Genomic DNA, 144,179 nt, shown 5'->3' on the forward strand with positions numbered 1-144,179 from the left:
CTGTACCGCCATTCTTTATTAAGTATATTACGAATACGTGTGCCAAATATCTCGAAAAAATATTCAAAACTACAGCCGCAATCTTGGAACGCGTTTTCGCTACCTGTTGATCGCTACTGTTTCCTCTTAATACCGGGTGTCCACTTATATTTTGTATTGAATTTTTTATATCACTTTCAAATACGAAAAAAAAATGGCGGATTTTTGGAAAAAATATTGTTGACTTTTTTTAATGGAACACCCAGTATATTTTCTTGTAAATTGAAAGAACCATATTCACCTGCCATATAAAGTTTTTCAAAATCGGTTGATAAATCACTGAGTAATTAATTTTTTAAATGAGCGGTGCAACGTGGATATCACATACCTAAATAACATAAATAAGCAAAATGATATTATGTTATGTGATTTCCACATTGCATCTCTCATTTTAAAAATTAGTTGCTCAGTCATTTGACAACCGATTTTAAAAAAATTTATATCGCTGGATAGGTAAATGACTGTTTTTTCAAGCTACAAGAAAATATACTGGGCGTTTCAATAAAAAAGTCAACAACGTTTTTTTTTTCAAAAATCCGCCATTTTTTATTTAAAAGCGATATAAAAAATAATAATTTACCTAAAAACTTGAAAAAACGGTCATTTACCTATCCAACGATATAAAATTTTTTTAATGAGCAATTAATTTTTAAAATGAGAGATGCAATGTGGAAATCACATAACATAATATCAATTTGCTTAGTTGTGTTATGTAGGTATGTGAAATCCACGTTGCACCTCTCATTTTAAAAATTAATTACTCAGTCAGTGAGTTGACAACCGATTTTGAAAAACTTTATATAGCTGGATAGGTGAATGTCCTTTCTTTCAATTTACAAAAAAATATACTGGGTGTTCCATTAAAAAAAAGTCAATAACGTTTTTATCAAAAATTCGCCGTTTTTCTTTTCATATTTGAAAGCGATATAAAAAATTCAATCCATTCAGACAAAACTTTTTTTAAAATAAAACCATTGTTTATATAGGGATAGTTGGTCAAACCAATAGGAAAATTTGTTTGATTCAAATTGAGACAGTTACCAGATGTCCCCACAATTTGTGTCAGGGTCGCAACGTCAAAATGCATAGACACTAAGTTGGATACGATCCTATTCATAACACCCCAACTGGCATACATATTCAGAAAAATAAATGTGTATGGAAGAATATATTTAGAAATTGAATTAATGATGTGATGCTATTATATATAATCTATAGTAGCATGATACCATTAATTCAATTTCTTAATATATTCTTCCATATATATTTACTTTTCTTAAGATGTATGCGAGTTGGGTTGTTATGAATAGGATCGTATCCAACTTGGTGTCTATGCATTTTGACGTTGCGAATCTGACAGAAATTGTGGGGACATCTAGTGACTGTCTCAATTTGAATTAAACAAATTTTCCTATTGGGCTGACCAACTATCTCCTTATATAAACAATGATAAAACGTTTCAGCGAAAACCGCATATTTGTATCTTGAGCCGTTTAGAAGTTATAGGCAGTTAAATTGGGGGGAAATATAAGTGGACACCCGGTATAATATTTTCATTAAACGCTATAAAACACTCTCGTAATAGAGTTTTGTAGTTTTATAGGTTAAAAATACGATGTAACATCTAAAAATAGCTCATTTTTTCATATCTTTCTTTTGAAACATATTTGAAGTAATTAGGTTTCCACAAATCTACCCACGCAATAACGGCCACCCCCGCGTCACAATAACCTCCCCTACTAGATTTTTCCCAGCGCGCTATCTCGTCAAAATACACAGAAATTGAAAGGATGGTAAAGAAAGATATACGCGTAAGATATATGGAAGAGCAAAAGACAACGATTGAGCATGGAAAAGAAGATAAAATAAGAAGAGAACTCTGCAATTAACCAAGCATAATACAAAAAGTAAACGCAAAAAGAGCATGTTGGATGGGACACGTTTATAGGATGCACACAGAAACAGACGCGCAAAAAAGTTTTTGTCAGGTTCAAGAAGGAACTAATATATCTCTGTTAATTGCTTAATATTTGTTTTTTTATTAATTGTCTATTTTTGTGATCAGTCTTTTCATTAGCTACATTTTTTAGAGACTCAAAGTTCATAATAGTATGGCCTTCATTCGGAACATGTATAGCTGAATGAAGAGCACATGTCTGTTGTATTTAATATGTTTGTTCTTATTCAATAGTTTGAATTTTTTTAAAGAAAAAAATAGTAAGCCATTGAGGTATTTCAAATTAAAAATAATTTTTAAATTCCACGTTTAATTTTTGATAAAAAACCTTTCTTGCCTATTTTTCATAATATGACCATATTATGGTGCACCGTTTTTATGCAGAAAAATAAAACATCTTGACGCGTATTTTTCATTTCTTAATACATTATCAAGAACTATCCAATATAATAATACTAAACTAGAACAATAACAGAAAATATTACTAATAAGATTTTAACTAGTAGGTAGGCCACGAACCAAAGCTTTTCACCTGGCAATTTTTACAGAATGGATCGATTTGCTTGAAAATTTGAGAATAAGTAGTGGATAGTCCAAGGATCAAAATTTATATGATGCCGAAATTCGCTTTTACCATGGGGGTGGTTGCCACCCCATCCCGGGGGTGGAAATGTTTTATTATATTTTTTGACCGCAAAAGTTAATAAAAACATTCATTCCAAGGAAAAAATGTTCTATACCCTATTCCACGAACATACGCCTGTTTTGGATTACTTCGACAACGAATATTTTACTGTGCAAAACAAGAAGAACGAAAGTAAATTGCAAATTACATTGTTGTTTATTGGAATAATTATTAGCGCCATTTACTTTCGTACTTCTTATGTTGCACAGTAAAATATTCGTTGTCGAAGTAATCCAAAACAGGCGTCTGTTCGTGGAATAGAGTATATACATTTTTTTGATAAAATTAATAGTTTTCGATTTATTCGCTATCGAAAATGTTAGTTTTGTATAGAAAAAATCAATGTTTTTCGAAATACTCATTTACGATTCACTCAATTTTTGCCGTAGAGAAAAAAATTTTTAAACCAGGTTCTTGGGAATTAAATATCCTACAATTTTATATTAAAACATTTTTTCGTATCTCTGATGCTAATCTTTCTATTCTGAAGAAAATGGCATTTTTTACCAAACTACAAAAATTCGTTATTCGCTTTTAACTAAAGTTTTTTAAAAACTGATCATTCTAAGCGCCAGTCAAATTTCTAGAATCTATTAAAAATACATAAATTAATATGAATGAATAAGGTCAATCACTAAAAACACTGCTAACTTACATTATTATGCTTCCAATTGGATTTCGTCTCTTTTTTTCCAAAAAAAATTATTGATTTTTTAACCGTCACTTTTTTATTTTTATCTTAGAAAGTTTGGTAAAAAATATTTTTGTAGATTTTTATACGATCTATACGATTATTCATATTAAATCTTTTTAAAATCCTCAATCGCAAAAAGAGGTGACTTTGAAAGGGTTGGTAAATGTGGTTTTTGGATGTTATTACAAGTTTTAATTGTCAATTGCTCACTCAATTTTTGACGTAGAAAATTTTTTTGTAAATCATGTTCTTGGGAATTAAATGAGATACAATTTCATATTTAAACATTTTTGCCTATCTCTGATGTTAGTCTTGCTATTCTGAAGAAAAGGCCATTTTTTCCAAATTACAAAAATTCGTTATTCGCTTTTAACTTCATTTTTTTAAAAACTAATCATTCTAAGCCAGTCAAACTTCTAGAACCTATTAATAATACATAAATAAAAAAGACCAAATAAGGACAATTTCTAATTTTAATTAGGGTGGTGATTAGGGGGTTGCCTGCGATCACTTTTTCGCTGATAAAAATAGGGACTGACATTCTTTTCATTATAAGTCACTTAATTTTTGAGCTATAGACTTTTTTCTTATTTCTGGAGATAGATATTTTTAAGTACTTTAAATTAGTTTAAACAAGTTGTCCTCGAAAAATGCATAGTTTTCCCGTCTTTTGACTTTGAAACTACAATATTTAGCATTTGACGAAGACTAGCTAACATATAATAAAGTATAGCTCGATTATTATTGGTCTTAAAGAAAATTTAAAAAAAGTTTTTGTTTATTTTTTCAAAAGGTACATTTTTGTTAGGTAAAGCTGTTTTGATAAAACGAAAACTTTTGGAGTTGTTAGCAGAAAACTTATTAAAAACATTGATTTTTTCGATATAAAACTAACTTTTTCGATAGCGAATAAATCGAAAACTATCAATTTTATCAAAAAAATATATAGAACGTTTTTTGCTTAGAATGAACGTATTTACCAACTTTTACGAATAAAATATAATAAAAAATGTCCACCCCCGACATGGGGTGGCAACCACCCCTATGGTAAAAGCGCCTTTCGACATGATATAGATTTTGATCCTTGGACTATCCACTACTTACTCTCAAATTTTCAAGCAAATCGATCCATTCTGTAAAAATTGCGAGGTTTTGTTCTATTTTAAGCTTCATTACTTGGACTATAGGTGCAAAGCTGCAAGAAATGTTTATGATCTCCTTTAAAGGTAACAGAAGAATTTTATATTCAACATTGGCGCAATAAAATGATTTTTAATTTGACATATCTCAGTGGCGTACTATTTTTTTCTTAAAAAAATTCAGACCATTACCCGTACGCGCGCCAATGATGAATATAAAATTCTTTTGTAACCTTTTTTTAACATTTGTTGTAGCTCTGCACCTAAAAATTTTTAGTTAAAATCTTATTAATAATATTTTCTGTTACTTTTCCTGTTTAGTATTATTATATTGGATATTTCTTGATAATGTATTAAAAAATGAAAATACGCGTCAAAATGATTTATTTTTCTGCATAAAAACGGTGCACCATATGAAAAAAAGGCAAGAAAAGTTTTCTATCACAAATTAGACGTGAAATTTAAAAATAATTTTTAATTCGAAATACCTCAGTGTCGTACTATTTTTTCCTTTAAAAAAATTCAGACCATTACCCGTAGGCGCCCCAATGATGAATACAAAATTCTTAATTGTATGTCAAAAAATGCGAAATAACTACCTTCTGAAACTCACCAAATTTCATTTTCCTAGGTCAACTGGTCTTAGAGCAATAAATAAATTTGCAATTTGAAATAAAAATTTCAACACCCCGTATCTCTCAAACGAAGCATTTGCGGACATATGTTTATAGAACAAACAGGCATTATTTTTTCATGTAGAATTAGCCCTTAAAATTTTTCATACTCATTTACTAACACCCTTATACAGGGTGAGTCATGAGGAACTGTACATACTCCTACCTCGTATAGAGGCTCCTATGGGGAATAACAAATGACCATTAAAAAGTGTCTGCTCCCCTTGTTTAATAATATACAGGGCGAGTTTCGCATTTTGACAGAAATTTATATTCGTCATAATTTTTGAACGGTCAGATCGATGTGTCTCTTATTTTGGTCAATCGTTACACTATTACCACCTAATCAACTGATTTATTCAAACTAGAAAAAAATCAGGTCCGGCTTTAAAAAATTAGTTCGTTTGAGTCTTAAAAAAAATTTCACCCTTTATACGCTTTTTGAAAACTATAATATGAATTTTACAAATTAGACAAATAGGCAAGTAAAATGGCATATTTATTTTTTCCCCACACGATAACTTAATTTTTTATAAAAAAATCAAATTTGACTATGAATTAAAAGTTTGGTAATGTAAACCATAGATTTAAAAAAATTAACTTTAATTACAAAAATTAATTTTTTTTAACAAATATTTGATTTATGTTACCACCCAATCAACTGATTTATTCAAACTAGAAAAAATCAGGTCCGGCTTTAAAAAATTAGTTCGTTTGGGTCTTAGAAAAAATTTCACCCTGTATATACTTTTTGAAAACTCTAATATGAATTTTACAAATTAGACAAATAGGCAATTAAAAGGGCATATTTATTTTTTTTCCACGTGATTACTTAATTTTTTATAAAAAAATCAAATTTGACTATGAATAATAATTAAAAGTTTGGTAAAGTGAACCATAGATTTAAAAAAATTTACTTTTATTACAAAAATTAATTTTTTTTAACAAATATTTAATTTATGTGACTACCCAATCAACTGATTTATTCAAACTAGAAAAAAATCAGGCCCGGATTTAAAAAATTATTTCGTTTTGGTCTTAGAAAAATTTTCACCCTCTATACGCTTTTTAAAAACTTTAATATGAATTTTACAAATTAGACAAATAGGCAATTAAAATGGCTTATTTATTTTTCCCCACACGATTACTTAATTTTTTATTAAAAAATAAAATTTGTCAAAATCGAAATTTTAACCTAAAAATTAAAAAAAAAAGATGAAATCACGGTTTAACTCGCTACAACGTTACATTAAAATTTTTTTTTCTGAAATTTTTACAGCACATATATCTTACCATTGTAAAGACTATGATAATTGTTGTAGACTTTCAGTCTTCTTCTCGTAAAAGTTATGAATTTTTAAAAATAAAAGGTGCAGATTCTTGAATTGCAAAGTTAAAGCGCAAAAATTAAGTGAAAAAATTTAAAATTTATCTATTTGATCACTATGTTAAACTATAGAGTCCAAATTGAAGTGTTATGGGGAGTTTTAGATCTAGACGTGTTATAGAAAAAAAAATGGTGAAACTTTTAATTTTAAGAAAAACGTTGTTTTTTTTTATTTTTATGGTAAAATTGCGATTTTGACAAATTTGATTTTTGAATAAAAAATTAAGTAATCGTGTGGGGAAAAAATAAATATGTCATTTTAATTGCCTATTCGTCTAATTTGTAAAATTAATATTAGAGTTTTCAAAAAGCGTATACAGGGTGAAATTTTTTCTAAGACTCAAACGAACTAATTTTTTAAAGCCGGATCTGATTTTTTTCTAGTTTGAATAAATCAGTTGATTAGGTGGTAATAGTGTAACGATTGACCAAAATAAGAGACACATCGATCTGACCGTTCAAAAATTATGACGAATATAAATTTCTGTCAAAATACGAAACTCTCCCTGTATATTATTAAACAATGGAAGCAGACACTTTTTAATGGTCATTTTTATTCCCCATAGGGGCCTCTATACGAGGTAGGAGTATGTACAGTTCCTCATGACTCACCCTGTATACAGTTTTATTTAACTAGCTAATACTTAAATAGAATTTTGTTGGTTTATAGGTAAAACTGCCGTGTAAAACATCTAAAAATAGCTCGTTTTTCCGCTTATTGCCTATAAAAAGTGTAAAAAATCCTTTCATATTTCCCCGTGAATCATATTTGAAGTAACTAGGTTTCCACAAATCTACCCACGCAATAACGTCCACCCCCGCGTCACAATAACCTCCCCCACTAGATTTTTCCCAGCGCGCTATCTCGGCGTCGCGGTGCTCTCAGTCGTCGCGACATGAAGCGTCGATTGTCATAGCTCTCGTGCCGAAGCCGGGAAAACTCCAATCAATAGCATTCAGAGCTTGGACCAGAGCTTTTCCTCCGGTTTTCTTCGCGCGCATGCGTCTGAGAAGTTTTATTGTAGTGCAGGGTGAAAGCTGGAAAATAATACCATGCGTTTTGGTAGAATCAAAGGTTCGTGGTTCGGAGTAAATAAACAAAGAAGTTGAAGTTATTTTTCGTGTGCTAGAATATGTTATAGTGATGTAGTGCTAGAGAGATTTTGCGAGGTTGTGAGATTAGGACGTAGTGTTGGGAAAAACTTCCGGGTGAATAGTTGGTGAGTTTTTCTAATGAAATTTGCACATGTATTACGTTTCTGTTATGCAAACAAACTTATTTTAAATGAAAAATGAATGAAGACTGGTGCTATTCTAATTGAAAATATTTACTTCTATACAAACATTACCAATATACCGGGTGTCCACTTATATTTTCCCCTATTTTAACTGCCTATAACTTCTAAACGGCTCGAGATAGAAATATGCGGTTTTCGCTGAAATGTTTTATTTTAGAAAAAGTTTTGTCTGAATGGATTGAATTTTTTATATCGCTTTCAAATACGAAAAAAATGGCGGATTTTTGAAAAAAACGTTGACTTTTTCAATGGAACACCCAGTATATTTTTTTTGTAAATTGAAAGAAAGGTCATTCACCTATCCAGCGATATAAAGGTTTATAAAATCGGTTGTCAAATCACTGAGTAACTCATTTTTAAAATGAGAGGTGCAACGTGGATATCACATAACATTTATGTGATTTCCACATTGCATCTCTCATTTTAAAAATAATTGCTCAGTCATTTGACAACCGATTTTAAAAAAATATATATCGCTGGATAGGTAAATAACCGTCTTTTCAAGTTACAAAAAAATATACAGGGTGTTTCAATAAAAAAAGTCAACAACGATTTTTTTTAAATCCGCCATTTTTTATTTAAAAGCGATATAAACATTCAATTCATTCAAACAAAACTTTTACTAAAATAAAACATTTCAGCGAAAACCGCATATTTCTATCTCGAGCCGTTTAGAAGTTATAGGCAGTTAAAATGGGGGAAAATATAAGTGGACACCCGGTATATAAAACTATTCAATATATGGACACTAACAGTGTTTTTTACTTAAAAAACTACAGGCCGAATATTTTTCAGTCTTTTAATTAATTTTTTCTTGAACAAGACATTGCAAGTACCGAAGATTTACTTTTCGATTTATCAAATTCTGATTTTGGTCGAATTATTTTTAGTTGAAAGACGGATAAATTTTGTACACACTTGAATGAATAAAGGAAGTGAAGAAAATTCGTATATTAAAATTTGTAAATATATTTTATTATCCTTAGCTAAGCGCTTTTGAAAAAAATGTCATCTTCATAGCTAATGCTACAATGAAAATTAATTTAATAAGCAAAACGATGTCTAAGTACAAAAAGTTTTTTTAAACTGACGTCAATGAATAAAAAAGAAGTACCACTACTTAGAGTTCTGCGCATCGTGTTGAACATTGGATATTGGATGTTAAAATTGCATTACATTACAATATTTAGATCTGATGTTTCAATTGCCTGCTGTGTAACTTCGAATGATGAAAAATTCATATGAGAAACAAAAATATATATCTAAACAAATTTGAATACTCTTTTAGAAACAAAAACAGTATACATACTTTAGACAACCTAAATAATGAAAAAGAAATAATGACATATTAGCAACAGTTGTCAAGCTATCAAAGAACAAAGAGCTAATTGCAAAAAACTGTTTATTACTGGTAACAAACTATAATCTGATACAACCAAAAAGTCCGGAATTCTTCATAAAACTGATTAGTTTTAAAGTGAACTGAGAATAAACCATTTTAAAACTATAATAAGACAAATTATCTACTAAGATTAATTAGTCTTATTTGATACTCTTATTAGATACTTTAAAACTAGTAACAAATGCTTAGTTTTAAAGTTCTGGCAGTTTATCTACAAGGTAACTTTAAAACCATTATCTCCTTATTTACCAACCTTTATAAACTTTAAATAAAACTAAAATGTTTTTATTGTGCTACTTGGGGGGTGGGAGAGGAGAACCAACAACCAATTAATTGCTTTGTACGGAAAACCTTCCATCCTCAGGTTCGTCAAGTCACAAATCCGTTAGCTTCTTCCTTGGTAAAAGTGTGAATAGGTACCTATTTATTTTCTGATATTAATTCTACTTTTTTTTAGCACACCATTTTTTCTAAACATTTTGTACGAGAGAGACTAGACGAAATTATTACGAAAAATGTTCAGATCTAAAAAACATACTCTTTTGGATATAAAAGTTCATCTTCGATACACTAAATACACAAACTTCTATGTACATAGACGATACATTACAGACGTCTACCGCATCTAATAGATAAATACTAACTTCTATCAATCACAGGCTAATCCAGCAAATCCCCAAATAAATAAGGGGACTGTTTACTCCGCCCACTATCACTGTAGCCGGTATAATTACATGATCCAACGTTTCCCTGCAGTTATGTTTGAAGAATGTTTGAAGGCAGATATGATATTAAAATATCGATACTGATACTTGCTATTGAGTATTAAAAAAATTCTTACTTATAATTTTATATAATTATTGTGTGATTTTGAACAGAGCCGTGCGGTACATCTTTTCAATATGTCTTCGGAATGCCGCCCCTTAAGGGGATAGGCGCAAAATTTAGGCTTCAGGGTTTTTTTTAAATATATGTATTCATTTTTTTCGTATCATGAGAAAATTAATAAATATTTTTGAAAAATTTAAACACAGAATGAAAGATTACGTTATTACCGAGGGCTGAAAGTTCCTGAAAATTTCTATAACGTTTATTTTAATAAGTTACAGTGATAAAAAAAAGAGAACATTTAGTGTGATTTTTATTTTGAAATATCTCATTCAAAAGAAACTTTTTATTTATTCTAAGCCACTTTTGACCTTCGGTAATAATGTAATTTTCCATTCTGAGTTTAAATTTTTTAAAAATATTTATTAGTTTTCTCAGGATTCAAAAAAATGAATGCATTTAAAAAGCATTGTAGTCGAAATGTTGCGACTACGCCATTAAATATCATTGAAACTTAACGTTTATTTTTACTAAATGAAACTAAACAAAATGAACGAAAACTTGTTTTAAAAACAAAGCATACCTACTTTAAATTAAATGAAATATGTATTAACATTAAATAACATTTACAAAAATTAAAATTTTACTCTTCTGACTTTAATTTTGCCAAATTCGTCAATCAGATTGGTGTAGTCTAAAGTAGCAGCTAATGAGTAGACTCGAATGAAATGAGTGCTATTTTTTTTTAGTTTTGTTTGTCTTATGGAACTTCGTAAATAGTTTTTAATAGTTTTTAATTTTGAAAAACTTCTTTCCCCGCTAGCTAGCGAGACGGGGAGTGTTAATAAAATTCTTAGTGATACAACTACATTTAGGTATAAAGAAATTAGGTTATTTTGGCACAAATAGTTCAAAACCCCTAAAGATTTCATGGAGTTTGGTATCATTTGGGATATATCACGAATTTCTTCTAGAAGATATATCCACCTATATAGCCTCTATATCCGATTCTTTATCTTTTTTTATTGAAAGTATTGAATGCAGATTCATACAACATTTTTCTAGTGTTTTATCATCTACTTCCCTCAATTTAAAACTATCATAAAAATTTAAAATTATTAGAGTTTCTAGAAGCGAAAATCGATCAATCAAAGCATTAATGACAATGTCTAAAATATAGATGAAAAAATATATTTTTTTTAATTTATCTTCCACTGTTAATAGCTCATCCACAGACTTTTCGTAATCAACTTATATTAAGATATCAACTTAGATCAAGATTTTCTGCAATTTCATTTGAAGTAATTTTCATTTGGTCGTAGCCAGATTGTCTGTAACTTTTTATTTTTTCGCTTAGACAAAACATTGCTGTAAAAACTAGGGATGGCGGTTTTTGACAAAACACCGGTTTTCGGTTATACCGTTTTTTTTTGCTTACGGTTTAACCTGGCGGTTATAACCGGCCAAAAAAACCGGTTTTTGGAAAAACCGGTTTTCGGTTTTTTAATCCAATAGGTTACAAAGTTACATTTACAATACACTTCAGTTTGCGATACTCCATTCGACTCGATATCAATATGATCAAAATTAGTACTATCGAAAGAACACGTATTACTTTTAACACGTTTGTATATTTGTAGAATAGGTACATTTTAACTCATTTAATAGTTCCTGCATGTGTATGAGTGTATCGTTTTGAAAACGTAGCGAAATTCTTGGAGATTTGTATTCGTAATCAGTAATTCGATATTCATGGTCAGAGCATTATTTTTGGTAATCAGAAAAAGTCATTCACCCACTTTCAATGTCAAGAGTTAAGTGTGAAAAATAGATGATGTTTGCGTCTAATTCAACCAGATCACTTCTTATGTAAATATTATGATTACAAATACCTTTTCAAAAAAATATTATCATAAAACTTAATAATTGTTTCTGGCTGATGTGAGATTGCACTTTCAGTTTGCTTCTGTATTTTAGAAAATAAAATAAAATTTGAATTATGATTGGGATCCAAAATGATACCTAACCTAATCCTAATCACCGTAAAAACCTAATAACCGGTTTTTTACTTTAAAAAGAAAATACCGGTTATAACCGGGACAAAAAACAACCGGTAAAACCGGTTATTGCGAAGAAAAAAACCGGTAGGTTTTTCCCATCCCTAGTAAAAACAAACATAAATCCATAAATCGTATATGTACCTCAATGTCGGAATAACAAAGAACTTTAGAAAAAAATAAACGTTGTATGTATGTATATAATATTTATACTTTCGGCTGACACTTGGTCCTATATATTTTTTTAATTATTGAATGGTTCAATTTTTATTTTGATTTTACTGATTATGCCGTCCCCCTTATGATGACGCCTGATGCGACTGCCTCACCGCATCATAGCACTGCACGGCCCTGCTTTTGAAGCAATATAATATGGCTCTAATGAAATAAAATTAATAAATTCTGATGATGTAGTATTGGTACTGGAACAGTGTAGATACTACAAAGTAGATAAACAAATAAAATACAAAAGTAAACAAGCAACAGAAGAATGGTTAAAAGAACAATGCGCAGAATAATTAGAAGAATGATGGAAAATACATGATAGTTTTCACACAAAATATTAAAGAATTAACTCACAATAATAGAAAAAGCAAACCAGGAATGCTGAAAATTGCTGAGAAAGCACTGCAATATAACAAACCTGCATTTATGTGCTTTATAGATATGACTAAAGCATTCTATTGTGTAAGATTAGAAGATGTGCTAAGGTTACTAAAGGAGAAAAAGCAGCCCAACAAGATGATAAGAATAATTAAAGACATTAATACGAAGAACAAAAATAGAATAAAAGTCGAGAATGAACTAACATAGGAAGTTCACTCAGGAATCAGACAAAGGGATAGCTTAAGCCCATTGATTTTTAATTTAGTACTGGACAAAATCATAGAAAACATTAAAATTATTGGAAAAGGATATAAGATGGCAGAAAAACAAATAAAAATCCTCTGTTATGCTGACCACGCAATCTTAATCTCCGATAACGGGAATAACTTACAGCGCATAGCACAAACTTTCGATACAGTGGCGAAGAACTACAGCATGAAAATATCAATAGCTAAGACCAAATACCTAATAGTGACAAGAGAATCCATAAGATGCAAAAATTGTAATTAACAACAAACTAATTGAACAAGTCTCGACATTCGAATATCTGGGAGTCTAAATATGTAGTTATGGAGATGTTAAAGAGAGCGTCCGAAAGCAAGCAAATAAAGGCACTTACGTGTCAGGATACCTGAGGGATGTCATCTGGTGAAATAAAGATATGAGGCTGGAAGAGAAAGTACGCGTATACAAATCATGTGTAAGACCGATCATGACGTACGGGATAGTAACACGATGTGACACAGCAGAAAGCAAGAGGATACTGAGAACATCAGAAATGAGAACGTTGGGGTCAATAACTGGGAAAATACTGAGAGACAGAATACCGAACGACAGAATAAGAGATCTCTGTAACGTACAAGACATAGTAAGGAGGGGAAGAAAGAAGACGAGAGTGGAATCAGCATGTGACGAGAATGGATAGTGAGAGAATAGCCTGTATAGCCAGATATTAAAAGCCAACAGACAAGATACCAATAGGAAGGCCCTTTAAAAGTTTGCGAGATAGCTGGCAGTCAACATCACAGCTACGAATTCAAGCTCAAAATCGGTGAAGAACAGGTCAAGAGGCCTAATATAAGAAAAAGAAGAAGAAATAATGCTGAAAGATACAAATCTGAAAGTGGTGTTCAATACCAAGGAAAAATTAAAGAGCTGGGCACAATACACCAATGAGTTTGATATTGAAAGAAAATAGAACACATGGAAGTAGAAGTAGACGATGACGTGGTTTTAAAGTTAAAGGAGAAGTTAAAACGGCATTCAAATACAGCAAAAATGGCAAAGAATTTTTGTACGTATGCTTCGTACCTTAAACCGGAATCTCATGGAACGTGGCATCGCACTCGCACTCTTTGACAGTTCGCAAATAGATATAGAACATAGATAATAAAATAGAGCACAGTTGGCGCTCCACGTTACTCTGAAATTAATAGATATTACTTTTTGATAAATTTGATAAATTCCAAAACAACATCGTTAGACCACTCCATAGTAAAATTACCACGGCACTGACCGAATCAGTCTCTAGCCGAGTGGGAAGGTTTGGAGGGGCACGTACTTAGTCTGTATCAGCTTCTAACTTCCTTTGAACCGTATTCATTTGCCGACAAACAATGAGAGACTTCACGGCGATCCAGGTCTGCCATTATTAGAGGGTTCGGTCCTAGTCCAAGAATCAATCACAAATTTTGAGGGAAATACTTAAAAAAAATTAAGTTTTCAATCTAATAGCACATAAAACAACACCCAAAAATGTTATATTCTATATTCTACCAGACTGAAAACAATGGGAACCTTCTCTGGTAACACCTACCAGGCTTCTACAATTTGCAAGCCATAACGGATGCTGAGACTAGGGAAGATAAGGGAATTTTACAGTTTATAATTCACGTCCCATCTGCTCAGCGCGGTAAAGCTCCAACGAGAATGGTTCCCTTCGTACTCCAATCAGAGTAAACGTGGAAATCAAAAATAAATAACCATTTTCAATTTCGATTTAACACGAAACTACAGCCACATCAAACATTTGAATCTTTGAATCTTGACTTTACCGCGCTGAGCAGATGGGACGTGAATTAGAAATTGTAAAATTCCCTCATCTTCCTTAGTTTCAGCATCCGTTATGACTTGCAAATTGTAGAAGCCTCGGGTGTATTACCAGAGAAGGTTCCCATTGTTTTGAATCTGGTAGGATGTAGAATAACATTTTTTTTGTGTTGTTTTATGTGTTGTTAGATTGAAAACTTAGTTTTTTGCTAGCAGTTGCCGCTAGGGCATCCCTGCCATTTCGTTCGTTGCAATCCGTGACTGCACGCCGGGGTTTGTCCTAGTTGGGTCAGAGAGAGCAGCATATGTGCCTCCTGATGAGAGACTAATAAGTTGCGAAACCGGTAGAGGTACTTGCTGCACTATCTAATTGCACTGGAGTGATGATGTGGCTGTAGTTTCGAGTTGCAACGAAATTGAAAATGGTTATTCATTTTTGGAAATACTTAAGTTGCTCACAAAATGATAGAAGAACTAAAACAGGCAATAGAAAAAGTAGGCCTGAACATAAACTTTCAAAAAACAAAATATATGACCAATTTAGCTCCAAGTGATGTTATGAGAGTAGGTGGGCACGACATACATCAGGTTTTTAGCTGTATCTATTTAGGGCATGAAATTAGAATAGGAAAAGACAATCAAACTTCTGACATCCAGTATCGTATACGCTTGGGATGGGCAACATTTGGCAAGATGCGACACTATGGTGGTACGGGGGTAGCAACCCCCGATGATGGGGTTGATTAAGTTAAAACACTAATTACAAAAATATATTTGTTTAAGTTACCATGTACGACAGTAACTAGTTGGTGTCGGGATGGATAATGTCTCTACTCTAACCACGTCGGTTTCTGAATAATGAATAATCCCTGCCCATTCTTTTAGGTATCTATAAATAAATCCTAATTGTTTGTTATGATTGACCATACTTTAATGTGACCGTGAATTACTAATACAAGCATAATTGCTGACTTAGATGTTTTTAATATGTGTGGCCTAGATGACATAAAACCAATGTCACCCATTTACGAAATCCAAACAGTGCATGTGAATAATATTTACCTAAGACTTTTAAAAATTAAATCGATTAAATACTCTTATTTTTGGATGATAATATAAATCCTTTACAACACATTTTAAAAGGAACTCTACCGATTTGGTTGAAAAAAAAAGTTTGCAACCAGTGCATACTGCCGGTAATAACATGATTCCGAAACCATAACTTTGACTAAACATTCTGCAAATAAATTGAGAATAACCCAAATAAAAATGGAAAGAGTAATGTTGAGAATAACAAGAAGAGGTATGGTACCCAATAGAATAGTGAGAGAGAGGACAGAAGTGACAGATGCCATAGAAAACAAGTAATTGGACTTCGTAAGTCCTAGGTTTTCACCCAAAGTAATCGAAAGTAGAACTGGAAGACGATATTTGAATTTTACGTGTAACTTTGCGTGGATTGATATACGAATTTACTAATGTTGAGTCATTCTTACTAAACTTTGACATTTGTCACCTCACTTGTGATTCTACCCGGTATAATGGCAGAGGAGTTACATTGGTGGTCCTACGGACCGACGGAAAGATTGCCCAGGTCAAATATCTCACCTTAGTACCATCCTTGGATTATCAGCTTTTATTTGACACCTCATTTGTCATTATACCTGGTATAATGACGGAGAAGTTATATTCGCGGTCGTACGGACCGACGGAAAGACAGCCTAGGTCAAATATCTCACCTTTAGTACAATCCTTGGATTATAAGCTTTCATTTGACACCTCATTTATCATTCAAGCTGGTATAACGATGGAGGAGTTATATTCGCGGTCGGAGGGACCGACGTACAGACCGTTTTAGTTAAATATATCACCTTTAGTACCATCCTTGGATTATCAGCTTTCATTTGACACCTCATTTGTCATTCTACCTGGTATAATGACGGAGGACTTATATTCGCGGTCGGATGGACCGACGCACAGACCGCCTAGGTCAAATATCTCACCTTTAGTACAATCCTAGGATTATCAGCTTTCATTTGACACCTCATTTGTCATTCTACCTGGTATAATGACGGAGAAGTTATATTCGCGGTCGTACGGACCGACGCACAGACCGCCTAGGTCAAATATCTCACCTTTAGTACCATCCTTGGATTATAAGCTTTCATTTGACACCTCATTTGTCATTCTACCTGGTATAATGACGGAGAAGTTATATTCGCGGTCGTACGGACCGACGCACAGACCGCCTAGGTCAAATATCTCACCTTTAGTACCATCCTTGGATTATCAGCTTTCATTTGACACCTCATTTGTCATTCTAGCTGCTATATTTCCGGAGGAGTTGTGGTTACGGACAGACGGACAGACGGACGTGGATAATACAAAGATTTCACATTTTTTCAAAATGGGTGAAAACAAAATTGCACAAGCCAAATGGAGATGGACACGTAGCAAGTTTAAATGACAATAGGTGGACCAAAAGACTCATAGAGTGGAGACCTAGAGAAGATAAAAGACACCAAGCTAGACCACCAAAAAGATGGATGGATGACTTAAGAAAAACAGTGGGACATTGGATACAGAAATCACAAGATAGAGAACAATGGAAGAATATGGAGGAGACCTATATCCAACAACGGATGCAAGAGTTTGAGGAATGCTGGTGATGATGATGAATTAAGTTGCGTTGATTCGCGTATTCCAGTATTCTCTTGGCATGGCACGCCACATTCCATGGGATCACGGCTTTAGATATTATATTAAGCCAGTTTCAAGGAATTTACTGTATAATATACTTACATTTTAAAAACGGGACAACGCAGTCTATATTGTTTGCTTATGGTAAATTGCGTTCGTGACTAAACCTGGGAAAATCTTTTCGCTGGCTTAGCAGTGTTGCTCGTGTTTATCTATGCAAATGAGTCCTGCTTGAATTATATTTAATGGACAACTATAATACCTTTCATAATGCGAAAAATTTAAATAAAACAAGGACTTTTGGATTAAATTCTGAACGGAATTAATGAACTACAAACATTTTCCTTAAATATCGTTAAACTTATTTACAGGTAAACCTTGGATCTGCTCTGACAGTTGAAGTATATTCTACTGTTTTGTGTTTTTGTAAAAATCAAATCTTTACTTAAATGTTTTCAATATTTTTACATCATAATAACGGTACTAATACTGTACTGGATTTAGAAATGCACGATAGTTTTTATTTGAGAAGATCTTTACATTCTTCTCCTTCTTAGCCTTCTGTAGGATTCGTTAAAGACACTCGCAATAAAAGTCCGTATGATGTTTAACAGTTTTAATTAATAAAATAGACAACTAAATTATAAATTACTGATAACTTGACGAAATGTAAAATGATTGTTATATGAATGTGTAATTGCGACTAAAAATTTACTAGTTCTCACAAACGAAAACGTCTTTGAAATAATCGCGTTTATCTACTTAATAATGACCGGCTTGTCAATATATAAGTACGTCTTAAACTTCGCGTCCTTTTGATTATCGCCAAATACAACCTCTTTCATTCAAATCTCAAAATCGTCCGATTTCAAATCCCCAATCCGATTCTCACATGTGGCCTATATCTTCGTATCCGTGAGACTCTTATTTCGTGCTTTTAATAATAATTAAGACAAATTATATACAGGAGGCTTAAAATTTAAGATAAAATATTTACACTTCTATTGTCCATTTTTTCACATAGGCCTCTCCCAACTCCTTCCATCGATCTCTAAGCAGCATACTTCCAATTTGTTCCCGCTATTTTTTTTATATTATTTACACATCTTATCTGTGGTGTTCCCCTTGGTAGTCTACTTTTTTAAGGTCATCATCATCATCATCATCATCATCATCATCATCATCATCATCATCATCATCATCATCATCATCATCATCATCATCATCATCATCATCATCATCATCATCATCATCATCATCATCATCATCATCATCATCATCATCATCATCATCATCATCATCATCATCATCATCATCATCATCATCATCATCATCATCATCATCATCATCATCATCATCATCATCATCATCATCATCATCATCATCATCATCATCATCATCATCATCATCATCATCATCATCATCATCATCATTCTCTTTGCCTTATCCCTATGCGGGGTCGGTTTCCCTAATTGCATTTCTCCACACAATTCTATCTTAGGTCATATCAATGTTAATCCCCTTTACCAACATGTCCTGCCTTATCGTCTCCCCCAGGTCTTCCTTTCTCTTCCTCTCCTATTCCTTCCAGGAATCTGCACTTCAGCTATTCTTCGTATGGGGCGATTAACGTCTTGACATTGAACATGACCAAACCATCTTAACCTATGCTCTCTTATTTTGGCATCAATTGGTGCTACACCTAGACTTACTCTAATATACTCATTTCTAATTTTATCCTTTTTTGTTACTCCACTCATCCATCTAAGCATTCTCATTTCCGCCACATGCATTCGTTGTTCCTCTTTCTTTTGACTGCCCAATATTCAGTTCCGTACATCATAGCCGGTCTTATGGCTGTTTTATAGAATTTTCCCTTCAGCTTCATTGGAATTTTTCTGTCACACAACACACCACTCGCTTCTTTCCACTTCATCCATCCAGCCCTAATTCTACTTCATGCATCTCCATCTATTTCTCCATTACTCTGTAATACCGATCCTAGGTACTTAAAACCATTGCTTTTCACAATCATTTCACCATCCAAAGATATCATTTTATTTGTAGTAACTCCATCTTTAAATGAAGATTCCAAATACTCTGTTTTTGTCCTAATAAGTTTTAAACCTTTTTCCTCAAGAGCTTGTCTCCACTGTTCCAGTTTTTGATCTAAGTCTCTTTCACTATTTCCTATTAACACTACATCATCAGCATACCTACATTAGGCACCATGGAATACTACCCTGTAGTTTCGCTGTTATCTGGTCCAAAACTAATGAGAATAAATAAGGAGTAAGCACCGAGTCTTGGTGCAATCCTACTTTCTCATGAAATTTATCAGTCTCTCCCACACCTGTCCTAACACTAGTCGTTACTCCCTCATACATATCTCTCACAACCTTTACATATTCGCCAGGGACTCCTTTCTTATTGAGTGCCCACCACAGAATCTCTCGAGGAACTCTATGAATACCATATCAATGAATCAATTAATACCATATGAGCGTTGAACTCTTTAATCCTGTATTTTTCCATCAGTTGCCTTACAATGAAAATTCCATCTGTTGTTGATCTGCCCTGCATAAAGCCAAATTGATTATCGGATATTTCGGTTTCTTCACGTATCCTTCTATCAATTACTCTCTCCCATATTTTCATGGTGTGACTAGTCTACCTTTTTAAGGTCTCCAATATTATATTGTGGCTTTCCAACTTTTGTCTTTTTGTCTAGCAGTGTCTAGCAAGCTAACTCCATTTGACTTTGGCAATTTTTATTGTGATATTTCTCAATTTTGTTTTTGATCCTACCCAGTCCTTCTTCTTTCTATGTGACAGTCGCATACATAACATTGCCTTTTATGTTGTGGCTAGTTTATTCACATATTCCTTGAGACGACCATTAGAAGTCAATCCAAGAAGACAACTTGGCAAGTAATTTGAACGTCCCAGATTGTCTTCTTCTTCAGTCTGTTTGCATCCACTCCTGGACAAAGGTGTCTACTCTTCTTTTTGTCAGCTAAGTCTTATTCCGCAGATACAGAGACGTCAATTGTGACATATATGCATGCCCGATTGATTACGTAAAAGCGTTTGATCGAGCACAGCGAGCCAAGATGATCAACATATTAAAACAGGCAGAAATTAACAGCCAAGATCTGAAAATAATTAGAAACCTTTACTGGAATCAGACCAAAAAATCTCAGCGCAGTTGACCTTCTGTTATCATTAGCAAGGAAATGATAACAGAAGGTCCACTCTACGTCAAAACTCCTGTAGAAAGAGTGGCGGACTGCAACTACCTTGTCACCATAATAAATGAAGAATGGACCAACATCCAAGATATAGAAGCGTGCATCGGAAAAGCTAAATCCACCTTCAACCGGATGGAGGCATTCTTTAAGAGCCACAACCTCGCTCTTGGTATAAAAGTATTAATGCTGCGATATTACGTCTCCTCTGACCTTTCTTTCTAGGAAGAAGAAGAACATCATGGTTTAAGAACCTCAGAATCTGATTCAACACAACATAGGCGCAGATTTCCCGCGCAGCTGTAAATAAGATAAAGATTTCCATGGTCATCGCCAACATTCGTCACGGATAGCTAAGTACATCAAGAACAATGATCTTAAACTGCAATAAAATTAAATATCGTGTAGATAGTGCTGATAAAATGATCAGGGAATATTCTTGTTGTAGGAGAATAGCTCGATGTTCCATAGGATATTTATAAACGTTTTGGATACTTGCGCTCTAAACTCATAATGTGTTGAAAAATCCGCATTGGAAGAAAACTGTTGATTTTAAAACGTTTTTATTATATACTTGGTTTGGTCTGTGTCACGGTCTCCGCAAATTTTGTAATCCATTTTAAAAATAGTTCTAGGCTACCTAGGTACCTGAAATTTTTGGAATAGCTTAGAACTAGCTAACTATGCAATATTTAACTGCTATTATACAGGGTGATTGATTAGTGGGGTAAAGCTCCGTAGATCCGTTATGGTAATAAATAGCAATAAAAGTTAATAACAAAAGTTGTAACCAACTTTGAGCTTCACATTACAAAATTAGTTAGAATGTTACAGGGTGTTCGATAACATAGTGGCAGATCAAAGTTTTGTTTTTTTAAATGGAACATCCTGCATTTTATTTTATATTCGAAACCTTCTTAACTTCTTCATTACAAAAATATAAAGGTGTGGTATGTTATACAGGGTATTTAAAAAGTTATAACCAATTTTATATGAAAATCGTAACTAGTTTAACTCCCTGTATAAATAAAAATAAGCACAACGGCAATGGTTTATTGATGCCATATTTTTTTATTTATTGTCAAAATTTTCATAAATGATCGATATTGCTAATTTTCTTTATATTGAATACAGGGTAAGTCAAAACGCAATTACATTATTTTTTCAGTAATTTTAAATGAAACACCCTGTATTTCATATCACTGTCGATAAGTACCATTACCGTACTTTAATTGTTATATAACATTCCCTATGTCTAAATTTATTAGTTTTCGAGATATTTTCATTTTTCAGAGCAAATTATTAATTACGGGTCTAAATCTTTCCCAATTTTAGGTACCTAAGCCATGACTGAATTGTCTAAAACTGATAATTTACGATTGCTGATTATCAATCTGTAATCAAAGTTGGCTACAATTTTTGTTATTAACTTTTATTGCTATCTATTACTATAACGGATCTAGAGAGCTTTACCCCACTAATCAATCACCCTGTATGGATAAATAAATTTTTTTTATTTCAAACTATTTAAAAAATGTGACTAATGCAATGATGTTTTACAGTACGTTAATAAATCGATATCTACAAATTGATGGTGGGTCAGTGGCATTAGACTGCAGATCGAGAGTTCCCTAGTTCGAACGCGGCTGATGCGTATCTTTTTTTAATTTTTTTAATAAATAATTAAAAGTTGATATACTTAAAATCCATATTTTATAATTAAGTTAATAATTATATATAATATTGTGTTTTCAATTTTATCAATCAAAGGCAAAATACAAATTAAATTAAATTTTTTTTAATAACGCGGGCATATAAATTTGATACACCCTGTATATTGAGCTGTAAATATTTATTAGAATTTAGTTTGGATGTAAGTGGATTTCTCTTTTTAATGAGCTTTTCGATGAACCATTAAAGACTTTTGTAAATAATTAAAGTGAAAAGGACGATGTATTTAGATTTAAAATGAAAATAGATTGTTTATTACGAGAACTATAGAATCCACAGGTAGATGTAATTATCACTTTCTGGGAAAGTGGTTTAAAAAGAAAGTTTGAAATTTTAATATCTTTGTTCAACACGAGTAAATGTTGTAGAGTTTCCCCGAAAGTAATTAGGATGGTCGGAATAATTTTGAAAATGAATGTTGTTTGTCGAATGGAAAAGTCGATGTTTCTGATTTTTGGCAATGTGGAAGGGGAAAAGTAGTTGGAATGATTGAGAGAGTTTGAAAAAGAAGTCATTATGTTTTTGGCATCGCTGAGGAGCAGTTCGACGTTTTCGTGAATAGATAGTTAGCAAGTACCAGTGGTTTGTTTGATAGTGGAGAATAGGGTTGAAAAGTGGAACGAGAGACAGATCAAATTGAGACGAAATACCTCTTTGATTCTGTATTATTGTGAGAAGGAGAGCAGAGAATTTTTGGAGTTTTGTTGAATCGAGTACGTGTCAAAAGAGGCCCGGCTTGTTGGAGAATTGGTACTGGTATGCTGATAGTTTTGAAGCTGGAGAACGGAGAGGGCTTTGATGAGTAGCTTTTAACACAGTCAACGAGGGAGAGCTGTTTTTGGGTCACGAGAAGACATCAGAGTGATTGAAGAAAAAGGTCAGTCAACTTATGTGAAAGATATTTTTATGTTCGGAAACTAAAATTTTGATTAAAAAGCGTAGGAATTAAAATTTCAATATTTCAGAAAGTAGATAGGGAGTATAGCTAGTCTTGCGAATACATAATTTGGTTTTTTTTATTTTGTTGTACCAAAGTCATCGGGAACAAACCGATAAATATTTTTTAACTAGAATAAATTTAAATGTTAGAAATTTCATTCGGACATCTGTGTCCACAGGTTTTAGATTTGATAGATTTTAGAGTATCGATTTTGATAAATAAAAGACAATTCTGTATTTTTATTTTATATTTGGCTTTATTTCTTTTTCCTACTTTACCCCGATTAGGATCAACTAAGAGATACTGAACCCACGAGAGAAGATAAGTATAACGTAAGATTATTTAGACATTTTTTAAGATTATAAAAAGGCACCCTGAGATTTTTTTATTGTTTTTTATGTATGATTTGCAACAATTAAATAATTAATCAAATAAAGAATAATTACTATATACCATTTTAAACAACCGTGGTATTATAAAAAGTACTTTTTTTTATACTAGTGTAATTTTTGGAATTATAATTTTAACAGTTAATACACCTACTAAAAATTCATATTTTATTAAAAATAGAAAAATAGACGGTTTCGTTTTGATTTAAATCTGTCTCCTGCCATCCCCTGATAGCGCTATTTCTAGGTCTATCTGTTATCAAAGAGGCTATGCAAGAAGACAAATTTACATCAAAACTTCCGTAGTTCTCGGTATACAATAAAACTATTTATACCGGAGTAAGGTTAGAACGCCCTCTAACGGGGAAGAAGTGAAATGAATGTCGACTCGATTCAAGTTTTCTGTTAACCCAGATATGAAAATATCAAAAGGCACCGCTAGGAAAATATTCCAAAAATGCGATTCAGAGAACCTATATGAAACGAGTCTTTGTACTCTCATACAGAGTATGGCATTAGTAAAAATAGAAAAATAGACGTCTATTTTTCTATTTTTACTAATGCCATACTCTGTATGAGAGTACAAAGACTCGTTTCATATAGGTTCTCTGAATCGCATTTTTGGAATATTTTCCTAGCGGTGCCTTTTGATATTTTCATATCTGGGTTAACAGAAAACTTGAATCGAGTCGACATTCATTTCATATTTTATTCTTTCGAAACATGTTGTGTTCTGTATATAACAAAACGGTGTTGTTATAAAAAGTACTTTATTATTATAGTGTAATTTTTGGAATTTTAAGCGTTTTATAAGTCAAATTATTTTATATTCTCTCCTATAAATAGTATGGTATAGTTAGACCCAAACCCAGACATCCAAAGTGAAAGTTATCCTCCAACACCAAATTGTTCTATATGGTCCACATAATGTTCAGAAAAAAGTCACACCATTTTGAGCGTCGGGTTTGGGGGGGAGAGGGGGGAGAAATCTGCAAATTCCTAGTTTTTTAGGTTTTTCGTCAATATTTCTAAAACTAAGCGGTTTAGCATGAACAACCTTCTACACAAAATTGTTCTACATTAAATTTGAAATAAAAAAGGCCTTATGCATATCCCTTCTAAAATGAACAGTTCCAAAGTTACGGAGGTAGTATAGTATAATTGGTCCAAAAAAGGCCTAACCCAGACATCCAAAGTAAAAGTTTTCCTTCAACACCAAATTATTCTATATGGTCCACATATTGTTCAGCAAAAAGTTACACCATTTTGAGCGTCCGGTTTGGGGGGGAGATGGGGGAGAAGTCGGTAAATTAGTAGTTTTTTTAGGGTTTTCGTCAATATTTCTAAAACTATGCTTTAGCGTAAGGAATGTTCTAGAGAAAAATTATCTACATAAAATTTAAAACAAAAAAGGCTCATACATAATTGTTATAAAATCAACGGTTCCAGAGTTACGGAGGGTGAAAAGTGGAGGTTTTCGATACTTTTTATATTTACCGATTTCTCCCCCCTCTCTCCCCCAAACCCGACGCTTAAAATGGTGTGACTTTTTTCTGAACATTATGTGGACCACATAGAACAATTTGGTGTTGGACAATAACTTTCACTTTGGATGTCTGGGTTTTTGGTATAGTTATATCATAAATATTGCTCAAAAAATATAAAAAGTATCGAAAATTTCGACTTTTCACCCTCCGTAACTCTGGAACCGTTGATTTTATAACAATTATGTATAGAATATTTTTTATTTTAAATTTCATGTAGAACATTTTGGTATATAATATTGTTTACGCTAAAGCATAGTTTTAGAAATATTGACGAAAAACTTAAAAAAACTACTAATTTACCGGCTTCTCTCCCATATCCCTCCCAAACCGGATGCTCAAAATTGTGTAACTTTTTACTGAACAATATGTGGACCATATAGAACATTTTGGTGTTGGAAGAAAACTTTTACTTTTGATGTTTGGGTTAGGCCTTTTTTTGGACCAGTTATACTATACTACCTCCGTAACTTTGGAACCATTCATTTTAGAAAGATTATGCATAGGGCCTTTTTTATTTCAAATTTAATGTAGAACAATTTTGTATAGAAAGTTGTTCATGCTAAACCGCATAGTTTTAGAAATATTGGCGGAAAACTTAAAAAACTACGAATTTACCGATTTCTCCCCCCTCTTACTCCCAAACCCGACGCTCAAAATGGTGTGACTTTTTTTTGGACATTGTGTGGACCATATAGAACAATTTGGTGTTGAAGGATAACTTTCACTTTGAATGTCTGGGTTATGCCATCTTTTGGATCAACTATACTATACTAAAATAATAAAAACGTTTTATTATAAAAAAGTTCTTTTTTATAAAAGTGTAATTATTTCCTCTTACCGCTAGAAGACTTTCTTACTCACAATAATATGGAATTGAGATCCAAATATAAAAGCCACAAATCGCATGTGGTATCAGCTTTTAGATACTGACGTCAACACTGCAAATCTTACTGATTAGAATAGATGACCATTGGAAGTCAATTCAAGAAGAAAACTGACCAGGTGTTTTGAGTATCTCTAAATTACAAAAAACAAGTTATTAAACAATTATTTGTGAAGCACTCAGAAGAAAAGAAGTGTCAGTTTTGTGAGACCTTATTTATCAGAATGAATTTTTCAGTTTTAGGTAAGCTTAGGTATACTAAATTTACAATCAAGATGCAGTAGAAATAAACAAACCAAGACACGTTTAATGGTACTAGGAGCATTTCCGAATCATAATTTACAATGTAAAAACTTTGAAAATCATGATTTAGGATATACATTGTAAATTATTATTTGTGAGTGCTCCTAGTAGCATTTAACGTGTCTTGGTTTGTTTATTTCTACTGCATCTTGATTGTAAATTTAGTATAGTAGCTAAATATGATTTAGAATAAACAAAGCTCTTCTTATCTTATCAGCATTTGAAAATTACACGTAAAAATAAAAAAATGTAACCATTTTGGGTGTTTACCTTGATTTAACGGGATTTTAAAAGTGGAATGGATCAATTTTATAAATCACCTTATATAAAAATTGTTTATTTACGTTTATACTGTCTACTGAAGATATCAAAAGGCCTTAGGCCTACACATTGCATTCGTAAATATTTTACTGGCGTGTCGGTCTCGGTCTAAGGAGTTAGGTCGTTAAACTTCTGCTTCCTAAATATTCAATGTCATTTCGTAATGTTCGTATGAGGTAATAATATGTGCCACTGCCTTGCCTATGGAACAGTCTGTTATTTGTTGTGTTGATTAACAATGTTAGATATACCGGTAACCACGCGAGCACCTGTGATGGTGAAATTGATAAGCGAAATTAATATTGAACATTAGTGAAATTAACCAAGAAAATTGGTGATATTAGTGAGGAAAAATTAGTGAAATGAATGAGTGACGTGAAAAAGTTGAAAAAAGTTTAAATTTAACCATTTGGTGAATAAGTTATATAAAAATATTGGCTACTTTTCGTTTTTATATAAATAGTACCAATGTGTCCCATTTAGTTATCTCTTATCATATTGTAAATATAGCCCTCTAACATTCTTCCCCATTTATCTACGTTTTTAATGAATGAGTGGAAAAGCAAAGTACCTATTTTAAAACTGTGTAAAATTTAATTCCTAGGTGAGCGCTTTCAGCTTATAAAGCCATCTTGAGAGCTATGCTGCAATAGAACAACTCGAATATAAGTCTTTTTCTTCGGATTTTCATTATGAGTTCACTGTTTTGGTCCTCCACGGTACTCTATTCTTCCAGTCACCTTCTCTGAGGTCCAGTGGCGTGCGGTGACTTTTTCTAAAGGGGAAGCGATTCAATAAGGATATAAAAATATTTTCTTAAGGGTCGAGGGTCGAGCCACTTCCCACCTGATAACACTCTGATGCGCTATAGGGGCTCTCTATCAGCAAAGTGCTTATGTGAGACGTCCTGGGTACAAGAAGTCACACACTAAATTCTACCACGATCAATGCGTGAGGCACTCTATTGCCGCTATTTCTAGTGACTATAGTGACCTATCATTGATCTGTATTGCTTGCTCGGGCCTTAAGTCCTCGCTCCGGGCTTCGGTTCCTAAAGAAGAGATCTATTTAAATGTTTTTTTTTTAATTCCGAGGCATTTTCCACAACACACAACTTTCAACAATATGACACTTATTTATACTTGAGCTCTATTCTCCTATCAACTTCTGATAATTGTTGAATTCGGTCTTTTTCAATGGACTTGTAAAGTCTGTCTTCGCTTGTTGAATTTCTTGTAAAACTTTTAATGCATTTTAATACTGAAAAACTTCGTTTAACTGATGCACTTGTGACTGGGATAGTTTGTAGTAATTCACACAACTTGGACACTTCACACAGGGACTTTTTTAAACCAGTAGTTCTAAGAAATACCCAGATTTCTGAGTATATCTTTATCACTAATGTGAGTTGTTTCATAAACAACACTTAACTTATAATGCAAAGCTGGCATATCAAAATATTTTCATTATTTAATCGTAGTGAAATAAATTCCTCTGTGGGAAATTTTGATGAATTATAATTAGAAATATTAAATAAGAATATATTATATGTATAATTCTACAAATTTTAATTCGTTAAAATTTTGAAAGCGAAAATTCATTTTTTGTAGAATGTTATCAAAAGGTCTCTTTGTTGTCGACATTATCAATCTTCATTCTTTTTATTTCATGTTCAAACCTCATATTTTCAGTTTTATTCCAAATATTTTTAAACTGCTCTCGTTTTTTAATTATCATATTAATAAAGTCATCAATTTGTCTTATACGAAATGCAATGTCAATTGACTTCATCTGTAAAATGTCAAATAAAAGAACAGTAAAAGGAAAACTCTCTGCAAAAAATTTAAATCGAAATATTCTTTAAGCGAATGTATGTACCTAAGCAGACTAAGCACCCCTTAGAAGCAGTAACAGTCAGAGCATTCCACTCTTGGAAGGCGATCGAACGATCGCTTCTGCAGGGTACCAAAATTCGCGCGACTAGTGGGTGCGGTCATTGAACCCTGACCAATTTTTATACGGGACAACTGCATGACAAGCGGCGATTTTGAGATGCGCTTCTGTCAGGGGTGGACCGAATAGTTGAATTGTGTGCATAGTGCATATTGAGTTCCTTCCTATGCGATTAATTTTTAATATTTTTCAATGCCTATTGCCTAGGTAATAATATGTAGATTACTGGGATTGGGGAAAATTTTTGATAATTAAATATTAGTTAATAATATATTTTGTTATATCGAAGTATATAATAGGGAAGCGGTGCTTCCCCCGCTTCCATGGACCGCACGCCTCTGCTGAGGTCTCTATCGATCATAGCATTTCCTATGTAAATTTTACAATGTTTTAAGTAGCAAGTCTTCCTCTTCGTCTTTTTACCGGTGGCTCCCAGTCCAATATTCTTTTCGGCCACCTATGCTCTGGCATTCTTTGTACATGCTCGTAACCCTCACTGCAGAGCTCTGTTTCACAACTTTTTTTTCACCTTTTTTTAGAAACTTAAGTAACCAATTTAAATGTTGCGTTCAACTTAGATCAATAGGTATTTAAAAGTACAGTAAAGAGGAATCTCATTGGTGAAAAAATTTGTTTATTCAAAGGTTAAAAATCTTCAAAGTTACCAAAACATATAATATAATCCATGTAGGGTGTAAACACCCCACCATCTGGAAAGAGTTGAGGCGACAGACAAAATGAATAAAATCCAATGCTGGTATTTTAAATGATTTTTCAAAAACTCGCAACAGACATGTATCATGCAAAGGAAATTAAGGTTGTTTAAATTTTAAAACATTGTCGAAGAAGTGAAATTAAAAAAAATGGGAAATGCATCAAAGATTGTTTAATCTTATTTTGAATAGCATATAAATATGTTGGAATTAAATGATGGTCCAAAGAAAGACAATTCTCTACTGTCTGGCGCTTTAACTTCATCCAGATGGTAGAGTGGTTGCACCAGTACCACAAACAAAATTTTTTAATGTGCTTTTTGAGAAGTCTCTTTTTTAGATACTTTTCAATAACTTTCGAAGTTTTTTAACTTTTGGAGAAAAAAATTTATATTTTTTCAATCGTTTACTTTTTTTTTTTATTAGTGGCCCATTTAAATTGATATAAGCCAAACATTGTTACACCTATTTACTTATATTAAGTTATTCTGACAAAGACAGTTTCGACATGTTAATTGCCAACGTCAAGGGGACTTGATATGGCACGTTAACCTTCGGATGACCAAGGGGGTAAATTTTGACCCCAATGCATGTTTTTATTTAATAAATTCAGAAATATTTTCAATTTTAAATTCATTATTTTTTATTTGACTTTAATATTATTCTACACTCACCGGCAGAGAAAACCGGCACCCCAAAAAATGGGTCATTTTTTGGGGTGCCCGGACTCATGGGTCATAAACCTGATGTCCGATTTAAGTAATTTTTTTAATATGTTATAGCCTTATTCTTTATCAATATCGCTGTAATAATATTGTTACTAGGCAGGTACATTGTCATTGTATACAGGGTGTACGAATAAAACTGTGTTTTTTTCTCAAACTTTGGAACACCCTGTGGAATGTTCTAGCTTTTATAAAATACTAAAATTAAAACCCAACTATAGCCACAGATTTTCTTAACATTCTGTTTTTTTATTCATTCGCTTATGTTGGATAATAAAAAAGTTAGGCACTTTAACAACTACCCCTGTTTTTTCGTCAATACAGGGTGTTTTTCAATAAGTACGGCAAGCTTTAAAAGGTAATTCTGCATGACAAAATAATGACAGTTTGCTTTATAAACTTATGCCCGCAAATACTTCGTTTCTGAGATAGGGGGTGTTGAAATTGTTCTTACAAACTGCCGATTTATTTATTGCTCTAAAACGGTTTGTGATATGCAAATGAAATTTGGTAGATTTTAAGAGCTTGTTATTGCGCATTTTTTGGCATACAATTGAGAATTTTATATTCACCATTGGCGTGCATACGGGATATGTCTAAAATATTTATACCCGTATGCACGCCAATGGTGAATATAAAATTCTTAATTGTATGCCAAAAAAATGCTCAATAACTACCTCTTAAAATCTACCAAATTTCATTTGCATACCACAAACCGTTTTAGAGAAATAAATAAATCGTCAGTTTGTAAGAACAATTTCAACACCCCCTATCTCGGAAACGAAGCATTTGCGGGCATACGTTTATAAAGCAAACTGTCATTATTTTATCATGCAGAATTACCCCTTAAAGTTTGCCGTACTTATTTAAAAGCGCCCTGTATTAACGAAAAACAGGGGTAGTTGTTAAAGTGCTTAACTTTTTTATTATCCAACATAAGCGAATAAATCAAAAAAGAGAATATTAAGAAAACCTGAGGCCATAGTTTGGTTATAATTTCAGTATTTTAAAAAAGCTAGAACATTCCACAGGGTGTTCCAAAGTTTGAGAAAAAAACACAGTTTGATTCGTACACCCTGTATACAATGACAATGTACCTGTCTAGCAACAATATTATTACAGCGATATTGATAAAGAATAAGGCTATAACATATTAAAAAAATTTACTTAAATCGGACATCAGGTTTAGGAATTACAAGACATTAAAAATGACCTATTTTTTGGGGTGCCCGTTTTCTCTGCCGGTGAGTGTAGATACCCTCATATTTTGTAATAAACAAAATCCCTATATTTTACGAAAAAAAATTTTCTTTCTAAATTTGGGATCAAAGACGAACTCCCTTGGCCTTCCATGTTCCAATTTTATATTAAGTAAATACCGTCTATTATGTGGAATTGTATGTAAAAACAATTCCAATATTGCAAAAAAATTATTTGTTAAACCTGTGGCGACGTAAATTAGTAGATTTTAAAATTTATTTATTTTTAAGTTCAGATCGATGATTTCTGTTTTTGTTTAGTTGTAATTCAAATTTGTTTTACCAATGTTTATTTATCATTTATTGATACAATAGTAACATTAAAATTACGAATACAATATTTTATTTCTTAAACAACTTAATTTGTTTGTCAATTGTCATTTTTGATGGGGTCATTTTTAACCCAATTGGTCATCCGTGTAACAAAAAAGAATGTGTGTGTACTTTGTACGCACGTAAGAAGTTATACTTCTATTATATGATTATAAACGAAATTAATATACTTTTTATTTATATTTTATTTAAATATTAAATTAATTTATACTTACTACTTCTCAAACATTTTTATTAAAACAGTGCCAAAAATTAAAATAATAAAAAAATAAAACACACACAAACACATTAAAAATGCCACAAATGATTTCTGAACATTAATTGTCGGAAAAATTTTTAACTAAATACGTATTTTCTGAAAATAAAATTATATAATAAATATACTTACAATCATAAAATGTATAAAAAAAATAAAAAAATAAAAGTTTCTATTGGGATTCGAACCAACTTACCACGCGGCTGGTATTTGCGTTGTATTGGGATTCACTCGCATTAAAACTTCGCCACAGAGACAGCTTGTCATTATGTGCGAAGATCGTCTAACTAAATAGATTAACCTACTTATGTATTTTGGTAGGTTCAAGGTAGGTATCGGAGCCCGTATAACGACTAATAAATTTCGCAATCACTTGCGTCGTGCAAAGTAAAAGATTCTTTAGCTTTGAATAAGCGAGATCTGCGGCACTCATACTAGTCACAGTTTGATGAGCTTTCACATTGGCATGCAACAATCATCTCTTCTATGTAAATAAGTCCAAAAATATAATATGAAAACTATTTAAAAAGGCAGTATAACCATTAACTAACTTTTTGTTTGTTGTTTCTCTTCCTACAAATTTTAAAACGCAACAAGCATACATTATAACCAAACCACAGTCCCACAGCTGTGCCACAGCTGCCATATTGGATAATTTTTGTCATGTCATTTGAACATCCAATCAGAACAAAGTTATAATGCGCATGCGCCCGGTTGCTAGGTTTTACCATATAAAATTTCACCGTCATTACGCCCGTAAAGAAGTATAACTTCAAAAAAGGTTGGTCATCGGAAAGTTAAGAAGAAGAAGAAGTTGTTCTATTGTAGCATAGCTTTGAAGATGGCTTTGTAAGCCTAAAGAGCTCAGTAATGAAAGAGCTTACACAATTTTAAAATACTTTTATCATAAGTGTGTACAAAACATATCAGCCTTTTTCAATTCTATGTTTTTACAATTGGATATAGTAATTGAGTCAATACTCGCAATCTTTAGTTTGTATTTTTATTAGTTGTTATATAATCATGGGGCAACCGGTTTCGAGTCTTACAATATATGACTCATCATCAGGCCCAGTACAAAGACTTCTCAATACAAACTACAAGATAACAGCCATTGAAACTGTTCCACAGCTAAAGATGTACCTGGAAGTCACCAGCCCCATAAGAAGAGTTGACCAATCAAACAGCCCTTAGTCTCTTAAATTGTTAGTTATGTTCAATTTGGAACCTGGCAAAAACTTTTTTTCTGTGTTCCCAGTGGTGTATGTTATTTATTGTAATGTTATAATGTAACACGTGGTAGGGTTCCTAGGTTAACTTTGGAGGATCGGTTATAATGAAACAACTTGTATCTATCGTGTCTAGATTCAGAATGGTTTTATTACCGCTTCACTGTCCTTGTCACTGTCACGTCACTCTTACAATATTACCAACTTGAGTGCGTTCCGAATACTACCTATTTGCATACATCACATCCCCCTCTTTTTATAATGACAAAATAAACATAACTTTCTTTAACAAATCTTTAAATAAACATTTATAAATTTCCACAATTGTTTCATTCACCCTTTACCCCCTTTTATTTTATAATAAAATTACTTATAAATCTAGTCTATCAGGTTTTTTAACAATTCGACCTGAAGAGGTTTGTGGAGGTAAGTTTATTGGAGAGTGATGATCAGAATGGTTATCAGAGACACTTTCAAAATTTTGTGACTCACTAGTTTCAGATTCGTTATCTGAATGTTCATCGTCAGAAGTTGCAGGAATGCGAACTAAAAATTGTCTATTTCTTGCAATTTCTGACCCAGAATCTCTTAATTTAATCGAGTAGGTTTTATCTCTTAATTTATGTGTGATAAGACCTTCTCTCAATTTGTTTTTATCTTTAATATAAACTTTTTCATTATTTTTAAGCGGTTTTAAATTTATTGTCCCTCTATCATAATAAGCTTTTTGACTGTTTTGTCTTTTCTGAAAATCGCTGATTACTATTTTAGCATTACATAATTTTGGTTTTAGAATTTTGTCAGTGGTGGGAATCTGAGTTCTAAGTACTCGTGACATTAAAAGTTGAGATGGTGATGGTAAATTTGAATCAATTGGTGTATTTCTAAGTTGTAGCAATGTTAAATATGTATCTTTACCATCTCTAAGAGATTTTCTTAGCGCTTTTTTGTAGGTTTGAATATATCTTTCACTTAGACCATTAGATCTATGATTTTCTGGGCTTGACTTTATGCTTTTAAATTCCCATTCTTGACAAAATTTAACAAATTCATTGGCTGTGTATTGTGGTCCACCATCAGAGTAAAATATTTTTGGTATTCCATGACGAGCAAATATCGATTTTAAATGTGTAATTATAGTTGAACTGGTTGTATCGTTCAACAGACAAATTTCTGGATATTTACTGTAATAATCTACCACCATTAAATAACTTTTTTGACCTATGTAAAATATATCAGAGCCAACTTCCTCCCAGGGGAGTTCTGGGATATTGTGTGGAGTCAAAGGTTCTCTCTTTGCATTTTCAAATTGTGGGCAAATTGGACAACCTTTAACTTCATTCTCAATGTCAACTGTCATGGAAGGCCAATATAATGATTGTCTAGCTAACATTTTACATTTATTTATTCCTTGATGGCCATAGTGAATTCTTTTTAACATTTCTTTTCTCATTACATGAGGAATTATAATTTGACTATTCCTCATCAACAAACTATCAAAGAAGGTTATTTCATCTTTAATCTTAAAAAATGCTTTTAAATCTTTATGTACATTATTTAATTCTTTTGTGAAACACTTCACTTGCTGAACTAATGCCATAAGGCAGTCTTAAAAATTTATATCTACCATAGCAAGTGTTAGAAGTACATAATTTACTACTTTCTTCATCAAGCTTTATGCTCCAAAATGCTTTTGAGGCATCAAGCTTGCTGAACTAAACGTTATCTTTTAAATTTGCAGCTATTTCATCAATCGTAGGGAGTTGAAAGTGCTCTCTTTTGATAGCTTTATTCAAGTCTCTAGGATCTATACAAACTCTTATGGAATTACTTTTTGGTTTTCTTACCAAGACTATCGAGTTGACCCAATCTGTAGGTTCATCAACCTTCTCAATTATTCCATTTTTCTCCATTTCAGCTAATTCAAGTTTTAGTTTCTCCTTTAATTGTAGTGGAATCTTTCTTGGAGGATGTATAACTGGTTGTGCAGTTTCATTTAGCATGATTTTGTATGGCTCATCCAAGCAGCCTATACCTGAAAAAACTTCTTTAAATATTTTTTTCACATCAGAGTAATCATTTTTAAATGTAACTTCTCTAGAATTCAAATTATTTTCAATTTTTTCTATAGTATTGATTCTTTTTAAAATATTTAAAGCTTTACATGTAGGAAGACCTAATACCGTTGCTGAATTAATTTCTACCACATAAAACATTATGTTGTACATGTTATCTTTATACTTGCATTCTAAACTACATTTTCCAATGACCCTAAGTGTTTCATCCGAAAATGTCGTTAACCTGCAGTTTGTTTCTTGTAGTTCAACATTAACTTCTAGAGAATTTAACTTATTTATTGATATTACGTTTGCCATTGCCCTTGTATCTAATCTACAGCTTAATTTACGCTTGTTAACTTCAAAATTTATCATGAAATCATCATCAAAACTGCTATTTTTAGTATTTACCAAGCCTATAAACAAATCATCTGATTCTGAATCATCTACATCTACATACTTAATTTGTTTTTGAAAACATTTTTTTGCATAATGCCCTATTTTATTACATAAATTACACTTAGCTTTATATGCTTTGCATGGTTGGCCTCTGTGCTCCATTCCGCACCTACTGCACCCTGAACTGCTTCCAGATTTACCATTGAACTGGCCGTCTTGGGACTTTGAATGAGTTGGATTCACTCTTCTGTCTTCCCACTGTTCTCTATTTACATATTTCTTATTGAAGTTTCTTTTCTTTATGTAGTTCACCTCCTCTGACTTCATTTTTTCAGACTGGATTTTCGAACTTTCTATACTTTTACACAGATTGATTGCTTTTTCCAAGCTCATCTCATCTTCTTCTAATAGTCTCTGTCTCATCGTTTCATCTGCTACCCCACAAGTTATGCAAGTCTTAATCAGACTGTCCTCCAAATTCTCTAGCTCACAATTTTTTGCCTTGTTTATAATATCTGTTATAAATTTGTCTACTGACTCACCTTCTTCTTGTTTTCTGGTGAACAGGCAATACCTTGCATTTGACACGTTGCTTTTTGGCTTGAACAGTTCTAACTTGTCTTTTTCTTCTGTTGAGAACTTAAACGTGTTATATATTTTGAACCCTTCGTCCCCTATTAACTGTAATAGCTGTGCACACTGGGTTATTTCAGGTTTCTTTGTTAATTCTGTAGCTTGTAAATAGTTTTTGAATCTTTGTATGAAGAATTTCCAATTTTCATACAAGTTACCTGACATTTGCATCGAGTTTATAGCTGCCTTGAATTCCATTGCACTTATATCTTTTCTTAACGTATTCGATCTTGTTCGGCACCATGTAATGTTATAATGTAACACGTGGTAGGGTTCCTAGGTTAACTTTGGAGGATCGGTTATAATGAAACAACTTGTATCTATCGTGTCTAGATTCAGAATGGTTTTATTTCCGCTTCACTGTCCTTGTCACTGTCCTTGTCACTGTCACGTCACTCTTACAATATTACCAACTTGAGTGCGTTCCGAATACTACCTATTTGCATACATCAACAGTGATTTAGCAGTTGTTTTTGTATGTTTTATTTTGAAGAAGTGTAAAAACATTTAATAATTTAATTATGGGACATCACTCACAAAATTTCACATGCACAAATTTAAAAAAAATTTGTTTGGTTGCCAGAGACTTTTTGTTATTTTTTATGTCTATGTATTATTTATGACATAAAAAATAACAAATAGTCTCTGGCAACCAAAAAAAAATTTTTTAAAATTTGTGCATGTGAAATTTTGTGAGGGATGTCCCATTATTAAATTATTAAATGTTTTTACACTTCTTCAAAATAAAACATACAAAAACAACTGCTAAATCAGACAAAAACAACTGTTGATGATAAATAACATACACCACTGGGAACACAGAAAATTTTTTTTGCCAGGTTCCAAATTGAACATAACTAACAATTTAAGAGACTAAGGACTGTTTGATTGGTTAACTCTTCTTATGGGGCTGGTGACTTCCAGGTACATCTTTAGCTGTGGAACAGTTTCAATGGCTGTTATCTTGTAGTTTGTATTGAGAAGACTTTTTGTATTGGGCCTGATGATGAGTCATATATTGTAAGACTCGAAACCGGTTGCCCCATGATTATATAACAACTAATAAAAATACAAACTAAAGATTGCGAGTATTGACTCAATTACTACATCCAATTGTATAATGGACTCGCATTGGCAACCCTTTCATCATCTATGTCTTTAGTTTATCTTGTCACTTTCATCATTATTTCTTCAGCTCATTTGCGACTGATCTATTGATATTTTTGACGTATGGTGTCCAATGACCAAACATCTTCTTATCCTTCGTTATTTACTCTGTTTTCATTTTATTTCACCTATCACGAACATTATATAGCTTCTTCTTCATTCAGGAGCGTCATTTGAAATTTTGTTTGGGGGGGGGGCAAGCACTATATACAGTGCTAGTCAAAAGTCCGTACCCCCCCTCGTATCTTTTGAACGGTTATAGCTATAATAGTGAAATTTGGAAGGAGGAAATACACGGACGTAAGCTTCTTGACTAGTCATGACAGGTGACGTAACAGTGACAGATGATTTTACAGCGCCACTGTGACAGATAATTTTAAATGGGACCTTATGGCAAGTGATACCTCGTTTGAAAGGTAATGAAAATACCTATTCAGTCATACTAATTTTGTTTGAGTTTAAGCTAATTTTGATGAATAAATGAAATAAATAAAAAATTGTAGTTTCGCATTTAATTAAAAAAATTCAAAATTCCGCCTATGATAACTTGTCAAAAAGGTTGACGTTGACGTAAAAACTACTAGAGAATTGAAAAACGTCATCCTTTTGACAAAAAAACTCATAGGCGGACATTTGAATTTTTATTAATTAAATGCGAAAGTACAATATTATATTTATTTAATTTTTTCACCAAAATCAAAATCAACATAAACCCAAAAAAATTAGTATAACTGAATAGGTATTTTGAATACCTTTCAAATGAGGTATCACTTGCCATAAAGTCCCATTTAAAATTATCGGTCACAGTGGCTCTGTAACGTCATCTGTCACTATTACGTCACCTGTCATAACTAGTTAAGAAGCTTACCTCCGTTTATTTCCTCCCTCCAAATTTCACTATTATAGGTATAACCGATCAAAAGATACGAGGGGGGGTACGGACTTTTGACTAGCACTGTATACAATACATTATATATGATGTTATGATGAATATTGATGTATTTTTTGTAAATTTCAGTCATTTTCAGGGCCAGGGGGGGCAAATGCCCCCCTGGACGCCCAAATGACGCCCCTGTCTTCATTCCAGGCATTAGGTATTTGTTTTCTGTTTCAACATTTCATGTAGGTGTATAATAATATGTAAGAGAATTAGCTAATGTTTTTATTAAAAGGTACATCAAGATAATTACTCAAGTATTAAGAAAAAATGGTCATGCAACACGAGATATCTCAACCTGATTTAAGGTAATTTTAAATTTCATTAATTAACATTTCTTAATTATAAAAATAAAATAATAAATATATAAATGAAATAGCCGTAATTACAGACGAAGGTTACTGTAGGTATTCAGATTGAACTCAGCGCTGCATTTGTAACATAACTTACTACTTTAAGTAATAGGTACCTCACTAGTTTAGCGATTTGTTACAAATTCCATGGTTAACTGGTATTCTGTTCGGATTGTACCTGTACCACTGTTGGCGAAGTAGAGAAAAGCTGTTTCGTTTGATTGTGGGTGTGGGGTTCTGTACAAAATCCAAATTTCTAATCTCGTGACTCCATTCGCCAATCCAGTGCTACTCAGATGTGAATTTTATTATTTATTTTTAATAACTACTATTGAATTACGAATACGAAGCAAGTTTTCAATCCTAATAGCAAATAATTAATATTGAAAAATATCAAAAATTACTAAAAGATTTTTAAATTGAAAACTTACTGGTACATCCCCATGTATACGCCTCCAAGACTTCTACAATTTGCAAGTCATATGGATGCTGCAGTAAAGACGATAGGGAAGGAATTCTAAACCTTGCAATTCAAATCCCCCGTCTGCAGCTGGCTAGGAACTGCATCAGTTCCTAGCCAGCTGCAGACGGGGGATTTGAATTGCAAGGTTTAGAATTCCTTCCCTATCGTCTTTACTGCAGCATCCATATGACTTGCAAATTGTAGAAGTCTTGGAGGCGTATACATGGGGATGTACCAGTAAGTTTTCAATTTAAAAATCTTTTAGTAATTTTTGATATTTTTCAATATTAATTATTTGCTATTAGGATTGAAAACTTGCTTCGTATTTTTACGGCCAGATGGCGCTAGCCACCCATTACCATCATTTTGGTTGCAATATTTGGGAAAACATTTCGATGCGATTTGATTGGATTAAGGAGAACAGTGCCTACGTTCCTTCTGATGACGCTCCAATAAGAGCAGAAAACTGCAGTTAAAGGGACTGGCTGCACTCCTTATTCTAATTAAAAAGTAAGATTGTTTTTCCTTCGTATTGCAGCCGAATATATAAAAATGGTACACACATTTTTATTTTATACTATTGAATTCTTAATATTATTAATAATTAATGTTGGCAGTTTTCTAATTTTTAGTCGTAGTAGTCTTTGATCTTGTTCATCGATATCTTTTTTACCGGCTGTGATGCTTTGTTGACATTTTTACACCAAATTTAATTTAAATTATCACTAATTCAAAATCGAACAATAAAACACCCAAAAACTTTGCTTTCAATAATTCCACAAAATTAATTAAGTATAACATAATGTCCATCGCCACAGAAATTACCCACTACCTTCAGCTCTATTACATATTCAGGAAAGATATCAAGAAAAATAGTCAAACCATAAAAAAGAAAGGATAGTACAGTCATTGAAGCTTTTTAGCTCAGAAATTTTTTACTATGAACCGATTTATATGAAATTTTGGAATTAGGCTTATCCTACCCTTAACTTTAAAAGTGATATTGACCCGAACTCCGGTTTCACCCTGGTGGTGGTTGCCACCCCTTTTCGGTGGTGGAAATTTTTTTTTCAAAATAATCTCAGATATCGATAGAAGACCTAATTTTAAGCAAAAAATGTTGTATAAAGTTTTTTCAAAAACACAATACTTTTCAATTTATTGGCAATTGAAAATTCGGAATTTTCTCACGATTTTCAACAGTTTTTTGCAAACATCTCCAAAAATATGCATTTTAACGATAATATTATACAAAACAAAATTGTAACAGGTGAAAAAATGAACAAATTGGTTTTTTAAAGAGTGTTTTGAGTGCAGCATTAAGCGAGATATTGAAGATCAAAACCGTTTTTATTTTGTGTGAAATTTGAATGCTAATGAGAAAGGATTTTATAGTGCTTAAAATAAGCTTTAAAATGAGCATTGTTAAAAGTCTTTTGTACGTAAAATGAGTGAGCTGTAATGAAAAAAAGAGGAACATCTAATGGTTATTTTTAAATCAATGTATTTCATAAGTGCCATTTCCACCAAAATTAAAATTAATCGTATTCCGTCTAGAATCAACTTTAATATAAAGAGTTTGATGGATTCTAGCAGTTTCGCTGCTTTAAAACACATATTTTTTGAAAAAATCACGATTTCAAGAAAAATTTTTTTTTCGAATTTAAAAAAATTATCTTTTTTTTATAATATCTCCAAAACAAAGAAAGATACGTAAAAAGAGTAATAACACAAAATAGCTTTTTTTGACAAAAATTTTGGTTTGTTTGCTTTTCCTATCACACAAAAATTGACGAAGATATATGATTGATTAAAGAGCGCGCGGTAACGCTACCACAGTCTCTCTCGAGCCCTTTGACCACTAAGCGTTTCAAAATAAAAGTTTTTCACTACAAATTATTTTCACTACAAATAAAAATTTTTCACTACATATTATAATGAAAAAAGTTGTAGCTCTTTTAATTACCTTCAAAATGGTTTTTATAAGTTGTGATAGCTTCAAAATTGAAGTAGTTATAGCCCAAAAATGGTTTTTATAAGTTGTGATAGCTTCAAAATTGAAGTAGTTATAGCCCAAAAACAGTGGCGTAACTAGTCTGACCTGCGCCCCAATGCAAGTATTCCTCGTGCGCCCCTATTCCCAGACTTATTCCCCCCCACACAACCTCCTACGAAACTAACGATATTTCTCCGTACTTTCAGGAGATACTATTTCAGTACACGACAGTGTACAAGCAATATCCAATCAGAGAACAATTATTCCAAGAAATATAACAGTAATTTTAAAGTTAATTATTAAAAAACATTATTATTCAAAAAATTAATTGAAAGTAAAATTAAGGGGCTATTCTAGTGTAAAAGTACGAAATTCACATACTTTTTTGTTAATTTCTAAAATAAAAAGAACTGTACCAATTGTTTTGAAAATTTGCATGAGCATTTATTATAAAAAGAGGTACAAGTAAAATAATTTTCATAAAAAAATTTCGAAAATTAAACGATTTATGCGCCATCTACTTGCACCGTGAAAATAAAAACATAGCTCCACTGCTGCAGTAATTGGGACTAATAGAGACCCTGAAACATGAAATTTCAAAGTTATTATTGAAATATAAGTTATTTTCTATACCATCAACTAGGGGTATTTGTGGCCGGCCACAGTTGCTCGTCTGTGATGCAACATCCACGCCACATAAGAACCCACGGTTAATCATCGGAAACTCTTTTTGGGGATCCACAGAGTGCCCGGCCACAGTCGCCCGTCTGTTATTGCGCTAACGGAGTAAAATACCACAAATATTTTTTTACATTTTTTATTTTCGGGAAGCTACAGGCAGTTTTGCTTCAACATATTTTTTTGCTAAAATTTTTCCAGAATATCAGTTTTTTTACGCACCCCTAAGGCCTGCGCCCCAATGCACCGCATTGGTTGCATTGGCGTTAGTTACGCCACTGCCCAAAAACTAATCGTATTTTTTTCTACTTAGTAAACTAAACATTTCGGAGCGTGAATTTTTGGAAGGTAAGTGTGTGTATTTGGTGGTCTACTGTGCGTGCTCCATTTATCCGTTACGAATTTCTTAAATATGTATGCTATAATATAATGTGACCAGTATATTTCCGTCTGCAAAGGAATAAGCACGTGTTTATAATAGGTTTGATCTAGCATCAGTTTCAAACGGTTTGAAACCATCAGCGAATAGTCGACCAGCGCGAGTAGAGGGGACAGCACTAGTGACTGTATTATGTTCTCTCACTGACCAACTGTTTGCTGACGGTTTCTGACTAGTTTGACTGTTTGCTAGAACAAACCTATTATAATTAAATATTTTTACAAGACTCCTGATTTCAACATTTTTTTTAATAAAAAATGTGAGAACAGTGAGAAACTGTTTTGTTTAAATTAGATCTTATTAAAATTGTGTTATAAAAGCATATTTTTTTAAGGGGTTGATTTTAAGGGTTGAAAGGGGTTAACAATTAAATAATTAAAATAGAGAACGTAAAATATTATTTATTCTATATTTAAGTCTTCTCGTCAAACCCAATTAATTTTTTGTAATTTTTTTTTATTTAGGGGTAGTTTGCAAGGGTTGTACGGTTTTCAAGGGGATGAAAATGAGTTTAACATGAGGCTATTATGTTAGAAAACACTTCACAATGTCACTCTTTATTATTAATAGAGAGCGGAATATATGCAAAGTGCATATATGTAGATGCATATATTGCATATTTTCAAACAACAAACACAACATTGCATATTTAAGCTAAACACGATTTATTTTGCATATTTTAAAAATAAATTATATAAAAGTTTAAAATTTTGCTCTCTTAGTTGGAATTTTATAACTTCGATATGAACGAGCTCGTTATTTATCTATCTATCGCTCATCTGGACTTTCTCATTACTACCTGCATTTAACAATTATGGGTGTTCCCAAAAAAATATTATTTTATTAGCGTAGCAAGTCGTAGGTACCTACCTGCTTTTAAGGGTCTAATAATTATTTTGTCAGTTTCCGGCCAACATTTGTTTAAAGTAAACGTTGTATCGTATTTAGTGTTTTTGAAGTGATTGGTATATATTAAATTTAAATATGTCTACCATTCAAAAAAGTGCTTGGATAAAGTGTTTTCCCGAGTTTAAACTAAGTGGAGACAAAGTATTTTGCAAGGCCTGTTCCAAAATCGTAAGTTACATTCATTTTCACATTTCATTTTTTAAATGAGGAACTGAAAAACAAAAGCATCATGTCCCACAAAAGAAATTTTTCTGGAAAGAGTGTTTTTATTCGACAAATTCGCTTTTACTTCTATAAAGACGGACATAGAGAGAAGCATCAAAATACAAAAATCCATCAAATTGTAGACAATTCCGCTTTTGTTCTTCAGCTTAAGTAACGTACTTTGTTCTTTAAGTAACGTACAAATTGCTAAAGAACTTGTGTTCATAAAAGTTAATTTTAGTTTTTTACCGGATCTAATAAAGTCATTAGAACAAAGGAATTTACAATTAAGTGATTCGGTTAATCTTGTTAACACTTTTTCTACTCATTGTCAAAAAATTCCTGGAAATACAGGGATTACAATTAGAAATAAATTAAAAAATGTTTTAGAAAAAAATGAGGGCTTCGATTGTTTGAGGAAAGTTGTACGTATTTTTGAAGGCAACTTTTCTGAAGATCTTACGACTTAATATATTGTTTTATTTTTGAGTATTTTTAATATGCATTTGCATATTTAGACAAATTTAGAAAAAATACCTGCATATTTGTAGTAAAAGTAATGCATATATATGCGCATATTTTGGTAATGTTGTGTTGCATATATTCCGCTCTCTAATTATTAAACACGTTTTCTGGCGATAAAATGGCTCAATGTCAATATTTACATTAAGGGGTTGTTTTCACCCCTTATAAATAAAAAAAACGGAATTCGGATCAATATCACTTTTGAAGTTAAGGGTAAGATAAGTCTAATTCCAAAATCTCATGTAAATCGGTTTATAGTAAAAAATTTCGGAGGTAAAAACCTATTTCACGCTTTAATGACTGCACTAGGAATAACACCAGCTTTCAGAACAAACAACAACTTATATTAAGCAAATATATTAAGCAACAAGCAAATATATTAAGAACAATAAGAGTCAAAAGAAAAAGCAATTACAGAGTGATGCACACAAACTGACATGTGGTGACTATCCAAAAACTTACATTGGTCAAACTGGTAGAAACTTTAGCAAACGTATAGCAGAACACAAATGGGGATTTCAGTAATAGAAAAACAGATTCTATTTACGCACTTCACCTTCTAGATCATAATCATTCTTTCAATGAACAATTTCAAATTCTTCATATTCAAATTCAAGGCCTTATTATATTTTTATAAAATCTATGGAAATTAATAAATTAAAAAATATAGATATAATTCTAAATGACCAACTTGAGATAAACAGCTTCCCACTACTCAATCTATTCAGTTAGAGACTTTAAAATGCGGACCTGCAGTAAAATAGATCACTTGAGAAAGGCACTCTGCTGAAACATCTGTAGTGACATTAATTTATAATAAATTTACTAAAATCCTCAAGAAAAGTAAAATAAACACAAGCTTCGAATAATCCTGTTACCTAGTCTAATTCTATCCTCCCCCACACATACCCCTCTTACCGAAATTACCATTACATAAGAACATGTTCTGCTCTGCTACCATTCATTACTGTTCGAGGCCTGGAAGACGACTATAACGGTTCCCGAGGGGCGAATGTGTCGACATTCCCCCAAGTGTAGCTGTTTCCCTTTGATATTTATTTCGGAACTACTTCTGTAATGTGGCGACGTGTGAATCTAATCGACAACATGAAAAATCGTTCTTTGCACATGTTTTTGATGTCTTTAGTTAAAAGAAACGCTTGATGATTTCCTGTTGGATTTAAATAGATGTTAAGGTAATTAAATCAATCGATAACGAAATTTGGAGCAGGAAAGACAGAAATATTCTTGCATGCAAGAAATTTCAGGCTTTAGCTTTTTATTTCAAAAATTGTGTTTAGATATCTGGGAATAGATATAACTAGTTACGGAGATGTTGATGAGGAAGTACGACAACAAAGCTTAAAAGCAAGTAAAGCGGCGGGATCTCTTAATGACACAATCTGGAAAACAAACACCTAAGACAAGACACGGTGGACACAAGACCTGACATATCTAAAACGAGACGATTACTAAAAATAACAGAGATGAAAATACTCCGACGAATATCAGGGAAAAATCTGTTGGATAGAGAGAGAAGCGAAAACATAAATAAGAAGATCATGCAATGTAGAAGACATAAATGGATGGATGACAAATCGGAAACAGGAGTGGAACGAACACATTAGTAGAATGGCAGAGGATAGGATAGTACGAATAGCACGAGATAAGTCACCAAATGGACGAAGAAGTATTGGCAGACCAAGAAAAAGATGGTGCGATAACTTAAACAATTTAGGAGGCTAATGCTGAAGAATAAACAGGCTTTAAAGCCTACATACAAGAAGGAAGAAGAAGAAGAAGTGTTCTTTATAATTAACAAGATCATAATAGAGGGATATGGGGGTATCGGAAAATATGGAGAGAGAACCATACATAGAAATGGAATAAGAATGATCGAATTTTGCAGAAGAAACGATCTAAATGAGATTAGATCTAGATTGGAAACATCCATAGCAACCAACGAATAGAGGATAAGTACACGTTTGTAGCAGAAGAAAGATATGCTAAAAGTATAATAGACATAGAACATATGAATATATGAAAGAATTAACAAACCTAATACAAAAATTGAAAGAAAAAGAGAAGCAGAAATATCATTATAGCATAGAATACTTGTAACAGAATTTATAGTAAAACCAGTAAGAAAAAAGATAAAACTAAATACAGAAAAATAACAATATCAAAACTAAAGAAGGGAGAATTACAAGAAAAATACCAACACGAAACAAACGAAGAGTTCAAAAAAATATGATAATGAGGAAATCCAAACAAATCTCGAAGAAAAGTGAAAACTATTTAAAAGAACCAGTGGCGACGCGTGACTTTTTCTAAAGTGTTACGAAAACCAGATGCAAAAAATCTTATTTAAAAAAATGAAGATATGGCTAAATGTATATACTGATGTGATCTTGATTATTGATATGAGATAATATTCTTATATGTTACTTAATTTAATCAATGTATTAATACTAATCTAATTAATTAACCAGATCACATATCAATATGTTTTCAATCTCAGGGCGAATTATAAATTAATTACTTACTTCCGTGGCTTCTAAATATTTCTTAATGGTTCCTAATCGGGATAGAAAAGAAAAGAGTAAAAAAAATACACATATGGGTTACAATTATAATCAAAATATTTTTTATTTTATTTAAAAAAGGCAATCAATGCTTAATATTTGCTATTTCTTATTATTCTTAAACATAACATTTACAAATGGGAATCTTATTTCCTTTTGGTTTTCAATTGAAAGTTTTTATTAACATTTAACTATTAGGAGTTATTAGGAACAACTCTATTTAAGTTTGATGAAGCTTTTCTGATATTATTGATTATGTTATTCAATTTTTTATGTGGAATTTAATACGAAAAACCCATACATTCATGTCCAAACAAATGAGACTGACCTTTTCCTGGTGAACTGAAAATGTCCTCACACAAGACCCTTTCCTGCTATCCTTGGCTGCGATCAAACCTCGTCCTGGCTTCCAGTGATGTTCTCCTTTGAAAAACTAGCTCGAATAGCTCTCGTTCCTGCTTTTGTCGTGATGCTGTGTTCTACCTTTTTCGAAACTGCTATCAGCTACCGGGACACTCTGGGCTCAAGGAGGTTCTTTTACTCTCGACCTGGCCTACTTCTCGTTCCACGATAGATACTCCACACTCACGGAACTACACCGGCTTTCTCACTCCTCGAACACTACCGTCTACTACTCGACTTCACTTCTCGACAGCTCAAAACATTCTGCTCTCACTTTGTCATCCATTCCCCTACTTTCTAAATATCCCTTCCAGATTCACAAATCAATCTTCCACCACCAACTCTCATTCGTAATATTCCTCAAAACCAATTTTTAATCTTTCTAAATATGCTTAATGGATTTCAAAAGAAAATATTTAATTCCCATTCTAAAATACTTTCTAACTATTTACAAATTTTAATGACCTATTCTCTCTTTCAAATGAGTCTTATTTAGCATAGGCTAATGATCGAAACCTTCCGCGAAAAACGATAATGAACTATCATCTATTTCACTGAGTTTTATTTAGCATAGGCTAATGATCGACCTTCCGAGAAGAACGATAATGGTACGCGTCATTCACTTTGTTTATCTAAGCACAATGTTTCCGAGTTTCGTACGCTTATTCTAATCACTTCTTAAAATTAAATATAACAATTTGTTGTATACAGGTTGTTCTAAATTTATATGCCCGAGGTTGAGAAAATTAAAAATATTTTATATTAAAGTGAATTTTGTTTATAATTATCAAATTTTAATTTTTATATCAAATAGAAATATAACAATACATATAGCTTCAATAATATGATTTTGTATATCACTTGAAACTCTCGGAAAAACAGTTGATGTTTCTAGATGTTGGCAAAATTTTTGATCTTTTTTGGCAATTAATGTTAACAATTCCCTGTAATTGCCTCGAATGTCAGAGCCGTCGCCCTCGAAATGACCACAAAACGCTAATTCTTGTTCGGCCAAAAAACATACGGTACATATCTATTTTAAGTGAGCTAAGGATATACGAGTAACTATCTATTTTTTTAACAAACTCATTGTGTTTAGCAATATTTGCTTTAAATGCTTGGTTAAGAGAACTTTTGATTTTTGTTTTGCCAAACTTAATCAAATTGGGTATACATCTTACATGTAGGTAACGGAGAAATTTCATGTCTCTTTTTTAAAACTTTAAAACTATTTAAATCGTGAACCTGGTCCACTCATTTTTCTGTAAAAACCAGAAGACATGGCCAACAATACAGTCTATTTTTCTTGCAACCACATAACCAAGGATTTTCACTGTACCAACTAAATTTAAAATATCGAGCTAATTTTTTAAATTCCTTTTTTAATAATCTCATTTTATTTTTCAATCAGAATTACTTTTCAAGTAGTTGATCGATTACGCAGCGACACTCATCCATGGTGAACTGCACGCACACTTTTTATTATAGGTACTGTTAGCAAATTTAAATTTGGTAACAGCCCTACTGATATACACAGCGCGCTTACGCCCATCGCTCCTTCAAAATTTTCACACTAGCCGGTCCCGAGCCGCCCGAGCGACAGCGAGATAACCATTCATTGTCACCACAAATGAGACTGGTAACAGAATATAATAAAGTGCAACTGAGTCACATAAACTCGCCAATATTTTCGTGTGTCTGGCTGTTTACTGAATTAGGTACTATTAACACATAATATATTTCTATTGGTAAAAATAAAATAAAATAATAAATGGAATTATTCATCGTCATAAAATACATATTTATTTGCAAGATTTTTAACTGTTACCAATGGTAACAGTGGTTACATGGACGCTTCGCCAGTGAAAAGAACAATAACCCATAAGGCGGAAGAAGTATGCGGAATAAGAAAATTTAACAAACATTTTTAAGAGAATAGAATGGTTGAGTCAATAAATCAAAACATTAATAAAGGAAAAGAAAAATGATTGAAAGAAATATAACCAAACACCCACATAATCCGATAAGAAGGAATACACTACAAAGAGAAACACAGAAAAAGGAACAATCAAAATCGCAAAAGGAGAGAGAGCTGGGACAAATTTGGAGTTAATTTAAACAAAGGATATAAAATAAGAGACAAATCTGGACTCGCAAAAAGAGGTTAAAAGGCAACAAAAGAAAAGAAATAAGAGCACTAAAAGACAAACACTGTCATCTAAAAACGGAGAAAATAGAAATATTATAAATTTTTAAACAACATTATACAGAAACATTTGAGGGCGAACTGGCACTAGAATATTTAGAGGAAGACGAAGTAGCGGAAAATTTACCGAAGGTAACAAGAGAGGAAAAGGATGAAGCTATAAATAGAATCAAACCAGGAAAAGCATGTGGAGGGGACGAAATTGCGTCAGAAAAGATAAAGCGACTAGGGGGAAAGGGTTAGGAATGGCTGTGGATAATTTTCAAAGAAGCTTGGAAGAATCAAAAGGTGTCTGACGAATGGGAAAACAATTTATTCGGATCAACACATTAAAAAGGAGAAGAAGTCAAATTACTAGTATAAAGGAAGAAGAAGAGGAAATATGGATAATAGACGAGTAAAAGTTGAAGGTCGAGAGATCACATGTGATGAAGGGAAGAGGTACAAGAAATTAGGAAAATGGAAAGAAGATCCCTACACAAAACACATTGAAATAAGAAACAAATATACCATGGTTGAACATTATAGACGATTGATAGAAGCTTATATTTTGTATATTTGAATGAACGTGTCTTCATGACATAATCGAGATAATCTAGTATGAGTTATTTTGTCGTTAAAGCTGTCTTTCCTTGTTTTACCGTGTTTAAGGTTTTATACGAATTTGCTCATATGCCTCCTAAGAAAAATCTTTGATTAGTATGCGCTACTTGTACTCACTTATAAAGCGGAAACATTAACACAAAAAAGGTAGTGAACAAGATTCCGACTCTCTGAGAGACCGAATCCCAAACGAATAAATACATCGTAGAACAAAAACTACAGACGCTAACAGTTCCACCGATGATGTCGTAAGGCAGAAACGGCTGTCTGGAGGTAGTGCATCGCCTCTGAATGGAAAGGAAACATAAACTGTCTCTTTCAGTTCTATCTTTACTCAGATTTGAGTACTAGGAACTTTCTTTCGGACCGTTTTTCCTAGACGAATGAAAGCGGAATGTGACTGCATATTGTAGAGTCCTTTTCGCTTTCTATATTCGTCGTCTGTTGTCTTATAAATTGTAAAAGTCACAGATTAAGGACGCACCAGAAAGAAGTTCCAACAAGTTTTCAGATTTAAATAATTATTTACCATTTTAATTTTTATTATAATGGTGAATTCTGTATCTGAGACTTTTCGCATTTAATTAATAGGGGAGTGCAATTAGAACGAAAACATGCATTGTTTCGGAATAATTCAAACAAGCTTATAATCTTCTAAAACTTTTTTTGTTAGTTTATATACATGTTAAAGTAAAAAGTTCTACTCGCAGATTTGGCCGCTAATTGTTTATTAATTGTTTAAACAATAGCAAAGGTTTTGTATAAATAATTTTAAAAATATCGTTGAATTCATCATTTTTCTTTGATCAAATATGTTTCTATTTTGTTTTTGGATATGCTGAATCCGAATATGGCAATGCAATTTGAAAATTCTTATACAGAAGTTCTTATACAGTATGTCTGCGTAGCTAGGAACCACATGGAAAACTTTTTTATTATCGATTTTACGAAAAAAAAAGTCATTCTTCATAAAATGCTCAGGATAGTCAAAAATCTAAAACTTAACCATCAGATATCAAATTTTATCAATTTTATACGAGTTATGTTAAAAATATGAATTCCGTTAAAGAGTCAAGTACCTTTATATTCCAGAATATCAAAAAATGGTATTATGAAAAGTTGTTTAAAATTAAAAACTATGTTTAAATATACAATTACATCATTCTAATCGAAATTTTTTTTTTCATTTTTTTCTCAAATTACGGATATTTATCATCATTTAATTACAACTATGATAACTATTTTATTATCACTTTTGCGAAAAAAGGTTATTCTTCATAAAATGCTCTGCCTGGTCTAAAATCTAAGATACAACCATCAGATATCAAACTTTTTAAATTTTATACGAGGTATGTAAAAAATATGAATTTTTCTTAAGAGTTAAGTGCCTTTATTATTCACAATATTTTAATTAGAAGGATGTAATTGAACACTAAAACAAATTTTTTAATTCCAAACAACTTTTCCTAATAACAATTTTCGATATTGTGAAATGTAAAGGTAAGTACTTTACTTTTGAATGAAATTCATATTTTTTGACATACCTCGTATAAAATTAATTAAATGTGATATTTGATGATTGCATCTGAGATTACATATGATGCAGAGTATTTTATAAAGAATAACTTTTTTTCGTAAAACTGATAATAAAAAAGTCATCAATAGGTTCCAAGTTACGCAAACATACTGTATAAGAGCTAAAAAAATTTTTTTGCTGAACATTTATTATTGTTGAAACTTATTATTAAATGTATTTTAGGTAAGTTTTACAGAAAAAAGTGTTGATCACTTTATACAAACATTTTTTTAGCTGGTAATTTTCGATTTTTGTATTACATTTCTGTTATCCTTCTCAATTTTCTCAAAAAGAAATAGTTTATTTCATCTCTAAAGTAAAATAATTCAGTGTATTTTAAAGAATACATCCTAAGGTTTAAAAAAGCACTTATAAAACTGTAATATATCTGTTCAAACTCGAGTAATATCGTCTTAAAGTGGTGGTAATTCTATAAAACTACAAAGATTTCAAAAATTTAATTTTTTGAGACGTCAAATCATTTGAATTAAATTTTTGAGATTTTTTTTGAATAGAACATCACTTATCAAGATGCTTGAAAGGTAAGTTGTGCAACATTGAGAGTTTTATAAGAAACATTGTATTAGTTACACATGTTTAAATCATTTTTAAACAAAATTCACGTAAGGCTCATTGTCCGCCCACACCGTACTTATGCCCGTACATTTTATTTCTTTTTATTACAACCATAAGATAGCTTAATTATTCTTCTTTCATGCTCAATTTGTAAAATTTTATTGGATCCATTAGTTAAAGAATTACATTAAAATAACTCAACCGTGCACTTCGCCGTACGCTAGTTTACAGTGCGCCAATATTTGTGAGAAGGGTGACTTTAGCGTTATAAATAAAAAATTATAGAAGATACAGATTTAGTTTTAAAAAATTCTTTATAGAAGGTTTTTTTGTAAAATTTTTTGAATTTTTCAATGGTCAAGTTAGTTGTTTTCTAAAATTTATATTTTTGGAGTTATTTAAAAAAACATCTAATTTCGTAGTTCATTTGTTTAATAAAAAATGAAGCACCCACTTCTCGAGTAGAACTTTTTGATATGTTGTTTATTAAAGATTTCTTAATGAAATTACAAAAAGTTCTATCTTGTTTGATTTTTTCCGAAGTGAAAATCTATATGCACTCCCCTATAAATATTTTTATTTACTAATTTTTTATTGTCCTCTTTACTTATACACAAAAACTCAATTATTGTGATGTATCCATACGCTAAATAAAATAAAATATAAAACTTTAACGCTAAAATTTGAACCATTGCTTTGTTTGGAAGTCGTATAATACTTATCGGGACCTTTTCGTTTTTAGGTTAAATCGGGAATCGCAAGAACAAGAAGAAGAGCAGGAAAAGGATCAGTTTCGATGTGAAATGTGGAGCAGTGTGGCGCCCGATAACATTAAGAGTCCGGCGCCATCGGCGAGGTCGAAGCACAGTTCAACTCTCGTCGGGGAATACGTCTATATCCTGGGAGGACGTAACGGGAATCTGCCCACCAGAGATTTCTGGAAGTACAACTTGGGTAATCATTATTAGTTTTAACTTAGTTTTAATTAAGATATAAGGACCAGTCCATTGAAAAGTAGAAATTTAAGGTTGAAATTTTCAGAGGACGCAGTTTTATTTTTTTTATGTGTACGAGGGGTTAGTATAAGCTTACATTCAACTTTGGTGAGTCGTCTCCCTTGTCTCCCGGCTAACCTAGTAGAAAATAGGGCGCAAAGGGTTTTCGCGCTGTAAACGCGCCGTATCTCGTAAACTAGCAACCCTACAGAACATTTTTTAAGACATTATTTTTGTTATTATTTTTAGCAAATTAAATTGCCTACAATTGTATATTTTTCTTAGTACATACTATACAACAAAAATAACTAATAATTGTTGAAAATATTTTCTTTTAGGACTTATAACTTTTTATCTGCTAATTTTACAATAAAAGGACATTATAGAGGATTCTTCAACGAATAATTTTCACTACAATATTTTTTTTAATTTCATAATTTCTACTGGTTTTTACAGCGCTCCGAAGTTGGCCCGGTTCTTGAATACTCGTAAGAATATGATAAAAACCAAACATTAGGCCTAGTTTTCTATTATCAATTTTTTTATTCATAAAATTTATCATTTTCTTAATATTTATATATTTTTATTAAGTTATTATCGATCCTTTTCCTGACTCTCTCTGAGGTAGAGTCTGGAAGCGCATTTTTTTACGTGATATCCCCATTGGGCTTAATCCACGCACAATTTCCAGACGAGATAATTTTGAGCATAATTATACAGGGTGTTAGTAAATAAGTATGAAAAACTTTAAAGAATAATTCTACATGAAAAAATAATGACAGTCTGCTCTATAAACGTATGTCTGCAAATGCTTTGTTTCCGAGATACAGGGTGTTGAAATTTTTATTTCAAACTGCCAATTGTTTTATTGCTCTAACACCGGTTGAGATATGAAAATTACATTTGGTTGGTTTCAAGAGGTAGTTATTGCGCATTTTTTGGCAAACAAATAACAATTTTATATTCATCATTGGCGCGCCTACGCGTAATGGTCTCAATTTTTTTAAAGAAAAAAATTGTACGCCACTGAGAAATTTTAAATTAAAAATTGTATTTGTATTCCACGTTTAATTTATGAAAAATAACCTTTCTTGTATTTTTTTCCTATGGTGCAACGTTTTTATGCAAAAAATAGAACATCTTCGAGCGTATTTTTCATTTCTTAATACATTATCAAGAACTCTCCAATATAATAATACCAAAGTAGAACAATAACAGAAATTACCTCCTTTAAAGGTAACAGAATAATTTTATATTCACCATTGGCGCCCGTACAGGTAATGGTCTGAACTTTTTAAAAAAAAAAAATAGTACGCCACTAAGAAACGTCAAATTAAAAATCATTTTTGAATTCTTCGTTCAATTTACGATAAAAAATCATTCTTGTCTTTTGTTCATATGAGGCGCCGTTTTTATACAAAAAAATAAAACATCTTAACGCTTACAAATTATTCGAGGTAGATTCCATATGCATAGAAACTTATTTCAAATACTTTGTAAATTGGCGAATGGATTTAGTGTCCGCAGTCATATAAACCCAAATAAACAACAAACAAATACTTTGTAAACGTTAAGATATTTTATTTTTTTGCATAAAAACGGCGCAGATTTTTTGTCGTAAATTGAACGAGGAATTTAAAAATGATTTTTAATTTGACATACCTCAGTGGCGTACTATTTTTTCTTTAAAAAATTCGGGCCACTACCCGTACACGCGCCAATGGTGAATATAAAATTACTCTGTCATCTTTAAAGGAGGTAATTTTCAACATTTGTTGTAGCCTTGCATATAGTTAAAATCTTTTTAGAAATATTTTTTGTTATTGTTCTAGTTTGGCATTATTATATTGGAGAGTTCTTGATAATGTATTACGAAATGAAAAATACGCGCGAAGATGTTTTATTTTTTGCATAAAAACGATGCACCATATGAAAAAAATGACAAGAAAGGTTCTTTATCATAAATTAAACGTGAAATACAAAAATAATTTTTAATTTGAAATATATCAGTGGCGTACTATCTTTTTCTTTAAAAAAATTCAGACCATTACCAGTAGGCGCGTCAATGATGAATATAAAATTGTTATTTGTTTGCCAAAAAAATGCGCAATAACTACCTCTTGAAACCCACCAAATTTAATTTTCTTGTAGCTTAAAAGGTTTTAGAGCAATAAAAAAATTCGCAGTTTGAAAAAAAAAATTCAACACCCCGTATCTTGGAAACGAAGCATTTGCGGACATACTTTTATAGAGCAAACTGTCCTTATTTTTCCATGTATTTCCCTTTTTTTCCATTTTCCCTGTATTTCCATTTTTCCATGTATTTCCCTTTAAAGTTTTTCACACTTATTTACTAACACCCTGTATAATTTGAAAAGTTATTTTCCAGCTTTTGTTTTTTATTTTCTTTGATGGCCCAGGTTTCGCCAGGTTTCGTAGTAAAGGTTTCAACAGAAAAATTGAAACACACACAGATCATTATTTAAGGTCTGCTTTTCGATAACCACACATATTTCCACAGTTTCATTTGCATCTGCAGAACATTATTTTCAGAAGTTCTTGGGGTGCTGGACGTTTTGAAGTTTGGATTGGTATTCTAATTTTTCCATGCTTTTCCAGCCCCAATCTTCAAGATCGCAGTGTTAGCCGAACCACGACTGAACCTAGTGATAAACTCATAGACTGTACAAACGGGCTTCATGTTGTGTTGGAGGAGGCGATGACAAATGAGATGCATTTTTGGCCACTGTCTTAGCGAATTGTTTATATCTCATGCTGTCCTGAGAATCATCTTTATTTCCATTTCCTTTATTTATAAAGAGACTAAAAACGTTCGCCAACGACAGTGAGCAAAGATAACTCAACTTTCTCACTGATAAATAATGCTGTTCCGCTAGCTAACTCAGAATGTTTCTGTAAACTTTTGATAAATTTAAGTCTGCCGATCTTGTAAGCTGAGGGTTGTGTCTGTGTCGCATCCTGACAAAGCATGGAGAAACAGCAAATTCTCAGAAATGACTTCGTTATCATATAAAACTTGAAGGACAATATAACTGAACCGACTTACACCTTCTTGAAGGTTTAAAAAATAGATTCAACTGCTTTCTTCTTACTGCCTTGAGCGATACAAGAATGCCAATGTCCTTTGCTACGACAGTTACAGAATCATACAATCGGGATTCAGAAAGCGTAGAACGAATGATTTGTGGTTGGGAAAGGGGTCAATAATAAATTAATAATATCATAGGACTGTTAAGAAAATAATAAATTGATATAAAATGATATGAATACAAAATTTATAATAAAAAATTAAGCCTAATGCTGATTTTTATCGTATTTTTACGGGAATTGAAGAACCAAGATACATTAATGAAATTAAACAAATTTGTAGTGGGAATTGTTCGCTGAAAAACCCTCTATAAATTTGCTCTTCTGTTATTTTATTGTAAGATGACCAGAAAAAAGTTATAAAACCTAAAAATCATTCAAAAATTTTTAGATATTTTTGTTTATAATTTTTTATTTGCCATTTTATTATAAAAAGTAAAATAAAGTTATAAGGGAGTGCAATAAATTAGAACGAAAATATGCATTGTTTCGGAAAAATTCAAACAAGCTTATATTTTTCTAAAACTTTTTTTGTTAGTTTATATACATGTTAAAGTAAAAAGTTCTACTCGCAGATTTGTCCGCTAATTGTTTATTAATTTTTTATACAATAACAATTATTTTATATAAATAATTTTAAAAATATTGTTAAATTCATCATTTTACTTTGATCAAATATGTTTCTATTTTGTTTTTGATTATACTGAATCCGAATATGGCATTGCAATTTGAGAATTCTTATACAGAAGCTCCTATACAGTGTGTCTGCGTAGCTAGGAACCACATGGAAACTTTTTTATTATCAATTTTACGAAAAAAAGTTATTCTTCATAAAATGCTCTGGATAGTCAAAAATATAAAACTCAACCATCAGATATCAAATTTTATCAATTTTATATGAGTTATGTCAAAAATATGAATTTCGTTAAAGAGTAAAGTACCTTTATATTTCAGAATATGAAAAAATGCTATTATGAAAAGTTGTTTGAAATTAAAAACTATGTTTAAATTTACAATTACATTATTCTAATCGAATTTTTTTTTTAATTTTTTCTCAAATTACTGATACTCATCATGATTTTATTACAATTATGATAACTATTTTATTATCACTTTTACGAAAAAAAGTTATTCTTCATAAAATGCTTTTTCTGGTCTAAAATCTAAGATACAACCATCAGATATTAAACTTTTTTAATTTTATACGAGGTATGTAAAAAATATAAATTTTTCCTTAAGAGTTAAGAGCCTTTATTATTCACAATATTTTAATTAGAAGAATGTAATTAAACACTAAAACAAATTTTTTAATTCCAAACAACTTTTCCTAATAACAATTTTCGATATTGTGAAATTTAACCATACTTTACTCTAGAGTGAAATTCATGTTTTTTGACATACCTCGTATAAAATTCATTAAATTTGATATTTGATGATTGCATCTTAGAATATATAGGCATCTTAGATTATATACGATGCAGAGTATTTTATAAAGAATAACTTTTTTTCGTAAAACTGGTAATAAAAAAGTTATCAATAGGTTCCAAGTTACGCAGACATACTGTATATAAGATCTAAAAAAAATTTTTTTGCTGAACATTTATTATTGTTGAAGTTTATTATTAAATGTATTTTAGGTAAGTTTTACAGAAAAAAGTTTTGATCAATTGTCGGTTTTTGTATTACATTTTTGTTATCGTTCTTAATTTTCTCAAATGAAATAGTCTATTTCATTTCTAAAGTAAAGTAATTTAGTGCATTTTAAAGATTACATCCTAAGGTTTAAAAAAGCACTTATAAAACTGTAATAGATTTGTTCAAACTTAAGTAATAGGTACCGTCTTTAAATGGTGGTAATTCTATAAAACTACGAAGGTTTCAAAAATTTCATTTTTTAAGAAGTCATATCATTTGAATTAAATTTTTGAGATTTTTTTTTGAATAAATCATCATTTACTACGATGCTTGAAAGGTAAGTTGTGCAAAATTGAGAGTTGCATAAAAAAAATTGTATTAGTTACACATTTTTAAATAATTTTTAAACAAAATTCATGTAGGACTCATTTTCCGCCCCCACCGTACTTATGCCCATAAATTTTATTTCTTTTTATTATAACCATAAGATAGCTTAAGGTTTTTTTTTTGTATAATTTTCTGAAATTTTCAATGGTCAAGTCAGTTTTGTTCTAAAATTTATATTTTCGAAATTATTTAAAAAAACATCAAACTTCGTAGTTCATTTGTTAAATAAAAAATGAAGCACCCACTTGTCGAGTAGAACTTTTTGATATGTTTATTAAACATTTCTTAACGAAATTACACAAAGTTCTATCTTGTTTGATTTTTTCCAAAGTGAAAATCTATATGCACTCCCCTATTAAAGACAATTTAATCTGCTACAAATAATGTCTTATAACATTTTCTGTAGGGTTGCTAGTTTACGAAATACAATGCGAAAACTATTCGCCACCTTTTTTCCAAAATGGCATCCTGGAGACAATGGTGACGACCTCACAAGCTTGAGCCTATGTTTATACTAACCCCCCGCCTACGCATTCAAAAAATAAAATTGCGTATAAACTATTAAATTCATAATGGACCATAGACGAATATAAATAGATCCATAGATACCTAGAGATGTTTTAGATGGTTAAGATGATTCGTAAATCGTAAAATTAAATATTTTATCATTATTTATACAGTACAAGTACCACCCGCAACCATATAATAGTTACACGAACAAAATCTCAAAAACAAAATTCTTATAATATAAACAACAATATGATGATCAAACTTTTTCTATAAAAAACTTCAACTAAAAACCTTTGATTGAAGCTCTAGTATCAAAAATAAATATTCTTTTCCACCTACCTCTACCGAAAGTATACTTTTCCGGACCTGATTGTAGGGAGCAAAGTTGTACTTTTCCTCCCTAGGGAGGAAAATATTTTTCCTCCCTAGGGAGGAAAAGTAAAAGTGACGTCATAATATTTCATTCATGAAATATAACTTACTGACGCCCTGTATAATATCTATTTTCTATTACGGAGTATCTATACATTTTAACGTTTATTTATAAAACATCCTATATTTTGCAGAATGGTAAAAAACAGTAAATTGTTATTTTGATTTAACAATGTTTACATTAATAATTTGACTTATATTTGACAGCTGACAGTTATATTGTACCTACTTGTTGTTTTAGTTCTAATAAATTTTGTTGGTTAGTTACATAAATAAATTAAGTAAAAATGACAAAATTACTTGTTATTTGAGGAAGGTGGAAAAACCATATGTATAACATGGGAGTAAAGTGCCTTTTCCTCCCTTGAATGATTACTGCCCTCCGCTACGCGTCGGGCAGTAAACTTCATTCTCGGGAGGAAAAGTTACACTTTCCTCCCTTGTTATACAAATAACTATTCATTCAACATCAACTTTCCGGCAAAATACACTCTAATCACGTTATTAGTTGACTCGTCCCTTCGGTTTTCCCCTTCACTTAATTCAATCACTGAAGACGAACGCCTTCTTGATCCCCAAATTGCCAAGTATCGGAAAACTGTTACTCCTCCTTAGACTAAAGGTCTTATTAGAAGCTTAGCAATATATATTACATGGTTTCCACCATTTAATTATAAACTTAGTCCTGTAAGTTTCTTATTCTACGGTTACTGATGGCTGTAATAATTTGAAAATCACTTTAATAATAGAAAGACAAAAATTCGTATTTTTGAGGTACAGTATTTATAATGAAACACTGGTTGATAATCTAGGAATAAAAGCAAAGGCGAAGACGACACTTACAAAAGCAATTGAAAAATTAGATAATGAAGTAAAAATATATGACGATAGGGAAGGATGACACAACTCAGAAACATCAATAACACAAAACCATAAATTTGAAACTCTATCCCCTTTACCTTATGAGGAAAACCGGAAAACCGAAAAAAAAGAACAAAGGGAAGAATTCTAAAGGACAAAAAACATATGAAATAAATAGAAATCTGCTAAGAAGTAAGAGAACAAAGATGAACCTCTATAAGACCTTAATAAGACCTGTATGGCATGGAAACAACGACATTTGCAAGAAAGAGGAAGATAGCTTTCTGAAATTGGAAAGAAAATAATGAAAACGATACTGTGTCCAATGTAACAAGAGGGAAAGAAAGAAGAATTAAAACAAATGCCGAAATTGGAGAAGAACTAATAGTCCAAGAGGCAGCGCTGAAAAATCTCTTTGAATTTACTAAAGCTATATTTTTCACAGTTGATTACTGTGAGTGTGTAGAGAAACATACTGCGGTCGGTCAAGTGAAACGTAGAACAGGGGTTACTGAGAGGGTATCAAAGTTGCTTTCCTACGAAGGTAATTAAATCCATTTACTAAGACTGAAAATCAGTATACACATTCTAAATTAAATATAAATAAAATTATTATAGTCGGTCAGATATATGACGGGACAGAGCCGGTCGGTCGGCCCCAGTGAATGTACAGGGTTATTCACTATATTTTGACCCCCTTGTAAACTGGTTTATTTACAGAATTAGAAAAAAATGTAAAATACAAAAGTTATTAGATTTTTAAATTATGATTTTTTGACATATATATCGTACTAGTGAAGTCATCTATTTGGGCGTGATGACGTAGTCGACTATTTTTTTAAATAGGAATAGGGGTCGAGTGCTAGCTCATTTGAAAGGTTATTCAATTCCCTATTCAGTTATATAAATGTGTTATTCAGGGTGTCCAAAAATTTTTTTAAATTAAATTAATTGTTTAATTATTAATTCAACATTTTTTTTGGACACCCTGTATAAATAATGATCCTAATGGATAGGATATATTATAGAAACGCTCACACTCAGATATGCTGAGAATGATAACTAAATGGACACCGTTATGGCTCAGGTGTAGAGGAAGGCCTAAAAGTAGATGACTGGATGACGTAGAAGAAGATATAACAATAATGGATGTTGTTAAAGAGTAGAGAGCTCAGTGAAAGAACTGGAAGAAATGGAAAAGAGTCAAGACAGCAGCAAAGATAAACAGAAAACTATAAATGGCAAAGCGGTACCTACAGGATTTTGAACAGGACTCACCCAAGAACTAGATTTTTAACGCCATGGTGTCAGCTACAAACCCTAGGAATTGTTATGGTAGGGGAGCCCAAGCGGGAATTTTTGCAGTTACGCGAGCGCGTTAGATTATCATATGAGGAGAAACTTGTTACCCTGCAGATGTACCTATACCATATATTGGCTCTTAACACAGAGGAGTTCGTTAAGGGGGGCCCGAAAACAAAAATCTATCCTTAAAAAAACTCGAAATTGTCAGATTAAGATAAGGTAAGTTAAGTACATGCAAAAAAGTGTATATTTCAAAAATCTGACGATTTGAACCGGGCGTAAGGAAATGGGTGAGTCCCAAAGTTTCACAAGAAAAAAGCGAATATTTCGCGAAATGAATGACAGATCGAAAAACTAAAAAATATGTGCTCAATATTTTTTAAAAATCCATCGAATGATACCAAACACGACTTCTTACGGAGAGGGGTGGGGGTAAATTTAATTTTTTAAATACGAATCCCGCGATATTTCGCGAAATGAACATCAGATCGAAAAACTATAAAATACACTTATTCAATATTTTTGAAAAATCTATCGAATGGCATCAAACACAACCCCCCAAGGCGGTGTGGTGGGGGGTTACTTTAAAATCTTAAATAGGAGCCCCCATTTTTTATTGCAGATTTGGATTTTTTACGTAAAAAAAGTCACTTTTATTCGAAACATTTTTTCAAATTATGGATAGATGGCGTTATAATCGGAAAAAACGATTGTTGGAAATGGAAAATTAAATTAAAAAATGGCGAGCGCCCACTAAAATGGAAAACTTTACTTAACTTTTTTTGGTTTTAGGACCTACTCTTCACAACCCAATAGGTCCCCATAACGCTCGAGTGACTGCATATTTAGCATACTTTGCTCCCCTACTATTACGCTTAATGAATGAATATAAAATATCCTGTACTCAAAGATCTTTTATTTGATTATTTGATATTAGTCCTGTCGCCAGGGGGGGGGGCACAACGGCCTCCTTAACAAAGATGGACTTACCCAAGTTTTTTTTTATGTATTTTGATCCGTAGAACATGAATTTTTTGGGTAACAGTAGATCCGGATGTCGATAAGTTTGTTATAAACAAAGAACTTGAGGAATTACATAACAGCGATTTTTCGCAAAACAAAACATTTTTTGTATTTTTTTGGGTGATTCTCAGATTCTCAGCAAAAAATGGTCTTACAAGTTTTTTCGTAGGATGCATAGTTTTAGAGATAAACGCGGTTGAACTTTCAAAAAATCGAAAAAGTGCAATTTTTTGAACCCGAATAACTTTTGATTAAAAAATAAAGTAGCCTTTTCTGCTTACTGCATTTGAAAGTTCAAGTCAAATTCTATCGGTTTTGATTATTTGCATTGCTAAAAATTAAGTTTTTATTTGTTAAACAAAGCCATAAACACATGGTGTTTCCCGTGCCCAATGCATGCGTTTTAATGTACGTAATCTACGTAGAAATTGTCTGTATGCGCGCCTACTCGTTCGATTTCAAAATGGGAAATGCATTGAAAAATCATTCAATCACTATGTGTTTATAGCTTTGTTTAACAATAAAAAAATTAATTTTTAGCAGTGAAAGTAATCAAAACCGATAGAATTTGGCTTGAACTTTCAAATGCGGTAAGCAGAATTGCTATTTTACTTTTAGATCAAAAGTTATTCGGGTTCAAAAATTGCAATTTTTAGATTTTTTGAAAGTTCAACCGCGTTTATGTCGAAAACTATGCATCCTACGAAAAAACTTGTAAACACATTTTTTACTTAGAATGACCCAAAAAATACAAAACAATGTTTTGTTTTGCGAAAAATCGCTGTTATGTGATTCCTCACGTTCTTTGTTTATAACAATCTTATCGACATCCGGATCGACTGTTACCCAAAAAATTCGTGTTCTACGGGTCAAAATACATAAAAGAACTTGGGTAAGTCCATCTGAATTAAGGAGGCCGTTGTACCCCCACTGGCGACAGGAGTATATATTGTCTCTTAATTTATTCTCAGAAACTCACCTCAAGCCCCTCAATTCCAGCGTTATAGGTATTGTACAATACAATTTAATAAATGAAACCATTATAGAAAACCTTTCACAATCTATTTAACAAAAAATTTTGATAGAAGATATAAAAAATGAGACAAGGGTGATTAATAGGCATAACAAACTTCTCGCCCAGCATTTCAAATAATAAAAGAAATTAGTGATTCTTTTTGTGCAGTTTGATTATCTTCTTTTTTCTTTATTTTCTAATGTCTCGTTTATACCACAGCACTAAACTACATACGAACTATTTAGCAAGTACCTACTTATCATTAATCTACTATTACTACCCCTCGCCGCCCATTTCATGCTCTACATGTTTAGAAAATTAAATGGAATCCCTCGTTGCATGTCTCATAATTCATTCAGACCACATCTCCTTTCCGCATATGGCCCCTGTCAAGCTCCCCCAACCAATTCAGGACAATAGCCGTCCAGGAATGCCCTCACTTTGTCGACTTTTGGTATTTTGTCAGGAAAAGCGAATTTAGGTGGATCAGTGTGGGGGATTTTCCGAATATGGGAATTCTGGGATGATCGCTGAAAGGGAAAGACTGGTAATTAGGAGATAAACAATGACAGGGACGTTATTGATGGATACATGTAATTTTTGATTGGTAATTTCTAATTTCCTAGCAATCAGTAACTCGTATGCGACAGTCTCTTTAAAAATAACTAATTTAATTTAACTAATCTGACTAATTTATTAATAGCAAGCTGAAAATTTGTTAATAGCTTAACGGAATCTAGTCGGACAAACTTCGATGTACGGGAACACTGGAACAGGGATAGTCAGAATACGAAACCGTCACATATATTTTGTCGGACCAAACTTCCAATTGATTTGTTACCCTTTCGTTAAACTCTCATGAAAAAATCAGACTGCTATTACTAACGAACAGGATTCCTGTCATTTGACATGTTCTACGTGTTGGACTTATCAAAATGCCCAACATATTTGTCGGACAAACATTTTTTCATATACTATATAAAGTTTGCCATGGAATAAACTTAAAAAGAACCTGCTAGTTTTTACAATCATAAACTTGACAGGATGACACGTTACGCAATTAAAATCACGTTCCACAATTAAAACTTCCCCTGTTCTAGTGTTCCTATACTTCAAAGTTTGTCCAACTAGATACCATTTATTAACAAATTTTCAGCTTGCTATTAATAAATTTTTTTTGGTACGCGGGATCCAGGCTTATAAGTAAATGGGGACTAGAAGTAGGAGTAAATAAAGCAAAACTATGTGCATCGGGTTGTTAATAGGCAGCCGAAAATAAGAATGCAGCGCCAAAGCACAATAAGTTTTAATACCTAGTATTGTTTGTGTTATACAGTCGAACACGCTTATTAGAGTACCGGTTATAGGAGTAGAAATTTGAGGTTTCGAAAGGCTTTCATTTACTCCTTAATAAATTTATACATTTATAGAAATACGTTTTAATAAAATAATACCGCTTAATAGAATATTTTTCAAGTAGACGAACAACTTTGTATTCATAATTTCCAAAAAATTAAAATTATATCTGGTTTATTCAGGTAGTAACGTTGGACCCGTTTTCAGTGCGTCACAAGTGAGAGAAAAAAAGGTAAGTCCGTGATAATACACATTTATAACTTGACATTTTAGTTAAATCTGACAGCGACAGTTGTTAGAATCGTAATCAGCCAAATATGAAAAGGGTATTGCAGTATAAACCTTTTATTTGCAATTTGGTATAAAAACAAATCAATTGTGTTTATTGCATTGATAAAATGGTATTTTCTTTGATTTGTATAGTCTTATAAATTTATCTTTCTATATATTTATAAATCTTATACAGATTATAGTCGTATATATATAATTCGTAAATCATTTTTTGTTCGAATATAGCGCCATCTATCAACAGCTAGAATAAATGTTAGAAATGACTGTAATCACGAAAGTACTTTTTTTCTGTCACTTCCAAATTAATGCGTTAGAAAGAAATCGAAAAACTGTAACGAAAAACATCGGTAAAATGCAGTGAACATACGTTCATATTTTTTGTAATTGGCTTACCAATTTTCAGTTTGAATTGCCAAGCTTCCTGCCGATTTAAACTTTACTTCTCAATTTTCCTTCTATCCGTACAAGATATTTGTCCCCAGTTTGGGGGAAAGCGTGGAAAGTAACATTTGAGTTTTTCTTTTCCCAGGAGGAACGGAAGAATACCGATTTGAACGACTCATACTTATCAAATTACTTTTAAGGCGTAAATATTTTTATAAAAACACAAAATCTCAAAGCAAAATGGAAGGACAATGTCAATATCTTTAGTTACTCCTATGTCCACCAGGTAGCGTACCGCTTATTTTGATTTGCCTATAGTATGCTCTTCTTATTTTTTCATTACTGGGTTTGGTCGTATGTAAAAAAATCGGAATACGAAAAAAAAACGATTTCCGTAAGTGTGTCTACTGTATCGTATTTTGTTTGTTTTGCGCTTTTCCGCTCACCCTCGGCAGAAAATAATTCTATTTGAAACGTTAAACTTCCCTTTTTGTTACAGTTACTGGAAAGTGGCAGCAAATAAAGCCGGTGGGTGATAAATTGCCATGCTTGCAGGAGCACACTGCTGTGGCCTTCAAGGAATGCATCTACGTTTTTGGCGGGGAAGTGGGATTCTCAGCAGGAACTGAAACGCCGCTCTGGGTGTACGATATCAAGCTTAACAGCTGGAAGAAGAAGAAGACCAAGAAAGGTATAGAAAATTAGTTTTCCGAACTAATACGCGATTTAGGCAATCATATAAAAATATTAATACAAAATTCATATAGCAAAAGATACATCGTTATCTAATACATTCAGTTTTCTTTTTATTTACAATTAAATGATTATGAATACACTGTTTATTCAATTCAAATAGCATCCTGTATATTATGTAAGAAAAATTACACCATAATACCAGAGAGAGACTCTCTTTAGCATACAAGTGCTATTTCAACAATGTAGAGACGTGAATTGCCATATCTATGCTTGCTTCATTGATTACTATAAAGCGTTCGATACAGTAAAGCACGACAAGATGCTAGAGATATTAACAAATATTGGAATACCTGTATTCTAAGAATTATTAGCAATCTTTTTTGGAATAAAACATCGTCTATCCGTACAGTTGACGATGAATATCAGCAGGTGAACCCGATGATATCAAAAATCAAACGTAGGGTCCAACAGGGATGTACATACCCCCTATGGATGTATAACCCCAGCTGTTCAACATAAATATGTATTATACTCTGTGAAGATATAAAAGAAAAAACCAAATTGGCATGGGCACATTAGAAGAATAGATAAGAATAGGTAGATATCGAAGGTAACAGATTGGAATCCCACGAGGAGAAGAAAAAGAGGCAGATCTAGTAGTTCATGGAGGAATGAAGTTTATTTTGGATTTTTTAATTTTATTTCCAGTTTTTTTATTAATAATTCAGTAGATACATATTAGCGTTGATTATCATTAACACTTTTTTTATATCTAGGTGTTGCTACCCCCAAAGGCAGAAGAGGCCATACAGCTTTAGTAACTCATGGATCCATGCTAATCTACGGCGGATATCAAGACCTGAGAGGATCTACCAATGAACTGTGGGCGTACCATTTCGGTAAGTTTTATCAAGTATTTCACTAACAAATGGAAGATATTATAATTAGAGCATCCACCTTGTAGTCCCGATTTATTTCCTCGTGATTTTCACATTTTTGGACCACTGAAAAAGACCAAAGACGTGTTTCAATTGAACAAGCCTCGTTTTATACCAACTACAACAAGTTTTCACTTTAATGTAAAATTTTTTAACTACCATGTAAGACTTCCAACTCCCGAGAATCCTCTCACTGTTAAGCATTGTACTATAAATATCTAACAGTCTACTCCACTCAAAAGCTGCTTTTGCAAACAAAATTACCTAACCCTTTGTTGATTGTATCTGCGAACTCAATAAAAAAAGCTTGGGAATGGGGTTATCTTTGCAACATCTCAGGGAATACAGGCAAAACGGTAATTAGTTTTATTGCTAACAACAAACCTGTATGTCAATATTTTGAACCATTCAATAAGCTGTCTTCCATTAAAGGGAAACTCGCAAATTTTCCGCCACCAAAGAAGTTTAACCTTTTAGAGGCAAGGTAATATTAACATTTTTTTTCAACTAATAAGGATCTTTGCTCTTTGAGTTTACAGAACCTAAAGTGGATATCAATGCAAACCTATATAACGAAACGTTGAACAAGCTCCATCAAGCAATAAAACGGAAACGTCCAGGGAAACTCTCACATGGTGTCATTCTTCTGCACGACAATACTCGGCCTTATTTTGCCAAAGCAATAAAGAAAATCTAAAACGAAAGAAGTGGGAGATATTAGGGCATCCACCTTTTCGTCCCGATTTATCTCCTTGTGATTGTCATATTTTTGGACCACTGAAAAGTACGTTAAAAGGTAATAGTTTTCAGTTTTCACTTCAATGTAAAGTTTTATAACTACTGTCGTACACAGCCAACTACCGGGGACTTTATTTAACATTGTACTAACTCCAAAAACTGCATTCGCAAACAAAATTACCTAACCCTTTGTTGATTGTATCTGCGAGTTGCGAGCTCTATAGAATTTCCAGCTAATGGATTTTAATTTGTATGCATTCATGCAAACGTAGCACTAGTTGATGAAGTGAAGTGTGTATTGAGTAGAGTCGGGGAAATATTTATTTTCCATGATTCAGTTTTTTGTAACTGCTACTAGTACTGCATATCGGTTTATAACGTTATCCGAGGTTTTCCTCGTTTTCTCTTTACTTCTGGTTGCCATTTTAATATTTCCTTTGGGGTTCGTTGTTCATCCATTCTTTGTATATGTTCGAACCAGGTAAGTTGTTTTGTCGTTAAGTCATTCGTGATTTTTCGTTTGATTCCCATTATTACTCTAATGCGTTCGTTGGTGATCCTTTGTCTTCTAGATCATCCTGCTGCTCTTCTTCAAATATCCATTTCCGTTTCTCTCAGCGTTGACAGTGTTCTCTCTTTCAGTGTCCATACCATTGTAACTGAAATTCATAAAACTCAATAATCGAACAGAGCAATAAATAAATCAATATCTGATTTTTTCCATAAAAATTAATATTATCTGTATAAGCATTTTCAATTTCTTTGCAACACGAAAATGCAGCAGCTGCATGATACTCTGGTTAAATCGGAGATTGCAGGAAGAGTCTATACCGGTTTCGGAGGTCTTTTCCTCCTCATCAGTAGTCCCACATCTTCTTCTCTCCGATTTCCCCAGGCATCATACTTTGGGCCTTTCCGAATTGCAAAGAACGAAATGTCACGGATAAACTAGAGCCATCTACCGAAAAACAAAGTAAGTTATCAATCGAAGTAGCACAGAAAACGAAAGTTCCAATAGCACCAGATTGACAACAGGCGGAATACTTTCTTTGGTTACAACCTCCCGAGTTTCAAAAATTATAAATCATACAGATTGCCGAGGAAATTAAGATGAGAGAATTTTTGTGCCCGGAAAGGCCTAAAGTATGATTCCTGGGGAAATCGGAGAGAAAAGGATATAGGACTACTGATGAGGAGGAAAAAACCTCCGAAATCGGTATAGACTCTTCCTGCACTCTCCGATTTAACCAGAATATTATGCAGCTGCTGAATTTTCGTGTTGCAAAGAAATTAAAAATGTTTATACATTTTAATTCATTTATTTTTTTGTTGAGTACTAAGGAATCTTTTTTGTTGGAACTTTTACCACGCTGGGCAGATGGCTTGTGAATTATTTAAAAATTCTCTCATCTTAATTTCCTCGGCATCCTGGATGATTTATAATTTTTGAAAATCTCGGGAGGTTGTAACCAAAGAATGTATTCCACCTGTTGTCAATCTGGTGGTATGGGAACGATATTTATTGTCGTTTTCTGTGCTACTTCGACTGATAACTTACTTTATTTTTACAAAGTATGATGCCTGGGGAAATTGGGAGAGAAGAGGATATGGGCCTACTTGTGGTATTATAATATCACCCTGTACAAAAGATGTTTGATTGAAAGTAAAGCATATCATTAATTGCCGGCCCTTGACCAAGCCTGGCGCGTGAGATCGCAACAGTTCATTCTATATACAGTGCGGTGGAATAAGTGTTGCCCCCCCCTGTTAACTTGTTTATTTTAAGAACATAAGCAAAACGCTCGGATAGACCGATTTTTAAACTAACCATAGTATATTATAGCATCAACGTTTCGAACTTTACGCGATCCCTCTTCAGGTGACAGCCATAACTTTGATTTTTTTAAATAGGAAAGTACATCATGTGACACCTCATTTAAAATCTCTTAAAATGCTGAGTTCAAAAATGTATAATACTTTAATCCTGTTTGAGAGCGTAGGCGAAAAATTTCGGTCGAATTCTTTCTAAATGCAATAATTTTTTTCGAATCCTGAAAAAACCAATAAATATTTTTGAAAAATTTAAACGCAGAATGAAATATTACAGTATTCTCGATGGTCCAAAGTCCCTGAGAACTCCTATAATGTTTATTTTAATAAGTCACAGTGGTGGAAAAAAGAGAAAATTTAGTGTGATTTTTAATTTCAAATATATCATTCAAAAGAAACTTTTTGTTTATTCTAAGAGACTGTCAGCCCTGGGTAATAATCTTATCTTTCATTCTGCGTTTAAATTTTTCAAAAATACTTATTAGTTTTCTCAGAATTCGAAAAAAATAAATGCGTTTAAAAAGAGTTCGACCAAAATTTTGGGCCTGCGATCTCAAAAAGGATTAAAGTATTATACATTTTTGAAATAAGTATTTTAAAAGCTGTTAAATGAGGTGTCACATGATGTACTTTACAATTTAAAAAAATCAAAGTTATGCCTGTCACCTGAAGAGGGATCGCGTAAAGTTCGAAAAGTTGATGCTATAATATACTATGGTTAGTTTAAAAATCGACCTGTCCGAGCGTTTTGCTTATAGTCTTAAAATAAACAAGTTAACAGGGGGGGCAACACTTATTCCACCGCACTGTATATATAAGTGAATGCCCGATGATATGATATCATCATTATTATTTGTAGTAGTAATATAATGGTAGGTCGTTACTGTGATATGTAAACAATTTATTATGGTTAATCGTTGATGGAGTTAAATGTAAATATAACGTATTTGAACCAAGAAGAGAGTTTTAATTAATTGGGACCTAGAAGGCAGTAACCACACGCTTATTTATGACATACTGATGAGGAGGAAAAACCTCCGAAACCGGTATAGACTCTTCCTGCACTCTCCGATTTAACCAGAGTATTATGCAGCTGCTGCATTTTCGTGTGCCAAATAAATTGAAAATGTTTATACATTTTAATTCATTTACTCTTTTGTTAAGTACTAAGGAATCTTTCTTGTTGGAACTTTTACCACGCTGATCAGATGGGTTGTAAATTATTTAAAAATTCTCTCATCTTAATTTCCTCGGCATCCTGTATGATTTATAATTTTTGAAAATCTCGGGAGGTTGTAACCAAAGAAAGAAAGTATTCCTCCTGTTGTCAATCTGGTGTTATGGGAACGATATTTATTGTCGTTTTCTGTGCTACTTCGATTGATAACTTACTTTGTTCAATATTATCTTTTTAACTGAAAAATACCAGTTACTGTATTATTAAAATAAGTAAATAAAAAGTTGGAATGTAGAAACTATAGGGGAATAACCCTCCTTAATACAGCTTACAAAATATTTTCGAGCATCTTATATGGTCGCCAAGTGCATATTTAGAGGAGCTTCTTGGAGAATATCAAAGTGGTTTTAGGCCTGGTCGATCAACAACAGACCAGATCTTTGTGCTAAGACAAATACTGGAAAAAACCAATGAATTTAATATCGACACATACCATCTTTTCGTAGATTTTAAATCGGCCTATGATAGTGTCCTAAGAAATAAATTGTATGAAGCCATGGATGAATTCCACATCCCTGACAAACTGATAAGATTGGTTAAGGCTACAATGCGTAAAGTCGTTTGCAAAGTCGAAATACAGGGCGAACAATCACAGGCGTTTGAAACGAATATTGGGCTGCGACAGGGAGATGCGCTGGCGTGTCTCCTCTTCAACATAGCTCTGGAGAAGGCGGTCAGAGATGCCCGAATAGACAACAGAGGAAATGTTTTTAATAAATCATCCCAAATTTTGGCATATGCCGATGACGTGGACCTAGTTGCCCGCACAACACGCAAACTAGAAGAAATGTATACCACCTTCTCAAATGCCTCAAAAAATATGGGCCTGACAGTAAACGAGGAGAAAACTAAGATGGTGGCATCAACACCCAACAATAGAGCCATAAACATCGGTCACCAATTCTCTGTTGATAACTCTACCTTTGAAGTGGTGGACAAATTCACATACTTAGGCTCCCTGATCACCAAGGAAAACGTCATGACAGAAGAAATCAAGCGAAGGATAATCCTAGCGAACAAATGCTATTTTGGACTGAGTAGACATATGAGAAGCAGAAACTTAAGCCAAAAAACAAAAATAACCATATACAAAACCCTTATACAACCAGTGTTGACATATGGATCGGAGACATGGACCATCTCCAAGGCAGATGAAAACCTTCTGCTTATATTTGAACGAAGGATCCTGAGAGGCATATTCGGTGGCATCTGTGAAAATGGTATTTGGAGGAGGAGGTACAACTACGAGGTATACCACAGATATAAACATATATTTGGTGGAAAAGACGTAGGTAGTATCTCTTATAAGAATAGGACGACTAAGATATGCAGGACATCTAGCAAGATCACAGCATAACAACCCTCCTAGAAGAATCCTTATGTCACAACCTGTGGGAAGTAGAAATAGGGGTAGGCCAAAACTTAGATGGAAAGATGGTGTAGATGAGGATGGGAGAAAAATAGGCGCAGCAAACTGGCAACGGTTGGCAGTGGATAGGACTGACTGGCGTAATAGACTTGGGAAGGTCGAGGCTCTTTCATAGGGCTGTAGCACCATTGATGATGATGAAATAAAAACCCAAGCCCCTAATTTTGGTAAAAACTAATCACATGTGTCCAAATGTGATTGGTATGTTAGCAAACAGTAAAATCCTCAAAAAATGCTTTCGATTTACAGCGACTCTGAGGGGCACACTAACAGTTGAATATCCCAATTATCTCCATGGAGCTCATACTTGCCTCAATAGATTTCATAATATCGATGGAGAAGGAGGCGAAGGCACAATCCTTAAATTGGAAGTCCAGCATACAGAAGACTGATAGCAGAATAGACATTAGGAAACAGGACGAAAGGAAACAATCATCCACCGTTGGAAATATTGCCAGATACAATGCAACGTAAATATAATTTCTAAAAACCCTTTACCGACCTTAAAGGACTTCTAAGGACGTCACCAAAGGCCATAATGTATTTTGTTAAAATAGCTAAGCTGAAAGAACAACTTTAACCTATGAATGAGCCACAATAGGCCTTCTAGGCCGAGTGAAAAGTGGTTAAGCATACGCATTCACTCATATTGAAGGCACTACTGGATCTCCTTTTACACATAGTTACAAGGAGGGTAGCGAAAATGGAATATTCTAGACTGCGAAAAAACCTGAGCAACCTATTAGTTAAATTAGGACACGATGACACAGTACATGGATAAACAAGGTTACAGAATGAAGCCCAAGAGGAACAAGAAAGAGCGGACGACCGAGAAGATCATGGAAGAATAAAGTCGACAAGGCCATGCCAAAGAAAGGATTGGAAGACGGAGACTGCGAAGATCGTAAAAAATGGAAGTCCTGGCTGACGGAACTAGCTGTAGACAACCCTTTATTATAATATAAAGTCAAAATAATTGAAGGTGCCTCAACACCTCAACAGCAGAGTAGATAGCGACCATTGTTCCTATTGAAAATTTCCTTCAGGGTTTCCTCCACCTCTAGTATCGAACACATAAAACAAATATTATAGCAAACATTCGATACCTACCTGCTGTTTGAAAAAAATTACTTATTCCGTTTTGTTATTTTCAGGACAAACAAAATATAGAACGAGTCAGTTATTTGCTAAATTGAATTATTTAATTAAAATATTTGTTATTGATTTGATCTTTGGCATTTATTATTTAAATAGCTAATGCAGTTATTTGCATACATACATTTTTTTAAATAATCTACGAGGGAGGTGCGCAAAGTAAAATAAAAGAAATGTAAGTGTGAAACTTAAGTGAAGTAGTCTATAATGAATTGTCTTCTTCTTCGTGTGCCTCATCCTTTAAGGCCATTGGCGATTATTGCGACCTATTTTACTTCGTCTTTAGCGGCTCTGAAGAGTTCTATTGTTGTTTTTCTACTCCACTAAGTTACCCTACTGATGGAAGGAGAGCAAAGTATGCTAACTGTGCAGTCACTCGAGCGCTTTGGGGACCCATTGGGTTGTGAAGAGTAGGTCCTAAAACCAAAAAAAGTTAAGTAAAGTTTTTCACTTTAGTGGGAACTTTCCATTTTTAATTTAATTTTCCATTTCCAACAATCGCTTTTTTAGACTATAGAGCCATCTATCCATAATTCGAAAAAATGTCTCGAATAAAAGTTACTTATTTTTACGTAAGGAATCCAAATCTTCAATAAAAAATTGGGGCTCCCATTTAAGATTTTAAAATAACCCCCCACCCCACCTTCGTGGGTGTTTGGTGCCATTTGATAGATTTTTCAAAAATATTGAATACGTGTATTTTCAGTTTTTCGATCTGATGTTTATTTCGCGAAGTATCGCGGGATTCTTATTTAAAAATTAAATTTACCCCCCACCCCTCTCCGCGAGAAGTCGTGTTTGGTATCATTCGATAGATTTGTGAAAAATATTGAGTGCGTATTTTTTAGTTTTTCGATTTGTCATTCATTTCGCGAATTATTCGCTTTTTTCTTATAAAACTTTGGGACTCACCCATTTCCTTACGCCCCGCTCAAATTGTGAGATTTTTGAAATATATACTCTTTTGCATGTACCTAACTTACCTTATCTTAATATGACGATTTCGAGTTTTTCTAAGGATAGATTTTTTTCGCCCCCCCCCTTAACGAACCCCCCTGCATTAAGAGCCAATATATGGTAGAGTTACGTTTTCAGGGTACAAGGTTTCTCCCCATGTAATAATCTGACGTGCTCGAGTAACTGCAAAAATCCCCGCTTGGGCTCCCCTACCATGACAAACTCTACTGAGTTACAGAATGTTTTATTTAAAAATTTAAAAACTATTTGTACCCATTACTTTAAAACTATTTGAGTCTATCCTTGTCATCAGAGGCGGATTTGAAGATTTGCCGCCCCTGGGCTATCCACAATTTGCCGGCCTATCCCCCGCCATTTTTTACTTTTTAACCAAAATTTGCCGCCCCCTGAATTCTGTCGCCTTGGACTATAGCCCATTCAGCCCATATGTAAATCTAGCCCTGATTGTCATACTTGGCAGAAAGTTTAGGTATTGTTCACCCTACTAAGTTATGATAAATAAACGTTTCTGGCTACTACCAGAGGCGTACGATAGGGGACAGTGAATGGTTGACCATTCCCAAATTCTACGCCACTAGCGGAGTTACCATTTTAGCACAATATTTCGATTCTCCATTCTCCAATACTTTCTATGTAAATAATACACTTTTTATTCGTAACGTTAAAGTCATTAGTGTTCGAGATATTTGAAATTAAACATGTTATTTTGATTGGGTAGTATATCGTGCCGCTTAATTTTTAACTTCAAATATCTCGAAAACTAATAATTTTGTCGTTAATAATGAATTATTATATACTCTTCATTCTTGTTGATAAAATCTTTATTTTTTGAGATATTTGAAATTAAAAATTAAGCGGCACAATATATTAATCAAAATATCTGTGCTGTTACATGTTTAACTTTAAATATCTCGAAAACTAATGAGTTCATCGTTACGAGTGAAGAGTATATTATTTACATAGATAGTATTGGATAATACTATAATATAATAAAATAAAATAATAAAATAGCAATTCCTCCAGTGGCGTAGAATTTGAGAAGGGTCAACCATTCACTGTTCCCTGTCGTACGCCTCTGGTAGTAGCTAGAAATAGTTATTTATCACAGTTTAGTAGGATGTACATTACCTACCTTTCTGCCAAGTATGGCAAGAGTATGTCAAATAGTTTTAAAATACTTGATACAAATAATAGTTTTTAAATTTTTAAATAAAACACCGTGTAACAAAGTAAGAAGTCACGTTATATAAGTGATTGGGGTTAAATCTTAATATTTTGAAGTCTACAATATACAACTCAGAGATTAGACATTCTTAATGAATCACCTTGTATATAGTTTTTTTATATAAATGGCCCTATACTTATATTTATGTGAGTAATCAGTATCCTTAAGCCTGACGGCACCCCGTACATCAAAGAAGAAATAAAAAATGATTCCACTCCATTTCCGTTTCTCTCTTTTATTGATCATCCTCCCTTTCCATTTTTTACAGACACAGAATCCTGGCACTTGATCTCGACGATCGGAAAAGGCTCCGAAACCCCTCCGCCCCGGCACAAACACTCTGCCATCCTTCAAGGAGAAGCGATGTGGATATACGGGGGAATGACCGACCTTCAAGAGAGGTCGGACCTCTGGAAGTGGGACATTCCATCGCGGACGTGGCATTGTGTCAAGAGCAAGATAAATCCTGGACCGTTGCACAGCCACGCGGCGTGCAGGCTTCCGTCGGCTCATATGCTGGTGTTCGGGGGAGAGAGGAACGGACAAGCTAGCAACGATTTGTGGAAATTTAGTTTTGGTAAGTGAATAATCTTTTTTCATGTAATTACTAATAATATAAATTCAAACAACACAAAACGAAACATACTTAGTCTAAAGCCGGAATCCCATCGAATGTGGCGCGGCGCTATTCGCGTCGCGAAGAGAAATATAAAATACATAAAATCCTTTATAAAAGGTATATTTGTTAAAACCCCTATACAGGGCTGCATCAAAGATATAACTAGTTTTCGATCGGTTGACCGATCATCATCAGTGTAATCTTAGAATCTACATGCTAACCACCAAAGTAAAAATATTTGGATTTAAACCCTTTACAATTGATCCGCCATAGGAACATATGAAGAAGATGTGATTTATAACATGGATGTATAAAATATCCAATGTTATACGCCCGAGGTACCAATGAGCTCAATCTGACAAGTTCACATCATGGCTGTATGAAAGCAAGGCTTGCTCTGACTTGCTTCCATACAGCCATGATGTGAACTTGTCAGATTGAGCTCATTGGTACCTCGGGCGTATAACATTGGATATTTTATACATCCAAGTTATAAATCACATCTTCTTCATATGTTCCTATGACGGATCAATTATAAAGGGTTTATACCCAAATATTTTTACTTTGGTGGTTAGCATGTAGATTCTAAGATTACACTGATGATGATCGGTCAACCGATCGAAAACTAGTTATGTCTTTGATGTAGCCCTGTATAGGGATTTTAACAAATATACCTTTTATAAAGGTCCATAAGGAAAATTTCCTGTAACTGGCTGTATACCATTAATTACAAAAATTGAAGAAAATCTTCTGTGTAAAAGGTATATTTATTTAAAACCCGAATAAAGGGCTACATTAAAAGACAGAACGTTTTCGCTCTAAAGAGAGCATCATCAGTGTCCTAAGCAAGCTCTACATGCTAAGCCACCAAAAATACATGGGTTAAAACCCTTAAAACGCCGACCAAAAGTCTTACATTGGCGTGTTATATATTATACCCTGGCGATGGGTGAAATTTAAACAAAATATACCTCAAAGCATGATATGACTATACCACGTATATGTGGGTGGTTGTATATAAATTCCAATGATGATTGGGTGATTCCAATATAAATTAAGAATTATTCTCAGATCTTTATTATCTATGTCTTTTCTATCAAGAATGTCTCTTAGCTTATCGTGGCGTACTCTGTCAAACGCTTTTTCAAATCGATAAAACATGTACTTCTTGATTAACGTCTAGGCATCTTTGTGTAAGAATATTCAAACCGAAGAAAGCTTCTCGACTACCTAGTCCTTTTCTGAACCCCATCTGTATATTACTAATAATATCCGACTCCAACTTTCGATAAACTCGGTTGTGGAATTTTTAGAAAGGGGTGTTTAGACATATCTTTAGTAGATGGCTCACTAATAAATTGTTCGATGTTCTGAACATTCTTTTGCATTGAATAACTTTGGCAGTGTAACGGATGTAGACAACAGCTACTCCAGAGGTACAATACCAGTATTGTATACTGTGTTAAATAAGTGTAATATTATACCTATTGATTCATCATTCAAGAGCTTTAGCAATTCAGTAGGAACCTCGTCAGGTCCATTTGCCTTTCCAATTTTGGAATTTCTAAGTGCCATTTCTACTTCACATTTTAGGATTTCAGGTTCCGTTTCGCCATTTACCTGGACAATGTTATTTCTGTTGTCCTCAAACAATTCTCTTATGTATTCACTCCATCTATTAATTTTCTCTGTTAAATCTATAATAATATTTCCGTCTTTGATCTTAAGCAAACTTATTTGATGTCTTCTTTGGGTTCCTGTAATTTCTTTTACTTTTTTTTGTATATTGAATGTGTCATACTTTCTTTCATAGTGTTCCATTTCTACACATTGTTCTTTAATCCATGATTCTCTGTCCTTCTTTATTCTTGCTTTATGCTCTTATCAACCTATCTGTATTTTTCGGCATTATTCTTCATTTTACGTCTTTCATCCATTAGCTCTAGTATGTCTGGTGTCATCCACACTTTATGTTTCTTTGCAGATTTGGTTAGGCGTTTCTTTCCCATCGTTCTTATTATAGTGTTTATATACTAAGTTTTTCATCTATTTTGTCTGTTCTGCGGATTTGACTTTCTGCTACACTGAGGCTGGTGTTTATTTTTTCTCGCACTATTTGTCGTAGGTGTTCACTTTTAAGCTGGCTTAAGTCTTAACGCTGGTATGATCGTTTTTCTCATTTTCTTTGGTTTAGCTTCTAACACAGATAGATACTACTGGATTATGATCCGAACCGATATCAGTTCCAGGGTAAGTTCTGACTTACTTCTTAGTTAGTTAGTTCTTGACTTCCTTCGAACTTTGTTAATTTACCGACAAACGATAAGAGAGCCCACACCGGTCGTAAATCGAGGGTTCGGTCCGAGCCCAAGGATCGTAAATCACAAATTTTGTGGGAAAGGGCTATTTCTTCCTCTTCGTCGAATAATTAAGTTCAATGTTACTCATCGAAAAGTAATTGTTTCCGCCTGAAATTTTTCACTAAATCAGAAGAAACCTTTTCGTTGAGACAAAAACCAAAGCGGCTAACTTCACTCGCATTCGTCAAAGGTTACTTTTTTTCTCTGGCGCTTTAATAAGGCTTATAGCTTTCTCTGGAATACAATTTGAAAAGTATATAAAACGTTTAGAAAACGTATAGAAAAGTATAGAAAAGTATAGAAAACGTTTGTTTTCTATACTTCCACAAAATGTATTATAACTATGTGACTACAGCTGTTTCGGCAGAGTGTCTTTCTCAAGTGATTTAGTTTACTATGGGTTTGCCTTTTTAAAGTTTTTAACTGAAGAGGTTGAGGAGTGGGGAGCTGTTTGTCTGGAGTTGGTCATTCAGAATTATATCTGTATTTTTCAATTTATTAATTTCCATAGATTCTAATAAAGATAACTTAAGGCCTTTATTTTAAATATGCAGAATTTGAAACTGTTCATTAAAAGAATGATTATGATCTAGAAGGTGAAGTGCGTATGTAGAAGTGTCTTTTTTCCTATTGTTGAAAGCCCTTTTGTGTTCTGCTATCCGTTTGTCAAAGGTTCTGCCAGTTTGACCGATGTAAGGTTTCGGACAGTCACCACAAGTTAGTTTGTAAACACCACTCTGTAGTTGCTTTCTCTTTTGACTCATATTGTTCTTAATATATTTGCTTAAGTTGTTGTTAGTTCTGAAAGCTGGTGTTATTTCTTTCTTTTTTATGTATCTGGCTATTTTTGTTGTTAGCTTGCCAGTATATGTGATAGAGCAGAAGGTATTGAGTTCTTTCTGTGGTGGTGGATGGTACTTCTCTATAACTCAGTACCTTCTGCTATATCACATATATTGGCAAGATAACAACAAAAATAGCCAGATACATAAAAAAGAAAGAAATAACACCAGCTTTCAGAACTAACAACAACTTAAGCAAATATATTAAGAACAATAAGAGCCGAGGAAGAAAACAACTACAGAGTGGCATTTACAAACTAATTTGTGGTGACTGTCCGAAAACTTACATCGGTCAAACTGGCAGAACCTTTGACAAACGGATAGCAGAACACAAAAGGGCTTTCAACAATAGGGAAACAGACACTTCTACATACGCACTTCACCTTCTAGGTCATAATCAATTTTTTAATGAAGAGTTTCAAATTTTGCATATTCAAAATAAAGGCCTTAAGCTATCTTTATTAGAATCTATGGAAATTAATAAATTGAAAACTACAGATATAATTCTGACTGACCAACTCGAGAAAAACAGCTCCCCACTCCTCAACCTCTTCAGTTAAAGACTTTAAAAAGGCAAACTCATAGTAATCTAAATCACTTGAGAAAGGCACTCTGCCGAAACAGCTGTAGTCACATAGTTGTAATAAATTTTGTGGAAGTATAGAAAACAAACGTTTTCAGTGTCTTATTGTTAAATAAAATGAACTTCCATCAATTAATAATATCATTTGTCGCATTTATTAAAAATTATACCCTGCCTGGCCTTTTTTGAGTTCTCTTCATTTATTTTAAAAGAAACATTCAGCCAAACTTCATCTTTATATATTAAGCAAGTTGTGCTAGCAAACATAAATTTAAACATAAAGCAATATATAACTTTTATGAACACCATTCCATCACTTTTTCGCAGTATAGACATCCCACCCCGAACATTTTCGCCATCATAACGAAGTCATAGAGAAACATCAAGAAATTGTGAGATGATTGCGCGTTCTCACGAAGGCCGAGCTTTAGGTCGTTTATGGTTATTTCCTTTCGACTTTGCGGGATGATACGAAATTGCTGACGATTCGAAAGATATATTGCTGGGATTTTAAAAGAAGTGGAGGAATTGATGTAGAACGGTAGATTTTGTACTCGAATACAGAGTATCAAAATTTTGTTTCTGTGGAATATACATATGAAAAACAAAAGTATGATACACACTACTCCAAGAAATTAAAGCAGCACCTTAAAAATGGGTCATTTTTTATAATCTCGAATTTCCTAAACCTGGTGTCCGTTCAGTGATTTTTTTAATATGTTATAGCCTCATTCTTTAACAATATCGCTGTAATAATATTGTTGCTAGACAGGTAAATTGTCATCGTATACCGGGTGTACCAAACAAAGTGTGATTTTTACGATTTATACAAAAATAGTTGCGGACCGTTTATAAATCAAACTGTCATTTCTTTTTCATGCAGAATTACCCCTTTAAGTTTGCCGTATTTACCCTGTATTGATAAAAAACATGGCTAGTTGTTAAAGTACCTAACTTTTTTAATATCCAAAATAAGCGATTGAATCAAAAATCAAAATGTTAAGAAAATCCGAGGCTATATTTGGGTTTTAATTTCAGTATTTTATAAATGCTAGAATATTCCACTAGACGACGGCGGATCTGTAACAATCGTATATTTTTGGATGTGCGAGGTGGCATTCTGATTTTTGCAGATAAAGTTAGGTGACAACTTCAGTAATAATAATTGACTTATTAGGGGAGTGCAATTAGAACGAAAAGATATAATGTTTCGGAAAAAATCAAACAAGGTTATATTTTTCTAAAACTTTTTTTGTTAGTTTATAAATATGTTAAAGTAAAAAGTTCTACTCACAAATTCCGCCGCTAATTGTTTATTAATTGTTTAAACAATAACAATTGTTTTGTATAAATAATGTTAAGAATATGGGTGAATTCAATATTTTATTTTGATAAAAAATGTTTTTATTGTAGTTTTGATTATGCTGAACCCGAATCTGACATTACAATTTGCAAATTCAAAATGGCGGATTCAAAATGGCGGCTTTTTTCCTAAAAATCCTTAAAAAGTAGTTGTAAAATCCGATTTTTTTTATAAAACGAGTTTGTTTACATATATGTGGATATTTTTGAGAGGTTGCTGAACCTGAATCAAATCTGGATAATTTAAATTATAAAATGGCAGATCCAAAATGGCGGATAACTTAAAAAATAGTTGTAAAATCATAATTTCTTTACAAAATGTATTTATTTCTACATATATTTATTTTTGAGAGCTTTGATAAGCCTAACTTAAATGTTAACATTATAATGGCGGATCCAAGATGCGGATTTAAAAAAAAAACATAAGAAAGAACATTTTTCTAAAACATTTATTCTCTTTATTTTTAACAGGTTGTTGAATCTGAATTAAAGATTAAAAATTTAAATTTCAAAATGGGGGATCTAAAATGGCGGATATTTAAATGAAAAAAAGTAGAATCCAATCAAACAAATATGGAATTTCATTCTTAAAAAAAAAGATAAACAAATAATTTTCACAATGATATTAAAAATTAAAATGTATTAGAAAGAATTTTAACTATTTAGAATGGGAAATAAGCCACAATATTATTAAAAAATGATTTTTATTAACGTTTCGACGCCCAAATCGGGTGCCGTTGTCAAAATACAAAATACTATTAATATAAACAAAAATGTTGTTGCTTAGTAAAAAAATTCTTCTAATAATTTATTTAATTTGACTCATTTATATCGGCAATTCAGATACATATGTATGAGTTAATATAAATATGTATAAAATGAGTCAAATTAAATAAATTATTAGAAGAATTTTTTTTTACTAAGCAACAACATTTTTGTTTATATTAATAGTATTTTGTATTTTGACAACGGCACCCGATTTGGGCGTCGAAACGTTAATAAAAATCATTTTTTAATAATATTGTGGCTTATTTCCCATTCTAAATAGTTAAAATTGTAAAAATGCCACAAGAAAATAGCTTCAGAACAACATTAGAAAGAATATTTAAAAAAAAAACAAATTTTCGATTAGAAGGATATAATTACATATTGAAACATAGTTTTTATTTCCAAATAACTTTTCTTTATAAACATTTTCGATATTGTGAAATATAAAGGTACTTTACTCCTGAGTGAAATTCATATTTTTTGACATACCTCGTACAAAATTAACAAAATTGGATATTTGATGGTTGCATCTTATGCTATATTTGATGCAGAGTATTTTATAAAGAATAACTTTTTTTCGTAAAACTGATATTAAAAAAGTTATCAATAGGTTCCAAGTTACGCAGACATATTGTATAAGAGCTAAAAAAAATTTTTTGTTGAACATTTATTATTGTTGAAGCATATTATTAAATGTATTTTAGGTAATTTTTACAGAAAAAAGTTTTGATGACTCTGTATATACATTTTTTCAGCTGGTAATTTTCGGTTTTTGTATTACATTTTTGTTATCTTTCTTAGTTTTCTCAAAAAGAAATTGTTTATTTCATTTTTAAATTAAAATAATTCAGTGTTTTTTAAAGATTACATCCCAAGCTTTAAAAAAATAACAAAAAAATTTTATTATATTTATTAAAACTTGACTAATACCGTCTTAAAGTGGTGGGAATTCTGTAAAACTACGAAGTTTTCAAAAATTACATTTTTTGAGACATCGTATTATTTGAATTAAATTTTTGAAATTTTTTTTGAATGAAACATCGTTTAGTCAGATGATTGAGAGGTAAGTTGTGCAAATTTGAGAGTTTTATAAGTAAAATTGTATTAGTTACACATTTTTAAATCATTTTTGAACAAAATTCATGTAAGGCTCACTTTTTGCCCACACCGTACTTACGTCTATACATTTTATTTCTTTTTATTACAACCATAAGATAGCCTATTTCATCTTCTTTCATGTCCAATTTGTAATATTTCTTTTGGTCCATCAGTTAAAGAATTACATTAAAAAAACTCAACCGTGCACTTCTTCCAACGCTAGTTTACAGTGCGCCAATGTGTGTGAGAAGGGTGACTTTAGCGTTATAAATAAAAAATTACAGAAGCTAGAAATTTAATTTTAAAAATCTTTATATAAGGTTTTTTTTTGTAAAATTTTCTGAATTTTTCAATGGTCAAGTCAGTTTTTTTCTAAAAATGATATTTTCGGAGTTATTTAAAAAAACATCTAACTTCGCTGTTCATTTGTTTAATAAAAAATGAAGCACCCACTTCTCGAGTAGAACTTTTTAATATGTTGTTTATTAAACATTTCTTAATGAAATTACAAAAAGTTTTATCTTGTTTGATTTTTTCCGAAGTGAAAATCTAAATGCACTCCCCTATATGCTCCTTCTCAAATATGCCCGGAACATTAATAAAAAATTAAAATATTTAAAAATTTCGAAAAACTTCGATTTTTTTCTACTTTCTTTGCTTGTAACTTTAATACGATTCATTTTGGAGCAAAGTCGTAGTGAAATAAAATAAACATAATTGAATTTTGTATGATATACGACTAGTTAAAAAAGTCTTAAATTATTATCCTTTCTGTTAAGTTCTTACTATTACAAAATAAGGGGGCAAAAAAGTCTGTTTTTATTCAAAGCTTTTCAACCACTTAGAACCTTCGTAATTCGCTTAGAAAATCCTTACAACATACTTTAATCGTCCACCAAATTTCATTAAAATCGATCTTATAGATTTTGCATAATAATTTTGAACTCTAAATTTTTTTAAAAAAGTTCAATTTTAAAAAAAATTTCTGAACAAAAAGTAGACCATTTAGAAGTTTGCTAATTTTTCACATATAAAGAGGCTCTCTACCTATCTAATACACTTTACAGAAATAAAATCGGCTTATTTAAGCAGCCTCAGCACTGTTTTAAAGTTATAAACAATTTTTTGGCTTATAAACAAATACAGTGAGGACGTTTGAGTTGGAATAAATTCATTTTCTCGAGAATGGGCTTCTTTGGAGATAAATTCCGAAAGAGGGCGATTTTTATTTTTACATTTTTACAAATTTTTTTGAATTAAATTAATTGAGACAAAAAGAAGAATGTAGGTAATTTATTTACTGCAAAATACATTTTATTGCAGTCAGAAAACAGAAAAAATGTTAATTTGAAAAATAAACATTGATTTTTGCTTAAATTAAATGTTAAAACTGCTAAGAGGCTGGTGGGTGGCAAATATTGAATTAAGCGAAAAACAATAGTTATTTATGAAATCACATTTTTTTTCTGTTTTAGGACAACAGTAAAATTTATTTCGAATTAAATAAATTATATATATTCTTCATTTTGTCTCAATTAACTTAATTAAAAAAAAATTGGGCACCCTGTATAAATAATTATGTTAATGTTTATATTAGGAAATAGAGAATTAAATATCCTTTCGAATGACCTATCACACGACCCCTATTCTAATTTAAAAAAATCATCGATTAGGTCATCACACCCGGATGATGACGTCACTAGTTTGATATATGCCAAAAAATTTATAATTTAAAAAATAAAAATCGACCTGTTTCGGGATCTATCTTCAGAGTTGCCCATTCTCGAGAAAATGAATTTATTCCGACTCAAGCGTTCTCACTGTATTTGTATATAAGCCAAAGAATTGTTTATAACTTTAAAACAGTGCTGAGGCTGCTTAGATAATCCGATTTTAATTACGTGAAGTGTATTGGATAGGTAGAGTGCCTCTTTATATGTAAAAAAATTAGCAAACTTCTAAATGGTTTACTTTTTATTCAGAAAGTTTTTAAAAAATTTGAACTTTTTTAAAAAAATTTATATTGCAAAATTATTATGCAAAATATATTAAGTAGATTTTAATGAAATTTGGTGGACAATTCAACCAAAGTGGTTGAAAAACACTGAATAAAAACAGGCTTATTTTGCTCCCTTATTTTGTATTTATTGCTATTTTACATAAAGGGTAATAATTTAAAACATTTTTAACCAGTCGTATATCATACAAAATTCAATTATATTTATTTTATTTCAATACGACTTTGTCCCAAAATGAATCGTTTTAAAGGTATAAGCAATGAAAGTAGAAAAAAATCGATGTTTTTCGAAATTTTTAAATATTTTAATTTTTTTATTAATGTTCCGAGCCTATTTGAGAAACAGTATATGTCAATTATAATTATTGAAGTTGTGACCTAACTTTATCGGCAAAAATCCGAATGCCACCTCTCACATCCACCTCAAAACAGATCCGCCCTTGTCTACACAGGGTGTGGTGAACTTTGAGAAAAAAACACAGTTTGATCGGTATACCCGGTATACAATCTGTCTTAGGTGTTTGTTCTTCCAGATTGGAACATTAAGGAATTCCGCGCTTTACTTGCTTTTAAGATTTGTTGTCGTACTTCCTCTTCAACATCTCCGTAGCTGGTTATATCTATTCCCAGATATCTAAACCTTGCTTCCTGCTTTATTATTTTCCCATCAATTTCGATTTTACATCGTAGTGGGAATTTAGATGTTGTCATACATTTGGTTTTTTCTGCTGATATTGTATTTCTTGGCTGTTGTATTGAAGATGTGTGTTAATCTTTGGAGATCGTCTTCTGTCTCGGCGGTTATTGCGGCGTCGTCTGCATAACATAATATTTGGATTTCTTTGTTCCCCATTCTGTAACCATGACCTTTACGTGCTGCATCTATTATTTCGTTCATTATTATATTAAAGAGCAGTGGGCTTAATGAGTCACCTTGTCTGACTCCGCTTTGTACTGGTATAAACTGCGTTAATTTTCCATTTATCTTTGCCTGTATTCTATTATGAAAATAGATTTTTTCGATGGTTTGTATAATATTGATTGGTATGTTTCTTCTATAGAGTAAATGTAAGACGTCTTCGACTTGGATGCGATCGAAAGCCTTTGTCAGGTCTATAAAACATAGATATGCTGGTTTATTGTACTCAATGGCCTTTTCTGTGATTTGTCTTAGTACAAATACGGCGTCTACGCAGGATCTTCCGGATCTGAATCCTTGTTGTTCATCTGATAGTTGTTAGTTTATTGATTTTGTTGGTTAGGACTTTTGTGGTTAGCTTAAGTGCGGTGTTCAGTAGATTTATACCTCTATAATTGTTGGGGTCTTCTTTGTCTCCTTTCTTGAACATTGGTATCAATATGCTGTTTCTCCATGTGTCTGGTATCTTGCAGTGCAATATTAGTTTTTGTATAAGTTTTGTCATCTCTAGGGTTATACTTTCTCCTCCGTATTTTAGAAGCTCGTTGGTTATTCCGGCTGGTCCTGGCGACTTTCTGTTTTTGAGTGAATTTATGGCTATCTCTACTTCCTGAAAACTGATCTCTATTTCGTGTCTTAATTCAGGTAGGTTATTGTTTTGATTATTATTTTCTTTTCCTTTAAACAGTTCCGTCAAGTATCTTTCCCATTATTTTGCTGGTAAGTTATTGTATTCCTTCAATTCTGCCATTTCTTTCCGTTGGTTTCTTATGAATCTCCATATTTGTTTTTGTGTTCCGTAGAAGTCGCTTTCCATCCTTTTTGTAAAGTGTTCCCAGTGTTTATTTTTTGTTCTTCTTACCAATTGCTTTGTTTCATTTTGTATTCTTCTATAGGTGTCTCTGGATTCTGGAGTGTTTGATGTTTTATACTTTATGTAGGCCTCTCGCTTTTCTTTACATTTCTCTTTTATTTCTTTTCTGAACCATGGTGTATTGTTGTTTGTTTTGTTCAGTATGACTTTGCGTTTTCCTAGAGCTTCTGTTTCTGCCTCTTCAATGTTTTTTTTTTTAATTTTCTCCCAGCTCGCGTTTATATCTTCGATGTCGTCTATTTGTTTTAGCTATATTCTGTGCTAGCCTCCTTTGGAAAATTTCTCTTGTAGAATCATTCCACAGTGATTCTATATTGAATTTTTCCTCGGTGATTTTCTGTATAAAATATTTTGGTGTTATTTTCATTCTTATTTTTGCTAGGACTAGTTTGTGTTCACTTTCTACGTCTGCCGAGTTTAAAGTTCGAATATCTAGAATCTGCTTTGGGTGGATTTTTCTATTATAAAAGTCAATCATAGATTTGTGCCCCCTGGAGTTTTCAAACTTATATTTATTTAATATTTGTTTAATATATTCCAAACTAACATTATTTTTGATGTGTGTTTTAGCTCTAGAAAGTTGGGAGAAAATAACAATCAACGGAGTGAAACCACAACCTCGCTCAGAAAGTATAGGTGTAGTTATTTCAGAATTACTTCTCAATGGTACTTCCATTAGTTCGATAGAAACCAAATCTATAAGAATTAGGACTAGGACTTGCACATCGGCGGACAGAGGCAATCGACATTCTTCATATCTACCTAATAATAAGGTATGTCACCTTTTTATTAAAAGTTGTGTGTTATGAGTGATTTAAAACCAAATTTGATATACAAGTGAGATTTTGAAAACATCATTTGTTCATTCTTGTAAATAATATGAAAAAACTAATTCATTACAATACAAAATTAAAATTTTTTAATACCTTGATTGCCCTTTAGCCAGACCACTTCAAATATGTTATTATAAACATTCTTAATAGGTACTTCTAGTACCTTTTTATTAAAAGTTGTGTGTTATGAGTGATTTAAAACCAAATTTGATATACAAGTGAGATTTTGAAAACATAGTTTGTTCATTCTTGTAAATAATATGAAAGAACTAATTCATTACAATACAAAAATAAATTTTTTTAATACCTTGATTGCCCTTTAGCCAGACCACTTCAAATATGTTATTATAAACATTCTTAATATGTACTTCTAGAAAGAAAGTGGGTCTGTCTTTATAAAACACAATTATACGGTAAAAGTACTTGTATTTTTTAACTAGTCTAAAATCTCAAAAGCAAATGCGAAGATCCCGATGATACTTATAGCGATACGCTATAATTACTATTTCTGTTAATTTTATTTTCTTAATTTTTAAATATTTTTTCTCAAAATAGAAACAATATTAGTCATTCAAAATTCACATGTAAATACAAACCAGATGTTAATAGGGACATGGTTTTACGAAACTGAATGTATCCTTTACCATCTGTTTTTCGTTTGTGCGGTTTAACAAACTGCACCTCATAAATTAATTACCATATCAGACAATTATGTCAACAACTCACTTAATGCATTGGAAATTGTTTTTTTAAAACTGCAAAAGTATACGCCAGACCTAAATGATTTATTGCTCATCTGGTCAGAGGAAAGAAACACAAACATATTATCGTTTGTGGGTTTCTGTTCAGTCACTACTCAGCATGTGAACGATTCACATACACCGACCGTTCTCACTAACAATCGACCCTTTTCCGAGACCTAAGCGAAACACATTTTTTGTTACCAAAATAAATAAAATATTTACCGTTCGTTTTGTTACATTATTCTTATTGTTTTCAATTAATTCCGTCAACATCACCACCGGAATATACTCAATTGGGTTTTAGAAATGATATGGGAATTAGGTACGCACTTTTTCCGCTAAATATCCTATTAAAAAAATGCCGAGATAAAAAAGATGTATTTGCATGCTTCGCGAACTTCGAAAAGGTATTCGATAAAGTACAGCAAGTAAAATTAATGCAGATGCTAAAAATATAAGAATAGATGGCAAATTTGTTCGTATTTGTACTGGAATCAAACTGTTATTGTAAAAATTTGAGATAACTACTCCGAAGAAATTTTCATACTACGAGGAGTCAGACAAGGTGGTATTTTGTCTCCAACATTGTTCACTGTTTACTCAGATTGTTTAGACAGTTGGTATATAAAAACGCACTTGAGAGACAGCAATATAGAATAAAAAATAACGGGTGACTACTTAAGGGGATGGGTACGTAGTTTCGGCTCCAATGCTATTTAAATGTGATTCATTTTATTTTTAAATCCTGAGAAAACTAATAAATATTTTTGAAAAATTTAAACGCAGAATGAAAGATTACGTTCTTACCGAGAGCAGAAAGTCCCTGAAAACTTCTGTAATGTTTATTTTAATACGTTAGAGGGGTGAAAAACTAAGAGAAAATGTAGTGTGATTTTTAATTTCAAATATCTCGTTAAAAAAACTTTTTGTTTATTATAAGGGACTTTCGGCCCTCGATAATAATTTAGTCTTTCATTCTGCGTTTAAATTTTTAAAAAATATTTATTAGTTTTTTCAGGATTTAAAAAAAATGAACACCATGTCCGTGGTGATATTTTCGAAATCGAAAATTCGCTATCTTTGTCATACAACGCACTGAGTAGAACAGAATATGGTGACAAGACAGTGACAATTTTAAATATTTGACATGGCATCGGGAATATTTTGAGTTGTTGATTAAATAATATTGATAGTGTATTTGATAAATAATTGATGTTTAAGACGTAAACTAAATAAAAAGTTATTTATTGTTTATTATTTATGGAAGATCCAAGCAGAGAATACAGCAGGATATATTCTGTGATCCAAGTATTTTGTTGTAAAGATATTCTAAATTGTAAGCATTCCATAGTAACAATATATTATTAAAAAATCACTTTTCCTCTTTTCTCGGTTGAGTATTAATTTTTGTTGTACAGTATATAAATTATTAAAATCACTGAATACATAGTTAGTGAACAATTTATCATATTAATTAACTGAATTAATGATGCAATTATACAAGTAACAGTTATCCAAGAACATTCAAAAAGCCATCTCTTTAAAGTTAATGATGACATTTTTCAAGTAATGTTTACATATCTATGCCAGTGAGAATTTTACTACACGTAATTGTCCGTGTAAAGACAGAAAACGTAGGGATAGCCGTAAAACATTTGCGCCCATGCCCTTAATGTAATTAGACCACAAACCATACATACTCAAATTAGACACGCGGACGATGCAGAAATTCTGTTAGATAATATTGAAGGTCTCCATATTCTGTTGGATGGTATTCACGAAGTAAGAGAGGAAATGGGCATTAAAACCAAACCAAGAACACGTGAAGAAGAAAGAAAAATAGACGAATCTAATATTAAAATTCGAAATACAGCTTGGTACAGCACAATCAAAATTTTCAGTGCAGTTCTTACCAGAAAAATGGAAACGGTAGGAAAAAAAATGCTAACTAGATAAAAAAAGGTAAAGTCGAAAACAAACCAGCCACTGTAAAGATATAATGAAATGGGGATCTATTTAACATTGTTAAATTTGATAATCTGAATTTTAGTATGTTCTTATCTATACAGGGTGTTTCATTAATAATTGTCCATATCGTAACTGAAGAAACCTTAGCCAAAAATACGAAGATTTAACCCAAAACACTTAAATAAAATATTCTTCCTTGCCGAGATACAGAGTGTTTTATTACAAATGTTCTAAAATGATTTTAGCCCATTGTTAAAGGACCTTTTAATATTTTTTGTTCAAACTTGACACACAGTTTACACATGTTAGGATAGTTTAACTAGTTTTAAAAGATAGTTTTCCGTTGTTACCAGAGGCGTGCCGTAGGGATATATACTTCATTTTCGTCCCCTTTGCCCCTCACAATATACGCCACTATCGTAATAATCATTTCAGCATGTTTTTTTGATTCCTTGTTACTTTCTACATAAATATCATCCTGTTGTCTCATTGCGATAAAGTAAGTAGTTTTCAAGTTATTTGCGTTTAAAGATAATGGATTCCATAAGACTATGTATTTTAAACTACATTCAATAAAATTATATCTGTGGCTTGGTTCTAAAAGGGCCAATGTCAAATTTTTGCTTTTTTGTACAGCTCTCTTTAGAATTTAATATTGACAAAACAAAACAAAAAAAATTGATATTGGTCCTTTTAGCATTAAGCCACATTATGTGGATTGATGTTAAAATGGCCAATGCCAATTTTTTATGTTTTGTTTTGTCAATATTAACCCTCGTAAGGCAGTGCGGGGTGCAGTAGCACCCCAGACCTCGTTTTTCTCACCTATCTTTTTAATAAATTTTTTTGGTTTTTGTCCATTTTTCTATACGCATTCAATTCAATTTTAAACGCATTCCATCCATTACAGCATTTAAAACTCTTTGCGTTTACGGTTTTTTTGAAGTTATACTTCTTTACCGGCGATAGAGGGTAATTTTTTTATATGTTAAAACCTATCAGCCCGGCGCATGCGCATTATAACTTTGTTCTGATTGGATGTTCAAATGACATATCAAAAATTATCCGATATGGCAGCTGTGGTTTGGAGGTAAAGGTAAAGGTAAACAAATGTATAATATATTAGTTTTATTGTTGTGAGGACAGAAACAAAAAAGTTTATAATATTGTAGTGACTTTTAAATAGTTTTTAAAAGCAACAGGTACGTAATAATTGTTAATGTATCATGGGTATAAACCTACCTATTTGATCTGCCAAAATACATAGTATGTAATACTTTTATTTATACAATTTGATTTCCATCAAAATTTCTATCAATATTCACCTAATATATTGTTTTTTTACTCTATGTTTTGTTGTATTTTTTCAATTCTAAATCATTTCAATTCAAAATTAAAATAATTTGATCGATTTTCAAAATATCAAAATATCACAAGTTTAATCCGTTTAGTTAGTCGATCTTCGTAAATAATGACACATAGTGTCCGTGGCTAAGCGGAGAAGGCGAATGAATTCCAATACCAACCGCTCTTATCAGCGCTGGTTCGAGTCCCAATAGAAACTTTCTTTTTTGTTTTTTTTTAATACATTTTATGATTGTAAGTATATTTATTATATAATTGTATTTTCAGAAAATACGTATTTAGTTAAAAAAATTTTCGACAATTAATGTTCAGACATCATTTGTGGCTTGTTTAATGTGTTTGTGTGTGTTTTATTCTTTTATTATTTTAATTTTTGGCACTGTTCTAATAAAAATGTTTGAGAAGTAGTAAGTATAAATTAGTTTAATATTTAAACAAAATATAAATAAAAAGTATATTAATTTCGTTTAAATCATATAATAGAAGTATAACTTTTTACGTGCGTACAAAGTACACACCTATTCTTTTTTTAAATGACTGTAGATTGCTAATGCTGAAAATTTCATATCCTGAATTGGACGTTTCTGATGTTCCACATAGAGCTAACAAAGCTAAGGGGCAAGATCGGTGTTACTTATGTCAGAGAAAAAAGGCCGAAAGTCCCAGCATAACTGTATTATGTAAAAAAAACTTTTGTGTTATCACTCTTTGAAAAATGTATAATAATTTTTTTTAAGAGGAAATGAGTAATTTTTTGTAAAATTTTGTTTCATACTATAATAAATAAGTCCTACTTATCTTTCAAATCAATTTCCCCGACGTTCACATACAAAAAAAGGGTTATACAGTTGGGGTGCAAATGTACCCCGCACCGTTGTTTACGTAAAAATCTAAGCACCGCCTTACGAGGGTTAAATTCTAAAGAAAGCTGTACAAAAAAGCAAACATTTGACATTGGCCCTTTTAGAACCAATCCACAGATATGATGTGTCTAAAATACATAATTTTATTGAATCCATTACACTAATGAAAGCAAATACTACTAAAACGCAAATAACTTGAAAACTACTTACTCTATCGCATTGAGACAAAAAAATGATATTTACGTATAAAGTAACGAATAATAAAAAAATCATGCTGAAATGACTATTATGACACTGGCGTAGATTGTAAGGGGAAAAGGGGCGAAAGGAAGTATACATCCCAACAGCACGCCTCTGATCACAGCGGAAACTATCATTTAACACTAGTTAAAGTATCCTAACATGTGTAAACTGTGTGTCAAGTTTGAACAAAAAATATTAAAAGGTGCTTTAACAATGGGCTAAAATATTTTTAGATCATTTGTAATAAAACACTCTCTATCTCGGTAAGGAAGAATATTTTATTTAAGTGTTTTGGGTTCAACCTTCGTATTTTGTGGTAATGTTTCTCCAGTTACGATATGGACGGTAGGTTAATGAAACACCCTGTATAAGCTTTAACACGTTAACTGCCGGTCCATTCTGGGTAGGCTTTCACCAGGAGCCGCTTACTGTTTTTGATACAAAGACGTTTATTTATTAGTTTCTGGAAAAGTCCGAATAAAGTAAGTATTTTTAAACTAAATGCACATATATACAAGAGGGGTTGGTGGTGAACGCGCCAGAGCGTCAGTGGCGCTCGACTCTAGTATTTGTATACATACGCCGTTCGACGCGCTGGTGCGTTTTGTAAATAATATTGATAAAAATCAGTAGGAACATTTATTTACTAATACAAAACAAAACAAGAAATACAAAATAACATAAATTATAAGTAAATAAAACAACATTAAACTTTGTGGGATATTTGACAGCAATCCAGACAAAATCCAGGGGTATCGGGACAGGCTTTGCATTCGTAAATTGTATCTTTACGAATATTTTGTTGACTGCAAGTTTTACAGCGTTTTCTCATAACTTTTCCCTTTACATCCTTTACCTCTCGTTTTGTTACTGAATGATCTTTTGGAACAAGTTTGGCTTCAGAATTAATAACTTTTAAAAGGGATCTAACGAGTTGTAAACGAAATTCGTAAAGACCAATCTTTTTTCCAGAGTACTTGTTGTATAGTATGTGGGCATTTATAGCCATCATCTGTATAACATGTATAAATATTTTTGTTGGCCATCGTACAGTTTTTCGTTGACTCGGATAATAGGCAAGCATCTGGTCTTGCCGGTCAATACCAGACATATTTTTATTATATCTGATAATAGGCTCTGGTTTTATTACATGTTGACCTCTTCTTGTTGTAACTTCTTGTAAAGTGTTTTGACATTCTGTTGTTATATAGTAAACGTCCCTTTTATCCTTCCATTTGCCAACTAATACCCCTTTTCGGCAACGGGCAATTGTTGCACCTTTAGCAAGTTTTTCTTGCCTTACTTCTGCCGGATTATTTTTACGGTCAATTCTAAGAGTTCCTGTGCAGTAAGTGGAAAATTCAAGTAAATTTTTAGCTAAATCAAAGCTGTTGTAAAAATTGTCCATGTAAACGCAATGGCCTACACTTAGTTTCCCTTCTAAAAGGTGCAAAACCACTTTATTAACATGTCCTTTTCCACCTGAATCGTCAAACATTCCAGAATAAACTAAAAATTTTAAAATTAGACCATTTGGTTCGGTCAACATATACAACTTAATCCCATATTTATGTTTTTTGTTTTTTAAGTATTGTCTAAAATTAAGTCGTCCTCTGTGTAATACCATTGACTCATCTAAGCTCAAATTACGATCAGGATAATAAACTTCTTCCATTCTCTTATTGAAAAAGTTTATCATCGGTCTAATTTTATAAATTCTGTCTTCAGGTACTTGTTCTCCCTCTTCTGGATTATTATTAAAATGCAAACATCGCATTATGACCATAAATCTGTTCCAGCCCATAAAAGTGGAAAAAATTGCATTAGCAAAAAGAGGATCTTTCTTTTTCCAATAATCCTCAATCCTAGGCAACGAAATATGACCCATGTGTAGAACTAATCCTAAAAAGACTAGCAGTTCTTCGGAAGTCAAAATTTTCCAATCGAAAATCCTAGAATGTGTCGCCCCTGCATTAGATAAGAAAATGTGCTCGGCATACCTGTTTGTCTCATCACATACTTGCTGCAAACATTCATCTGTAAGTAGCATCCGAAAAAAGTCAACTGGATTATTATCGGAAACTTCTACTAGTAACTCTTGGTGTTTTAAAAAAGGAAAATTTTTCATACCATCAAAATTTTCTTTCCATTTATCGCTTTCATCAACATCAACGAGTAGATTAGGCTACAATTAAATAATATGTTTTAATAAAAAGTTAATATTTGCATTTAATTTTGTAACATACCGTATCTTCCGTATCCTCAATAAGTGCTGTAGGTAAAGTATTTTCAATTTCATCCTCAGATTCTGGTAAATATTCACTGTCTGAATCAAGAAAGTCACTAAATTCTTCATCGCTTGTTTCTAATAATCTCAAAAGTTCTTCCTCTGTTAATTTTTTTTTCATATCTAATTTTATTTTTTTATTTGAATTTGAGCCACTTTGTAAAATATCGTCAGTGTTATTCATTTTTGCACTTCCGTATGCTTACCCTATGCCATTCAAATATAAAATAACCAAAGGAGATGTAAAAGAACTCAAATAACATTTAGGGGAAACACCGAAATTATCCGGGTATTAGCAAGCTTTACGATTAGCGACTCTAGAAAATAGGGGAAATACCGAAATCTGGGAATGTTTAATTTTTACACGGTTAGTAATCCGATAAATTAATAAGCATTTGCAGAATTATATGTGCTATTACTGATATTTACACTTAATACAAAGCCAACAGATATACACATCCTATCGGGACAAAAAGTCGTAAATCGAAAAACCAAGAACAAAATTAGAGAATTGATACCTCTAGTTACCTGCCTTTAAAATATAAAAAGCCCTGTTGTAGCGCCAGTGAAATAATCCAAGATAATAATCGATGAAAGTCTGAACGCGCGAGAGCGTCGTCGGCACCTAGCTAAAGTCATGTATCGACGCGCCAGCGCGTTATTGGCATTGAACGTGTTAATTTGTAAAAAATCGCAATATCTGATAATGAAACACAAATAATATTTTATAGGTGGCTCCTTGTGAAAAAACCTACGTTTTCCACCCCACCCAAAACAACTACAATGACGGCAGCGACTTGGCACAACAATTTTCAGAGACTAACAGGTCTTCCAGAAGTTTTCTGCAAGAGATACAGAAGCTATCGCAACTGAATATTCCTAGGATAACTAATAAATGTAGCTACACTGTACTCACCGGCTGCGCTGGTGACAGTACCGAGAGCTTGCTCAGGCAGCACGCTAGTCCTCAGACTGAAGTAGAGGTTCTTGATACCGAGATTGCAACACCAAGGAGAGGTAGGTCCTAGAAATAAAATTTTTATGATATAACAACTCTACTAAGTTTCAAATGATGAAAATAGTTCAAATGGATGCAAGTGTTGCAAGTGTGAGTCCATGATGCAAGGAGTTTCGAAAAAAGGTCAATATTCACTTCTTCACAATCAATACACAATTTTGTAGGTTAATTTGACGGTCAACGGGCGACCTATTTCGAGAATTTTGTATTGGGCCTGGTGATGGGACATACATAAATTATAGTAGGTCCCTATTTTACTATCAAATAAACCCAGCCCAATATAGCCCATAAGATTGTGAGTATTGCCCTTTTTCCGTAACTCTTCTCAACTAGGTTTATTAATTTCGTAGGACAACTGCAAAATAAGCTAACTTTATCCTTATAAAACTGTCAAAAATGTAAAACATTAGAAGCAATTGATCCGGTAAAAAGAGAACTTGTTTGCCGAAAATTAAGTAAAAAATCACAAGAACGTATTTCAGCCACGAACGTATTTCAGCCACGAATTTTGGCATCTTCCTACTGATCTTTTGCCCTGTAATCTAGCTTTCTTTATTATATTTTGTAGTTCTTGTGCATTGTTTGCTATTAGGACGGTATCATCAGCGTACCGGATATTGTCTATGCTGGTTCCGTAAATCTTGATTCCACCTTGTACCCCTACTCTAATGTTTCTCTAAATATAGGTTCCAAATATAGATTAAATAATAGTGGCAATAAGACGCAGCTCTGTCGCACTCCTCGTTGGATTCGCATATCTTCGGATATTGTATGCTCTATTTCAATTGCTTTCACAGTTTTATTTAGCTTCTTTAAAGGGGGTAAAGGTACAAGGGAGCAAATCCTGAACCTGAGACAACTCATTGAAAAGTCTAGAGAATTTCAAGTACCTACGATTATATGCTTCGTTGACTACCAAAAGGCATTTGCTTGTGTAAGCTGGATAAATCTGTGGTCAATTTTAATAGAAATGGGTGCAACAATGCACCTGGTGACACTTATTAAAAATCTGTACCAGTCCATCTGTATCTCCAATTTAAGATTTTCTGATGACACTACACTTATAGCAGCAAATGAGCAAGAAATGTTTGATCTTCTGCGAAGAGTTGAGTACGAAAGCAATAAAGTTGGTCTGAAAATCAATAAAGCTAAGACAAAAATAATGGTGGTCTTACTAACATATTACAGGAATATCAGATAGTAAACATCTTTGTCTATCTCGAGTCTAGTATAACTAACGATGGTAAATGTGAAGCAAAAGTTCGGAGACGTAATGGTATGGCAAAAAATGCGATGAGTCGCCTAACTAAAGTTTGGAAAGACAGATCTATCTCTCAATAAATCAAGATGAGACTGGTGAATGCCCTTGTATTCTTAATATTTCTATACAGAGCAGAGACTTGGACTCTTCGCGCATGCGAGCACCAAAAAATTGATGCCTTTGAGATGTGGTGCTGGAGAAGAATGCTGCGCATACCTTGGACAGCTCATAGGACAAACGTTTCCATTCTAAACCAACTCAATATTAAAAAAAGGCTGTCCACAATATGTCTGCAACGAATTCTGCAATTCTTCGGTCACGTGGTTCGCAGAGGTGACGACAGTTTGGAGAGATTAATTGTTTCTGGAAACGTTTTATTAACGATAAAACGAAGAAAACTCGAGTATTTGGGTCACCTGATGAGAGGTCATAAATACGCATTACTTCAAAATATAATGCAAGGAAAAATAGAAGGAAAACGGAATCCAGGCCGTAGAAGAATGTCGTAGATGCGGAATTTGAGAGAGTGGTTTGGCTGCACCACTAATGAACTTTTTAGGTCAGCTGTAAACAAAGTCAGGGTAGCCTTGATGATTTCCAATCTCCGATAGGAGTGGCACAAGAAGAAGAAGGAAACGTTCCGGGGAGAAGATCAAGAGGACGATCACCAACTAGATGGTCTGACCAAATAAAGCATTCTGCAGCTGGAAACTCATTCTGCGAAGTTCTTAGAGCAGCTGAAGATAGAGACAAATGGAGAAACATTGTTAGGAATATTGGAAGAAATCACAATCCTCAGTAATGGGGAAACGACAGGAGAGAGAGAGATTTAGCTTCTTTACAGTTTTTTAAATTATTTTATTGATTCGGTTGTATTCTATTGGGTTTGTTTTACATTTTGTGTAGTACGTCCATAATCTCTCATGTTATCCACTCTTGTTTCTGTTGTTTTTCGTGAACCCCATTATTAAGTCTTGTATCTTTGTTATTTTCGTTTTTAAAGCAATCCATGTTAGTTCAACGTCTATCTGCACAAAGTTCTCTATTGTTGCTATTTCTTTCTCAACCGTGATAATAATTTTTTTTCAGGGTTCTTCAGTTGTGAGATGTCTATTTTTCTTGTCACTTTTTCCCTTTTAACTTTCAGAAATATTTTTAGTCTTCTTCTTCTTAACGTGCCCTATCAAGTCCCCTTGACGTTGGCGATTAACATGGCGAAACTGTCTCTGTCTCGAGCTATTCTAAATAGTTGCTCTGCTTTCTTTATACCTGTCCACTCCCTGATATTCTTCAACCAAGAGGCCTGTTTTCTACCAATTCCTCTGCGTCCTTCGATTTTATCAATTATCATCATAATAAGTTAAAGAATATTATATCGGTCTGTTCTTACTACGTGTTCAAAATAGGCCATCTTTCTGCATTTGATATTATCAAGCAGCTCGCGAATAGCATTTGCTCTCTTAAGGACATTTGTCAGCATATCCGTCCATGGTATTTTTAATGTACGTCTGTGCAGCTACATTTCAAAGGCCTCCAAACGATTAATGGTGGATATTTTTAATGTCCATGCTTCGACACTTTATAAGAGGACTGACCAAATGTAACATTTTTTAATCATACGCTTTCGAAGTTGAAGTTGCAAGTTATCATTACAGAAGAATGACCTAATTTTTAAAATTTGTGCCTCTCGATTTAGCCTAAAATCCATTACAATCGGATTGTGATTGCTATAAATGTCAGCTCCAGGATATGTTTTAGTAGATTTGATGTACATCTTAAAGTTGTTATCAAGCAACATGACGTCAATTTGATTTACAAGTATATAGCCTAAATAATTATACTTTTATTAAAAGGAACTTTTTTATAATAAAACCTTTTTATTATTTATATGAAAGAATATAATAGTTATTTATGATATAGGTAAGTGTTAAAAGTACAAAAATGTGAAAGTTTGCAGAATGAGCGAAGCGAGTTCTGCAATTCACATGAGTGCCTTAAAAATGTACTTTTTAACACGCATATCATACAATATTTTTTCTACAAACGTAATTACAGGACAATATCTACAAAAACTTTTACTTGAACTTGACTGACATTCCATTTTTATATTTTTTTGACATTACATCAAAATTGCCTATACCGTCAATACGAACTGCAGTGCCTTAAAAATATTTTACAGCACTAGTGCCTTAAAGTAGCGTTTTCAATGCTCATATGGAATGCTAAAAATTGCATTTTTAACACGGTTGTAGAAACAATAATTTAACGATAAACGATTTAACGATAAAATGCTTAAAATTCCAAAAATTACACTCTAATAAAAAAGCACTTTTTATAATATCACGGTTCTGTTATTGTATACAGGACAACACATGATTGGAAAGAATAATTAACTTATAAAATATGAATTTTTAGTAGGTGTATTAACTGTTATTTTTAATTATGATTCCAAAAATTACACTAGTATAAAATAGTACTTTTTTTATAATACCATGGTTGTTTAAAATGGTATATATTTTTAAGTACATAAACTTTTAATTATTTATTAAAACAATTAAAAAAAGATACGCAACAGCCGGGCTCAAACTGGGATCTCTCGATCTGCAGTATAATGCCACTGAGGCACCATCAATTTATAGATATCGATTTATTAACGTACTTAAAAATATCATTGCATTAGTCACATTTTTAAAATAGTTTGAAATTGAAAAAAAATCGATTTATCCATACAGTGTGATTGGTTAGTAAAGCTTTGTAGATCCGTTATAAGTAATAGATAGTAATAAAATATAATAACAAACAGTGTAGCCAACTTTGATTACAGATTGATAATCAGTAATCGTAAATTGTAAGTTTTAGACAATTATTGAGTCATGGCTTACTTAAAATTTGGAAAGGTTTAGACCCGTAATTATTAATAATTTTTTTCTGAAAAATGAAAATATCTCGAAAACTAATAAATTTACACATAGGGAATGTTATACAAAAATTATAGTATGGTAATTTTACTTTTCGATACTGATATTAAATACAGGGTGTTCTATTTAAAATTACTGAGAAAATAATGTACTTGCGTTTTGACTCACCCTGTATTAAATATAAAGAAAATTAGCAAAACAAACATTTACGAAAATTTTGACAATAAATAAAAAATATGACGTCAATAAACCATGGACCTTGTGCTTGCTTTTATTTATACAGGCAGTTAAACTTGTTACGATTTTCATATAAAATTGGTTATAAACTTTGTAAATACCCCGTATAACATACTAAACCTTTATATTTTTGTAATCGAAAAGTTACGAAGATTTCGAATATAAAATTAAATACAGGGTATTCTATTTAAAAAAACAAAAGTTTGGTCTGCCACTATGTTATCGAACACCCTGTAACATTCTAACTAATTTTGTAATGTGAAGCTTAAAGTTCGCTACAATTTTTGTTATTAAGTTTTATCGCTATACATTACTATAACCGACCTACGGAGCTTCACCCCACTAATAATTAATCACCCTGTATAATAGCAATTAAATATTGCATTGTTAGCTAGTTCTAAGCTATCCTGAAAATTTCAGGTGTCTAGGTAGCCTAGAACTATTTTTAAAATTGATTACAAAATTTGCGGAGTCCGTGACACCAACCAAACCAAGTATATAAAAAGGTTTTAAAAAAGGTTTTAATAAAGTGTTTTTTAAATCTTTTTAGTAGAATTATAGAAACAAAAAATGTATAGGTACGGTTTGAATGACTGAAACTGAACTTATGTTATCTTTTTTAGGTTCAATGATCAAGTCTAAATCCGCCTACGTAATAAAAAAGAAATTCACTTCAGAGACATCCCCCGAAGAAGTAGAACTCAAAGAAATCAACCCCAAGAAACGCGTCGAGTTCGACGCATCGGCGACCAAGCTACCCAGAGAACCAATATCTGTGCCAAACTTCAGCGTTCTGACCCTACCGACCCCAGTATTAACTCCAGTAGAAGCGACCAAGCTAGTTTACTTAGATAGCGAAGACGAGAACGAGCTCTTAGGTAAAACTATACTAAAGTAAATTTACTAGAAGACCTAGAAATCAGTAGAGAATAAAAAAGAAACCCTCAACTCTGTGTTAATACTCAGATTCATTTAAATGGCAAAGGACACCGCACACATCGTATGGAAAAAGTGGTGTCACACATTTGCAATAAAATTTACATGAATAGATTCTCTCAATAAAACACTGAAAAACGTTTGTTTTCTATACTTCCACAAAATTTATTACAACTATGTGACTACAGCTGTTTCGGCAGAGTGCCTTTCTCAAGTGATATATTTTACAATGTGTTTGCCTTTTTAAGTCTTTAACTGAAGAGGTTGAGGAGTGGGGAGCTGTTTGTCTCGAGTTGGTCATTCAGAATTATATCTGTATTTTTCAATTTATTAATTTCCATTGATTCTAAAAGTGATAGCTTAAGGCCTTTATTTTGAATATGTAGAATTTGAAACTCTTCATTGAAAGAATGATTATGATCTAGAAGGTGAAGTGCGTATGTAGAAGTGTCTGTTTTTCTATTGTTGAAAGCCCTTTTGTGTTCTGCTATCCGTTTGTCAAAAGTTCTGCCAGTTTGACCGATGTAAGTTTTCGGACAGTCACCACAAGTTAGTTTGTACACACCACTCTGTAGTTGCTTTCTCTTTCGGCTTTTATTGTTTTTAATATGTTTGCTTAAGTTGTTGTTAGTTCTAAGAGACAAACAGCTCCCCACTCCTCAACCTCTTCAGTTAAAGACTTAAAAAGGCAAACACATTGTAAAATATATCACTTGAGAAAGGCACTTTGCCGAAACAGCTGTAGTAATAACATAGTTGTAATAAATTTTGTGGAAGTATAGATAACAAACGTTTTTCAGTGTTTTATTGAGAGATAAAATGAACTTCCATCAAGTAACGGTCGAATCCATCAATTATGAATAGATTCATTTAGCAATTACAATCATTTCATATCATTGCGCTAACTCTGAATTTCGATTAATTACGGCCTAAATTTTAATTAAAGTTTATGGAAATCCCAGTTTTGAAGTCTATAAATTTCATATTTAGTCCATTCCTTCACGGTTTTTGCTCTAAATTTTAAAGAACCGCTTGGATTGACATAAAATTTGGCATATGCATAGCTTACATGTCAAAGGAAAAAAAGTGATATTGTGCGAATGTGTGCTTTTGCCCTGGGGGTGACTTTCACCCCCTATTGGGGGTGAAAAAATATAAGTCCATAATAAGTCCGGAAATGGATAAACTGACTAATTTTAAGTAACTTTTTTACTATAGAGCTTTTTCGCCAAGTCAACACTTTTCGAGTTATTTGCGAGTGAATATGTTCATTTTTCAACAAAATAACTACATTTTTAGGCGTTTTTTCGTAAATAACTCAAAAAGTAAATATTTTGTCGAAAAAAACGTTTTTTGCAAAAATATAGCCTGTAAAAAAGTTAAAAAAATGGTGGACGCCTTAGGTCTCTGGACCTCGTAAAACCAGAGTTATAGCCAATGAAAAATAGATTCATATTCACCAAATTTCAAATAGAATACTTCGAAGTGAAATATCCAAAAAATTAAGCACTTTTTGGGGAAAACCCATTATAACTTTTTTAAAGTGTTTAAAAAAAGCCGGCAATGGGATAAGACAGGGAGATTCCCTGAGTCCTCTGTTGTTCAACCTGATCATGGACGAAATAATAAAAAAAGTAAGAAGCAAAAAAGGATACCAAATGGGAGAAAAACAACTTAAAATAATCTGCTATGCAGACGACGCAATACTAATCTCTCAAAGTGAAGATGATTTACAACGTATGCTGCACCAATTTAATATAACCGCCAGAAAATTTAACATGTTAATTTCCCCAAAAAAGACTAAATGCATGGTTATAACAGCAGATCTAATAAGGTGTAAATTAGAGCTGGAGGGTCAAATAATAGAACAGGTCATTGAGTTTAAATATCTAGGCATCACACTATGCAGCTACGGAAAGCTCGAAACAGAAGTGGAAGATCAGGTGAATAAAGCAAACAGAGCCGCAGGTTGCCTGAATGAAACAATATGGAGAAATAAAAACATCGGAAAAGAAGTGAAAGGCAGAATTTACAAAACAGTCATCAGACCAATAATGACATACGCGGCAGAAACACGACCTGATACAGAAAGGACAAAAAGAATGCTAGAAACAGCAGAGATGAAAACATTGCGAAAAATCGATGGTAAGACGATGTGGGATAGAGCTAGAAGTGCAGATATACGAAGGAGATGCAAGGTGGACAACATTTCTTACGTTGGGATGTCCACGAGTTACTTCACGCAAAGATCCCTGGTTCGAAATTAAATTACAGAAAATAACTTTCGATTACAGAAAATTACCCCTATTAAAAATACGCAAGTGTAGCTTAAAATAAAGTTTTTATTTGGATGTTATCCGAAGAATGTTACAAACTCGACTGACTTAAAAACATAATATCCAATATCTACACATTCCTTAAAACTGCAATACATTCTTATCATAGGTTTCAATCTCAAGTTGGCTGGCTAGTACGCCCATCATCCCTTCACCATAAAACAACGAAAAACAAACCATATGGCTCGCCGTATGTATAAAGCAGAAATATCTTTTAAACACGGACACTGCCATATTTTATAATGACTCGACAACATTAATAACTGGGTGAAAAGCAGAAGAGTAGAATGGAACGACCACATAAGCCGAATGACAACAAATAGAGTAGTAAGGACGGCGAGAGACGGTTCCCCAATAGGAAGACGATCAGTGGGAAGACCACTAAAAAGATAGAATGACAACTTACTGGAGGCACATTGAAAAACAAACAGAGTAATGTCTATATAAAAAGAAGAAGAAGAAGAAGAAAAAAAGCTTTATTTCTGTTTGTATAAAAAGTTTCTAGCATTAAATATAAGCAAATTACGCTCAAAATAAAGTTGGTCCCTTTTGTTTTGGCAAAAAAATCGGGAAGACCACCCCCTAATTAGCAACTTAAATGAAATTAATCGTTACCCCTCCACAAATTATTTTACTTATGTTGTGTTTATATGATCTGTAAGTTTCATCGATTCAAAGTGCTTATTTTGAAGAATATTTAATTTTAATGTAAAATTTTTAAAAATTTTAATTTTGAAAAATATGTTTTTATTCAAAATATCATAAAAAATGTTAGAGATACCAAAAATCTCAAAAACAAAAAAAGTCAGCATTACTTTTCTGAATATCATGTATTTTTTGTTTTCTGTTAGACACATTCGTGATCAGTGACTCGTTCAACCCCTTTTAACTACAGTCCTTTGAAAAATAAGAACTTTGAACCGATGAAACTTACAGATCATATAAACAATACACACACGAGTCAAGAAACTTGTGAAGTCGTAACGATTAAGTTCATTTGAGATACTAATTAGGGGGTGATTTTCTCGATTTTTTTACCAAAAAAAAGGGATTAACTTTATTTTGAACACAACTTGTTTACTTTTGATGCTAGAAATTTTTTTTATAAAACAAAAATGAAGTTTTTTTTAAACACTTTAAATAAGTTGTAACGAGTTTTCTCCGAAATGTGCTTCATTTTTGGTTATTTCACGTCCATTTGGAATTTGACGAATATGAACCTATTTTTAATTAGTTATAACTCTGCTTCTACTAGGTATAGAAACGTGATATGTACACCATTTTTTTTAAAATTTTTTACAGGTTGTATTTTTGTTATGAATGTTTTTCGACAAAATACTTACTATTTGAGTTATTTGCAAAAAAACCGTCTAAAAGCCTGGTTATTTTGTTCAAAGAATGATCACATCCACTGGCAAATAACTCGAAAAGTATTGACTTAGTGAAAAAACTCTGTAGAACAAAAGTTACTTAAAATTAGTCAGTTTATCAATTTCCGGACTTACTTTGGACGAATACTTTTTCACCCCCTCTTGGGGGTGAAAAGCACCCCCGGGGCAAAAGCACATATCGGCACAATATCACTTTTTTTCTTTGACTTGTTAGCTATTTGTATGCCAAATGTCAAGTCAATCCAAGTGGTTCTTTAAAATTTAGAGGTTTTGCAATATTTTGCCGTTAAAGAACGTACTAATTAATAAATACTATTAGCCTAGTCGCCATTGAAAAGAGCTTAACCCAATGTATCCTCCGTTTTATTTTCGCTTAATCTGTATAGTGTTTCTTTAATTTTTTAGGTAAGAAGCCCAAACCCAAGCCGCCTGATAAGCACACAGAAATTCAAGTCCAAGTGAACAACGAAAAGAATATGCTGCATGAGAATTTCAATCCGATCGTGAAAGGGGACAGTTATAGCTCTCATATCGGATATGCTGACAATCCGCTCTATCAGGAAATGATTAAATCTCTGGAAGAGAAGTCGAGGGAGAATGTGTCGTCGACGTCAGATTATGCGAGCATTGAGACCGTTAACAGGTTGTCTTCGGCTAGCAGCTATAGTGTTAAAACAGGTAACTAAGAGCATACTTACTCCGTAGCGTTACAACCCTTCGTGAGTTTTAACCGACTTGACAACCATTCCTGTCTATCTGAAGCAATCTCTATCCAATTCTCCATGACCATAGCTTTAAGATCTCTTGCTATATTATCTCATCACAGGAGTTGAAGTCATTCACGTGATCTTCTTCCAGTTGGGACTTCTTCCCATACTATTCTCTCGTTAGAATGTCTTCTGATAGGCCAGGAACCGAAGCTTTTCACCTCGCAATTTTTACAGAATGGATAGATTTGCTTGAAAATTTGAAAATAAGTAGTAGATAGACCAAGGATTAAAATTATATGATGCGGAAAGGCGCTTTTACCATGGGGGTGGTTGTCACCCCACCTCGGGGGTGGAAATTTTTTATTATATTTTGACCGCAAAAGTTGATAAAAACATTCATTCTAAGCAAAAAATGTTCTATACATTTTTTTGATAAAATTAACAGTTTTCGATTTATTTGCCATCGAAAATGTTAGTTTTATATCGAAAAAATCAATGTTTTGATAGGTATACTCATTTATGATTCACTCAAGTTTTGCCGTAAAAGAAATTTTTTCAAACCAAGTTCTTGAGAATTGAATAACCTACAATTTTATATTAAAACATTTTTTCGTATCTCTGATGCTAATCTTTATATTCTGAAGAAAATGGCATTTTTTTACCAAGCTACAAAAATTCGTTATTCGCTTTTAACTCCTGTTTTTAAAAACTAATCATTCTAAGCCAGTCAAACATCTAGAATCTATTAATAATATATAAATAAATAAGCATGAATAAGGCCAATGACTAAAAACACCGCTAACTTACATTATTATGCTTCCAATTGAATTTGTACTTTTTTTTTTCAAAAAAAATATATTGATTTTTTAACCCTAATATTTTTAATTTTGATTCTAGAAGTTTGGTAAAAAAGAATTTTGTAGGTTTTTATAAGGTCTATAAGGCTATTAATATTAATTATTGTTAAAATCCTCAGTCGCAAAAAGAGGTGACTTTGAAAGGGTTTGTAAAGGTGGTTTTTGCATGTTATTACAAGTTTTAATTGCCGATAGCTCATTCAATTTTTGCTGTAGAAAAAAATTTTGCAAACCAGGTTTTTGGAAATTAAATCGGCTAAAATTTCATATTTAAACATTTTTTCGTATCTCTGATGCTAATCTTGCTATTCTGAAGAAAAGACAATTTTTTCCAAACTACAAAAATTCGTTATTTGCTTTTAACTCCATTTTTTTTTAAAACTGTTCATTCTAAGCCGGTGAAACTTCTAGAACCTATTAATAATACATAAATTAAAAAAGACCAAATAAGATCAATGACTAATTTTAATTAGAGTGGTGATTAGGGGGTTGCTTCCAATCACTTTTTTGCTGAAAAAAATAGGGACTGACATTCTTTTCATTATAAGTTACTTAATTTTTGAGCTAGAGACTTTTTTTATTTCTGGAGAATAGATACTTTTAATACTTTAAATTAGTTTGAACAAGTTGTCCTCGAAAAATGCATAGTTTTCTCGTCTTTTGACTTTGAAACTACAATATTTAGCATTTGACGAAGAAGAGCCATCATATAATAAAGTATAGCTCGATTACTATTGGTCTTAAAGAAAATCTAAAAACAAGTTTTTGTTTATTTTTTCGAAAGGTACATTTTTGTTAAGTAAAGTTGTTTTGATAAAACGAAAACTTTTGGAGTTATTAGCAGAAAACTTATTAAAAACATTGATTTTTTCGATATAAAACCAACACTTTCGATAGCGAATAAATCGAAAACTATCAATTTTATTAAAAAAATGTATAGAACCTTTTTTGCTAAGAATGAACGTTTTTACCAACTTTTGTGATTAAAATATAATAAAAAATTTCCACCCCTGAGATGGGGTGGCAACCACCCCCATGGTAAAAGCGCCTTTCGGCGTGATATAGATTTTTATCCTTGGAGTATCCACTACTTATTCTCAATTTTTCATGCAAATCGATCCATTCTGTAAAAATTGCGAGGTTTTGTCCTATTTTAAGCTTCATTACATGGACTATGAAGTATTCTGTCCATTGGAGTGTTCTGGACTTTATTTATTTTACTATGTCTTGGAAAGCCAAGATCTTGGATCGCTGCCCACAGTCAAACCCTCCATACTCTATCAAATCTTGTCGTTTCCCCATTACTGAGGATCGTGATTTCTTCCAATATTCCTAAAAATGTTTCTCCATTGATCTCTATCTTCAGCTGCTCTAAGAGCTTCGCAGAATGATAGTGTCGAATCTGTCGACCACCGTTATTTTTGTCTTAGCTTTATTGATTTTGAGGCCAATTTTATTGCTCTGGTACTCAACTCTTCACAGAAGATCAAACATTTCTTGCTCATTTGCTGCTATAAGTGTAGTGTCATCAGCAAATCTTAAACTGGAGATTTTCCTACCAGCTACTGTTACTCCACCGGCCCATCCTTCTAAAACCATCCTCATGACATGTTCAGCATAAATGTTAAATAAGTCAGGTGACAACACGCATCCTTGTCTAACACCTCTCTCGGTCTTGAATTGGTTTGAGAACTTATGATCTAGTCGTACTGTCGCTATGTTGGACTGGTACAGATTTTTAATAAGTGTCAAACTCTATCAAATGCCTGTTCAAAATCTGTGAACATCTGATGAAGCTGATGATCAAATTCCCATCATTTTCACATTAGGTAGGTATCTGTTTTATTGTGAATATTTCGTCAATAGTAGAACGACCGGTCAGCACCTGCATTGATAATCCTCAACGATTTCTCCTGTGTGTTTTGGTTCTTTCTAGCAACATATTTGCAAGGACTTTGTAGGTCTTATTTAGGAGATCTATTCTTCGGTAGCTAATCCATTGCTTTTTGTTTTATTTTTTGTAGATTGGTCCCATAATTTCTTCTTTCCATTCCTTTGGCATCGTTTATTCTAGACAAATGCCTTGAATTAGTTTATTATAAATCTTTACAACTCTCATCTTCCGTGTTTTAAGCACTCTGCGGCTCTAGCATCACTTCCTGGTGCCTTATTATTTTTAAGTTTTTAATTGCCTGGGTCACTTCTGCGTATGTCGGGTATTGGACTTCTATTTCAGCTGTATGTACTTCTATGTTTGATATACTTCTGCTAGATTGGTCATCTGACAGTTTGTAGAAGTATTTCTTCTAGGTTTCTAGGATTTCACTGTCATCAGTATTAAGCTGTCAGCTGTCGTTTTGAAGTAAGTTCTCTGTTCTTGCTTAGTATTGTACGTGGTCTTGACCTCTAAAATTTATTTAAAAAATTATCTTACTTGGTTGTTCCCCCGATTTTCTTGTATATCTCCTATTATTTGTTCCTGTTTCTTCTAATTTTCCTTTTCATTAGTTTTCTTGTCTGTTTTTGTCTGTTTATGGCTTTCACTATTGTTGTGCGGAAAATTTTGTAGCATGTTCTTCCTAGCCATGTTTTTTTCTGTCATTGACTACAGGCAATCGTCATCGAATCATTTTTTTTCTGTTGTCTCTTCGTGTCGTAGTACTTTATCGAATACAATATTAATTTTATATTTTTCCAAGTGGAATCTAAGTTGTTATAATACTCTATCTGTTTTAGCGTTATTTGTATAGCCTTTCGAAATTTCTGTTACTTTTAAGGCACTATTCCTGTTCTTACCAGATTCTTGTTCTTCGCTTCTACCAGAAAATGATCCACGTTCGTTATCGATCACTCGCTATCTGGAAACTAAACAGATACGAAACGAATACGTTTAATAACGAAGCGAAGGGTCAAAAATCGAGGTCCAGATCTATATTAAAACAACAAGAATATTTTATTAATAAAATACATTCAATGTTTTAGGTACTCCTCAAGAAGAAAACCAAAGAAACTTGGAAAGAGACCGCAACGGACCTTTCGGCTTCTGCAACCCAAACTACATGGGACCAGAAATCAAAACCGTGATGAGCGAAAAAATGGAGCGCAAAAACCTGGTAAAGATTTTAACAGCAGCCGAAGAAAATTTCAGCAACTCAGAAGACGAAAACATCCTGGAAATGCAAACGTGCGAAGGGAACATCAGTAGAAACACCAAAGTCGTCTACAGACACAGCAGCAGAAAAAGGCCTCCTAAATCCCTAGCTGTAGATCCGGATCACAAGCCTAGATCGCATATCGACAACTGCCATAGAGCTCATAGCGCTGGTAGAGCTGAACAGAGGTTAGACAGAGTAGACCATAGTAGACCTGAAGCTTTTAGTTCGGGGCTAGACCCAACTTTGAGAGTGTATCTCTATATCTTTGGAGGGAAGGAGCAGGGACAGGTGACTGTATTCAAAAGACCGATATCTATATGGCGTCTGAAGTTGTTTTAAGGGTTTCTAAAGATGTCGGCCAGGTAGTCCAATCTATGTGCCAATATTTTGTAGAAATAGTCAATATAATTCAAGGGTTGAAGTAAATGGTCGGTTAAAATATATTGGATAACTATTAAACTATTACTACTAGAGTTCTATTAAATAACCTGGAGGTTGAACTTCCTATGATCATATTATGACAGAATTGAAGCCGGCTAGAGGGCGCGAATAGGACAGGCAAACAATGCTTTTAACAAACTGAAAAACGTATTTTGTAGCAGGAAGATTGGAATTTCTTCACAGATAAGACTTCTGAGATGCTACGTGTTCTCCGTATTATTTTATGGGTTGGAAGCTTGGACATTAAAGAAATAAGTTTTGGACATATTAGAAGCCTTCGAGATGTGGGAATACAGAAGGGTATTAAGAATAAGTTGGGTGGACAGAGTCACGAATGTCGAGTTGTTGAGAAGAATGGGAAAAGAAAGAAAGAGAGGTTCTAAATACAATTACAGTTAGAGAACTGTAATATCTAGGACATGACTTGTTGAAATTAATAATACAAGCTTACAGGGTAACAGGAGTCGTGGAAGAAGACACATCTACTGGTTAAACAATTTGAGAGCTTGGTTTAACTGCTCTTTTGCTGATTTTAGAGCAGCGGTATCGAAAGTACGAATTACCATGATTATTGCCGATATTCTTAGAGGAGATGGCACATGAAGAAAAGAAAAGGGAATTTTAAAAGATCTCATCTCGTTTATGTTATAGTCCACGAGGCAGCGCTGAAAAATTTCTGTGAATTTACTAAAGCTGCGGTCGTTCAAGCGAAACGTAGAACAGGTGGTACTGACAGCTTGTCAAAGTTGCTTACCTGCGGAGGTAATTAAATCCATTTACTAAAGCTAAAAATTAGTACACACATTCTAAATTGAATATAAATAAAAGTTATTATAGTCGGTCAGCTGTATGACGGGACAGAGCCGGTCGGTCGGCCCCAACGGATGTACAGGGTTATTCACTATATTTTGACCCCCCTCTAAACTGCTTTATTTACAGAATTAGAAAAAATGTAAAATGCAAAACTTATTCAATTTTTAATTATGATTTTTTGACATAAATATCGTACTAATGACGTCATCCATCTGGGCGTGATGACGTAATCGATTATTTTTTTAACCCGGGAGTAGTCGCGCTCACTTCTGTAACGTGAATAGTCGCGTGTTAGATTCTATCTCACAATACGAATTTAAATACGAATTTACAACAAATTTTTATTTTATAGTATTTTTATTTACTTTTTATGTCAGAAATATTATTTTTAACAATTGTTAGAGCTAATTGGCTCTCCCCACAGCCAAAAATTACACAAAAAAAAGAAGAAGAAAAAAAAAAGAAAAAAAATTCCTACGCATTACTACACCCTTCCTCGAGGCACTTACGAAATTTTTTCAAAATTGCAAAATTTTTCATCAAGTTATCGCGAAAAAGGATAAAATGTGAGATTCTATCTAAGGGCGCGACTACTCGCGGGTTAAATGAGGATAGGGATTGTGTGCTAGCTCATTTGAAAGGTTATTCAATTCCCTAATCAGTAATATAAACACTTACATGTTTGTTTTTACAGGGTGTCCAAAAAAATTTGTTTTAATTAAATTAATTATTTAATTAATAATTAAAAAAAATTCTTTGACACCCTATATGTATAAATAATGATCTTAATGTTTATATTACTGCATATAGAATTGAATAACATTTCAAATGAGCTAGAACACGACCCCTATTCTCATTTAAAAAAATAGTATCCGAATTGATTAATATATAGAAACTTAGACGCTTATAGAACTTCTCAGAAAGAGAGAGAAAATTATTAAAAATATTTCTTAAGTTAGTAGGATAAGATTATTATATTCTCTATTAAAAAATTTTATAACATATAATTCTAATATTAAAAATAAAATATATATTTAAAATTAAAACCAAATATAAATAAATAAATATTGATAACTAAATAATTTTAGTTTATTTATTATTAATAAAATTAATTTTTATATAAAATAGAAAAATTAATAAAAAAAAACTAATTTTGTCTAATATAGATCACGCCCAGATACATGACGTCACTAGTACGATATATATGTCAAAAAATCATAATTAAAAAATCGAATAACTTTGGTATTTTACATTTTTCTCTAATTCTGTAAATAAAGCAGTTTACAAGGGGTCAAAATATAGTGAATAACCCTGTATAGAATAGAATAGAATAGAATAGAAATATGCTTTATTGTCATGAAAAATTTAACAATTTTATAGACAAAGCTTACAAGAATCATAAATAAAAACAATAACAAATACAATTTACTAAAATTATACAAATCGTCAATATAAATAAAACATAATAAAGTCAAATAAAAATCAGTAACAATCTATTGCAAAATTAAAAAAAAATTGCAAATTGCGTAATCTACCTTAAGAAATTTAATAAGTAATTTAATAAGTTATGCTGCTGCATATGACACTCAAATATAGATTAAGATTCTACTTATACATAACAATACTGTAATTTCTTAGTTATTGGTTAAGAAACTCTGCTATTGAATAATATGGTCTTTCAGATAAATAGGCTTTAGTAATTTTACGGAACTTGGGGAAAGATGTTGCAGATTTAAGTTGTAGAGGGAGATGGTTGTACAGTTTTTTTGCAGAATATAATATAGATTTCTTTACTAACTCACTGGACGGGATCGGTAAATAGATGTCAAAAGTAGAATTTCTGGTGGAATAGTCATGTCTAGGTCTTTCTGGAAAAACATGTAGATGTTTACGAATTAAGCAAACAGTTTCTAAAATATATAAAGAAGGTAATGTTAGAATTCTGTGATCTTTGAAGTAGCTTCTGCAATGTGTTGTTCTTCTGAGGCCAAACAGATATCTGATTGCTCTTTTTTGCAATTTAAAAATAACATCGGATTGGGCAGCTGTACCAAAACCCCAAAAAGGCAGACCATATCGAAGATGGGACTCGAACAATGAAAAGTATGTTATTTTGGAAGAGGCTAAATCCATTTCCTTAGAGACAGATCTTATTGCAAAGCAAGCTGAGGATAGTTTCTTGCTTAACACATCGATATGAAGGGATTATTTAAGGTTGCTATCTAAAAAAATACCAAGAAACTTTACAGAATCAACGATACTGATCTGGCTGATATGAAGAGGTAAGGGTTGAAGAGTTCCTTTATAGGGTAATGCTACTGTTTTATCTACGTTAAAAGAGAGTAAATTAGAATCTGACCAGGATTTTATTGTGAGTAGATCAGAAGTTATAGTAGCATGAAGAGTTGCGATATTTGAGTTGCTCCAAGTGATACTGGTATCGTCAGCAAAAAGAAAAACTTTTCCATCGATTTTTAAACTAGTGATGTCATTAATAAAGATAAGGAAAAGTAGAGGACCCAATACTGAACCCTGCGGTACCCCACATACAACATTTCTGAGACTAGAGTCTGTATCATTTGCTCTAACCAGTTGTTTCCTATTTTCCAAGTAAGATTGAAACCAGTTCAAAGAAATACCTCGAATTCCATAGAAATCTAGTTTTTTATCAAAATGTCGTGATTTACACAATCAAAAGCTTTGGCATAATCACAAAAAACAGTGGCAGTGTGGAGATTATTGTTTAATGCTTGATAAACCTCATGTAGTACAGAAAACATGGCATCGGTGGTACATTTATTATTTAAAAATCCAAACTGGTTTTGTGATAAAATCTTGTTATCAACGAGAAAGGACATAAGTCGGGCTTTTAGGAGTCTTTCAATAATTTTGGAGAGTACCGGTAGTAATGCAATAGGTCTATAATTGCAGGCAATAGATTTTTCACCACCCTTCTGAAGAGGAATAATGATGGCCGTCTTTAGGCACTCTGGAAATTTACCTTTCTCAATAGAATCATTTATTAGAGAGACGAGGACTCCCAACACATTGTCTGGGAGATTTGAGAAAATTTTTATGGATAGTCCATCGGTACTACAGGAAGATTTGCTTTTGATACTATTGATTGTTTGGATCAGTTCAGATTTACCAACCGATCTTATAAAGAATGAATTCGAAACCTTTCCTGAATTAGGGAGATAGGAAATGGGATCTTGTTGTGACACAATAGTTGATGTTATATTTTTACTCACATTAACAAAATATTCATTTAGATTTTCTGGGTCTGGAAGGGAAAATGTTTGAGCTGTGTGAGTTTTATTTCGAAGATCGTTTATTATGGACCAAGTTTCTTTTGCAACACTTTTGGAGCTTCTGAGACGATTTTGATAATACAATTTTTTAGCCGATTTTATAAGTTTTAAATAGATTGCCCTGTACTTGGTGATATATTCAGTAGCAGAGACGTTGGTAGTAAATTTCTTGATATACAGTAGTGAACGCATGTTTTTGGCTGATATGCGGACACCTTTGGTAGTCCAGGGTTTGCGATGTTTTTGCTTAATTGTGATTAAAGGAAATGCTTTATTGAAGATACAGACCAGCTTATTCAAAAAATCACTGAAATTATAATCGACGTCCATGGAAGGAAAGTGCCACTCAGAGGTTAAGCATAAATTTTGGAATTTACGAAAGTTCCGACCGGAAAAAATCCTGCCTAAATGTCGAGTTTTCGAGGAGGACTTGCTAAAGATGTTAAACTTCGTATAAACCGCTTCATGATCAGATAGTCCCGCATTAACAGTTGTAGCGCAGACATCAAGGGGTGAGAAATCTGAGACAATATAATCAATTATGGTAGATGAAGTTTTTGTAATCCTTGTAGGAGAATCAATGTGCATTGATAGACCATATGATTCAAATATGTTGACCAGGGATATTTGTGTAGCACAAGCAGCAGCATAATTAATGTTGAAGTCCCCGCATAAAATTTTTCTGCTTTTATGGGGCAGGTCATCTAACAAATTAAGCAGGTTCTGAAAAAATAGTTCCACGGAAGAGTCAGGTGATCTATAAATGCAAATAATATAAAGATTAAGGTTCTTACTGTAAACTAAGGAAAACTCAAAGAATGCTTCACTTAATAGAAAGTCATATTTTGTTACCAGAGAAAAATCATTATTTGTAGAAAGAATTAGGGTGCCTCCATGAGCTGAACTTGGACGGTCATACCTAGCAATAGTGGAATATTTTTCTACAAAAAAAGGCTCGTTGACTTCAAGCCAGTGCTCAGTAACCGCAACTATCGGTGGAAACCCTAATTCCTCTAGAAACAGAAATAATTCATCAGTTTTATATCTTATAGAACGAATATTAATCAGAACCATGCTAAAGTTGTTATCACTAAAATAATTTGAGGATTCTAGTCCCTCAGAACACGTCGTGATGTTTAAAAATTTCGTCTTGGAGAGGCAGCGGAATAGTAGTTTCGGTGGCATTCCCTTGATTTTTGCAGGTGAATTCCAGGTGTACATTCATTGGGCCAACCGACCGGCTCTGTCCCGTCATACAGCTGACCGACTATAATAACTTTTATTTATATTCAATTTAGTATGTGTATACTGATTTTCAGCCTTATTAAATGGATTTAATTACCTTCGTAGGAAAGCAATTTTGATACCCTCTCAGTAACCCCTGTTCTACGTTTCGCTTGACCGACCGCAGTATGTTTCTCTACACAATCACGGTAATCAACTGTGAAATAACTAGCTTTAGTAAATTCAGAGAGATTTTTCGGCGCTGACTCTCCGTTTATTAGCTTTGTTTATGATTTTTGTCATGGAATAATGAAATTTACGACTTTTTTTGTCAACCAAACCTAGCCTCACCCTTGGATTGTTATTGAATCTAGTTTATAGATGTACATCTAGGTACGATATAATCTTGGAACATGTGCTCTACCTCTACAGTATTTTACACCTTTTACACTATATTTCGAACGTTTTTGTTATAATTACAGAAAGATGTATGTTTCTAGAATATTAACAAACACACAATCAATATTTTTGTATAGATGTAAATACGCCTTCTTTATCGATTTAGAAAAGGTAATTGACAAAGACTTCAAATCTCACACACTCTAGATCCTAAATCTTATTTATTCTTTAGCTTATTAAAATTTTTACTTATCCTTCAATTTTGCTAACAAATTTCCAGAAATAACGAAAAAATACTTTTTTGCTTGTTACTGACTTTCACTTTTAAGGCAATAATACAAGGATGGGCAACATACAGAGCTCTTAGGAACATTTTTAAGAGTGACATTCCAACTAACATGAAGAAAAAAGGTTTCGACCAATGCGTGCTACCGGTGATGACCTATGGTGCAGAAACATTATCGCTCACAAAGAAAAACGCACAAAAATTAAGAGTAGGGCAGAGAAGAATAGAGCGATCAATAATAGGGGCCACTCTGCGAGTCAGGATTAGAAACGAAGATCTACGAGCTAAGATCAAAGTCATAGACGTCATTGAAAGAAGCTGTAACTTAAAATGGAAATGGGCTGGACACGTTGCCAGAATGAAGGTCGGAAGGTGGGCTCGCAGACTAGTTGAATGTAGACCAAGAGCCGATAAATGTAGCAGAGGAAGACCACCAACACGATGACAAGACGACTTATGAAGGACAACAAAAAACTGGATACAGAAAGCACAAGATAGAATACTTTGGAGACAAACAGGGGAGGCCTATGTCCAGCAGTAGATTGAGGGAGGCTGATGATGACTTTAGCTTTTAAAGCAGCGTTTGCCTAGTCAGAATCACAATGTTGGTACACTTGATTTCTTGATGTACATATTGAATTATCACTATGAATAATAGGTTCTAACCGATTTCTTTAGGCTGAAGTTGTACTAGAAGAACTGCATGGACTTTAGAACCAAATCAAGAATCAATTGTGAACCAAGAAACTCATAAGATTATTTTAGCCGTATAGGCAGACAGCGTAATATGTCAGTCAGTGTAATGTCATGAGAATCAATCGAAAAAAAAAATCACTGTGCCGTTGACAAAGAGTGCGAAGTGCTGGGAGAAATCTGGCAACACTACCTTACACATAAACTTTTCCTCTCTCTTACCACACCAGTTTAGTCTTGCTGCACAGCTCAGTATCGACCTAGCAGACTTCGAAAGTGGAGGTCCCTGTCGCTGTTACCGTTAATGTAAAATTTATGCTGTGATACGTGGTTTAAACTTAAAACGGATGTCACCTATTGACATTCATCATCATTTAATCGAAGTTTATGAGAAACAATGAGGTTTGTTTAACATATTCGCAACTGGTGTAGAGAATTCAGTGAATTCCGAACGGAAATTCACGATGAATCTTAACCCTTAAGATCCTGAATTTTAATTTATTTAGAAAATTTTATTTTTGTTTACTTTGATGTATTCAGAAGAAGGTTTTAAAACAAAATACATACATTTTTTTTCTTAATTATTTTTAGTTTTTTAGAAAATTGCCGTTACATATATGTAACGCTAGGAAGAATACAGGAATATAGCTCAGGAGATGACCAGCCATATCATATCTTATATCTACGACTACTTTGTACGAAGATGGCCTACGTGCATCTTTTGTTTCGGTACCATATTTCGTAAGATACGATGTTACTAGATACCTTCGAAATTCTAGTTGTGGCATAGGATTATAGGATCTATTATGTCCAGTTATGTCCAGCATCAATGTAAATAGACACCACCACCACTATTTAGAGCAAATTCCTAATTGGTATCTAGCTACATTCTGGTCCATAAGATCAACTTTAATTTTTCTTTCACTAGTGTTTTTGCTTTTGCTGATGATCTGGAAGGCTGAATTTAGTCAATATCATCATATTATATTTCGAAATCTCTTTCACTATTTCGTAAAACAAGTTTAACAGATGCTATAAGATTTCTCTCGGACAGCTTGTTAAAATCATTATATTCCTCATCACCAGACTCCTCGTCTGCAAGCACATTCAATTCTGGGGGTTCAGTACTTATATATAGCATCAACGTCTACAGTTTCAACGGCATCAATCATCTCCAGCGCTTCTTAAAGAGAAAACCCTTTGGACAAACTGGGGGTTAAATTCCCAATTTGTTAATGACTAAATAAGGTCCCACTGACCTCTGTGGACTGTATGTTAGTTACCAACGCTTTGGTTCAAAAATCACACCCCATAAAGAGGTGGTAAAAGGTTATATCTAATCCTTTAACTAAGATTAAATTAATAAAGCGAGTTGAGAAAGTAAAGGTTTAATTATCCTAGACAAAAAAAGGTTACAAAATAAAACAATAATTAAATAAAAAAAAGAACCAATCTAAACGTGTACTGAATATGAAGTCAAAATTCAAAATGTCTATGAATGTAAATTTATTTGAAAATGTTTACTCAAAAAGTTCTGTATAGCTACCATAGTCCCATTATTGCACTTCCCGGTGGCTGGTTTCAAGTCGAGGAACTGCTGCTGGTCGAAGTAATCTGCTGGTCTCGAACGGCCACGGCTCAAACTTAGCCCAAACACCACAAATCTGGTAGTTCTTTGCTGAATTTGGCGGTAATAAAATCACAAATAAATAAGTAGACTCCAATATAGTCTACTACAAACTGAACAGTTACGTGAAATTTTGTATTTACTCCTGTATAAAATAAAGGAGTTAAGAAACAATAAATGATTAAACACACTTATTCAAAACAACAAAATACAATTTTTACGTATGGTCTACAAATTTTTAACCACACATAATATGTGTACAACTCTAATTGAGTCAGGGTACTGGCGATAAATTTTTTAGCGAGTTGACGAGACGAGGACAATTTCTCGCCAGTCAGGCCAATAAAAATGGAACAACGAATCGACAAGTTCAATGTATGGCGCGTTAATATTTAATTTAGATTTTAAATACGCGTTTCCGGAACACCCTTTGCTGGAGCAAAAGATACGTTATAATTCTAAAAGTTCCGATTTTTTCTGCCATATGTTCCTAGCGTTACATATATGTAACACCAAAAATTAAAGGCATTTTTTACAAAACCAGGATAAAATTTCTAAAAACTTATATTATCAATAAGAAAAAACATTAATTTATTCTCAATTGAAAATACTTTAAACAAAATATAATAACAAAAGAATAGTAAAAATATACTTATCAAAACTTGAGAACCATTTTTACCATAAATAATAAACACCGTCACATAAAACACTCAACTTAATAAACAGGTTAGATCAAATCCTCGAACCAATGAATGTTAATAGGTAAAACCCATTTTGCATTTAAAAAACGTATCACAGCATGAATTTCCCATTGGCGTTAACATCGACCGGGACCTCCATCTTCGAAGGTTGCTAGTCCGACACTGAGCGATGCAGCACGGCGAAACTTTTGGGGTAAGAGAGAGGGAGAGTTTATGTGCAAGGCAGTGTTACCAGATTTCTCCCAGCACATGGCAATATTATATCAAAATTCAGATCCAAGATTATATCCAAATTTAGTAAATTAGAAGAATAGATTTTCTAGTAAAACTGACTAGATTTTATACCTTTTCATTAGAAGAAAATTCGTCCAACAAGAATTAGTTCTAAATAGTTGTACTGTATGCATAAAAATTGTGAATAAATAAAAATATCTAGTATTATACTTATAACCTATTCCACGAACATACGCCTATTTTGGATTACTTCGACAACAAATATTTTACTTTGCAAAATAAGAAGGACGAAAGTAAATTGCAAATTACATTGTTGTTTATTGGAATAATTATTAGCGCCATTTACTTTCGTACTTCTTTTGTTGCTCAGTAAAATATTCGTTGTCGAAGTAATCCAAAACAGGCGTATGTTCGTGGAATGGCCCATATATCTTAATTTTAGACGTTATTTATTGCAAGTTTGTTTATATTTGATTACTTTTTAAGTTATTAATTATATATCCATTAACCTATAACCCGTTACTGTAAGCTGTTAAAAGAAAAACTTATTCTATCGATTGGAAAAACAATAATCTGTTTTAGGATTGTAAGAAGAAAAAAATTGGAGTAAATGCTGGAGGAATGTCAGCTGTAGGCATGTGGCCTTATGCAGCCAATAATATAAGGAAGGAGATAAACGGGCATGCCAGAATTCTATGCCAAATACATTGCTAAATATAGTATACAAAATTCTTTCTGGTATAATTTAAAATAGATTGCTATAATATTCAGAGAATATATTATCAAAATGAACTCAGACCAAATGGGGCTGAAAAAAAAACAAAATGCTGAAAAATATACGTAATCTAGATATATCTAACAAATATATCAGCCTCATAAAAATGACTTTGCAGGGTTAAACAGCTGCAGTTAAAGTAGATGAAGAACTGAATTCCCTATTTGACATCAATATGGGAGTTAGACAGTAAGACGCACTATCAACCATGCTTTTCAACCTGGTTCTTGAGTCATCAGACAAATCAGTGTAACCGGTTATATAAATCGCTTATGCACGAGAAAAGTGTCACATTTCAAAAAGACTACTTCTGAGATATTCCCATTTTAATGTCATGTCGGTTTTTTAATTTCAACTTGTAGCTCCATACAATAAAAATTTACTGTAGAACCTTGGCAGTGTGGTGCCTCGGAATGGTATTTACAACCTGTATTTATATTGACGGTAAATTACCCAATATTTTTCTAGTTCTGGTCAAATGTGTCACTTTTCATCTAAAAAAAATTGGAAGGTTTTGTAGAAATAAGTCAAATATATCAGTTTTCAAGATAAAACTAGAAACAAGCCACATAGCAAATTATTAGAAATTTTAAATGTGACGGTTTACTAAAAAAAATCATGTTCTTACCTCAACAACGTCTCGCACTCAACTGAATTATGTCGATACATCAATAGACGAACCATCCGACCTCTACACCGGTAAAGCGACATTTCCTCCCATCTCACGGAAACTATTCGGAGTTTAGTTATGACACTACGTTCATAAAATTCGCCGTTTTTTATTCGATTTTTTGTGTATTTACCTCAATTCGACAAAATTTTGAAATGTGACACTTTTCTCGTGCATAAGAGAAATATACAATCCGTACAAATTCCTGCATATGCCATCATCTGCATCGCAAGCATGGCAAGCATTAGTAGGATCAAGCAACAACTAATGGACGCGTTGAAGGAAATGGATCTTGAGGCACGAAAAGAGGGCTTAAAATAATAAGCGAAACCAAAATCAAACACATGGCCGCCACAAGAACACCTAATAATGAAGATAATATCGTAATAGACAACTACTATACCATCGAACATGTGGATGCCTTCACATATCTGGCCATAGAAACAATCAAAAGAATTCCGTAAGTAGCGGAATTAATGCACGTATTTTTAGTGGAAATAGTACATACTATGCTACTGAAAGATTGGCGACACCGAAATTAATAGACAAAAAAAAAATAGAAGATAACTCAGAACATTTGTGAGAAAGATACTGGCCCGATGCAAGAGGAAGACGGTAGGTACACTTCGCGTCAAAAAAAACTGGTACAAGTCTTATAACCGAAAATCGTGTTTTTCTAGTTGTGTAAATAATTGGTCTTGTCACATATGTCATTCTTATTTCTAGGCAACGTTGCCAGTTCAACTAAAATATTATATCAAACCAGGTAAAAGCAGGGCTGTGCGGCAGACCACAAGTTTTTAGTAGGTTTACTAAAAATTAAAACAACATCGAGCATTCTCGATTTTGTCAAATTTATTTAAACATGCATCCTAAAAAATTCTCTTATTAATTTTGTAATGTTCCATCATCTCAATTAAGTACCCATAAATTAATTCGTGTTCTATTATAATTTATGACAGATATGATATGAATGACAGATAATAACTCTAGACATGACATTCAGTTATTATGTTTAATTTAAAATCGAGAAATGTGAAGGGTTTCTCGTAAAGATGTGGGATACTAATAAATAAAACACACTGGAAAAATTAAAATTTGAAATTAATACAAAATGAATCACTTTTACAGTGAACAATTGTGAAACTTAAATATTATATATTACAATAAAATTCGAAACTGCTGAAATATTAAGCACATAGGTGGAAAATGTCGCCTGTCAAAATGTTCAATGTGTTTTATTATGCATTCATTTTTTTTTTTCGAATCATGAGAAATATAATAAGAATTTTTCACAGAAATACGCCAAAGTTAGGCCACACACATTACCATAATGTGTATCGGTTGCGTTCCGTCACAGTAAAGTTATTATAAATATTGACAATTTGAACTGTCAAAATTTTTATTTTATCATTTCTTGTTTAAAAAAATAATAAAATTGATAAGATAGCCTCAGTTGAGGAGAAAGTAATAATAATAAAGATGTTTTATTCAGTCAATAGTGTGCGAACAATAAGGTAAATAATAACGTGGGCCTAACTTTTACAGACATGCCTACTGTGGCAAATGTAGGTATTTTTCAAAATGTTGGAATGTGTTTAAATCCTAGAACAATTTTAGCTTTTGTTTTTAATACAGATTTTAATCCCATACAAATAGCTTCTCATGATTTTTGTTGTAAAATGATTAGGGATGCAGGAATTTAATAGTTTAGAATTTTACATTGAGTTACCTATGGCCCGTTTTACGATTGACCATCATGATTTTTGAACGTTATTTTTTGTATTTAGATTTAGTGCAATTCCATTATCTGTGCTGGCAACAACGCCGTGATTCACGAGCCATTGTGTCCAGTCTGAACACAGGTTTACATTGGGAAAAAAAAAGTGTACCAGTTTTTTTTGACGCGAAGTGTACCTACATGAAGAATCAGGAGAAATGAAGAGATAAGAAATTGAACAAAGGACACGATATTACATATAAAATTTGTTAAAAGTCAGCGACTGTCATAGCTAGGACCTGTCTAGAGACAAGAAGAGATATTAAATGAACACAGAAAATATTACAATTCAAATTGTCTATCTTCCTTAGGATTGATTCTTAACTATTTTTAAAGCGAATAAATAGAATAGTAAGATCTATATATATTAAAAATATTTAAATAATATAAAAAACTTTGCTTTGGGCAAATAAATTGATATTGTTCAAATTTTAAGAATAATATTTTTTAACAAAATCTCTATTTACTATTGTGTAATTGAAATGAAAAAGTAACCAGAGTTGAACTATTGTTTAATGCAAAATTTTAGAAATTAAATTAAATAAACAACTAATTAAAGAAAAAAATAAAGTCTATATGAAAACTTAATTATACAAATATATCTAAATTATTGACTACTGAAACCTATACGTACAATTTTAATGCATACTTAGCAACTGAGAAAGTCAAATTATTGTTTTATTTACAACAAAATCTTTATAATTATCACAAGAATGAAAATGAACCAAGAGCTACTGACCACCATCAAATCTCTATAGTTACAATACTTTGGACACATTATGCGAATTAATCCATATATTATGCCCTCCTACAAGTTATCCTGCAAGGAAAAATATGTGGAAAGCGACGTCCATGAAGAAGAAGAACATCCTGGTTAAAGAATCTCAGAACCTGGTTCAACACAACATCTGTGCAGCTTTTCCACGCTGATGTAGATAAAATAAAGATTGCCATGAAGATCACTAACATTCGTTACAGATAGGCACATCAAGAGGAAGAAAGACCAGAAAATCTGTAACCGCAGAGACCTAGAAAGACAAAAAAGTCAAAGAGTACAGACTAAAGTTACGCAGCTTCTTTCGTCACATACAACAAATCGAGACCTCACCAAGCGAGCGGAAGAGACAAACTTGTAGCCAGCCTGATCAACAGACTCTACTCCCCTATAGAAAGAATCAAACTTACTGGATGTGAGAACCTCTACACTGACTGTGGAGAGGAGTGATTCTCTGAAAGTACAGTCTGAAAACGTGGGGTTATGTTGAGGATGATCTGTGTAACCATGATGCTATATAAACCAATGGTGACCTGCTGGTTTGCGAACAGCTACATTAAACCTGTAGGTACACAAGAAGAACTAAAGCAAGCAAACGAAAGGGCCTTGGATGTTACAAAGCACGGATAGTTCACAATTTGACTGGAACTGAAGAGGACAGGGAAAGCAATGTTAAAAATATCTATAAGAGACAGAATAGGGTAATCAGATATGGTAATAAACAAAGATCTGATATAATGTAATGAATCGTTGGTCTTAATTGATAATGAACACGTAGGCAGGTAAGATATGAACAGGTGGACAAACTTGTAAAATATAGATTACATAAGGTGAAATGTCAGACAAATGATAATGATATTCGAAAATACTTAGGACAAAATGGACTGAAAAATATTCATTATTGCATTGAGAGGAGTTAGAAGAAGAATAATAATATAATAGTATATTTTACGTCAAAAGAAAATGTTTTGAAACAATGTTCAGAGTTATGCTACATCTAAAACAGAAAGTTATACAAAACAGTCGATAAACAATATTTTTAAAATTAAAAAAAAAGTTGTCACTTTCCTCTTGTTTACATTGTTCCTATCATCACAATGTTTTATTAATGTAACCTTTTGATCTAACAATAAAACACTGAAAACGTTTGTTTTCTATACTTCCACAAAATTTATTATAACTAAGTGACTACAGCTGTTTCGGCAGAGTGCCTTTCTCAAGTGATATAGTTTACAATGTGTTTGCCTTTTTAAGTCTTCAACTGAAGAGGTTGAGGAGTGGGGAGCTGTTTGTCTCGAGTTGGTCATTCAGAATTATATCTGTATTTTTCAGTTTATTAATTTCCATAAATTCTAAAAAAGATAGCTTAAGGCCTTTATTTTGAATATGCAGAATTTGAAACTCTTCATTGAAAGAATGATTATGATCTAGAAGGTGAAGTGCGTATGTAGAAGTGTCTGTTTTTCTATTGTTGAATGCCCTTTTGTGTTCTGCTATCCGTTTGTCAAAAGTTCTGCCAGTTTGACCGATGTACGTTTTCGGACAGTCACCACAAGTTAGTTTGTACACACCACTCTGTAGTTGCTTTCTCTTTCGGCTTTTATTGTTCTTAATATATTTGCTTAAGTTGTTGTTAGTTCTGAAAGCTGGTGTTATTCCTTTCTTTTTTATGTATCTGGCTATTTCTGTTGTTATCTTGCCAGTATATGTGAGAGAGCAGAAGGTACTGGGCTTTATTATGGAGTTTTTTTTTAGTTAACAAAATTTAACTTAGTTAACAAAATTTTAAACCAAAAACTCCATAAGAAAGCCCTGAAATTAGTGTATCCACCACCACAGAAAGAACCCAGTACCTTCTGCTCTCTCACATATACTGGCAAGATAACAACAAAAATAGCCAGATACATAAAAAAGAAAGGAATAACACCAGCTTTCAGAACTAACAACAACTTAAGCAAATATATTAAGAACAATAAAAGCCGAAAGAGAAAGCAACTACAGAGTGGTGTGTACAAACTAACTTGTGGTGACTGTCCGAAAACGTACATCGGTCAAACTGGCAGAACTTTTGACAAACGGATAGCAGAACACAAAAGGGCATTCAACAATAGAAAAACAGACACTTCTACATACGCACTTCACCTTCTAGATCATAATCATTCTTTCAATGAAGAGTTTCAAATTCTGCATATTCAAAATAAAGGCCTTAAGCTATCTTTTTTAGAATCTATGGAAATTAATAAACTGAAAAATACAGATATAATTCTGAATGACCAACTCGAGACAAACAGCTCCCCACTCCTCAACCTCTTCAGTTGAAGACTTAAAAAGGCAAACACATTGTAAACTATATCACTGGAGAAAGGCACTCTGCCGAAACAGCTGTAGTCACTTAGTTATAATAAATTTTGTGGAAGTATAGAAAACAAACGTTTTCAGTGTTTTATTGTTAGATAAAATGAACTTCCATCAAGTAACGGTCGAATCCATCAATAGTAACCTTTTGAGCTAATTTTGTTTACTTAAAATACTACTAATGATGATTTGACTTTCTCAGTTTCTTAAATAGACCTTTCTTACACTTTTACCATAGCTCTAGTTCATAGTGGTTCTCAGAACTCATATTCATTGAAAATTGTATGCGACTAATCAAAGATGGAAGTACAAAAATGAGAAAACTAAGTGTTCAATTTCTTTTTGTACTAAAATAGATCTGTAATATCGTTATACCTGCAGTGGCGGATCCATAGGGGAGGGGAGTCACGGGGTCACGACTTCCCCCCAAACGAAAATGAATATCAATTCAATAATCCTAAAAAAAAAGAAAAACCGAGAGCTGTCAAACAAAAAAAATGTAGGCCCATCCAAAAAATAATTGAAAACCCCCTTATCCTAGGAGTGGCAAGACTAAGGGGTCTACTCCAAAATCCCGACAGCCAAAATCCCGACAGCCAAAATTCCAACGGCCAAAATCCCGACACGCCAGAATCCCGACAGATTTGATAAGTTCCTTTTTAACATATAATTACATTTATTTCTGGTTTTTTTGTTTATGGCCATCTGTTTTTTATTTTTTTGTTACTTAACCAAAATATTTATCATTTAATATGAACTAATTTTTTAAACAAAATTTCTAATATGGGTATATGAATTAAATTATTTTTTTTGCCAATATATATTCCAATATAATATTATATGTATAATCCAATCCTGAATTTGTCAGTATACTTTTATATAATTGATATTATCATATCACTTACAACCTTCCATTTCAACAAGTATAGCTCTTATATTATAAAATTAAGTGTTTAATAATTTTTTCATTTAAAATACATAATAATTAGTAACCATACTTATTAGTAGGTAATTAATTTTTCAATTTCAATACTCTATATGATTTCGTATTGCATTTGAAAAGGAAACAATAAATATTCAAAATGTAGTGGTCGGGATTTTTACTTATGCGAGGATTGTTGCATGTCGCTATTTTGGCCTGTCGGGATTCTGGCGTTTCGCTGTTTTGACTGTCGGGATTTTAGCTGTCGGGATTTTGGCTGTCAGGCGCCACCTAAGACTAAGTGACCTTGGATCAGAGAAAAGTAATTAAATCACCCTCAAGATCCATAAACTTCTGGATCCGCCACTGTATACCTATCACTCAAACCTGTATTTTGTTGTACTTTGTGTACTAAAGATTACATATTTTCAATTCACTCAACTGAATATACTGTTTAAATAAGTAGTCATACATTTAACTTTAATCGACTTGTTTATATTACAGCCAAATTTATATTGAGTGGTGGAAAATTCTAGAAAATTCGGTTCCAGAAATAAATTCTCAGAATCTATTTTTTTATTACATTGATTTTGAGAAAGCATTTGACAAAGTAGATGTGAAAAATTAGTCCAAATTCTAAAGGTAAAAAGCATGAACAAAAGGAACTTACGAATAATAACAAACCTTTTCTGGAATCAAAGAGCACAAATTGTAATAGATAACGAACCCACTCCAGAAATGGAAATCAGGAGAGATGTTAAGCAGTGATATATTATATCTCCATTACTCTTTAATGCATATATTGGCTTAAAAGTCATTTTTGAAGAAGCATTACTATCTCAAAGAGAAGGAATACTAATTAATGGAAGATCATTTAGAAAATAAGATATGCAGATAACAACGTGATTATGGCAAGTCTAATTACTACTAAACAAAACAAACAGTTTCTGTGAGGAAAATGAATATAAAAAAGACCAAATACACGATAATAACTAAGACAACAAACATACAAACAAGCACAAGATAGAAAGGACAAAAGCACAAGATACAAATACCCTGGAACATGGATTTCCGACAATAATGATCAAACAACAGAAATAAGGGCCAATATAGAAATAGCAAGAAATGCGTTTGAAAAATGAAAACAATTCTCTGCAACAAAAACCTTAGATTAGTACTGATAGTAAGAGCTTTGAGATGCCACGTGTTCTCTATACTGTAATATGGACTTGGAAGCTGGACATTGAAGCAACAACACATAAATAAGCTATAATCATTTGAAATGTGACTCAGAAGAAAACGAACACGGAAGTATTGCTAGAAATGTTACAATATCTGGGACACGTAATAAGGGGACAGCGATATGAAATACTAAGACTGATCATACAGGGAAAGATAAGAGAAGGAAGGAGTATAGGAAGGATAATGTCATAGATGAAGAATTTAAGAGACTGGCTTAAATGCAGTTCTATAGAACTCTTCAGAGCAGCGGTAGATAGAGTAAAGATATTGATGATGATATCCAAACTCCGATTGGAAGACGTAGGGCAGTCAATGAGGGTATTTGGCTCCGAATTCCATCCTACTACATCGATTTACTTGATATTTTTACAGTAAGTAGGGAATATCTCAAGAAACAAAGTCTACCCTATGCCGATGCGGACTTTTATCTTGGGGGTGGTTCCCACCCCTTCTCGGGGGTGAAAAATGTTTTGGTTGAAATAGCCACGGAAGAGGCCAGAGAACTTAATTTTAAGCAAAAACTGTTCTATAATTATTTTTTAAAAACTCAATTCTTTTTGAGTTATTCGTGGTTGAAAATTGACCATTTTCATTGAAAAATGACACCTTTTCTGACGGATTTTTGCGAATACCGTAAAAGCTATGCATCTAACAAAAAAACTATAAAAAATATTTCTGTAGGTTATAAAAAAACAAAGAGATTCGTTCCTTCATAAATGTTCTAGTTAAAATACAAAGAGGGATATGGTAGGTAAGAAGAGTTTGTTTTTTTGCTGCATGCTCAAATCGTTGTATTCAACTTGAAATAATAGACAAACTGTCGATTTTAGGTTTATAATGATAACAATAACTTTTGTAGTGCTTGAAAAAACCTTTAAAGTGAGCAATACTAAATGTCGATTACGTTCAAATTAAGCGAGATATTCTACAAGAAATTTGATGACTAATGTATTTTAAGAAGAAATGAGAAGTATACTTAACCCCTCATCCATCAGAATTTAAATAAATCGTTTTCCTTCTACAATACTTTTTATTATAGTGTTATTTCTATGTTCAAAAAGTTGGACTGGATTAAAATAAATGGTTTTTGAAAAACATAAGATCAAATTATAGAGCGCATTTTTATTATTTTTTTAAATCTTCCTTTCCTCCATGTAACTCGAAAAACATAAGAGATGCGAAAAAAAGGTACCACACAAAAATTAAGGGTTTTTCAGATAAATTTTTAAAGTTATACTTCTTTACCGGCGATAGAGGGTGAATTTTTATATGGTAAAATCTAGCGACCGGGCGCATGCGCATTATAACTTTATTCTGATTGGATGTTCAAATGACATGTCAAAAATTATTCAATATGGCGGCTGTGGCACAGCTGTAGTTAGATTATTTATGGTTATTGCGTTTTAAAATTTGTGTGAAAAGAAACAACAAACAAAAGTTAGTTAATAGTTATACTGCCTTTTTAAATAGTTTTCATATACCTATATTTTTGCACTTTTGGACAAGGAAAACTCATTCTAATTTGGTAAGTAGTTTTTATTATAATCATATTGTAATTATACATTTGGATTAGGTTGAAATACATACATTTATTTTCTCAAGAATGCGGATTTTAGAGAGAAATCCCAAATTAGGTTCGATTTTTATTTTTAAATTATGATTTTTTGGCGTAGATTTATTTATCTAGTAGGTATGTAATGCTTTGATTTACATACTTAATTTGATTACCAACAAAAGTTCTACCAATCTTCATCTAATATATTGTTTTCTTACTGTTTTGTTATATTTTTATATTTTCTTCCACAAAATTTAAACTACATAATTTAATTTTCAAAACAACTGTCAAACAGTAAAACGTTCAGTTACCGTATTTTTCCACATTAGAAATAATGTGGGATTGGACGAGTTAGTCTACGCTTCGATTACGAATCAAAGCGCCACGAAATTCACGGGTTCAATTCCCGATGCAAGTTTTATTTTTTTATTTTTTTATGCATGTTATGATTGTAAGTATATTTGTTATATAATTTTTTTTTCAGAAAATGTGTATTTAAAATTTTTGCCAACAATTATTATCGTTCAGAAATAATTTTTTCTTTGTGGCATTTTTCAATGTGTTTGTGTGCGTTTTATTCTTTTATTTTTTTAAAATTTTTGGTATTGTCTTAAAAATCACATAATATGTAGTAGAAGTGTAACTTCTTACGTGCGTACAAAGTACACACACATTCGTTTTTTTTATTTTTCATTACTGTATCTCTTATCATTTTCAAGTTACAAGGAAAAAAAAGATTTTTAAGAAAATTTAAAAATGCGCTCTATAATTTGATCTTTTTTTTTTTAAAACCATTCATTTTAAACCCGTTCACCTTTTTGAACATAGAAGCAGCACTATAATAAAAGGTATTGTGGAAGGAAAACGATGCATTTACATTCTGGTGGATGGGGTACTTCTCATTTTTTCTTTTAAAATAAATTAGTTATTAATTTTGTTTGCATTATATCTCGCTTAGTTTTAATGTAATGGATCTTTAATATAGCTCACTTTAAAGGTCTTTTCAATCACTACAAAAGTTAATAGTAGAATTATACACCTAAAATCGGCCGTTTCTCTGTTATTTCAAGTTGAATACACCAATTTGAGAATGTACCAAAAAACAAAATATTTTCACCTACCCTATCTATTTTTGTATTATAACTAGAAGACTTATGAAGGCAAGTGTCTCTTTGTTTTTTTTTATAACCTACAAAAATGTTTAATATAGTTTTTTTTTAGTTAGATGCATAGTTTTTAAGGTATTCGAAAAAAAAACCGTTCGAAAAGGTATTATGTTTCAATGAAAATGTTCAATGTTCAACCACGAATATCTCAAAAAGTATTGAGTTTTCAAAAAAAAATTATAGAACAGTTTTTGCTTAGAATTAGGTTCTCTAGCGAATTTGGTGGTAATTTTAACCAAAAAATTTTTCACTCCTAAGAAGGGGTGGGAATCACCCCCAAGGTAAAAGCACACATCGGCATAGGGTAGACTTTGAATTAGAAGATAAGTATAGGCTAGGCCCAAAATTTAATTAAAATCCATGCAGTAGGATAAAATTCGCAGATAATATCCTATTCTTGCTCCCATTGACTGGCGTAACAATATTTAAAGAAGGAGAATACCTAAACATAATATATTTTTTTTCGTGACATCAATAGTCAGCAAAAAAATAACATTTATTCTAGAAAGTCTCCTCCACTTGATTTAAACTTAACTACACTTTTCTTATAAAAGATAGAGATTAAGACATCATAATTTTTCCACCGTTTAAACTATTGTTATCTTATTATTAATTTTGCTGTACATATTGTTGATTTTTTCACGATTTTTTTGTTGTGTTCGTGATGTTTTGTGTCATTTTCGTGTTTTTTTTAAGATGCGTTACGAAAAGAAAAGTTAAAAAATTTCATGAATATTGTGTTCAAACCAAAAACTATTTTTGTAAAACAAATTGAGTGATTAATGTAAATTTCGAAAATTGTTGAAAATAAATTTGTAGTGGATGTTTTTTCTGTTTTATTTATTGGTCTTTGGTAAAATATCGGGGAAATGATTACAGATTTTGGAAGAGGAATTAACTAAACGAAAATAACATTTTTGAAAATGGAAATTAGAAAATACTATTAAATAAAATCACAAAAATTAAAATTTAAGGAGAAAAAGAAGATTCAGCGTTGAAAATCTTATTCAAGGACCGAATTCACAGAGATAATGACAATAAACCCATCAGCAATCGAAAAGAAAGAATTTGGTGCAATAAACGTAGAAATAATAGTAGACATAATAACAAAAAAATAAACTAGACAATTAGCCTATCAAAATAAAGAACCAGAAATGAATAATCCGAGATATATAGATAGAGTTGAGGAGAGAGAGAGAGAGAGAGAGAGAGAGAGAGAGAGAAAGGAAAAAAAGAAAGAAAATCAAAGAAGAAATGGTAGAAAAGGAATTATATGAAGACGAACAAGTACTAGATAAACATAAAAAAATAATTAAATATATTAAAACAAACTCTGTAAGTAAAATGCTATGTTAATTATTGTAATGCTAATTTCTCAATTTAAAAAGGAGTAAAGCAAGGTTGTATACTGCCTCCAATGTTGTTCAATTTATACGTCGAAAAAGCATTCGCAGAAGCAGCGGCAGCCTCTAATAAGGGCATCAAAATAAACGTCATATTTATTAATAACACTACCTATGCCGATGACACAGCGATAATGGCAGATAATCTTAAAGATCTTCAATGTCTTTTAAATAAAGTTTTTAAGCTTTGGGTTTGAAAATTAATGTCAAGACAAAAACAATGATTATAGGAAAAAATATTTACTACGAAAATGCAAAGATTGTGGAGCTGAAGAAGAAATCGAGAAAGTTAGATAGTTTAAACACTTGGGTTGCCTGCTAAACTGATACTTGCGACAATGAAACTGAAATAAAAGGCAGAGCAGAACAAGCCAGAAATTTCTGATCGGAAGTTGGATTTCAACATAAGATACAAGATGCTAAAGTATTTTGGCCTGTTCTGTTGTACGGAATGAAAGCATGGACAATAAATATAACATTTATTAACAAACTACCTACTACCTATAAAACCAAAATCATGCTACAAACAGCAGAAATGAAGACACTAAGAACAATTGCAGGGAATACAAGAAGGGATAGAATACGGGACAACATCATCAGGGAGCAATGTGGCGTGCAAGATGTAGTCAGATAGGGTAGGCAAAGACGAAGAGAATGGTTCAGTCATGTAAGAAGAATGGAGGACACAGACCACCAAGAATTGCGTTAGAAGGGAAGCCACCTGGCAAACGTCCACCGGGGAGACACCAAAACGATGGAGAGATAGCTGGCAGTCTACCTCTCAAGAAATACTTCAACGTCGGAATTAACAGATCGAGAGATCTACAACTACAACACGTATAAGAATGAATGGGTAATGAGAAAGTGGATGAGTTGGCCAAAGACGCAATAAAAAATGGTGAGATACTAACTCACATCTTATCGACAGATGCAATAAATGACGTCAAAGTTAGAATAAATAAAATATGGAAAAAAGAATGGAAAAATATTACAAGCATGTCAAAAAATTTATATTTTTCTTTACATCAAGAACTTCCTCCGCCTCCTGAATACATATTTAAAATATAACCTGCCAAAGCAAGATATTTCTACTATCGTCAGATTAAAAACTCGACACGGGAAATATGATGCACATCTGCACAAATTAGGAATAATTAATTCATCAGTCTGTTTTTGTGATAATGTTTCGATTAGAGATTTAAACCATATTTTCTTGGAATGCAAAACTAACGAGAGATATATTATAAATCAATTATATTACAATTTACGACAAACACAAGTTCATTTTCCAATTAGTATAGAATATCTACTAAGTTGTCATAAAATGGAAATATTTAAATTACTCATAAACTACTTGAAAGAAACAAATATAATCATTTAAGTGAAATACCTATAAATATAACAAAACTAATAAATTGAGGTAAAAATAAAATAAAAATCTGTAGCTAACGGACTCGCATCCAAGCCATTTTTTCACACACACACACACACACACACACACACACACACACACACACACACACACACACACACACACACACACACACACACACACACACACACACACACACACACACACACACACACACACACACACACACACACACACACACACACACACACACACACACACACACACACACACACACACACACACACACACACACACACACACACACACACACACACACACACACACACACACACACACACACACACACACACACACACACACACACACACACACACACACACACACACACACACACACACACACACACACACACACACACACACACACACACACACACACACACACACACACACACACACACACACACACACACACACACACACACACACACACACACACACACACACACACACACACACACACACACACACACACACACACACACACACACACACACACACACACACACACACACACACACACACACACACACACACACACACACACACACACACACACACACACACACACACACACACACACACACACACACACACACACACACACACACACACACACACACACACACACACACACACACACACACACACACACACACACACACACACACACACACACACACACACACACACACACACACACACACACACACACACACACACACACACACACACACACACACACACACACACACACACACACACACACACACACACACACACACACACACACACACACACACACACACACACACACACACACACACACACACACACACACACACACACACACACACACACACACACACACACACACACACACACACACACACACACACACACACACACACACACACACACACACACACACACACACACACACACACACACACACACACACACACACACACACACACACACACACACACACACACACACACACACACACACACACACACACACACACACACACACACACACACACACACACACACACACACACACACACACACACACACACACACACACACACACACACACACACACACACACACACACACACACACACACACACACACACACACACACACACACACACACACACACACACACACACACACACACACACACACACACACACACACACACACACACACACACACACACACACACACACACACACACACACACACACACACACACACACACACACACACACACACACACACACACACACACACACACACACACACACACACACACACACACACACACACACACACACACACACACACACACACACACACACACACACACACACACACACACACACACACACACACACACACACACACACACACACACACACACACACACACACACACACACACACACACACACACACACACACACACACACACACACACACACACACACACACACACACACACACACACACACACACACACACACACACACACACACACACACACACACACACACACACACACACACACACACACACACACACACACACACACACACACACACACACACACACACACACACACACACACACACACACACACACACACACACACACACACACACACACACACACACACACACACACACACACACACACACACACACACACACACACACACACACACACACACACACACACACACACACACACACACACACACACACACACACACACACACACACACACACACACACACACACACACACACACACACACACACACACACACACACACACACACACACACACACACACACACACACACACACACACACACACACACACACACACACACACACACACACACACACACACACACACACACACACACACACACACACACACACACACACACACACACACACACACACACACACACACACACACACACACACCAAGTATAAGAAGAAGAAGTTTAACAAACATAAACTTTTTGAAATGTGGTGCTCGCATTTAGAATAGGTACCATAAAAGACAGAGTTAGAAGTGAGGAAGTATTAAGAACATCAGGTCTCCAGGGTAGGGAACTTTTTAGTTATTTAAAAAGTAAGAAAAAATCATATTTAGGGTACATACTACGAGGAGAACGATACACTTTTCTGTTCCTAGAAGGAAAGACAGAGGGAAAGAGAGGTCTATACGTAAAAAGATGTCATGGCTGCGTAATATTCTCCAATGGACAGGAATCCACAAAAATAGTGCTTATAATCTAATATGTTACCTGACAAGACACTGTACGGTGGACGGCTTCGCCAAAATGCACGGCACCTTAAAAAGAAGAAGAAGGTGAATTCACAAATCACACATACTATTCACATATTAAAATAAAAATTTGGAAATTGGTCACTAGGATATGAAGAAAAACAGGAGAATCAAAGAGGAGATCAAGGGTTAATGAGTAGTAGTTCTAAATATATCAGAGAGATAAAAAAGAGTATTGAATGCCGAATAAATAATACTGGCAACAGGTATGCTAAACATATTCCTTAATAGTTAAAAGAGGCAGTTTTGAACATCAATTATGTTTCTACAAAATAGTTATTTCTCTTTTTGTAGTAGTGTGACTAAACTTCAAAAACTCGCAGCAGCAAATCTTAAAATTTTTAAAAATAAAATAACAAGCAATTAAGCTGACATAAAATTAAAGGGTAGTATTAATTACAACACCCTTCCGTGATCAATCACTTTGTTCATTAACTTGATACCTGTCGTATTTATTAAAGCGATTCCTGTATTATAACGTTTAGATTGGATGATTTTACAGTTTTTTAAGTAGAAGTTTTCCTTGTAGAATACAAGGAAAGTATCAGTAACTAGCAAAAGCCTGGCAAAAAAGTCATTAGGAAAATATTGGGAGAAAATCTGTGGAATGGGGGATGAATACAAACAACCCAGAAATTTATATATTCTTGCACAATGTAAGAGAAATTAACATAAGACCTTTAATAAAAAATGTTTCTCACCTTGTGATTTGGCAATCCGGATCTTGCTTCGTCACATTCCTCTGCACTGATGGTTCTTGATTAGGCCACATGTTCGTGGTGATCTCAATCTAGAATACAAAAAATATAGGCCTTTAAAATGCTAATATAATCATGGTATGTGTAAAAAGATAAAAATATAAAATGTTGGTAGATGTTAGATAAATAGATGTTAAATAAATAGGGTGTCCATATACTATTTGGAGAAACCTTAGCACAAATTACAAAGATTTACCCTTAAACAGTTAAATAAAATGTGATTCCTTGCAGAGTTACAGGGTGTTTTATCTAAAAATTTAAAAATTATTTTGCTCAGAATTTTGAAACTATTCGACTTATCCTTTTCATACTTGGCAGGAAGTATAGGTACTATACAATCTACTAAATTATGTTAAAAAAACGTTTCTGGCTGTTACCAGAGGCGTACGACGGGGGAAAGTTAATGGTTGGCCCTTTCCAAATTCTACGCCACTGGCAGAATTGTTATTTTAGTTTAATTTTTCTATTCTCCAATATTTTCTATGAAAAGAACATTCTCTTCATTCGTAACGATTAAGTCATTAGTTTTCGAGATATTTGAAGTTAAAAATGAAACGACACGGTTATTTTGATTAATGTAGTGTGTCGCTTCATTTTTAATTTCAAATATCTCGAAAACTAATCATTTTATCGTTACGAATGAAGAGTATACTATTTACGTAAAAAGTATTGGAATATCAAAAAATTACACTAAAATAGCAATTTCGTCAGCGGCGTAGAATTTGGGAAGTGTCAACCAGCCACTATGCCCTGTCGTACGCCTCTGGTAGTAACTAGAAACGTTTATTTATCTTAATTTAGTAGGGTATACAGTACCTACACTTTCTGCCAAGTATGATAAGGATACGCCAAATAGTTTTAAAGTACTGGCTACAAATAATTTTTAAATTTTAATCATGTGAATCATATAAAATTAATCAAAATAACTGTGCCGTTTCATATTTAACTTCAAATATCTCGAAAACTAATGACTTAATCGATACGAATGAAGAGAATGTCATTTTCATAGAAAATATTGGAGAATCCAAAAATTAAAATAAAATAGCAATTCCGCCAGTGGCGTAGAATTTGGAGAGGGTCGACCATTCACTGTCCCCCGTCGTCAGGCGCGGATCCAAGGGGGGGTCAATGGGGTCAATTGCCCCCTCCTTGAGACTTCCAGGACGAAAAAGCAGTCCAGGACGAAAAAGCACTTCGTGGTTGATTTAGGGTGGCGTGAATAAAATTAAGATAACTATGATAGTAACCAACGTTCTGAAAAGGCATGGTAAATGAAGAAAAATAAAGTAACAGTACATACCGAAAAATAATCCTGCGTACGCGAGTGACGAGAAAATTTTTATTTCATTGCCAGCAACCTTGCAAACTTGCAAGGTTGCTGGATTCGCCGTTGCCCGTCGTACGCCTCTGGTAACAGCTGGAAACGTTTTTTTTTAACACAATTTAGTAGATTGTACAATACCTATACTTTCTGCCAAGTATGAAAAGTTTTTTTTTTTTTTTTTTTTTTTTCGTGGAATTTATGGCTTTGGTGAGGACCAATTAGCCAGACTATGTTAGATTGTATAAATAGTTTGTGTAAATTGTTTCATAGTATCAAACTTGAGCATGATGTATTCATTTGTTTTGTTAGTAATATGTAGCATTAGTAAAGTGTAAGGTGTTTAATTTTTTTTTCCTTCCGCGCTAGAGCATCAACCCGGTTCAACGCCGCGGAGGTTTTAGCCCTCTTTTGTGTTTTTATTATTTTTTTGTTTTCTTTTTTTTTGTTTTCTTTTTTTTTTGTTTTTTTTTTGTTTTTTTTTGTTTTTTTTTTTGTTTTTTTTTTTGTTTTTTTTTGTTTTTTTTTTTAATTGGTTCATTTTTTTTTACTTGGTTTATTTTTTTATTATTTTTTTTTATTTTTTTTTTGTATTCACCTTTTTTTTCCTTTAATGCTTTACATTTAGTTTGTTTTGCAGAATTGCTTACAAAATTGGTTAGTAATTTTACAATTTTAGTTTACAGTTTATGATGTGTTGATGAAGTACATAAAGTATATTATTATTTCCTGAAAAAATAATACAATTTAGGTCTATTGGAAGGTTTATCTTGTAGTGAATTAAGTTTTTATATAGATTATTAATGTTTACAATATTTATTGGACATTCAAGTAAAACATGTACCAATGTACCCATTTTACCACAACTACACAGTGGATCGTCTGTAATTTTTATTTTGTGCTTATAATAAGGTGTTAGTGCATGGTTTGCACGTATTCGATTTATTGTGGCGACAAAGTTTCTGTTTGGTATTTTGTGAAACCATGGTTTTCTGGGGATCCTTGGCTGGTGTTTACAAAAGTTTGTTCCAGTTGTTGATGCACTGTATAGGTTTTGCCACATCTCATTTATTTTGTTCCTTTGATTTAAGAATAAATCGGACGGGGGTAGTTTAAGATTTAGTTCTTCTCCTGATGTTGGGGCTGTTTTTGCTAAGGCATCCACCATTTCATTACCTGTTATGCCTGCGTGTCCCTTTACCCATAGATATATGACGACTTTATTCTTGATGTGTATCTCATTATGTAAATACAGGATTTTTGCTTCAATATGATTAACTGATCTATTTATTTTAACATTTTTAAGTTTATCTACTGCACTTTTGCTGTCCGTACATATTATAAATTTGTCGTGGTTAGAGCCGAGTACGTATTTCATAGCTTGCACTATTGCTGTTAGTTCTGCAGTGTATATGGAAGCTTCCTTTGGTAAAATAAATTTTTTGTTAGTATTTTCCTCAAAATGGTAAAAGGCACAACTGGTATATTCTTTTGACTTTGATCCATCAGTGAATATGGAATCATAGTTTGGCCAGTATTTGTTTTTTGTTTCGTTGAACTTTGTTTGATTGATACTTGCTACTTCTTCACTTTCAAAATAGTAGGTTCTAATTTCACGTGAAAAAATTTGTTCAGGTGAGTAAATTAAAACTGGAGGGAGTTGGTTGGAATAGAGTGTATCTGTAATGTCAGCTATTTCTGAGAAAGATTCTACTATGAGGGGGGTTTTCTTGAAGTGCCAGTATCTATGGGTCAAAACTTGAACTGTTAGTGACTGTACACTATTGAGGTAAGAAGTTTTTTTTGAAATGGTTTTTATCATGAATTTTCTGCTCAATAGTTGTCTTCTTAGTTTAAGAGGAGGTTCCACGGCTTCAGCTTGTATAATGTTTATGGGCGTTGACTTAAGATATCCCAGGCAAACTCTTAAGCATTTATTTTGTTGTATCTCGATTTTATTTAGATGTGTATCTGCTGCTGTTCCATAGAGTTGACTTCCATAATCCATTATTGATCGTACCATTGTTTTGTAGAATAGTAAAGCCGTATTTGGGTCTGCTCCCCACTTTGCTCTACAAAACGCTCTTAGGATATTTATAGAATTACTTGTTTTTTTGATAATTTGGTGGATACAGTCCTTCCATAATAGTTTTCTATCTAGATGCAGACCAAGATATTTTACAGAGTTACTAATACAGAGTTTATATTTTCCTATTGTTAATTGTCTTTGATAGTTGTTTCTGTTTCTAGAGAAAATACATATATTGGTTTTGGACTCGGATATGGAAAGTCCCATGTTGTCTAGGTATTTTTGGATTTTTATAAATTCAGTGTTGATATTTTCTATACATTTGTCCTCTGATTTGCTACTGGTGTAAATAACAACATCATCAGCGTATTGAATGATTTTAGACTTTTGTGATATAACATTTTCTATATCCATTGTGTACAGGCTGTAGAGGATTGGGCTCAGGATACTACCTTGTGGTAATCCAGATCTACATATTCTTGATTCCGAAATTTCTTGATTTATCTTTAAGGAAACTGATCGATTAGAGTAAGCTGATTTTATGAAGTTGGCAAAGGAGGTTGGTAGACCAATATTGATGAGCTTCTCTTCTAGTATATTTATTTCAACATTATCATATGCTGAAGTTATATCCAAAAATGTGGCCAAAGTGCTGTATTTGTGTGTGAATCCTAGATAGATGTCATTTACTAGTATCGTTAGGGGTTCCAAGGAAGATCTTCTCTTTCTAAAAGCATATTGTGAGTCAGGTAATATTTTTTCATTTTCTAGCCAATATTCAAGCCTGTTCTTTATCATTCTTTCCATGGTTTTAAATATACACGATGATAAAGCTATGGGTCTATATGAATCTGCATTTCCATTCTGTTTTCCAGGTTTTTTGATAGGTACTATGATGTATTCTTTCCACATCGGTGGAAAAGGAATCCTATTTATCCAAATCGAATTGAACAATTCCAACAGGGCTTTCTTATGGTCTAAGGGCATTTTATGCAACATATTATATGAAATGTTATCCGCCCCGGGAGATTTATTATTTGTTGATTTAATGCAATGATCGAGTTCCCATAATTGAAATAACGATTGTAGGAAAGAAGTGTTCCTATTTACAGTAGCTATTTGTTGAGTAATGTTGTTTTCGACCCATGGAGGTGAGATTCTTGTGTGGAATTCGCTTATCCAGTCTTCTTTGGGGTCCATTAGGGGTTTATTCGCTTGTTTTCGGTTTTTATATCGGTTTACTTTGTTCCACACTTCTTTAATTGGTGTATTTTGATTTAGATTTTGGCAGTAATTTATCCAACTTTTTTTCTTAGTTTCTTTAAAAGTTTTTTTAGCTACTGCATCAAGTCTTTTATATTCTGTTAGATTATTAAGATATGGAGCCTGTGTGTAGGTTAAGAAAGCTTGTTTTCTTGCTTTAGCAGCTATGTTACAGGTTTCGTTCCACCAGTCCTTTGAGCAATGATTTCTATTTTGTGCGTTTGATTTTCGTAACGGAATTGCTTTGTCGGCAGCTTTGTTAATATTGTCGATAATGCCCATTAGTGATGATTTTGGTTCTGTTGCTTCAAGGGTAGCGGTGTATACATCCCAATTAGCAGCCTTGAGTCTCCATATATTATGTTTTGTCTGTTTAATTTGCGCAGGTGGAATATTCCTTCCAAATTGTATGTGTATTGGTAAGTGATTAGAGCCATAAGGTTCTTCTAAAGTACACCACGTAATTAGTTGTGTCAGATCCTGTGTACAGAGGGTCAAGTCTACAGCTGACTTCTTATTGTTTGCTAATGTAGGTGATCCGTCGTTTATAATTACTAGGTTGCATAGTTCGATAGCTTCCAAAAGAATCTTGCCATAGATATCGTCATATCCATCGTTCCATGCCAAACTATGTGCGTTAAAGTCGCCCCCAATTATGAATGGTTTTGGAATTTGTTCCAAAAAGTTAATCCACTGTTGTAATGATATTCTAGTTCTCGGTTTAAGGTATACTGAAACAAAGTAAATTTTTTTATGTATATATGGAAAATTTACCGAGATACAAGTATGCTCAAAGTTGATTGTAGTTGGAATTGAGACTTCTTGGTATATTAAGTCTGATTTTAATAAAATGGCAGAGCCGCCGTACCCGTCGTCCCGGTCACAGCGAATATTGTTGAAGCCTTTAAAATTATAGTATTTTTCTGCTTTAAACCATGTTTCCGATAGAAGTGCAACGGAGTAGTTGCCCCTATCTAGTAGATATTCTAAGTTATTTTTATTAGAAACTGCCGAACGGCAGTTCCATTGAAGGATATTTATTGCATGGTTGAGGTCTGAGAATGTGATGACGTGTTTCCATTTATAGTTAATTTTACTAAGTTTTCGAGTTCTTCCTTATTTATGTTTATACTTTTTGTTACTAAAACTTTTGTGACAATTTCTATAACTAATTCTAATATTGAATTTATCATGCTCAAGTCTGAAGGAGATGCAACTGGATTTTTATTAATATTTCCCTTATAGTTAATGCTGTCTAATATTCCCCCCGTAGGTAATTGAGATCTAGGGGAAGATATAATTTCATTATGCAAAATTAATGTTGGATCTGGACTATTTGGTTTCTGTCTTTTGAATGTTCGAGAATTTGTACTATTTGAATTATTATTGTAGAATATATTATTAGTTGACATTTTGTTAATTGGATTTGATGGGAATTGGGTGGGTGTATAATTATTGGGATTTAATGGAGGAAAAGTTTTGAGGCAGGAGAGGTTTGTAGTTTGTTCCGTATTTATGGATGTTACTTTTGCATAGGAGTTTCTGGGGAACTGTTTGTTTGCGTCTTGATAACTAATATTATTGGAAGACATAGCGTCTTTAATAAGTTTTTGACGCTGAAATTCTTGACACGCGCTTAAATTTGTAGTAAAATGATCTCCCGAACAGTTAAAACATTTTGGAGTGAGATCGGTCTTTTTACAATCTTTTGAGTTGTGGGATTCTTGACATTTATCGCACCTAGCCTTGCTCTTACACTGCCCACCTGTATGTCCAAATCGAAGACAATTAAAGCATAATAGCACCTTTTGTTTGTATGGTTCGACTTCCTTTAGTACCTTGTTGATTGTTATATATTTTGGTAGCACTTGTGACTTAAAACTAACTACGCATGTTTTTGTTGGAATGTATTGAGTACCGTTTTCATCTACTTGTCTTCGATTTAATCTTGTGACTTGAAGGACTTCAAATTTACAGTGTAAATCGTACATTTTTATTCTGTTTTTAACATACTCTACTGAAAATTCTGTGGAAATATCTTTTATTACGCCCTGTCTAACTAAAAGAAACTTAGGAATGTATATGTCTAGATTATTTTTTATAAATATTGCTTCATTTTTTTTAGATATGATATAGTTAGCCGATTTATAATCTTTAAATTTTATACGTATTTTATTTCTTCCTACTGCGTCAATGCTAACAATTTTTTCATCAATTTCTTTAAAATTTGTGATAATAATGTCACCTATCCTTAACGCGTTTAATCTGCCTTTAAAATCGGGTGAATTATTTTCTAAATACGCGTAAAAAGGTCCTAGGTCGTTTTGTCGGTAAAGAAATTCCTCCCTTTTTGTTCCTACTTCTTTGTTAATGTTATTTGTTATTGAAGTGTGTACATTAGCAAAGTCATTATCGATAATGGGTTTATTATTAACAAGTTTTGTGGTACTTATCTGTGTAACTGGAACAAGATTTTGGAATCCTAATA

The 144,179-nt window shown here is 32.7% G+C and overlaps 2 protein-coding genes across 5 annotated transcripts; one reads left to right on the forward strand and one right to left on the reverse strand.

Annotated features, from left to right (window-relative positions):
• The first annotated feature begins 7,482 nt into the window (after nt 1–7,482).
• On the forward strand, nt 7,483–120,604 carry LOC114326088 (uncharacterized). Of its 4 annotated transcripts, XM_050662426.1 has the most exons (12): nt 26,831–27,289; nt 38,774–38,846; nt 52,796–53,007; nt 65,855–66,046; nt 66,828–66,950; nt 75,850–76,158; nt 87,594–87,796; nt 96,057–96,342; nt 101,383–101,637; nt 105,828–106,100; nt 109,972–110,506; nt 120,456–120,604. In XM_050662426.1, exons 2-11 carry the CDS (start codon nt 38,809–38,811, stop codon nt 110,481–110,483), a joined length of 2,403 nt encoding a protein of 800 aa, XP_050518383.1. In that variant the 5' UTR covers nt 26,831–27,289; nt 38,774–38,808; the 3' UTR covers nt 110,484–110,506; nt 120,456–120,604. The 4 variants fall into 4 exon arrangements, with proteins under 4 accessions (XP_050518384.1, XP_050518383.1, XP_050518381.1 ...); XM_050662424.1 differs by having other exon boundaries at nt 26,832–27,289; nt 109,972–120,604; XM_050662427.1 differs by lacking the exons at nt 26,831–27,289; nt 38,774–38,846 and adding an exon at nt 7,483–7,795 and having other exon boundaries at nt 109,972–120,604.
• Nucleotides 93,664–95,999, reverse strand: LOC126892751 (piggyBac transposable element-derived protein 4-like). Its single transcript, XM_050662429.1, has 2 exons — nt 95,285–95,999; nt 93,664–95,223 (listed from the first exon to the last, which is right to left on the reverse strand). Exons 1-2 carry the CDS (start codon nt 95,507–95,509, stop codon nt 93,745–93,747), a joined length of 1,704 nt encoding a protein of 567 aa, XP_050518386.1. The 5' UTR covers nt 95,510–95,999; the 3' UTR covers nt 93,664–93,744.
• Nucleotides 120,605–144,179: the final 23,575 nt, after the last annotated feature.

Source organism: Diabrotica virgifera, chromosome 9 (genome assembly GCF_917563875.1).
Source record: "Diabrotica virgifera virgifera chromosome 9, PGI_DIABVI_V3a".
NCBI classification, from domain to species: domain Eukaryota; kingdom Metazoa; phylum Arthropoda; class Insecta; order Coleoptera; family Chrysomelidae; genus Diabrotica; species Diabrotica virgifera.

What these genes read in the sequence shown, in the direction of transcription:
- LOC114326088 (XM_050662426.1), top strand. Translation starts at nt 38,809, where the DNA reads ATGGTCATGCAACACGAGATATCTCAACCTGATTTAAG. An exon ending in ACTGTGGGCGTACCATTTCG is followed by an intron (nt 66,951 to 75,849) that starts GTAAGTTTTATC and finishes CATTTTTTACAG; the next exon opens with ACACAGAATCCTGGCACTTG. An exon ending in CAGCTATAGTGTTAAAACAG is followed by an intron (nt 106,101 to 109,971) that starts GTAACTAAGAGC and finishes TCAATGTTTTAG; the next exon opens with GTACTCCTCAAGAAGAAAAC.
- LOC126892751 (XM_050662429.1), bottom strand. Translation starts at nt 95,509, where the DNA reads ATGAATAACACTGACGATATTTTACAAAGTGGCTCAAATTCAAATAAA. An exon ending in TTGAGGATACGGAAGATACG is followed by an intron (nt 95,224 to 95,284) that starts GTATGTTACAAA and finishes ATTTAATTGTAG; the next exon opens with CCTAATCTACTCGTTGATGT.